Below are 144179 nucleotides of genomic sequence, written 5' to 3' on the forward strand. Positions count from 1 at the left end.
CACGTCCCCACTGACCCTACTTTGGGAACGCCACCGCTTCAACGCGAGTCTTGCTTCAGGTGCCGTCAACGTACCAATGCCATTTTAGTAAACGCAAACCGGCAAAGCGGTGAAACGCTATCTTATGACCTTTATGGTCTCCGCAGGAGGGATATGACTTTATATGCTCGCAGGCCTCTAAAGAACCAATTAAAATGCCGCTGACCGCCGCAACTAAGCTCTGAGACTACCACCACGGATCGAGTTGTCAATCCACTAATACCGAGCTTAACTCGACTTAATGACGTTTACAACCTCCCCCGTAGCTTCTTCAGACAACACCGTGGCTACGTTCGCAACGGGGCCTCATCGACTCTTCGTATGCAACGTAGGGAAACGCTTCTTTCTTCTCTTCCCCTCCGCGGTTCGTATCCGTTTCGTAAGATTTACGCGACTGGAATTAACGTGTTTACCTCGATACGTGGCGGTTCCGTAACGACCCGGTTTGAACTGGTTTGCTCCTCACCGAAGAAATGTTTGTACTGCACCGTGAATTGTTTCAAAATCGACAAGAATTATGAATCGCCAATGCAGTGAGGATTCTAAGTAAACGTTCTTAAAAGTTTCTATTATGCTTCGATTGGCTAATCAGAAACAGGGACGGCCCTAGGCGCGGCTTGTAATAATTTTTTAAGAAATTGATTTTTTGTTCCTCAGTCTTAAATACAGGTGTCCTATATAATGACAATACAAACATAAACATTACCGCAATTAATAAACAATTAATTAATATATTTCGTATTATTACCTCGTGCAATAAACAGAGCATGTTGAAGGTTATAATCAAGAGCTATGATTGATTGATTTGCTATATTTACTTCGCTTTTGTGCCACTTTTGGCTAATTTGCGAATATGGGGATGAGTGATGATATGTTGAAATTGATGAAGGGAGACTCACAAACATCCATATTCAGGCCGGGATTCGAACCCGGCACCCCTCGCGTCGTAGCGCGATGTGATAACCACTCCGCCACGGGGGCCGGCTCAAGTTGAGGAAAAATCATTTTTTTCCCAGTGCCCGAAGACGAGGTCCAACATAATATATGTTCATTTTGGGTCATTGTAGGCCAGAAAATGGTGGGTTTTATTTGTCCTTTTTTGCCTTTTTCGGCGTTTTTTGGCTTATTGGTCCTTTTTTAGCCTTTTTTAGGTTTTAACGGCCTTTTTTTTGACACCTCACCTTCTTTCGACCAAGTCTTTGCTGCCCATTCTCAATTCGAATCATCATCAGCTCATTCATCACCTCTTAAACATCGTCTCTCTAGTAAAGAAAGAAAAATAAATAAATATATTTGAACCATCCCTGAAACGAGAGAATAACATTTTTGGACGACTGAAGCAGGTACGGTACAAGGTCCTTCAACCGTAACTTGTCTGGAAGGTCGCGCTGCAAGTGGCAACTTTCTCTTGTTTTGAAGCTTTCAGCACGGTGTATACGACCAGACAGCAAGCGCCTACATAGATCTCAAGTCAGATAAGGAGGTGCCGCACATATTCATTAAATATGTAATTAAAACTGAAGTTTTTAATTAACTTTGATCATATTTATATGTCCTTTTTTCCGTCTTGAGGTCCTTTTTTTGATATTTTTAGGTCATTTATAGGTCTCTTTTTGGCAATTTATAGGTCTTCAACTTTCGAGCCCTAGTCATATCCAATAACATTGTCTATCACAATTCTCTTTTGTTTACTTTTCATTTTAATTTGACGCTGTAATGAACTTACATCTTTCACATGAAATAATACTTTCTTTCACTTTATGATTTTATTCTATACTTAAAAGAATAGTACATATTATTAACTAGTTTTGATGAAAATATTTGAACCAGTTACGTATCTCATGTTCCTCCTGCAATGAGAATGATGAGTCTGGCTGAAGAAAACGCAAACACAGAAGAAGTCCGAACCACTTTGTGCCTTCATCAGGTATTGAACCCGGGACCCCTTGATTTGAAGGCGGCTCCAAAGAGACAGGAACATTCCCCCACACATGCAAATAGAGATAGATAGATAGAGAGCGAGAGATCAAGAGGACAAGCGAGGAATTCGTAGTGTAAAGAAACAAAAGACAACAAAAGAAAGAAAATAGAGATAAAATATGATATTTCGAAACCTGGTACTGGAATACGAAAAAAACAACAAACAAAACAATTACACAAAGGATATTGACCAGTAAGGAAAGGATGCTAGTGAAACTTCATTGTCATTAACATTCAAGCACCTATAGGATGATCTGTACTTGGCAATGATCGTGAATTCCAATTTTGCAAAAATGGCGGGAACGCGAACTATTTAGTCGGTTCTAAAATTGAAACAGCGGAGAAAATCCGTGCAAGGGATGCACGCTGTACGTTCTTTCGACGTAATAGCAACCACTTTCCCTACGTGGACAGGTATTGTATCCTGCAAAGAAGGACAAGGACCTCGTGTTGAGATTTATGGTCGCGGCATATAAGGCGGGAAACTGCCTTGTGGCTTGCAATGAGCCTCCTTCCCAGCGAGCGTTTATTTGTCTAGCCTTCCTCTTTACGGGGAGGGGAAGGGAGGGTTCGTCTTCGGGTCCCCTTACGGACTGTTTTCCAAGATGGTTGTTGCTCCGCGAGAAACTATATCCTCGTGGTCCAGAGTGAAACAATTTAGCATTCCTTGTCCTGGCCTCTTGTCCACCATACTTCCTGATTTTATGTCCACTAACGCAACGAGAGAGCTTTTGCATTCTATTGAAACATGGATGAGAACGGTTCTTCTATTTTCCTTTGTTCTTTTTTTGTTCTCTCCTCTCTCTGTGGGTGTGTTGTTCTCTTCTTAGCGAGCATCGCCTTTCAAGATGTCTCTTCCAAATTTCTCTTCCGTTGTGTCTTTCGCTGTTGCCATATTACGACTGAGAGGGCTGCCTTCTCGAAATTCAATGAAGTGTCAACCTCACTTCCACGTAGTAGAGCCTGTTCTGTATTGTTTCAGTCTAACGAGGCTCAGGTGTCTGGACACACTGCAAGTATAATCCTCTTCGGGCTTTGTGTTATGTGTTTTGCGATTTCTCCTTCATCCATTCCATCTTATCACCTTCATTGTCGCGATTATTCAAAAGTGATAGAAAACCGATGGAAAATAACCAAATCAATCAATCAAATGGCTTAAAAGATGTAATCTGATTAAAAAACACAGACATATGCACACATACGCACGCATATCAGCAATAGAAAGTGGTTCACCATTTGGTGAAATACGCGATGAGTGCGCGTAAACATACAGCTGAACAAGCACTAGATGTATGGGTACAGTTTAATGTTTAAATTTGAATTTGATATTTAAAATTTTGGGTGCGTTAGCACTTAGGCTATTTTGAATCCGTCACATTAAGCCCCTTACCGTTACAAATAACAACTCTAACGTTGCATAACTAAAATCTTAAAATTTTCTGACTTCCGTTAAAAGCTGAGGCTGTAAACGGGCACTCAGCACACACAAGGTCAAAGAAACAGGACAATACACACAGAATTATACTGGCCAAAGTGCCAGTCGCCAGAGCCTCGTTCGTCTGTAAAATACAGTCCAGGGTGTACTACGTGGAAGTGAGGTTGACTTTTGGGTGCCTAAGTGGAAGGCCACCCCTTACACCCCTACAGTTTAATGTGGTAAACTCTTTGTCTCTTTTTTTTTTTTTAAATGCCAATTGGGCTTTCTCATACTGTTGTGAAATTTCAACGTGCATCTCTTTTTTATTACCATCATGTGCAACCACTTAAGTTCTGAAGAAGATTCCAAATTGGAGAGCTAAGGTCATTTTCATCTTCAGGGACTGAAGTGAAGAATTTTTCTCGGGATAAATACAAAGTGAATTCAGAAGAAGATTGCAAGCTGGAGAAGTAAGGCCATTTTCACCTTCAGGAATTGAAGTAAAGAGGCTCTCTAAGGGTTAAATACCAAGTGAGTTCTGGAAAATATCCCAAGTTGGAGAGCTAAGACCATTTCCACCTTCAGGAATTAAAGTGAAGAGGTTCTCTCGGGTTAAATACCAAGTGAGATCTGGAGAATATTTCAAATTGTAGAATTAAGGCCATTTTCATCTTCAAGGATTGAAGCGAGGAGGTTCTCTCGGGTTAGAAACGGAGCTAGTTCTGGAGAAGATTACAAGCTTTGAAGATCTAACATCACTCTCTTTTTCAGTGGCCGAAGTGAATAAGCTCTCACTGGCAGAACAGCAAACTCTCGAAAGCTAACGTAACGCTCATCTTCAAGGACTGAAGTGAAGATGTTCATTATGGTTTACGACCAGGTAATCGCTCAAAAGATTCTAAACTTTGGAAGTAACGTCACCCTCACCTTTAGCTAAGTGAAGTGAAGAGGCTCTCTCGAGGTAACGACCCATAAAAGTTTGGAGAAAATTCCAAGCTTACGAAAGCTAACGTCACTCTCATCTTCAGGGATTGAAGTGAAGAGAGTCTCTAGGGTTAACGTCAAGGTGAGTTTGTGAGAGCTAGCGTTTCTCAGGGAGAGACGTTAGCCGTCGAAAGCTGAGAACTTCCCAAAATAATCTCTGCACCGTTTCCTGCGAGAAAAAGTTTCCGATTTATCTTTTCCGTGTCTACTTGATCTTTCTTCGTATCTAAGATTCTTCCCTTCAATCACAGCTATCGACTGGAAGAAAATTCGACCTGAAAAGTTCATTCAGAAGACGCCGTTCCGAAAAAAAAGAAATGACATGGATTAACTAGAAATTCGATCGGTTGGCAACACTTTTTTGCTTTTCTTTTGCCTCCCCAGTTCCTTATTTTTACGAGGGTCCGCTGGAGGCTTTCTCGCCCCTTCCCTCCAGCTGGGGTCTCTGGAACCGCGGTACAAAAGGCAGCTCTCTGCAGGAACCTCCAATGTTCTTTCCAATTAAAAAAAAAAAGGATGGGGTTGGGGAAGGCGACGCAATCTGAGCTGTCCAATCTACAGCACCCCGACGGGAAGAATTCTTTTCGCTGTGATGAAGCTTCGGGAACTGAGAGACCCCTAACTTCAGGGATGCTGAGGACTCATCTTTCGTCTCTCACCTGACAAAAAAGGGGAGAGAGTAAATAATTATTTGTTGTAGACTCTGTTTCTTATTCATTTTCATAGGGCTCTTTTTGGCTCTTTGACGGCATAATATAACTATCTATACATTAACCTAGGTATACATATAGTTCCGGACAAACTTTAAAAAAAACTCAGACCTTATATTCCTTGCAATCTTGGCTCTGATTGAAGAGGCATTTATTAATAGAATTGGCATCTATAGTTCCGGACGAACTTAAAGAAACTCAGACCTTATCTTCCATCAATCTTAACGATGATTGAAGAGGCCTTTAATAATAGATTTGGCATCTATACTGCCGGACAAACTTATAGAAACTCAGACCTTATATTCCTTGCAATCTTGGCTCTGATTGAAGAGGCATTTATTAATAGATTTGGCATCTATAGTTCCGGACGAACTTAAAGAAACTCAGACCTTATCTTCCTTCAATCTTAACGATGATTGAAGAGGCCTTTAATAATAGATTTGGCATCTATACTGTCGGACAAACTTATAGGAACTCAGACCTTATATTCCTTGCAATCTTGACAATCATTGACGAGGCCTTCAATAATAGATTTGGCATCTACTGTATAGTTCCGGATAAACTTAAAGAAACGCTGACCTTATCTTCCTTGCAATCTTGGCGCTGATTGAAGAGGCATTTATTAATAGATTTGGCATCTATAGTTCCGGACAAACTTAAAGAAACTCGGACCTTATCTTCCTTGCAATCTTGACGATGATTAAAGATGCCTTTCATAATAAATTTGGCATCTATAGTTCCGGACAAATAATAAAAAAAACCTCTGACTTTATCTTTCCTCGCAATGTTGTCGAAGACTGAAGGCCCGTGACTCACCACACACCCCTTCGATGTTGTCAATTCTTGTAAGGAAACCCACGTGGCCACTCGAATCTTGACGCCTTGTCAAGATTGTGAGGAAGATCAGGTCCGAGTTGCTTTGTCCGGAACTATAGGGTTCGGCAACTGAACCTGATGATTCTTAATTACAAACTCTCTCATGCAACTAAGTCAATTTAATACATGTTTACATCTCAAAGCATTTTAGGAAAACAGCATGAGTGTCAGTTTCATGCAGTTTTTCGACAAGGACAGTTCATTTTTTGAATAGCACACCAGTAAGGTGCGGCAACTGAATCTGACAGATTTTAAATCAACACTGAACGGACTTTGCGCGAAGTAACGACATTCAGCTGTTCGTTATCTTAAAGCATGGGGCAGTGGTCGGCACAACACCGTGCTTTTGTAGTTGAGGCATTTTCATAATGAATGCGTGGTGAGGATCTTTAACATTCACCGTAATTTCCATGTTCCAAGTCGAAATACCATCTTAATGCGGGTAAGGAACTTGAAGGAGACGGTATCTGCAATGAAAATAACACCTAGTGGGCATCGTAAGGCTCACACTCCCGAGAACATCGAATGAGTTCGGGTCTCTGCTCTGAGGAATCCTCGCCGATCAGTGCAGAAACCGTCAGGTTCAGTTGCGACACCCTGTATGAATCTGTAACGGGCCTACCCGATGATGTGGTGGGAATGCTGGCGCAACGTAATCAAGGTGTTCTGAGTTCGATCTCTGGTTGTTCGAAGACCAATTTAAACTGTAAGTCTAGTGGCGACTAGCCTGTATGTGCATAAAGTCGGCTTAATTAATTTCGTAGTAGGACAATCGTTTCAGAATGAAATATAAATTACTCTCAATCCACTACATAGAAACGCGGGGTGTGATGGGGTGACTCTTTCTAAAGACACACAAATGTCAACCTTCCTACCACATAGTACAGCCTGGACTTCATTTTGCAGACTAGCGGGGCTCTGGCGCCTGGACTCACAGCCAGTATAATCCTCTGTGGTGCTCGTGTTGCGTCATCGATATGTGTTTGTGATTATCCCTTCATTCATCTCATCTTATCACCACTCATCCTCATCTTTGCAGTTAGTGAAAAGTGGCCGGAAAGCAACGTAAAATGACTTAATTCAATTAAGAAACGCATTGGACAAGTGGAGAAGTGGAATTTCAATGTTTGTGGATCTCTACCTTGGAGAAGTATGGAGGTGACCACTTGAAAGTTTTTAATCGTTAAGAAAGTCGAGCGATGTCTAGCTTTAGTACAGACCTTTTTGAGAAAAAGCAACTTGCAATTAAAACATTTCTGGAAACATTTTTCGGTTCGAACTACGATTTTTTAAATGAGTGTCTAAAATCTATTCTACGGCTGGAGGAAGTTCCTGACTTAGTACCACGTTAACATTTCTAAACCGAAGTACGAAAGCACATATTTTTTTTACCTTACTACATGCTGAGTTGGTGTTTTAAGTCCACTTTATGCACAGTAAGGTTATCGGGACTGGATCTACAGTTTAAAGTGGGATCCGAACCACTTGTGCCTCCACCGGGTATCGAACCCGGGACCCCTTGATTACAAGGAGGCGACGACCTTACTACATGAAAACGCATGGGTTGTCTCCTCTTTTCAGACTTTATGGGCGGCGGTTCCTCACAAACTTCTGGAACGTAGTATAGCTTGATTTGTTTCACAATATCGCAATTCTAAAAATAAAATTGATTATAGACTTTTGGTTATTTATTTTACGCACATCATAGGCTAATATTACTACCACTAACAGATAACAACAAGTAACACCATGTAATACTTTTTATGAGACACCCTCCTGACGTATCCAGGGTTTCTCATTCCTCTGGCCTCCAGGAGGTCCTTCTCATGCTGATGTTCTCCAGTACCCACTTCTCCTACTGCGATTCCGGTGAGACACCATAACCCCCCCCCTTAATCATCTCGAATTTACTAATTTCCACACTTCTTATTAGACCTTTACTAATTCTTGGTGATTAAGAAATTTTAACAGACAAAATTTAACAACAAATAGAGGCTCTTAAACTTACTACCACCCCCAATTAGTAACGTTGTCAACTTTAAATCCCTATCCCACTTCATACACTTTGCACTAGTATTATCCTTCCGATTACTAACCTTTCTCTCCAACTTTGAGATCTTAGAATCAATAATTGTAGATCTAACACAATAACATTTTAACCATACTTACACTATTATATGTAAACCAATGACTATTCTGGTCTCCGAATAATCATTGGTCCTTTTTCTGGTATGATTTAAAATCATACCATCATGTAAAAAATAAAAATTACAAATAAAGAATAAAGAACAAAGATAAATACTTCGCGTCACTGACGTTCCGCTATAATTTAAGGCACCGGGAGAACAGCGCATATCTCCGAATGTATGCGGGTGGAGGAGGACTTTTTTCGGGGGTTCCCCCCTTTATTGTATTTTGCGGACCACAGATATACGTCCTATAGCCCTGTGAAGAATTTTGACCTCTATAGCTGAAAGAAAAAGGTTTAATTTCTGTAAATGCTAGTAGATGGCGCTGTTTGGCTCTTACGTCATCCACCCACACAGGTATTCTGAATGACTCACTTCACTTCCAGCTGCCCTACACCTTGCTATCAGATTAAGTGCACACCCGACGAGACAGACGAGTTCAACAGGGGATAGGATTTGACTGCAGGTATTATTATTGTCTTAATAGGGTTTCATGACCTATATAGTAAAAATGTCTATACAATAAAACTACATCTAAATAAAATGAGACAATTTAAAATGTTTACATGATTTGTAGAATATTCTATAGTATAATACATAGCATATACAGTAAAACTTCTCAATAAAGGACAGGCCTGTGGGAAAAATAAATGACCGTTATTAAGAAGTGTCCGCTATTCAGAAAAAAAGTGTAGGATGTTGCATGATAGGATAAGCATATTACAGTACGTACTTTACGAACATAATGTTGTTTTGATATGACTGAAGATGACCGGACCCCTCTCCGATTTTCTTCATATTGAAAAGAAATCGGAAGTTAAGGATGTGTGGGTGTGAATATGGAATTGATTTTTCGCGGAAAGAATTTTAGTTTATTATATGTAGAGATTGGTGGGAGGGGTGGGGTGCACTGAAAACAATACAGACGGTGAGTTAGAATTTATAAAGAAGTGAACGTAAATGACTGCAGAACTGCGATTTGCTGGTGCTGAGTTTGACCTTCGTCGGGAGTGAATTCCAGGTTATCGCTGCTAGGTACGATTGATTTATTTGGTGTTTTAAGTCCACTTTATGCACAGTAAGGCTAATCGGGACTGGACCTACAGTTTAAAGTGGGATCCGAAACACTATGTGCCTCCACCGGGACCCCTTGATTACAAGGCGACGACGCTACCACTGCGCAATCGGGGAGGACCCTCTGCTAGGTACGAGAAGAACTTCTGGCCAAATCTGCTTTTGTTAGGTTTGGGGATTATGGAAAAATTTTCTTTTCCGCAAAATGCATTTCTTCAAATTTCTTATGAAGTAACAACCGGTAAGTGTTTCCAAATACGCGGTTTTGTAACTGTGTAACAGTTGTAGAACGTAAATAAACGTGCGTTACTGTTCATCATTTCTGATTACGAACTTGCGAAAACATGACGTGCACAGGATGCGTGGTGAAATTGCACGGCGTTGAAGAATGTTATATTGAAATGAAATATCTTTAATTTTTGTAATGTTAAATAACCAATGGAAAAACCCAGATTATGTTATGTTGGAATAAATTATCTTCAATTTTTCTAATTTTAAGAAACAATTTTAACTATGTTTGCCTAACCTAACAGAACCTAAACTAACCTTGAGGTGCATGGTTCGTGCGGTTTTCAAACCAAAAAAATAATATTTTTCTAATTTTAAAAATCAATTTTAACTGTTTGCCTACCTTAACAGAACCTAACCTAACCTAACCTTGACGTGCATGGTTCGTGGGGCTATTTATGAATGGTTCGTGGGGCTATCCGTGAATGGTTCATGCGTTTTTCGAACTCCCAAAAAATATTTTTCTAATTACAAAAAAAAATAACTATGTTTGCCTAACCTAACAGAACCTAGCCTAACCTTGCCGTGCATGGTTCGTGGGGCTATTTATGAATGGTTCGTGGGGCTATCCGTGCATGATTCGTGGAGTTTTCGAACCCAAAAACTTTTTCTAATTTAAAAAAAAAACAATTTTAACTATTTGCCTGACTTAACAGAACCTAACCTAACCTTGCCGTGCATGGTTCGTGGGGCTATCCGTGCATGGTTCGTGGGGCTTTCAAACCGGAAAAAAATATTTTTCTAATTTTAAAAATCAATTTTAACTATGTTTGCCTACCTTAACAGAACCTAACCTAACCTAACCTTGACGTGCATGGTTCGTGGGGCTATTTATGAATGGTTCGTGGGTTCTTGGGGCTATCCGTGCATGATGCGTGGAGTTTTCGAACCCAAAAACTTTTTTCTAATTAAAAAAAAACAACAATTTTAACTATTTGCCTGACTTAACAGAACCTAACCTAACCTAACCTTGCCGTGCATGGTTCGTGGGGCTATCCGTGCATGGTTCGTGGGGCTTTCAAACCGGAAAAAATATTTTTCTAATTTTAAAAAACAATTTAAACTGTTTGCTTAACCTAACAGAACCTAACCTAACCTTGCCGTGCATGGTTCGTAGGGCTATTTATCAATCGTTCGTGGGGCTATCTGTGCATGGCTCGTGCGTTTTCCGAACCTGGAAAGAAATACAAAATCAGTAACACGAAAGTAGGTATTTTTCTATGAAGAAGGTTGGAAAACTGCATAACTACTGATCATGGAAAACGCTAGTCAAGATTTCTTCGCCATATCGCCTGTAACGCAAGCGAAAGCGAAAAAAAAAATTACTCGATATGTCTAAAATTGAGATTATTTGCGTGAAAAAAACGAAATGCCACCTTCAAGAAACTTTAGGAATGCAGAATACGTAAGTATCAATGTGAAAAATAAGAAAATAAGGGAATTAGAGACGTTTGGTGGTTACTGAAATTTTACCGCAGTCTATGCAGTGATGTGCGTCTACGCGTAAACAACGATAGTCAACATTCTACTCGTAGACTATTTTATACACGTAGATTACGTAATCTATGTAAACAACATGGCGAAAGGTGATAACTTAGCAGAGGGTGCCGTGGAATTAAAAGAAAATTATACTGCGTATCAGTTGCTGATGTGTGAAGAGAACTTTTCATACTCTTTCTTCAAAATTTGAACAATTTCTCACCTAGGTAAAAACCTAATAATGGAAATATTCTAGTGTTTTACGGGGAAAAGACCATTCTTGCCACACGACTGCCATCTGTTGTCTGTTTTGCATACTATTTATCTTCTTCCATAGTTGATGATAGAAGAGAAAATAAATTTTGTTGTAAGTAGGATTATTTTCATTTCGTTAGGAACCAATATAGTTGAAAACGTCACTTTCCTTTCATGAAACCCTTGAAAATTAGTTTTAATGCACTTTAAATTGTCTACGTAGTCTATGTAAACTACAGCCCAATGTAATCTACGCGTAGATTACGTGTAGACAACGCACGTAGACGTAAACTTATAGTCTACGGCACATCACTGTGTCTATGTAAGGACGATCTGGTGTTTCGGGCACTGACCTCAGAGCGGAGCCTATTATGCAATGAAGATGATTTGTTACGAATACTATGGAATACCTTATTGAGGCAGATGTAGTGTATTCTTGAAGTGACTGTGGGTATGTTGTAGGTGTTGCGCAATGTTTGGGATTTTTTTTCCTGCGAGTACATATGAACCGTTCTTAAGCAATTGTTTCAAATTTCGGAGCGATTTTACTATATCGGAATCATCCCCAATTTCTTTCATATTTCGCATACTCAATAATTAGGCCTCCTAATCACGAATCTGCAGTAAAATTTAACGCTTACGTGTAGAACGTGATCGCAACCGACACCCTCGATTTCTGAAGAAAACCAATGTTTATCGCAAGATCTTGTGTTTCGAATACTTAAAGAACAAAATATATATTCCTGATATTACTACGACCCTAAAACTTTAACTATGTTACCCTAACCAAATCGGGCTACCCGTGCATAGTGTGTGGGACTACCCGTGCATGGTTTGTGGGTGTACCCGTGCATCATTCGAGGGGTCTAAGGCTACTTCCACGCAAATTTTAACTATGTTAATCTAACCTAACCGGCCTTACCATGCATGGTTCGTGGTGCTATCCGTGAATGGTTCGTGGGGCTACCCGTGCATTGTTTGAAGGTTGTAAGGCTACATCTACACGTTATTTTACAATTTCTACACGTGAGCACCAAATCTTAACTGGAGATACGTCATCAGGACTCCATAATTAATGATTATTCGAATTATTGACAAAATTATGGCGTTTTCTGGTATTGTAAAATAATACCCAAGTTTCTTAAGATGAGTTAAGTTACCGCCAAAAATAAGAGTAGCACCGTACTCGGAATACGGGACGAATGAAGGGAAGGGAAGGTGGAAATGTCTACTAAGATTTATATTGAGATATTAACGAATTTTTCGAAATATGTAAATATGGTGATAGATTTTACGAATATAGTTATTTATTTGGAGGTTAATATTTAGCTGGGAGTCGATAATGATTTCGAGTTACTTTGAATGATTGCTCAAAGGTACTCTAGCGTTATTAAGGGTAATATCTATTGTGTTATAGCTCTTTTCCAGTCTTACGCTGGGCGCTCTACATGCTGGCAAGGGGAGCGGGGAAGCGACCAATCCAGCGAGATAAGAAACTCAGCAGCCTGTAGAACGAGGTGGGGGCAGCACCTCCTCCCCTCGACGTCGTAGCTCTCGGAGCCACAACTGTTATCTGGTTGGTCTGCTGAATATTCCCGCCTCCACTTCCCTTGCCAGCATATAGAGCGTCCACCGTATGAGTTGAAAAGAGCTATAGCCGGGAATCTCTTTTCAGTGTGAAACATCATGGCCTTCATAGTGGTGGCGGTTTGATTTATGTTTAATAGTTTGTTGTTAACACTATTTTAGTTTGTTTTGTAGAATTAGTAATTACTTTTCTTGTTGAGGTCAATCTCAATGATCGTCATATCAGACAGACATAATTCCATAATAATTTCCATTGTATTAAAAAGACAAATCGTGGACTCAACCCATAAATAAATTAACAGCAGAGGGTAAATTGTTTTGTTGGAATTAATGCCATTATTAGTGTTTAATGAGTGTTACTGTTAAGTATAAAATGGATCAATATCCTATTTCCGGTGAAATTTTATGCATTTCATTATTGTTAAAATATCAAGTAATTAAAATTGTGGCACCCTTGACCCTCCGTACCCCCTAGAGAAAGTGAAATATTTGCATGGTTTATGAAGATTTTGTTTAGCAACGTTTTAAGTAATCTTTAGCTCGTGGAAATGTGTTATTGTTAAGTAAAGTAAGTCTGTTACCTTAGCGTGTTACTTTACCATAAAGCAGAACGGTCCGAATGCTTCCCGCAAATGAATATAGCACCCAAAACGACTTTCCACAAGAGCAGATACAATTTTACGTAGTTAGGTTAGGATTGCTAAGTCTGGTACTGATAGTTATTTTCAACATGTTCTTTCGCTATTTTAATGTGCATACAAACTGATTTTACTAACAAAAAGTGGCGAAAGTATTCCAAAATTTCATGTTTTTACTTACGTGAGCCATTATTTGGGATCAAATATCTCGGTTATTGTGCTTTCCTAACTTCTAAACTTTTATATTACGTAAAGCATTGAAATCTGTCTATTAAAAAAAATCGACGTAATTTTCGAGGGTGGGTAAACAGCCCCAAAATTGTTAATAAACTGTTTTCTATTATCCAGTGTCTTCTCATGCTTTGATGAAAATAATAGTTACTGACTTCATACCACGATTCATTTGAGGGACCAGCTATGCAGGTTTCTCTGTATTCCGGAGGGGTGTTACACAGAGAAATTAAAATATTTTAACGTATTTCCGAGCCAGAAATAAGAACGATGGAGCTATAGTCCTCAACCTCAGACATTTGTTGATTTCAGGGGATATCGATGGCAACTTTAGACTGAGTACTGTCTCTCAAGGCCAAGCAATAGGGTTAATCTATTTACTTTAGCTATTATTCGGTAAGATTATCAGTCCATCATTCATTATTCATAGAGTTCTTGTGGTTTCAGAAGGCACGAACGTTAAATAAGGGTACTTCTTCAGTTTTTATTTATTAGTAACCTGCAAGCTTTAAAAAAGTGCAAAATGTGACAAGCTAAATGAGAAATTTCTGATTCTAATAACTCATTGGAATATTATTGTACATTTCTCTTAATTAACTTACATTATCGCCACTTCTTTGTTTAAAAATTCTTTAGCGAGGAACATCTTCAACATATTTAACGAACCTTGGAAACTGGCGTAAGGAAATGATAAATTAAGCGCGAAATCCGAACGAGGAGAGTCTCTTCAATACAAAACTTGATATATCGGAGATCATATTAGAGAGAGAGAGAAAATGGAGAATTTCCGTACTCGATAATTGAATTTTCCTTGTTTGATTAACTCGAGAGTCGATAGTGCAGCTGCCGAGAAGACGGCCGACTATCGATTCTCGAGTTAGATCCTGGCGCGGAGCAATCCGTCGCACACCATTCGTCTATCATCTTCATAGATTGTCTCAGCCAACGGACCATGTTCTGGAGAATTTGCAATAACGGCCTCTGCGCTCTGAGGAATTCTCCGAAAATGAAGAGGAGATTGGAGAAACTGTGGCAATGATTTACCCCATTTGCTTTCTGCATGTTCCTTCTGGGGAGGTTCAGAACAAAACTGACTTTCTCGCCAGTTCTGTTTACTAAACTCTTTAGTACGATTTCAACCAAATTTTCTGTCTACATCTTCTTGATTGATTGATTTGATTTATTTTACTTCTCATTTCTGCAACTTTTTGGTAATCACGAAGATGAGTCTGAGTGATGATATGATGTAATTGACGAAGGGGCACTCACAAACACCCATGCCTAGGCCGGATTCGAACCTGGGACGTCGTAGCGCTGTATGATAATTACTCCGCCATGGAGGCCGGAAGATATATTGGAGCATTAAAATGGTATCGCATACGAGTGAAATCGCTCAACAAGTTAAAAAAAAACCGATATTCGTTACAGCGTGAGAATTCCACAATTTCAGAAATTTTCAAATTTATATCAAGCCTATATTCTTGGAGATCAACAAACTAAAGACAAAATAGTTTTAGGGCATCACTTAGCCCGTAGTTTGACAATAAAATTTTAGAAACTTTGCGTCTGGTTGAAAGGAGTAGGACGTAATGCTTTCACTATGATAACTGACATAGAAATTGTTCTTGAGCTAAAATTTTCACAAAACCTAGATACCTCAAAGGAGAAGTCTTATATTTTATTTGAGATACCTGTCAATCGTTTTCATGATAGCTGATCTCACAATTGCCGAAACAAAATACCTTTAGAGCGGTCGATCAGTGGAGGAGATAACATAATTAGTTTGAATTGAAATATAGCTTGCGAAGAATATTCTGCACGAAAGAAATAATTTTGAAGAATATAATTGTAACATTCACCGGGTGTGTACAATTTTTATATAAGCATATATGGGTAAAATAAGAAACCTGTATAAAATCAATTTTAGGTTCCATTCCTTCGATATTTATAGAATCAAAACCCTGAATGGCTGTGTGTGAATGCTTATGCTTTGATGAATGGTTGTGTGTGAATACATTTCCTCTGACGTAAATAGTCTTTATCATATCATGCATTTCATATGGTTAGGAACGTTGCGATATTAGGTGAAGGTATGTGCTTGAGGTTGTGTTAGTGTCCCTTCACATCAGATAACTTTTTCGGAATGTGTGAAGCTACTGGGGATTTAGGTACTGCCCATAAACTGCATGAACAATTGTCAAGAATTTAGTTCTAATATAATGCGATCTCTCTTTAGACATTTTTCCATTTGTATACTTTCAGAGGAGATATATATAATTTTTTTACTCTTGATTTTACAAAAATAATTTTCCCAATATTTTTGCTTTTTATTGTCAGTTTTGTTTTAAAATCTTGATATTTTTTAAGAACACTCTCGATGCATTATAGTTGTCATCCATTTGTCTATTAAACGATATTCATATTTGAGATATAAAATTTGAATTCTTGGAGATTTGTGCTATTTTTTTGCACAGAAGAATGCAAGACAGATTTCTGGTTTGTTTGAGATCTATAGGCATAACTTCAAGAAAGGGGAGAGAGGAGAAGATTAGGGAGGGGAGGGTCCAATGCAAAACTGAAAACTGGACTACCTGAGAAATTCTCTGTTTAGTACGGGAATTTATTTTGTTAATATTTCCAAGCAAGGGGGGATGTCAATTTGCTCGAGTTTTCCGGAAAATCGTACCTGATTCACAATTTTTTTATGCAGCACTATTGTTCATCGGAAAGTACTATGTGCTCAACAAAGCACTAAGCCACAATTGTTCCTAAAGTGAAACAGAAAAAGGAGTCCAATGTTCCGGAAAAACAAAAGAAAAGAACAAAACTTCCACGAAGGCAAAGTCGAAGACAGTTTGTGTCAGGACTGAAATAAGCGAGCGAGTCACAGGCTCGGAGCGTTGTTTTCGATTTTCAGCGTCGTTTGGGGGCCAATTTGACTGCAGTCTCACTGTAAGCCAGTCAAGTTAACTTACAAATTCCGCCCTCCCACTGGCCTCGGTGCTGCATCGCGGGTAGCTTCCCTCTCCCTATGTAGCCCGTCGCGAGCATTCGTTTTCATTAGCCGTTGATTAGGGGTAACGTGAAATTGTCACCGAGCTTGATACGTGGCTCTGCCAGGCCAAGGGGGCTTCTACCAAATGAACAAATTTCCGCAGCGTTTAGGGTAAATTGCCTGCTAAACCTTCCGTTTGGATTAATCGTTCTCTATCTCCCATTTCCCCTTCTCTTCTTTTTGTTCCCTCCGTTTTCAATGTCTTTTCCTCTGTCGGCAATAAGACAAATACGCTCCAATGGGGTTTCTACATTCAACAATCCCTGACAAGAAAAGCAATACTCAAATTACTGTGACTTTTTCCACAGACTCACCGCAAGTTTGTGCTTTCCCGCTATTTTCTTGAAAACTGAAAACTAACATTTTTAAGCATCCAGTGTTGTTCCTAGCGCACGAACAAGTGCAAGAATGCTCATTAATATCTATACATTCTCAAGGTGATAACATTTTAAGTCTCTACGCACCATGTTTCTTGTTTTACGTCTTAAAGTAAAACAGTGTTATCTTTTTCCCGCCAGATTTTTAGTCGGGTAACCAGCGCTCCTGCAAATACAAGTTCCTTAATGTAAAAGTAATGGGAATTTAATTGAAGTTTCTCTTTCGCAAGGTAAACACTATGACAAAATTTTCCATTATACTTGGTCCCCTTTAAATATAAAATACCTTCATTATAAATATTCATGATTAAATTTCGAAACCAACTGTAGATAGACTAAGAGAGGCTGTCATTTTCGAATCAATTTAGCTCTATTCCGTGACGGATTCCCAAGACGCCGTCTCTTCTCCAAACGAAATCGAAATTACTGTTCGTCGTCTCGCGGGTGGTTATATTTGCATCTCAAATCACGTAACCGAAAACACATTATTGTCTCCATTGGTAGATTCTCACGGGCTATGAATTGCATAGACAATTCTCAGTAGCATACCGAAGGAATGAAACCGTATAAGATGACGAAACCACACTACCAGTTCATTAGCAATTTATCCGTTTGTGTGATAACGAATTTTCAGCTTCATTAGATAAGGATTTCATCATTGTTCGGTGTAGGGTGTACAAAAAGTAATGCGTTCTAGATTTGAACCAAGTGGTAAACAGCAGTAAACATGTCTTGTAATCAGAGCACAACCAGATTTATGGAAAATACACAACTTCAGAACTTTCATATTCAGTCTTTCAGCTTTCGAATGTCATTATGTCTGGGGTTCAATCGAATTCCATCGAAAAATATACGAAGGGGATAATCTTTTTATGCTATGAGTATTAAGATTACTTACCAATTGAAATCTTTGACACGTAAGCTCAAGGGACAACCACAGTAGTCTTAACAGGGCATTACGCGAGCTACAAATTTGCAAAAATAAATAAGAATAGTGTGTGTAATTTCGAGGGCAGTGAGGATTAAATCCAAAATTTTCTAACTTCAACCAGAGCCAATCAGATAGAGGCTTTGGAGCAGCTGACTGAGCGTTTGAGTCACTTGGACCCCACCACGTCAAGACTTTTGGCGGGAAAATAATATAATTATATTTTACGAACTATAGTTAATGCCGTTCGAGGTCAACCATGGTTTTTTATATACACATTGGTATGTAATTTTTGTGCAATTAACACCTTCTTTTTGCCGTAAAAAGTTATTATTCAGCCACTTTGTGTACCATCTTTGGCAAAGTTGGATCACGACGGTGGCTTCAAGTTGAGGACTTTCCAATGAACGCCAGATATTCTGGTCATGCGTCGGCAAGAGCCCGTTCTCAATTTTCGCCAACCGATGCAATTTTCCAAAGAAACTTTATTAACAGGAAGGAAGGAGTTCGCCCTGGTTTGAATAATAGCTGCACGTATCCGCCAAGAACTGGCTCCTTCAGCGTTCCAAGGGTATAAGAGACCCTTTCCGTACGAGACGTTGAAAATGAGAGAAAATGTTGGAAGGAAGTGCTAAGAAATAGGGAAGGCGTCAGGATGAAAAAGTATTTTGGAAATACGAGTACCTTTAATGTTCATGTTATTTGAAAGTTCTGCTGAAGTTTCTGTAAGTTACTGATCATCCTAAGATTTATTTGATGACGTCACCACGGAAGCCAAATTTCGTTTCAAGTCTTTTCTACGCGTTAAATAGCTTACGATGGTAGCGAAATAAATACGTATATTGAATGGGAGTTCAACGTTGATTACACGCTACCAGAGTTAACCACTACGCTATCGGAAAGACCACTACAGGACGACTAAACCAATCAGGAGTAACTATTAACCAAACATGACCTCTTTGGACAATGCTCAGAAATTTGTGCATCTGATCACGGATTGAGACCAATTATTATTGAAGTTTCTACACACAAATCCTGCATTAACTGATTAATCAAAGACTATAAAATAATCAGATGACAGAAATGTAAATAATGGTCTCTTAAGCCAATAAATAGTAATATAAAATATACTTCTGATGAAATAGTTCGTAATATTATAATAGCTGATTGCCAGACCTAAATGATCGTAAAATATATCCTTTAATTCCATAAACATACCCATTAAATTGAATTATACTATTCAAAACCTTCTAAACCACTCATAACGAAAGGAATAAGATTTGATTGAATGTAGTTGCTGTTTTTATTAAGTGCACTACAAGTAACACATGGGCGAATATGAAAATATAAAGGTATGAAAATTTAAAGTCTACTCTTGAATTAAACATGAAAATATAGAGATCAGATAAAAGTAAACCCTTATATTAAATATAAAAATATATAGAAATAAAGAAAAGTCAAAGTAAAACCTTATGGAAAATACGAAAATGTAGACATGAAAATTCAAATTGGAATATTTGTATTAAACATAAAAATATGGAAATAATTGAATTCAAAGTGAACCCTTATACTTTATGAAAAAATTATCACTTAACAAATGTGTATAGGAAGATTAACATTTTTTCTAATCTTTTTAACAAACCATACTTTTGTTTATTACTGTTGATTCGAACAGAAAAGTAACTGCTAAAGTAACTATTAAGTTCGTTACTGGAAGAGAAACTGAGTTACTTTTTCCCAGAAATAACTTATTACAGTTGCTCTTTTCGAAAAGAATAACTCTTTACTTCCAAACACTGATTATAATACATTGCAGGAAGAAGTACACTGCCAGATATTAACAAACTAATGCCGATAGAAATGTATTGATGCGTTTTATGCACATTCCCTACGGACCTTGTGTGGGGTTGAACAAAAAAAGATGCGGAACCACAAACTATAAGCGACTGGGTTGTTAAGAGCAACGATATAATCAAACTCCAATCTCGGATAATCAACAAACTCATTTTAGTCATTAGCCACTGCTTCTCTCTGCATTCCACTCGTTTCAGTTGAAGGCAAATCTTGCGTCGTGACTGAACACTTGTTTCGGGACGTTTCACCCGCTGTGGCAGATTATTATCACTGGGCTGTGAAGCGAGAGAGGAGGGGCATGGATGGAGATTGTCCAATGCATGGTTAAACAGGAGAATCCCGGTTCTCGAGAGAAATTGTGTCGCAATTTGAATGCATATGAGTCTCGAAGTTCGGCGTGCGTTTTAATAGAACTTCTCTCTCTCTCTCTCTCTCTCTCTCTCTCTCTCTCTCTCTCTCTCTCTCTCTCTCTCTCTCTCTCTCTCTCTCTCTCTCTCTCTCTCTCTCTCTCTCTCTCTCTATTTCACCTGGAACACAATAACAAAATGGTGGCACTTGCCTGCTCGAAACGTGCTCCTTTTGTGCGCTGTGTCGGCAAGCAGTTGCAGATCCAGAAATGTTTTTCTTCTCTTTTGTGGAAGGTGAAAAAGTCAATGTTAATATCAAGTCATGTTAGAAATTATAGAGGTCTCATTTAATAAATTAATTCATTCATTCATTGCTTCTTTGGATGGCGTTAAGGCACAACCATCTCTACTTGAGATTTTACAAATTGATTATAATAGCTAATTATTTGCGAAATAAAACTAAAAACATTAAAATACAAAACAAAAAACACACAAATATATAACATACACTACAAGAAAACTGCAAAATATACATAAATATACATACACACACCAACACATACATAACAAAAGTACTCAATATACAGAAGAGCAAATTAGTCTTTTTAACAAAAAAGTTTTGCAAATAGTTTTTTTTTTTTTGTATTTCCCTGTTTAAATCATTGCTGTATGAATAGGGTGTAACATCGCCTATACACATCAACTGCAGCGTCACCAATACATACCTGCAAACATGCTCATGCCACATATGTGCCGACCTCTGTAGCGGAGTGGTTAGCACAGCGTGCTACGATGCCGGACGTCCCGGGTTCGAGTCCTGCCCTAGGCATGGGTGTTCTATGTGAGTATACTTTCATCATATCATCACTAATCTTCGCGGTTAGCCAAAAACTGGCAGAAAAGCGAAGTTAAATGAATCAAATCAATCAATCAAGAAGCCATACGTGTGCACGCGCGCGCACACAATCGATAGAGCGTATGACTGCCACACGAAAGAGCCGGGTTCGATTCCAGGGGTACGTGATTGTTGGATACTAAATTTTAAGAATTCAATTTAAAGCAATACACTAATTGTAGGTATTATACCGGGTGTTCAAAAATAATTGGTCGATTTTCTAGGACCATATATTTGCCAATAATGAACACAAATGCACGGTATTAGCACCATTTGAAAGAGGAATATTTGAAGTTTCACATACATCTTAAATGCATTTAATGTGTTTGCCACATGTGGCAGGACATATGTCCAGGGCGTACTCCAATTCTCGCCAAACGTTCTCAAGCATGTCTTATGGAGGCACATAGTGGTTCGGATCCCACTTTAAACTGTAGGTCCAGTCCCGATTAGCCTTTCTGTGCATAAAGTGAACTTAAAACACAAAATCAAATCAAATCGTTTCCTATGTCCGGATCTCACAGTGTGGTGATTTCTTCCTATGGGGTTTCATAAAAGACAATGTTTACGTTCATCCACTTTCACAGACACTGCTGGAACTGCGAAGGCACATAAACATTGCCTTCAAAATGATTGGAATGATACTTTTTCTAAATTTTTTTGGCACTTCCCTACCAACACCTGTTAATGTCCTCTTCAATTTGTATATTTCTAATTGTGCCGGTTCTGCATTCTCGCAAAATAAAAAATAAAAAGTTGCCTTGACTTTTGCTCACATATGCTTTCTCCTCTTTTATTTATCCTTCTTCCAATATCTAGATCCCAAACCGATGAATTTTATTTCTAGGAAACAGAATTGTTGTGTTAAAATTCTTATTAAAGAAATTTGGATGAGGAGAATCATGGGTTGAGATAATTCCATGGCGATTTCCTTGCTTACAATCAAAACTATTTCTATGTTATTATCAAACAGATTATTAGCTATATGCCTTTAATCTCTTCTGTTCCTTACCTACCTTCCTTGTGAACACTCATCTGTCTTCTCATTTCGTCATGCCTGATTCTTTGTCGAAAGTTTTTTTCCGTTCCATATAGCTTTTCCTCCTGCTCTCTTCTTGTTTGTGCTAATTAGGATTCTTGCAAGAAAAACTCGCAGAAGGGAGTCTTAATTATTTAAAGACTCCAATTATCTCATTATGATGCTAATGGGAAAACTTGACTGCGACAGTACTGTGGAAGCAGCAGAGTAAAAAAATATAGAAAATTCCCATCTCGTTATTGGAAAGATGAAAATCTCTACATGGCTCTATAGAGTAGTTTTACTTGAGTTTCTGTAAAATGAAGGAACACTACTCTCACGAGTATGCACGCAACTGCTGAATATACAGGGTGTCTCAAAGGTAATAGCGCAAACTGACACGGTAGAAAGTACACGATAATAGAATCAAAAAAGTCTCAGTAAACATAGGTCTGCAAACGAGCCGTTTTCGAGATACTCGTGAATGTGTGATTACAAGCCGCCACTGACTTCATTGTTTGTAAACGTCGTCCTAGTTGGTAAAATGCTAATAATGTGTGCGAATGTGTGGGTACAAGCAGTCACGGATTGCATTTTGTAAACACCGAGTGCTTTACTCCTTTCGCGGTCCGAGGTTTGCTCTTTGTTTACAAAATATAAAATTTCCGATAGGTGGCGTTGTAATCGAACATGATGGATACAATCAGTACACAGTCTAATCGTACTGTGGGAGTCACTTTTCTTACTGTAAAATTAGCATTTTACCAACTAGGACGACGTTTACAAACAATGAAGTCAGTGACGGCTTGTAACCACACATTCGCGATTATCTCGAAAACGGCTCGTTTGCAGACCCATGTTTACTGAGACTTTTTTGCTTCCATTATCGTGTACTTTCACCTGTATCAGGTTGCGCTATTACTTATGAGACACCCTGTAGAGATTAACCCGCGATCGGTCGCACTCACTTTAAATTGTAATGAAGTGCCATTTAAAAGTATTTAAAATATTGGCCTGTGGTGCTCTCTAGCTGACTTTTAGTGTTTCACGAGCGACCTGATCACATTTTTAAGAGATGACGTAAACTGCATTATTAGAGACGCAATATAGATTTAGATTTGTGCATTATTTACTCAATAGGTCTTTCCTGTTTCTAGTGAGTTTTCGTACCTAGTTCTTGTCGTGAATAGAAAATTGTTGCAGTGATTTTATATCATATCAGATTTATGGAGATTTAAGTTCGACCTTCCCCGTAGAGCAGATTTGGGCAACTTGCTCTATTTGTGTAAGCACGCTCTCGTATGCACACGTGGAACTCGGAGCCAGCAGCTTTACTGTAGTATCCTAAGAGGGATGAAGAGGAGGGAAGGGAGGAAGCGCCTTCAGGTGCAGTGTGGAGGCGAGAAGCTCGCTGTTCACAGAGCGCTCACCAGTCTTCACAAGTGCATACGAGTTGCCCAAGCCTGCTGTAAACTCCGTACCAGCTAACTGTAGACCAAGCGAACGAGAACAAGTCTCTGCGCAAGTAGTGACGCGAGACGGCTCCGCCAATGAACAGTGAGAGAAACTGATTGTGTAATGGGGGACGAGAGTTTCCCGACCCGATTTCCTCCTCCTCTACGATAATACCGAATGCACATCGCAAAAGGACCGTATTTTTATCTCCCGGTCCGTACGATTGGTTTGAGAATTTCTTAGGGCAATATTAGGGATAAAACTGAGAGAGCAAATTTTGACAAGCCGTGCATTTAGCGTACGGACTAAGGTATGGACCGTACGTCCGTACATGTACAGTCAGGACCGTACGGTTGGCAACGCTGCGCATTCCCCACTCGATTTTCCTCCTCTGCCGATATGCGCGGCCCTGCTCTGCAGTTAGCTGGGACAGGGCATAGAGTTAGGCAACCGATTGTTTTCAAATGTGTGAACAAAATGTTAATAAATTTGACAATTTGGCCTGCTCAACATGTTCTTTGTGATGGTTACGCAATACTTTGAAAGTCGACACCGTTATATACTTTGAAAGTCGACACCGTTGGGAACAAAATTAAGATGGATATTGAAGTACCTGATGCAGCGACGGTACCAGAGGGAGTCTTAAGGGGAAGGAGTGAACCCCTACCTCCGCCCCTTTTCTCCAGGTAAACCAGAATAAATTGATAACTAAATACTCTTAAGAGAGTATATGCATTTTTGTATGGCATTTAACAGAAGTGCAAGTTTGTCTCGGTAATCAGTATATTTAACTATTCACTCAGAACGAAGTTAAAAATAACCTCTCGTACCTCGTTCTCATCCAAACTTTCTGAGAGACAATAATTTAATAGAGAATGCGTCCTGTTTACGTATCACTTCAAGAACTGTCAAGAAGGATTACATCATCATAAAATATGTTCCCGACATCTGTGAGAGAGCTCTTCATGAGCTGTTGAGGCAGTACAGAGCCTTAAGGTGAAGTGACACCAGAGACCTAGAAAGTTTTGCGTTATAGTGACATACAAGTATGATCGTTTAAAAAAGCATTCCATGAATACACAAGCAATGTTATTAGTCAGTGAATGATGCCATTTGCGGTGGTTCTACTGATTTCAAAGCAGAGAAAATCTAGAATAATTTTTTTGGCCCCATTTTCTCTGCAATTTTTCCAAGTAAAATCAAAAAAAGGTCATTGATGGATGACAAGTTATTATATACATGGTGTCTGATAAGTCAATATCTATTTTTACGTTGGTAATACATAATGTAGAAACGATTGTATAATGGTAATTATTACAGGGAATGAAAACCAATTCTGTACCATATATGTTGCAGGTAACTGAACGTGGCACCAATGCTTAGCACAGATGAGCGAGCAAGATTTGCTGCAAGGTGCGAGGTATGGAAATCGGTAGTTCAAGCCCAGCGTTGTTGGAGAGCTGGGAATGGTAGAAATGCAATGCTCAATCCCAAAATCATCTAACAATGTCAGTTATTTGTTGAGAAGAGGTTCCGTGTTGGGTGCACAATGTACTGGTGTACCGTCAACGTCACGATCGGACAAGAATGTTGCACACGTGAGGGAAATGTTTGAAAAAAGCCCTAAGAAGCCCGTCCATCAGTCTAGCAGAGAGCGCGCTAACACGCTACATCATTGAGATTGTTTTGAAATATATATATTAATTTTCTGTTCCTGGAACCTCATTACGTCCAGCAAATCTTTCCCGAGGACTGTGACCACCACATGGAATTTGCAAAAATCATGGTCGGATGGAAAGAAGATAATCGTCTATCGATTCCCATACCTCTTACCTTGCAACAATTCTTGCTCGCTCATCTGTGCTAAGCGTTGGTGGTATGTTCAGCTACGCGCAACATAAATGGTATAGAATTATATCTTTCATTTCCTGTGATACTTACCATACAATGGTTTCTACAATATGTATTACCAACTTAAAAATAGGTATTGACTTATCAGACACCCTGTAGATCCACATATTAAGGAATAATCTCATATCTATTTGAATTAATAGCACGAAATTCATGTTTCGAGGTAAAATGCGTAACTTTAACTTAAGAAGCGCCAGTCCAAGTAATTACAGTGCAGCTTTGTGCTATACACACACCGGAATATCCCCTTGGGTGCTAAACATCTTGCACCACACATCACACGATCAATCCGTTCAGATTTCGCCCCCCATTACGTAGTCAAAGCAGCAATAATGGGGTTTTGACCATGGACAGGAATTCGCTCTGCAACCTTCCATTATGACGGTGTATATCGCGAAGAGGAGATGGCTTGAGCTACTAATGATACTGTGGGCTTCTGTGGTATCAACCATCACAGTGCGTATGGGGATGAAAGGTGTAGAGGTGCACAAAATTTCAACTTTATTAAATTTCGTGGTTCCCGAAATAATAATAATAATTATTATTATTATTGAGAACATAAGAAACTTGTTATAATGATTAGCTTAGTCATTTCGTGGTGCTTCAATGAAACAGTGCAATGTTTTATGGGCGTGGCTTTTCTACCTCTCTGTGTCAATCACAATACTGAGAACCTACCAACGTTACGCTAACCAACTATCTCTGGAACAAGGCCGCGCATAGCGGCAGAGAAGGGGGGATCGAGTGGACAGAGCGAAACAGTACACGCTGCTTAGAAGGCTGGTAACTTCAGCCGCTTTCCCCCACTCCATGCAAGCCCGATCCTCTCACGTGTTCATTGGTGGAGCCTTCTCGCGTCACTACATGCTCGTAGGATTATTTTCGTCCGCTTGCTCGAGAGATACTCGGGACAGTGTAGACCAGCTGAGCCTCCCGTTGGCGTGGTGGTAACGTCGTTGCGTTGTAATCAATAAGTCCCGGAATCTATACCCGGTGGAAGCACATCGGATCCCACCTTAAACTGTAGGTCCAATCCCGATTAGCTTGTCTGTGCTTAAATTGGACTTAACAATTCACTATACTTCGTCCCGGGAATCTCTAGAGCGAGCGAACGAAAGCAAGTCTCTGCGCAAGTAGTAACTCAACCAGTAAACAAGTGCGAGTGGAATGGGATTTCGTGGAGGGGGAAAGCCACTGCAGTTACCAGCCCTTGGGCAGCGTGTACTGCTTCGCTTTCTACCCTTCTCTGCCCTTAGGCGCACCCTCGCTTCAAAGATTCCCTGGATAGAGTATAGACCAGCTTTTCATTTCGACCCCTTTTCATCGAGTACGGCTAGCAAAAGATATACCGCACCTCGTTATTAGCACCAACAGCTACAATGTGGTGCTGCACCATAAATTTGAAACCATAACCATATGACCTTATTCGAAGCCATTTCCGCTACAGCAAAATCAATTACCCCTCACCTCTTAGTAGCGGACCGGTCACTCAGTACAAACACTCGAATCGACCAGGAACACGGGGAGATCCCATTGTGAAAATTACTTGCTCCATAAACGTCAAAAAATATGGTTAGCGATTATCGACCGCAGCGCCTCGGTGCGGTCTAGATATAAATAGAGAGTTGGGGGAGCCTCAGAGTTAAGGGGGAGAGGGAACCGTTACGATAGCCTAGAACTGACGGGTTCTTAAACTCTTGTAAAGTTAATGCCGCAAAGGGGGTAGACAATGCCCCCTTCCCCCGCGCCATGTCGGTAGAGCTTCCAATAACATTCTCCGACGCATCAGTCTTGCAACATCTCGTCTGAACACTTCAACGAGCGCCATCTGGGGTGGAAAATGAGGTGTCATGACCAGTTAAATATTTATTGGACGCGTCGTGAGACAAAACAGCTCATCGTTCCGATCAGACGGATGACGTCATGGATAAAAAGTACAGGAATAATGGAATAAAGGGCAGTGTGTATGTGCGTGTGTTGGCCGTGTAAAATACCTACAATTCGAGTACTGTTCTCACTAGGCCTGTTACGTACTTGTGAGAATAAAAAGTGGTTACATTGTTAGCACGATATTCAGGGATCGAGACTAGATTGAGATATTTAGGCGCCATTTGGCGACTAATACATATTACTTAGGGAGCTTTCAGAGCGGAGCGACAAGTTACAGGAGAGAAGCGACATGCGACAAGCGACACGGAGAATTTACAACGAACCGGCAAGCAACAAGCGACACCAGCCCATTCAGTTTAAAGCAAGGTACGCATGCGCGTACCGAGGCTACACGATGCACGCTATTCAGAAAACAGCCTACCTTCGTGACGGAGTGGTTACACGCTACGACGCCAGAGGTCCTGGGTTCAAATCCGTGCCCGGGCATGGGTGTTCTTTGTGAGTGTCCGCAGATTTAATCAAATCGTCATATCATATCGCTTATCCTCAACTTTGCGGTTAGCCAAAAGTGACAAAACGAAGAAAAATGAACCACCAAATCGCTTGATCAAAGAACTATTGAGCGACATGTGTCGCTTCGGTCTGAAATCTCCCGTATTATTGGTAACTTCACTCTATAAGCAACCATTCACAGTGCATGCGCGAACAACAGACCGAGGCGACATGATGCACGTCAATGAGAAAACGGCCGAGTCGGAGCGACACGCAAGCTACAAGCAACATGTGCAGCTTGTGTCGCTCCGTTTCGAAAGTTGCATTTATCACTGTCCAAGAGACACTTTTCGCTTGTCGCTTCGGTCTGAAAGCGCCCTTAGGCGCCATAACAGACAACTTAGTCGCTAGATGCATTACAATAGCAATAAAGTGCACGAGGAAAACATACATTTATATACTTTTCTATAAATACACAATAAATAGAATTTGAATTTATTTACACAGTTCATGAAATGTATTACATATTAAGGCGAGGAGATACAGTTACGCACCATGTGTGCATTTATTTTAATATCGTCGGAATGGGCAATGCTATTGAAGAAAAACGTGGGGTGACAAGAGAGTATGAATGTCTCCACATGTGGCAGGTCGAAGCGTTTTTCAAACTTGATTATTAAGCTAGATACGACCTGTAAAAAAATATGACGAATAAGAATTTTCGGAATCTCATGTATTCCTTATGAGGAATCAACTTCAACGTCAAGTTACGGCTAATCAAATGGAAGTTTCGACTTTTCTGCTGGACAATCACTTACTCAAACTACCCTCTTCCCGTTGATATCATTTTCTATTCCATCGGAAGTTTGATATTCCCAAGATAACAAATCAAAAAATACTCCCTTATGCCCTATGCATTTCTCCTTGCCCCCTGCCAGTGTTTTCAAACCTGGTGCGCATAAAAGAGCTAAATTTCACCTTAAATGGAGTTAAAACTGACTTTCAAGGAGCTAGATTTACGAAGTGTTTCCTAGAGTAATGTTAGTTGTCAAAGGGGGGGCACTGCTATTACCGTTAACTCTAAATTGATGACAATTTATTCTTAGTTTTCACCATCTAGATCCAACGGCATCACCCATCTCGTGGTCGTACGAAATCGAAAATAAAGGATTCCCTGATAACAATATTATGCCAATTTCACGTCAATTTCGCTATAAAAAAAAGTATCTGGGGATATAAGAGGGGGTGGGGGGACGCAGCCAATATAACAATATAACGTCACGTGCAAAATGTATAATCATGGCAAAAGTTGGTCTATGTGGGCCGGAACCAGTGATGGTATCATAGTGAGGCACGAAGGCGGGCGCCCCAGTTCACAGGCAAACGAGTGCACGAAAGAGCCAGATCTGGCCCCAAGAGAGCTAAGTTGGCAACACTGACTCGGAGGGAAAAACCGGGCGGAGACTGTCCCGCATGCCTCATCGGAATCTTTCCCACATGTCCCAGAATAATACTCGTACATGACAGTGTAAGGAACAAGAATTTTATGGTGCTGAGAAGATTGAAGTTCTGGGTTCGAAACCCTGTACTGATTCTCTCCTGAATTTTATCATATTCATAGTCGCGATGAAGCAAGAGAGGTATAAAAATTAACTGACTAAAGAAATATAAATTTAATTGACAATTGTTCAGTAATCTGAATATGCAAAAAAGTAACACGTTTTTTGTATTTAAAAAGAGTCTAGATAACTTGCTGCAAAATTTCCATCGCATTTATATGGATCAGAATTGTGTACTCGCAATAAAATGGCAACTAGTCTTATTTTGGTTATTTCGATCACTGAAGATTTCACAATTTAGATATTATGACAGCCATGCAGTGAGGCGAATCTAGCACGACACGTGTGAACAGAATGGATACGTTTTTGGATAATTATTTTCAAGAATATTTGTTTAATGACATTATTTTGAAGCGATAACAGGATTCCAAAAGAAGAATAAGCAAGAGAAAGTGAAAAAGAGAGAAGAAGAGACAGAAGGAAATAGAGAGACGGTAAAGAGAAATATATATAGTGAAATAGAGGAAGATAGAATAGATAAAGGAAGAAAGAAAGGGAGCGAAAGAGTGAGAGAGAGAGAGAGAGAGAGAGAAAGAGAGACAGAGAGAGAAAGAGAGACAGAGAGAGAGAGAGAGAGAGAGAGAGAGAGAGAGAGAGAGAGAGAGAGAGAGAGAGTGAGTGAGTGATAAAGGGAAAACTAAATATGCTGACTAAGGCAGAAATTGTAGAAACAGAAAATTATCCGATATCCGGATTTATCCATCCCTAATACAAACTGACTATTGGTAAGTTGTATTACTTTTTGTATGGCCCTGGAAGGCGTTTCTCCATCTCTCCAAGCTCGTCGCGACGATGGAGGTGAATGGATGAAAATACGAAGACAACGAAACATAAATTCCCTTACCAGAACTTGAACGAAGATTCTTCAGTAGAGTCGCTCATCCCCGTAGGATGAATGATGACGAGACGAGATAGATGCGAAAACAAAACGCATACCTTATCCAAGATTCGAACACAAGGCTTCGTATCACTTTGCGCTGCTCACTGATCCGGGCCTGACGGCAACACTATATTTTTAATAATGTACAGAGCGATCATTTAATCTACAACGTTTACACCTACATTTAGTCCCAAGCCATGAAGAAATTCTCAAGTCGATGCTCAACATTTGCTACTTGGCTTCGGGCTTTGATGTTCGCTACAGGCCTTTGTATCTTGGAGATGCTTTCGAGCCATCCGGATTTTTACTCCTTAGCGAAAAGTCTGCTTTTGTTTTCTGGAGTAATCAGTTTTGATTACATGCAGGATTTACCTCAGTTTTCTTATAAAAATCCCACCCTCTTCCTCTCTATGCAACTAACTTAAACGCCGCGTGAGGTCCAGTGTTCCACACAGCAAGAGATATGCATATATCATCTCGCTAATGTGATGAAAAGAGCAAACTTCAAATGAAGAAGAATTAAAAACAAGAATTGGAGCCGGATGAAAAGAAAAATAAAGAAGGCTTAAACTCGGCGAAAGTTTTTTTTCTCTTTCACTTCGTTACTTTTTTTTTTTTAAGTACTACAAAGGAGTTTTGAATGTCTTCTTGTGCGAGTTCTGATCCTTGGTCCCTCAAGGTAAATTCTTCTTGCTTGTTGCTTTTTACCAGAAATTAAATTTCTCTCTTCTTGATCCCACCTTCTTTTCCCCTCTACCATTTCTTATTCGAGTGGAGGGAGGGGGCGAGGTCGCGATGTGCAATTTTTTCTTTTAGGAAATACCGACTCTCCCCCCGCATATAATTTTTCCATTTCGCAATAATATTTGTTAAAAAATAAATGAGGCAAACGACAATCGCAAATTGACAAAGAGGTGGGTAACGTAACAGATTCAGCCATTGTTGTTGTTCGACAACTAGCTGCTTGAGGACCTAATTTTTGTGAAATTTTATTTGGACATTATCAACCAGAACTCTTTTTTGACAAACCACTCACGATTTCGCTACCAAAGGTTCATGTTCGAATCTACACCTACACACCTATGCATGTTCCTTTCTGGATGTCACTTCCTAAATTTCATATTATCATTCATCCTCATCGTCGCGATTACAAGCAGAAAAGCGACACTAAATAAGAGAAATATATAAACACACAACTATTTTCGATACAGGCCCCTTCTACCGTCTCAAGCTCTCCGTCCAAAACTTGTGAATCTTATCGTGTTGTCCGGTTGAATACCCAAGCATTTTGCTTTTACTGTGTGGCGCTAGTTTCAAATACATACAGGGTGTTTGTGTGAAATCACCAGTATTAACTGTAGAAGCATCCCAGCGTTATGTGTGTGACATTTCACACATAAAACGTAATGGCATAGACATGCGATTGGATTAAGATATTCATAATGAACTGAATTCATGGAATTATGTGGTACTTTGTGGTGTCTGCTAACAAATAAAATGAAATTTGCGTATGATGACATGAAAAGCATTATCGAAAATATATAACTTGTGTGACGCTTTAAAAATGTAGCAAAGTTTGATTCCATTTGTCTGTGAAGCATGCAGGCTACATAGAGAAATAATTCTTGTTGGTGAAATTTGCAAATTACATGCATGAACAAATATTTAAACCTTAATGCAATTAAAGAAAGCAATAATCATTTTCTGATTAATTCATTTTATTTACATGGAGTAGGGCCACTTTTCGTTACATGTTCCTATAATGTCGATGCAGGACCTTCCCAACCGGTTTGTCTGGTAATTAGATACAGAATGTTTATTAAAAAATTGCATTCAACATACCTTTTGCAAAGATAATTTGAGGTCAATATTACAGATTAAGAACTTGTGTGCCAATATGTGATTATTCTAATAATACAGGGTGATTCTTTATGTAGTTTACAACTTCAATAAATTATAATTATTTATTGGATCTACATACAGACTTGGTTTATATGTCATTATGCAGCAAAACACTTCAAGTTTTGACTCACGTAGAGTGTAGTTGCGGAGTTGATCACATGCGGCGCCACCGGTCTATCGTTGAAAATGGCTTTCACTGGTGCGGAAAGAGCTAAGTGCGTGTTCTGGTTCGAAGGAACACTCCACTCGACTTTTTTTTTTGTGGGGGTTTGGGGAAGATAGGGTGTACACCCCTCCCCTACCTCATAATCTTCATGAACTTCGAGATCGCATCACAACAGCCATCGCTAATGTTACCCCCGAAATGCTGGTTAATGTTTGGCAGGAAATTGACTTTCGTTGGGATGTGTCCAGGATGACCAACGGTGCACACATTGAACCATAACAGATTTCTAATGAAAAACTTTAAGTGTTTTGCTGCATAATGACATATAAACCAAGTCTGTATGTGGTTCCAATAAATAATTATAAATTATTGAAGTTGTAAACTACATAAAGAATCACCCTGTATATTATTAACTTTTCTTTTAACAATAAAATAGAGATAAAAAGGATGATAATGAAAGATGAAAGTAACTAAAACGAGAGAGAGAGAGAGAGAGAGAGAGAGAGAGAGAAATGACATTTTGTAGAAGATTACACATGTGTGATTATAGTAAACCTTATTAAGCAACATAGCTTTCAAAGCTTGTTCTGAAAGAGCGTTTTGGTCATTTTGTGCACAAACTATTCATGTACGAAAACACTCGTTCAGTGGGGGTGTTAGTTCCAGTTAAACAGAGAAGAAACTCCAATATTGTAAGATAATTGGAGTATGGCGCATTGTTGACATTGAAATGTGAAATAATGTCTACCCAACAATGCCATAGTTCACAGTAATAGTAGAGAAGATGTATTGTTGTAGTAATTCTATGCCGATAAGTTATTGTTACAAATAAGGGACATTTTGGCGTCCCGTTTTACGTTAAAAAGAATCGGGGAAGGGACTGTAACGTCTGGTCACCTTATCCAAGTTATAAATATGCAATATTGTGTGTTTGTACTAGTGCTCAGTGGTCCCAGGAGCTCCATACCATATTTTGATCAACGTTTGTGTTAATAAAAGAGATTAATGGTTGTAGTCAACACCATGTGAACACCATTTTTACACCACTGAAGGTAAACAATGACCAAAGTATGTTGTGCATATCCTGTGACCACAATCTTCGTTGCTTTAACAGCGTTTTCTATCAGTGTGTGCCGTTTCTTTAGCTCTAAAGTACCTAAACAAGTAAAGTAACCAACATTAGTATCACCCTCTATGAAGTACTAACTGCATTAGACCATATGAGATAACAGATGCTGAACAATTTTAGTTGTTAAATCCGTTCAAGGATACGACCAGACACTTTCCAAGAAACCGGAAAGAAATTCCATCTTGTAATACGTGACTGCGAGAGAGGATAACTTAAAAAATCCTCCCCTGTACTTCAATCTAAGCTAATCCAAATTGAAAGAAGCTTCTCCCTGTCTCTTCATCCGGTCACTTCATCAGAATCCTACATTGTCAGCGGAAAGATTATTCAAGAAAAAGTTTTTGTTCAGGAGAGAATACTCCACAATTTTCTTCCCCTTTCTCTTCGTTCCTTTTTTCTTCCGGTGAATGTTGCTGGTTTCGCCCTTCCGTCTGCCTGAAGACAGTTCATCTTTCCTTTGTCGTGCAAACCGTGTCTCATCCAATCCTTGAAGAAATATTCACTAGAACAGGCCGAATACCCAGAGACTGAATCCAGGTGCACTCGAACCCATGTGGGGTGTTTTTTTTCTGAAGGCATTGAACATGTTAACCTCTCTTCCATGTAGTACACCCTGGACTGCTTTTCGCAGACTAACATGGGTCTGGCGCCTGGGCCTTAACTAAATTAGTGGCGCAACAGTCAGTGAAGGCCAACGTCTACCTACAGACTGCCGGCCTCACTCCCCAGGTGCGATATCATCCAACCAGTTACGGGGTGACGTGTGGTCAGCACGAGGAACCCCCAGTCGTTGTAATAGGTTGCCATGACCAGTTTACGCTACACATTCGTAACTCGCCAATTTCCTCACGATGGTGGGTGACCATCGGTCCCATAAACAGGCCGAAATCACAGAAGAAAGGTTGTTACTCTTCCCCCAGGAGACAAGAAGCTATGAGCGTCCCGTAGCAGGATAATCTTCTGTAGGATTTAGTGCTCAGTAGCGGAGTGGTTAGCATAGCGCGCTACGACGTCAGGGGCCCCAGATTCGAATCCCGGTCTGGGCACTCCTTGTTTCTTCATCTCATATCATCAACCAAGCTATAAATCAAAATGAGTATAATCTTAAATACCAATTTCATTTTTATGTAAATTGTAAAAAAAAAAAAAATGAAATGAATTACCGGTAGTACATAGCGAACGGGGGAAACGAAATTCTGAGAAAATGACGTCCTGGTTTATTGTTTAAAGGCACCAGGACATAAGCGCGTACCCCCTGAATGTATGCGGGTGGAAGCGGGCTTCTTTAGGGGGTTCCCCCTTTATTATTATTATTATTATTATTATATCATCAAACATCCCCATCGTTGCGATGAGCTGAAAGTGGCAGGAAAAAGAGACTTTTCAATCAAGCAATCACAAAATTCAGTGATTTTAAAGTGTGGATTCATTGTACTCACCTGACAATGTCTATAATAATCACGTCAATGAAAAATAGATAAATTTTACAAGTCAATACCTTTAGAGAGCTGCTTAGATAATAAGGGCTTTTATTGTAAATGTTATCAGTTCATATCGAATGCCATTATTAATGTTTAGCTATATATTACTGTGATGTAATTATACTTAAAAACATTGTCAGCGTGTCTCCCACTAGTTCAAAGTTATGTTTTTCGACAACAAGTTTTGTTATCCATACTTCGTGTTATTATTTTATGTAATTTTTGGTAAAACTTCGTGAAATCTAACCAATGGTGAGTTTTGAACTTTTTCGTACTATATTTACTTTTTCTTTAGTCCTCTTCCATGCAATGGTTAGTAAAAACAATGACTGACAGTTATGAACCATTCCAAGTTACACAATGGGGTTTAACGCTCTACCGTTTGTACAGGAATAAAAACGATTCCTGGAGCAGATGGTGGACAGCAAATTAGCTCATGGACATTTGCACACATGTTGAACAAATATCTAATTCCACGATTTTACCTCAATTAGGCTTAGAATCAAGATACACAGAGCGTGTAATGTTTTGTTCCACACGTCCCTTGCTAGAAATGTAGCTATGTAACGAAGTATACAGCATATAGTGAAGACGGGCACAGCGGAAAGTTTATAAAAAACAAAAAAACAAGAAAAAACACCTTGCACAAATTTATTTTTGCAAGTGCTGAACTATATGCGAGGATATCATGCATTATTTTCATGGTTACTGCAGTAGCAGAATGGAGTTTCAATATGATATTTGTACATTTAATAATCACACCATTGCTTACCATATTTCAGTCCCTGTTCAGGGTGTGTCAAACATCATTGAACACACATAATCTAAGAGAGCAATTCGTTAGTGCTCTCAAGTACTGTTAACCATTTCGTTAGTGCTTCATTAGAACACGAGTAATTACCAAAACCGTTGGCGAGGATGCTAAGTTCACGTAGCCCCCCAAATAGAGCGCTAACGAATCTTAATAGTGCAATTTTTTAGTGCTTCGTTAGTGTTTTCAAGTACTGTTAACTATTTCGTTACTGCTTCATTAGAACAAGAGTGATTACAAAGAAAGAAAAAAAACTGGGGGCTAAGTTTACATTGACCCCCTCACGTGGAGCCCTAACGAATCTAGTAGTGCCATTCGTTAGTGCTTCATTAGATGCCGAGTAATTACAAAAAAACAACAAAAAAAAAAAAACGTTGGGGATTAGTTCACGTTGCCCCCCCACCCACGTAGAGCACTAACGAATCTTAATAGTGCCATTCGTTAGTACTCTGTTAGTGCTCCAAAGTACTGTTGATCATTTCGTTAATGCTTCACTTGAAAATAAAAGAAACTACAAAAAAAAAACTACTGGGTGCTTGTCTCACGTTGGCCTCCCCCAACATAGAGCATAGTATTCGATAGTGATCTAAAGTTCTGTTCTACATTCTGCTAGTGATTCATTAAAGCAAGAGTAATTGCCTCACATAGGGCACTACTAATGCCTTTGACTGTTAGTGCTTCTCTGCGCTTCCAAATTCCTGTTAACCATTTCATTAGTGCTTCATAAGAACCAGAGTAATTACAAAACCTAGCCTGGGCGGTTCAGATCATATTGCCCCCCATATAGACCAATAACGAATCTAATAGTACCATTTTAGTGCTTTTTTGGCGTTCTAAACCACTGTTAACTATTTTGTTAGCACTTTCTTAGAGCAGGACTATTTAGTTGCAAGAAAAAACTCTTTTGGCGAATGTTCACGGTGGCCTTCCCACATAGAGCACTAACGAATATGATAGTGTCATTCGTTGGTACTTAGTTTGTACACCAAACTACTATTATTCACTCAGAGAGCTCTATTTGTGACTCGACTTCATCCTCAAGTTTCAAATTCTGACCTTCAGCAATATATTGCTGAAACTTCTTCCGTAAAGAAAATGGTATGTACAAGGCTGAAAACTAAATATGATTCTTACTCTTCTTTTCATGTAGCTGTTTCCCAGGATGACTATGATGTACTATTCGATGAAAATATCTGGCCTAAAGGGGTATTAGTAACAAGGTTTTATGGCGAATTGAAAAATGACAATATAGTTGCCAACATAAACAAAAGTGTATCTGATACAAATAGTAACAGTAAGTCTGGAGAAAACTCAACTTCAAAAAACTAAGTTTGTCTTTCCTTAGTAATAATATGATTAAATGTTTTTATCAGAATGTTAGAGGAATTAACACCAAATTTGAAACATTAGTAAGCAATATAAATATTGAAAATTATGACATAATTTTTCTTGCAGAAAGTTGGTGTAAACAAGATAGAGATTATTTTATAGATTTAGATCCAATGTACAGGGTGATAAGAAAAGATAGAAATCTGGATTTAAACAAACAGAAATCTGGTGGTGGTGGTTGTCTTTTATTTATTAAAAACAAGGTTCAGTTTGTGATCTTGGAATCACCTTTTACAGAATTGGATGTAATTTGGGTAAAATTAATGTCAAATAATTCTGATCCAACCATAATAGGATTGCATTACTTGCCACCTGACTTAAACTGTGACTTGTTTGCAAACTACTTTGATTGGGTAGTTCTAGAGATGTTAATGAAACACAATAAAATAATTTTAGTTGGAGATTTTAATGCTGGTGGAATTGACTGGGCTACTGGAAATTTGTATTGCTCTAATTATTATGTTAAAAGAAAGGCTGAAAAAATTGTTGAAATCGCAACACTTTCAAATCTAATTCAGCACAATGTATCGTATGACCCTTCACTGCCTTTTAATGTTTTAGATCTTCTACTTACTAACATTTCCACTTGTAACATTAGTTTTAATGAACATCCTTTATCTAAAATTGATAAGTTTCATCCACCATTTTCATTTTATTTTGAATTGGATAGGTCTAAAAAAGACAATATAGATACAAGGGAAAATAATATTTATAGATGTCTTAATTTCGCCAGAGGTGATTATGTGAATGTTTATAATGAATTGTTGCATTTACCATATATGGTTGAAATATCTAATAATGTACAACAATCTGTTATGGAACTGACTAGAAATGTGTATGCAATATTAAAAAACAATATTCCTTCAAAAGTTAAAAGAACAAACAATCAACTGCCTTGGATGACAAGGAAACTAAAGAGAATGATCAATAAAAAGAGAAGGTATCATGATAAATTTAAACTTACAAATAAGTGTGTATATTACACTACTTATTCCCAATTAAGGAAAGATGTTAAAAAGGAATATTCTAATGTAAAGGAGCATTACTACTCCTCCTTAGAAAACAATGTTAATGGTGATAAGAATGCTTTTTGGTTTCACTTTAATAGAAAGAAGAGAGAAAATACTATCACTGAAATTATTTATGATAATGATGTACTGTTCAATGAATATGATATTGCTAATGCTTTTAGTGAGCTTTTTCACAAATCTTTCTCAAAAAGAAGTCATGTAAATTTTAAAAATATTAATCTTCATTCATACACCAACTTAATTGATGTACCTGTTATCTTGGAAAAGGATGTAAGTGATACAATTAACAAACTAAAAGGCAGGTCTACAATAGGTCCTGATGGCATACCTAATTTTATTTTGAAAGCAAACAAAGATGTTTTTGTACCATTGTTAACTAAAATTTACAACATGTCACTTACTTCTGGAATATTTCCAGATATCTGGAAAAATGTGTTTATTGTACCTGTAACTAAAAACAAAGATGGGAAAGCCAATGATCTTAATAATTATAGACCAATTACTATATTAAATTCCATGGCAAAGGTTTTTGAACACATAATTGCTGACTATTTGTCTTTTTCTTTTAAACAATATATTGATGGAAATCAGCATGGATTTTTTAGAAAAAGGTCTACTATCACAAATTTATTGGTTTTAATAGACTCTCTTAAATCTAACATTAGGAAGCAATCCCAGACCGATATTTTATTTATTGACTTGGCTAAAGCCTTTGATAGTGTCAGCCATCAGCTATTAATTTACAAACTCGACCAAATGGGATTATCACCACGATTTCTGAAATGGTTTTCCAACTTTTTAGTAAATAGAAGTTTCTCTGTTAAGATTGGTGAAACAAATTCTTCTAAAAAAGAAATACTTTGTGGAGTACCTCAAGGGTCGCCACTCGGCCCAATTCTGTTCGCTGTTTTTATCAATGATGTTACATTATGTTTTAAATCTAGCACATGTTTATTATATGCAGATGATATAAAAATTTTTAAGAGTATTTTAACAAATAATGATGTCGCTCAACTTCAGGCTGATCTCGATAGAATGACATATTGGTGCAAGATTAATGAAATGGAAATTAACTTGAAAAAGTGTAAAGTTTTAAGATGTACTAAGAAAGTTCATTATATAGTCTCCAACTATTTTATTTATGAAAATAAAATCCAAGTGTGCGACAGTCATAAAGACTTAGGAATAGTAATAGACTCCTCTCTCATATTTGATGAGCACATTTCAGAAATTTGCAAAAGAGCAAAGAGAATGCTTGGTTATATATTTTTCTCATGGAAAGTTTTTAAAAAGGAAGATACCTTAATATTCCTGTATAAAACAATAGTTCGTCCTATTCTTGAATATGCAAATGAATTATGGTTTCTGATTGCAACCAGTCACCTTCAAAAAGTTGAATCAGTTCAAAAACTTTTTATCAGGTTATTATGCGCAAAGTTTAAAAAAAATTACTATGACCAACATTACTCTGAATGGTTATCACAGTTGAATATGTTTTCCTTAGAAGAAAGAAGAAAAATGAAAAGGTTAAATTTTGTAGAGAAGATATTAAATTTCCAAGTTGACAGTGAATACTTTTTGAATAATATAGCTTATAAAATTCCCAGATATTCACATAGGTATATCTCAATTCTCACATGCCTAAACAAGGCAAGAGGTTTAGTAGCAGATCTTGTTGAAACCTACAATTTGAATTTATGTTGATGTATAAAATTGTAGGATCTACTGTTTTATTTTATAATTATGTATTCAATTTTTTAATTTTGTATAACATAGTGGTTGTTTAATCGTTATCATCACTTCAATAAATATGATCATTATTATTATTAGAACAATACACAGTTAATTGCACAATATTATATGACAATAAACAATTATTAGTATCAGAGATATAATAGATCTCATTGAAAACTGTAACTTGAAGTGTAAATATGCTAACTTGTTATGTTATGTTATTCTGCAGCTTATGTATTTTATTCGTGTAACTTTGTACTTTTGTATTTGACTTAGTGCTGTATTAGGTTTCATACTGTGCTCAACACTTAAAATAAAACAAACTATTATTTGTTCGTTATTAGATCAATAATAATTACAAGAAGCCTGTTGGGAGCTAAGTTCTTGCTAGTGCAAGAGCACTAATAAATCTAGTGTCATTAGCTTGTGGCTTGTCAGAGCTGTCAACTGCTACAGTTGGGTCCAGAATCAATTTAACCCTTGCACTTACTCGACCGGTCAGTACGCCTCTGAGAAACTAGAGGCAAGAGTTTTTCATTGGTTGCAATAGTGAACAAGAAGGGAGTTGAATTTGAATTGAGATTGAGATTTAAGTCCACTTCATGCACAGTAAGGCTAATCGGGACTGGACGTACAGTTTAAAGTGGGATCCAAGAAGGGAGTTGAAATTTTGAAAAACACGCGTGCTTCATTTCAGTTGAGCTCCTTTGTTCCATTCGAGGTTGTGCAATCCGATCGGTGGACATGATTTTTTTTTGTTATGGTAAACATTTTCCTCTGTGATTGATTATTGTTTGTCTTGCTGCCTTCACAAAGTCTGGGTGCCCTCATAGGAACTTCTGTCGGTATGGACGGTATTAGCCTAATTGTTTAGATTGTCTTCTGTCAAGTACATCGTTAGTTTAGCATATATTATTTCTGTCAGTTATCAGTTCTTCTCAGCGTCTTAAGCTGAAAGCTGATTTTATTCGTCATATTCGTGAGGCTTACCCAGCCTCACATCAATGGGTTACGGGAGGCAACCCTGAAGGGGGAAGGGTTAAGATTGCCGGCGCGTGGTGCTGATCCCATCACCTCCAAGATCGAGAATGTGGTGACCCCTACCCACAAATCCCCTAAATGTGCCTTCATGGTACGGTGCACGGGGAACTTTACTTACCATGTGGAGTTGATTTCCTTTCAGTGTATAATCGTTGATTTATTTAACAAAATTCGGGAGTTTGATTCTCGTATATTCATGATGCCATTTGAGGTGGTTCGTAGAAATTTAACTTATTCAGTGAGTGTCTAATGTTTTATATTTGTGGCAAATTGTATCTAGATTCTGCTGTTTGGAATATCAATGCTCTTTACTTTCATAGCTTGATGAATCTCGTCTCTTTGAAAATGTTCTGACGAATCGAGGGAAATTTCATTTCCAAAAGTGAATTTTTCCTTAGATAAAGGGAATTTTTCTCTAAGAGGGAATTTGTTGCAAATGAAGTTGCCACCACTGAACAAGCAGTCAGCTAAAGGCAACGAAGTAGCGCGCCGCACAATGTTCGGCACGACGAGGTTAAGTCGTCATGAGCCATGTGCTTGCTGGTGGTTGCTAAGAAGTAATGTGTAAAGTATGTTGTATTTTCCGTTTCGATGCATCCAATATAAATTTTTATTTTATTCGTAAAATTGCCGTATTTGTGTATGGATCGCGTAACTTGCTCCGTGCAAAAAGAAAAACTGAAAAAATGTAATTCGTGCCCTTTCAACAGCTAAATCAAACTATTAGATTAGTCAAACTTTTGCAGTTCCGTGAATTAAAACATAACAGCTAACTACATTCTTGCAAGGAAAATTAGCTCCTATCGTTGCAATAGCCAAATAATGCCAATTTCTATCATTCTGAGACAATTCTATTAATAAATTTAACCGTCATTGGGCAACTAACAGCATGAAGTTTACATACGGTACATTGAAAATTCATTAACATATTTACATAATCGGGTACAGTATTTGGCTGGTCAAAAAATAAAAAAACTGGTTCCACAGCACCACGTATTGTATTGGAATAACTATGATATTTCCTTAAACTTCAGTGTCTCATTAATAATGATGGCTGGATATTCTCTTTTATAAGTTTATTTGGGTACTTTAATGGGGAAAGCTTTGCAATAATAATTGGCGTGATAATAGGGGCGAATTCATGTTTATAAATTTTCGTTTTATATGTGGTTGGTTGACTAGTGTATTTCGTATTTTATTTATTTTACGTAGTTATAATAGTCTCGGGTAAATTGGCGAAACCCCAGTTGTGGCCAAAGGTTCTATGGTGTGGGTGGACCATAAAATGTTTAATATTATTACGTCATCTAAATAAGGAATTAATATTCAATAGTTTGTTTAAATGTTGCAGTAAAAACGTGTACAAATTCTAATTTTGCATTTGAAATGTGTTAAATGTTTGTTTCATTTTGACATCCGAAATTAAGAAGATATCCTGAATTTGAATCTTATAAGGTAACCCATTATTTTCGCTATTACCTATGCACGTTAATTCTATTTTTGTCACAAAGCTTGCCAATTGCAATTTGATAGCGTGGGTTGATTTGATATTGTGCCTCACACTTGGCGCTGCTCCTACGAGAACGTCAAGGAAACAGCAATGCTCTCTCGGGAGTCCAAACCCATGGCTTCTAGTTTTAAAAATGTGTTATAGCTTATGTTATCTATATAGGAGGTTTTCTAATAGTAAAATATGCGACAATTACGTGCTAGCCATGTGTGGTCGTGAGCACTGTAGTAAACCTACTAAGCGAACGGCCATGAAATCGCGCTGTTGCCACGTCGGAGCACAACCCCGTGTATTCGGAGGCTCGAGAGAAAGAAAGTGCGTTTAGTCAAATTTTGGTAAAATTTTAATATTCCCCGAACGCCTGTAACTTCTTCTTCGTTTCGTCATTTTTAACATTCGTACTTATCTATCTGCTTCGCGGAACATTGTTTAAGGTGTATTCACGTTTTTTTGATGAAAGTAATTACAATTTTTCACATTATGAGTACTTCTTTCTTGTAGTTTTCCCTTGCGGAAAACACAATATGGCGCGTACACCTTCGTGCCTCATCGCGCGTCGTGCTTGTGTTTTGTCGATTTTCATCCGCTATGCAGTGTTTCAACCTTCGTAACCGAAAAAAAATTAGTTGATTTAAAAAAAAAAAAAACTTTTTCGCATTGTTTTACGAACAAAATTTTTACTTTGCTTGCCTAACCTAACCTAACCTTGCCGGAAATGGTTCGTGAATGGTTTTTGGGGCTATCCGTCAATGGTTTGTGCGGCTCTCGGTATGGATTTCACCACGCATCCATGACACGTCATGTTTGTATTTTTCGTTGGAAACACAGAAGGTTGCAACACTGCATTCCAATGAACATCAACAAAACACAAGCACGACGCGTGATGATCTACCAAGGTATACGCGTCAAAGGCTGTTGTCCGTCGGATAATTAATTTTCAACCAAAAACATGAATTTCCGCTATGATACAATCCCACATCACAGAAAACACCTTCCACATGTTAGGCAATGCTTCAGGAACTTATTACCGTAAGTAGTTTCTTCTGTAAAAATGAAGAAATCTGTTCGGGGAATAGTAAATTAGTACTATCTTGTTTTATAAATCGCGGCATTTCTTTCAGCCCAATTCCCATTCTTCAACGAATTAATCATGATACCCAGACGTTTTCTACATGGTTCGATTTCTATTTGTCTAAGCGATTCCTTACAGCGTGTCGTCTGGAGAACGATATTTCCCTTCCATACACTCTTAAATGGTTCTTTGTCAACTATGAAAACCCCTTCGTACCTCACATGAAAATCCCCTGAATCTCAGTGTCTGAGACGACCGGAAATCAAGAATGGTTGCTCGCATAAGCTAGTTTTCAAATCATCATGTCTGCGGTAAATATAACATAATGGAGCTTTTTAACTGTGATAACTAGTTTTTCCAACCTTGAACCTTACTTCCACAACAGTTTCCAGTATTCTAAAGCATTTGCTGCTATTAAAGCTACGAAAACTCATTAAACATTCGGAATCGTTCATTTGTTTTAACTATTAGGTCGGGAAGTTCGACACATGAAAATTAAATGGTTCCAGTTCGTTAAATGAATGAATTTCTTTTCAACAAAATGACGTGGGAAACTATAATGAAATGTAAAAACTCAACAACCTAATTGGCCTACCCTAGCAACATCGTGTGTATGCATTCACCACCAACCCTAGCTCTCTGCTACTCTAAACAGTTAAGTTCGAAGGCTACAAGAAATACCGATGCGTGCGACCATCTGTATAGCCCTAGACGTCTGAAACAAACATAAAATTTGTGATTTCTGTAATCCTAACTTTTTAAAAAAAGAACATTTTTATGGATAAGTTGCCAATTTGTGATCTTGAGGCCACTCATTCACATCTCCGAATGTTTGAGAGCCGTCTTTTGTTTCGTCTAGTTAGTCCAGGTCTCAGGTTCGAATCCTGATATTTCTGCACCCGTGCAGTTCATTATTTAACCTCGTCGTCGCTTCATCAAAGCGCCTGGAAAGAGACGTAAAATACACCTGCAAAAAGTATAATTCAATAATAGTTTCCTCACTTTGTTATTAGTTGCCTAAGCATTTTTATTCACCTTACATCCATGTTCTGAACGTCCTTGTAATCAAGAGTTTCCGGGTTCGTCAACCGATAGTCACATAGTGGTTCAGATCCCACTCAGAATTGTAGATTCAGTACCGATTAGCCTATCTGTGCGTAAAGTGGATTCTAATATTACACAGCTAAATTGACGTCTGGTACGAATTCCAGATAAATCTTGTATAGTTTATTCTTGAATCTCCGTACTCCCCCCTTTTGTACTCCTTTTGTGTGTGTGTTTAGATTGTCGTAATATCAAAGTTTTGTGTTTTAGCCCGCGGTGATGTATTGTTGTGAACCAATGAATGGTTTCAATAACACTATTACGTTAATTCGTCTTTCCCAACTCTGTGCCATTTGAGCTTGTTCGACTTATTGGATTATTTTACTTCCTCTTTTAGCTGCCACTTTTAGCCAGGGTTGTTAAAGGTCTAATGGGTTCTATTGGGTTCCGCTGCAGAACCGGAACATTTTTTCTCACACAATTTAAATTCAGTCCAAGTTGCGTTTTGTTTAATTGAATTCCTGGACCGTATTTAAATTGAGCCGGGAAAAAAGTTCCTGGACTGTATTTAAATTCATCCTGAAAAAAGGTTCCTGGATCGAATTGAAATACTTTATACATAATTACGGCCTAGAACCCATTTACACTTGCTGATTTTCTCTTCCGGACGGGAATTGAATTTATTTACAATTTTTGGAAATTAACAACCGTGGGATTAATAAGGATCAAGAAATCCGTACATTCGAATGGGTTCTATTTGGTTCCGTAACAGGACGGGACCCTTTTTTCTCGCACAATTCGATCAAAGTTGAGTTTTGTTTAATTAAAATAAGGTTCCTGGATCGTACTTAAATTGATCCGAAAAAAGAGTTCCTAAACCGTATTTAAATTGAGCCGGAAAAAAGTTTCCTGGACCGTCTTTCAATTGAATCGCAAAAATGTTCCTGGACCGTAAGTAGTGTAAAATACTATAATATAAACCCGAGAAATGATGAACCCCCCTCAGGCAGATTTGGCTACACTTAAAACTAGCTCAAGATGTGCATATGAGCTTATTGCTCAAGTGTGGTACTCTGTCTAAACCAAGATTTTTGTAAAAATGCCCTCGGGAATTTCCCGTGAAATGATGAGCCCCCTCAGATTGATTTGCCTACACTTACAAAAGCTACATCTGTGAGATTGTTGTCCATAAGCTTGTTAAAAATATGGCCCTCTTGATATTGTTTTTGCTACACTTAAAACTAGGCCAAAGAGCCACCCACACCCACCCACACCCACACATATTTACTTCCGGTTTATTTCCGGTCCACTTCCGGTTTACCCACTTCCGGCCCACTTGTGGCCTACTTCTGGTTTATTTCTATTGCATCATGTTGTGCAACAAATTATTACCCAATATTATGCAACAAATTATAATGCAAAAGCTCTTGCATCATGTTGTGCAACAAATTATTACCCAATATTATGCAACAAATTATAAGGCAAGATCTCTTGCATCATGTTGTGCAACAAATTATTACCCAATATTATGCAACAAATTATAATGCAAAAGCTCTTGCATCGTGTTGTGCAACAAATTATTACCCAATATTATGCAACGAATTATGATTCAAGATCTTTTCCATCATGTTGTGCAACAAATTATTGCCCAATATTATGCAACAAATTATGATGCAAGAGCTTTTGCATTACATATCAGTTAGTATTGTGAGAGTGGCTGATGAGTACAGATGTGTTGTTGCAGTGCTCCTCTTATTTTTTAAAAAAACACAAAAATATAGCAGATTTGTATAAATTGAATTATAGGTTTGTTTGATTTAATATACAGAATTTTCTAATATATTGAACAAAGGGTTTATATCTGCCCTAGTTTGTTATACATGATACATGGTATTAGGTTATTGCCTTTCTAGGACATGCCTGTGTAGACATGTATTTGTGCTAGGGCAGTGCTTCTGAACTTATTCTATTTTTGTGCATTTAGGCTATCAGCTTTATACAACCTGTCATAGGTTTATTAAGTATAGAGTTTTGATTTGAACACCAAGAAATTTTATATAATAAACCAACAACAAAGCCAAAAATATTAAGACACTAAGTATATACACTAAATATACAAAGCACACTGCTGAACCCAACTGATATTTTTTATTAAGTATAGAGTTTTGATTTGAACCCCAAGAAATTTTATATAATAAACCAACAACAAAAATGCCAAATCAAAAATATTGTAATCAATGCAATAAGAATATATCCAGCCCCAATTGGGCTAGGCACCAAAAGAATTGTGATCCAGACAAATGCAGAACTCCCACAAAAAGATGCCCAAAATGCCATAGAAAATATAGCATGGAATACTTCACATATAAACATAAGGGTACTTGTTCTGCACAGTCATCAACATTGACCCCACAACCATCTACATCTGGTCTGAAAAGGAAGCTTGAAACACCTGTTAATGCTAGACCGGCAAAGCAGCCACGCTATGAACCCATCCATAGCTAATTTAATGGCCAACTTAGGGATCACCGTTTTGAATCAGAGCCAAGATGTAATATTAAGAATTTTTTGAACAGTGTAAATCCTGATGTGCAGGCAATTCTAAATGCACAAAATGGCTCTTATAAGCTCTCCCTCAAATTGTTTACACAATATAAGAAACCAAATGGCACAAAATTTACACAGCCCCACATAACAGAAACTGTAGCTGTATATTCAAATGCAAATTTAGACAAAATAATAAGCAGTTTGATAGAGCAATTGAATATTAAACACTCTGAATTTGCAGCAAAAGAATCAGGATGGAGCCTATGCGGATCTCCACACAAGCTCTATGTTAATATTTCTGAATTCAGCCCATTACAAGGATCTACATATCTGCCTTTACCTGCCAATATTAAAAACAAAAGAGCCGTGGTTAACATAGAAAATAATGATGGGAAATGCTTTTTGTGGTGTATTTTAGCTGCTTTGTTTCCAGTTTTAAGGCATCCTGAGAGAATAACTTATTATAAACAACATGAGCACGATTTTGATGATGCTATGGAGGGCTTAGAATATCCAATGTCTGTTCAGAATATTGATAAATTTGAAAAAAAGGCCAGGGATATCAATGGTAAACAATTATCTATTAATGTATTTATTTGTTCTACTGGCCGTGGCAATTGCTTGATAGCACCTCTCAGAATCAGTACATCTCATGATGATTCTGCTGTCCCGATTGATCTGCTCTTAATTGAAGAGGATGGCACACACCATTACACTCTGATACATAATCTTGAAGCTTTAATTAGAAAACAACTAGACAAATCTAAGACAATATTCAAGTTGTGTAGAAGATGTTTGACTGTATTTGATGGTCAAAAAATAATAAATGGGGTTCGGGAACAAAATACAGAAATTGCTAAAAACAAGTTAATTGAACATTTAAAATACTGTGGCAACCATAAACCTGTTCATATGGTGATGCCTAGTCCAAGTGAAAATGCCAAATTCAAAAAATTTGAAGCCTTGTTGGAACACCCAGCATATATAGTCTGTGATTTTGAATCAAATCTCAAACCCCTTGCATTCTGCAGCCCAGATCCTGATGAATCTTCAATTACATCATACCAGTTACATGAGCCTTCTAGTTTTTATTATGTTGTTGTACAGGATGGTGTTGTTAGTGAAGAATATTTATACATGGGATCAGCTGCCATCAAAAAATTTCCACATAGAATAGAAAATGAGTGCCATAACATAGCATCTAATATCTTATTAAAATCAAAACCTATGTTGCCTTTAGCAGAGGATCAGATTGAAGATTTCAACAATGCAGAAAAATGCCCGGTATGTGATTCTGAATTTTCAGATACAAATATCAAGGTACATCACCATTCCCATACAGATGGTAAATTCTTAATGGCCCTGTGTAATAGCTGTAATATTAAGATCCAGAGACCAAAATTTATCCCTATATTTTGCCATGGTGCATCCAATTATGATTTTCATCACTTGATCAGGTACGAGGGGTTTGACAAGCAGAATTTAAATATTTTAGCAGAAAATAATGAGAAATATATAGCTATTAGCAAAATAATTAAAGTTAATGGTGTTCCCATTCACTTAAGATTTCTTGATTTCTACAGAATTCTGTCCGCTAGCCTGGCTACACTGGCCAGTCAATTATCTGATGATCAATTGAAAATCACATGTGCTTTGTTTCCAAATCAGGACCTGAAATTAATTAGGCGGAAGGGTGTATACCCATATGATTATGTTACAGATTTTTCTAAATTTAATGAGTGTTCTCTGCCACCAAAACAAGCATTCTACAGCAAACTCAGGGCATCTGGAATTACTGATGATGATTATCACCATGCCCAGTTGATGTGGAACAATTTAAAATGCCAGATATTTGGTGATTATCACAAGGCATATTTAAAACTTGATGTCACTCTCTTAGCTGATATACTTCAGGCATTTAGAAAATCATCGATGGAAAATTATAAGCTGGATCCAATGTATTTCTACAGTGCTCCAGGCCTAGCATGGTCTGCAATGTTTTTAAACACTAAAATGCAATTGGATCTGATCCAAGATCAAGATATGTATCTGTTTATGGAGCAAGGTATAAGAGGAGGCATGGTGCAATGTTCTCAGAGATATGCCAGAGCAAATAACAAATATATTCCCGATTATGATCCAGCACCGCTATCAAATTGTATACTGTATGTGGATGCCAACAGCCTGTATGGTTATGCTATGATGGATAAACTGCCATATGCAGGGCTTGAGTGGGTTGAAGATTTCAATATTGAAGATCTTCAGGATTTTGATGACAGTCACTATGGTCTATTCTTAGAGGTTGATCTGACAATTCCTGATGATTTACACAACACATTTTCTGATCTGCCCCCAATTCCTGAGGTCGAGTGTTCACCTGGCTCTAAACAGAAGCAGCTAATGGTGACTCTAGAGCCAAAACAGGATTATGTCATATATTACAAAAACCTTCAGTTCCTGATGCATCATGGTGTTCAAGTGACGAAAGTTGGCAAAATTTTGAGGCTCAGGCACTCAAGATGGTTGAAGCCATATATTGATACAAACACAGAGCTTCGAACATCTGCAATGAGCCAATTTGATAAAACTTTGTTTAAATTGATGGTAAATTCAGTGTATGGCAAAACCATAGAAAATGTCAGAAAACATACTGATGTTAAATTAATTACTGACCCCAGCCTGAGCAAAAAATTGATAGCAAAGCCTAATTTCAATTATAGAAGAATTTATGATGACAATATGGCACTTTTTAATATGAAAAAACAAAGATTAAGTTTGATAAGCCTATTTATGTGGGGGCTGTGATATTGGAATTGGCCAAATTACACATGCTGGATCTCTATTATGATGTATTGAAGCCTTTTTATGGTGATCGTGTAAAACTGATGTACATGGACACAGATAGCTTTATTCTTGATATTCAGACAGAAGATGTTTATCAAGATATGTCACAGCCTGCATTGCTTGAATATTTTGATACCAGTGAACATTCAAAGATTCAGCCCCACAACAAAAAGGTGCCTGGCAAGTTAAAAGATGAGACACTTGGTGATGTTATTGTGGCATTTGCTGGGTTAAGGGCCAAGATGTATAGTTTTGAAACATGTAGTGGTGCTGTTGCCAAAAAGGCCAAGGGCATCGGCAGAGTAACTGTAGACAAAGAGCTCCAATTTAAAGATTATGAAGATTGTCTCAAATCCCAGAGTTTAATTAGAACATCAGAATGCAGAATTCAGTGTGTGGATCACTTGTTGACTACAAATGTTGTAAGAAAAGTGGCTCCGGACCCACATGATGATAAGAGATGCATTTTATCATGTGGCATACATACTCTACCATGGGGTCATTGTGATTTGAAAAGTGGCAAACAATGCCCAATTACAGAGCATGATTTGAAATAAATAAACATGCCTATGAACTTATTTGGGTTCAAAAAACAGGCTATTATGGACCTGCCAACACCAGCACCCTCTTCTGATATACAATCTGTAATATCTAAACTAGTGGTACCAATTACATGTAGGTGGTCAATTACAATTTATTACAACTCCCGAGGGTAATGTCAAGATTTCAATAGGGAGAAATATTTATAGAATTAAGCACTCAAACATGATTTCTGGCACTGTATATACTGTTTCTGCTGGTGATTGTTTATATATTGAGGTCCCAGGATCCTATGACAAGCTTATACCTTTTTTTATAGAATTAAGAATTAGATATTTTATAATAAATAACCACTAAAACAAAATTCCTAATGATATATTTGGCCATACAAGGCATGAAGATCACAGTGATGAGATTCTGATGCTTGATGTCAGAGTCAAAAAATTAAGAAGTGATTTACAAGCTTTACAAACCACACTCAATGCCAGTCTTCAACTAGAAATTACAAATTTACAATCACAATGCATGGACCCTCTTCTTAAAATTGATTCTGATCTCAAATTGCTGCTTCAAAAATATACTGATTTGGCTACATTAGATAATTTTCAAAATTTAGAGGAAGCTGTAGCAGCTCTTCAAGCCAAATTTAAGACCCAGGCCACCAACTCTGAGCAATTGAAACAACCCTGAACAATGCCATAGCCGAGGTTAAAGAAAAAATTGAGACACTTGAAAATTTTATGAACAACTTGCCATCTTCTGATGCTCTGAGTGCTATAACTCGGAGTGTTGCCAACATTAAGCTGCAACTTGAAACATATGAAGATTTTGGAAAAATTCAGAGTGCCATAACCCATCTTGAGGGTACCATAGCAGCAGTGCAAAGTGATCTGACAAATGTACAAGAATCTCTAGAATCTCGCCTGCCTGGTATTGTAGATACCCTTGTCAGTGTCCAGCAACGGATCACAAAACTTGAAAACCTCAACACTAAATCTGAGCTATCTCATTTTCATCACTTGACCGATGATATCCAAACAAAACTTGAAATTTTACAACAATCAACACCTACTCAGGCAGACATAACCCTGCTCCAAGATGCTATGCGTAGTGTGGCTGATGCTTCTGAATAAATGATGTGAAATTGGCACTTGAATCTTTGCAAAATACTGTAGCAAATCTGCCTACATCACAGGAACTTAAAAATATTAAGAGAGCTGTGAATCGCATATTGAAATCAGAAGATATCAAGAATATCCAAACAGAGATCAAACAACTTACTCAGACAGTGGCCACTCTACCAACCAATCAACATATTAATGAATTGCATGCCTTGTTTGAGGATATCAGAAGACAAGTCCATGATCTTACTGCTCAAAATTCAAAATTAGCTGTTGTTGAAAATCTACAGCAAATTGTAGCCAACATCAAGCAACAGCTAGGGACCATGGAATCCAACCAAACAAATGCTTTGTCTGTTTTTGCCACCCAGCTTCAAGGGATTGTGCAACAATACAGAAAACTTGTTGTGGATATAAGAATTAAACCAGGCCATGATGAGATTGTTAGGACTATCAATGAGCATCTTGAATCTGTAACAAGTAGATTGCTTACAGCAGAAAAAGAAATAAATGGCCTAATCGAGAATCCTAAACATACAGTAATTCTTGAATTGTACAGTATCCCCAACAAAGAATATGATTCACCGTTTACACCAGGTGGCAAAATATATATGCTGTCCCCTGCACAATTTTATTACCAGTTTTTTGTTGGGGGCACACTTAGACCAATCAAGATCAAATATTGGCTACAACCACAGGCACACCACTACCCTACCTTATCAATAACAAATGCTGACAACAAACCAAAAATCACCAGTGTAGAGTTAGAGGATTTTACAGACCCCAAGACATTAGAGACATCTTATGCTGAAGATGATGGCTCTCTGGAATTTAATATACAAATAGGAGACAAACTGTAATTAGAAAATCCTGTAGTATCAGCTGCTGAACACCCTATAGTTGCAATATTCTTGTTTACATACTATGTCTAGACAAATTATTGTTGATGAATTACACAGACAAGCCAGACATAATTATAAGAGACTGCCAGTGGTTACAAAAGGCATAGATGATTTATGGCAGTGTGACTTGGTTGAGATGGCTAGTGGACAGCTGAAAAACTTAGACAAGATCAACAAGGGCTACAAGTATCTACTTACTGTCATAGATACATTTTCAAAATTTGCCTGGGCTGTGCCACTCAAATCCAAGACTGGAAAATGTGTTACAGAAGCCTTCAGGACAATCATCAATCAGAGTGGAAGATCACTGCGATATCTGCCAACAGATAATGGCAAAGAATTCTATAATTCGGTGTTCCAACAATTTATTAAAAGCCAGTCAATACAACATTACTCGAGTTACAGTGATCTCAAGGCCTCTATTGTTGAAAGATTCAACAAAACCCTAAAAAATCATATGTATAAACAATTTACCCTTCAAGGTAATTATAAATGGCTCAGTACCCTACCAGAACTTCTACATACATATAACAACTCAGTCCATTCCACAATCAACATGAAGCCCTCTGAGGTAACTTCATCTGATGAGCAAAAATTGATCAGCACTGTTTATTATCCTAGATACCAGCCAACAACAAAAAAAGCCAAATACAAGGTAAATGATCAAGTAAGAATCAGCAAATGTAAGGACTTATTCAAAAGAGGTTTTACCAGAAACTGGAGCACTGAATTATTTACAGTGATTCAAGTTAAACCTGGGACCCGATACACATATATAATAAAAGACCACCGAGGATAAATTCTCAAAGGCAGGTTCTATGAAGAAGAACTCAGCAAAACTAAGCAGCCTGACACATATCTCATAGAAAAAATCATCCGCAGAAAAGGCAACAAGATACTTGTCAAATGGCTAGGACTTCCAGAACACAGATGGATCGAGGCAGACAAAGTGATACTATGAACACCTGGGATGTTATAAAGAGACTGCCAGAGCCTGAACAGCAGAATAAGAGAAATGGAAAGCTGCTGCCTGATAATATTAGATGTCTTATTGTTGGGCCATCGGCTTGTGGTAAAACTACACTAATGATTGATAATTTTTTATTGGCACCCAACTGGTTAGACTGGAAAAACAGGCACTTGTATGTCTTCTCTAAGAGCTTGGAACAATTAAAATATCAGCAGCTGATGAAGCTATATGATGGACTGGATATAGCCACTTTTGAACCAGATGTTAAGCCACTCCATGAATGTCTCGATAATTCTGTTGTTGTGTTTGATGACATTATACTGGATAATCAAAACAAGGTTAGAAATTTTTTTACACAGGGCCAACACAAAAACATAGATTGCTTCTACCTGGCAGACATTTTCTAAAATACCGAAGCAGCTGATCCGAGACAACAGCAATTTTATATGTGTGTTTCATCAAGATCATACCAACTTCAAACACATACATGATGAATATGTAGGTGGGGACTTCAGCTACAATGATTTTTCCAAGTTTTGCAGCAGGTGCTGGAACCAGGACAGCTATGGGTTTGTCACAATTGATATGACAAGGAAACCCAATAGTGGTAAATACAGAAATAAAATTAACAATTTTCTAGACATTGAAACATATATAAATAACCATGAAAAGGCCAATTATTGATGATCTTAAATTAAGAGATTATCTTGTAAAAAGATTTAAAGGATGGAAATCAGAGAACCGAGGAATCTATGAACAACACAAGCAAACAGAACAACCTATTATTGATGCTATTAGTGAATTAGGTAAAAATATCAAAACTGTTACAGAGCAAAATCAAAATTTGATCACAGAGCTTGTACCTGTAGCTGGTAGGAACATATTAGATTATCCAATCACCCCACTTTCTAGTATTCATACACCTAGTCCTGTTCCTCCTCGAAGAATTGAAGCTACTCAGGATCCTATTGAATTGGGTCTTCTTGCTCAAAAATATTTAAGCACACCTAAAGACAACAAAGATGAGGTTTTTGGCCTATATGCTGACACAGAGCGTGATGGTAGCATCATACATAGAATTCGCAATTTCAGAGTAACATTTATGGGAGATGATCTAATTGTATATTCAGAATCTCATCTTGGAGAAAAAGGTGCTTTTGTTAAGTACCTTGGCACACCTGGATTGTGGGAACTGATGACTAGGAAGAGGTCTGGCAGCTATACAGATCAAGACTATGAGCACTACAAAGAAATATTAATAAAATCAGATGCTCTATACCAGAACAATGATCCTACACAAAAAAGAGTCAAGTCTAGCAGTGGAGCAAAATACAACTTAATCAAGCTCATATGGTCACAGATCAAGACAGGTAGTGGGATCAAACAATACAACACCTTGCCTAAAGAATTTGTGTGGGTTGATGATGTCTGGAAACTTGTAGATAGGTTATTGGTGATAGCTGGGGAGGACAATGCTGGTAACCACAATTTTTACAATGAAAAGGTTGGAATTATGGACATGATAAGCACCAAATTGTCTAATTTTATAGTGAATGACACTAAGGGGATTGGATATCTTATAAAAATTATTAATACTCTACCCCCCAAATTTTGGAATATCTCTGAGGGTCGGGGGCTGGTTAATGACATCATAAACAAGCTGCCATTTGAACTACACATTCCAGGCTATCAGTATTGTGGTCCCGGTACAAAATTGGACCATAGATAAAACAGAGGGGACCCTGGTGTTAATCCCCTAGATGCTGCTTGTAGAGACCATGACATAGCATACAACACACATTCTGATCTTGATAGGCGACATGTTGCAGACAAGAAATTAGAAGAGGCTGCATTTGGTAGATTTGTAAGCAAAGATGCTTCTTTAAGTGAGAGAATAGCAGCATTGGGGACCACCATAGCTATGAACACCAAACAAAAACTGGGGTGGGGGTTGTGATAAATTAAATAAATTTAAGCCACTTAATTAAGCTGTGTAATCCCAGAATATGTATATAATAAACCTAGGATGAAGGCCAAGGGTGTTATGTATCAGATACCTTATGCAGGTCTTAATTCTCTTAAAACTATTGATAGTCTTTTAACCAAAAAGCAGCGCAAGAACAAAAAATTCTTGTCTTGCCAAGGTCCATGGTATGAAATTATTACTTAGTACCCCTCAATTAAAAAAATTACAGCAATCTAGAAAAAAATCACATGTGGGTGGCTTCATATTTACTATCCCGGCCATCTTAGCAGCACTTGGTGCTGTTGGGAGCTTGGCTGGGGGATCAGCTGCCATAGCAAAAACAGTAATAGATGCCAAGAAGAATAAGGCAGAATTAGATGAATTGAAACACCATAATCTGGCCATAGAGAAACAAGGCAAAGGTGTTAAGAGAGCCATGAATAAGTTTAAAAAAAACAAGAGCCACTTACAAACCAAGATATTGAAGCTTTAATCAAGCCACTGGGCATCAAAAATTTTAGAGGTGTGTACATGTCTGATTCTTTACCAGAACAACCACTCAACAAAGAGTGTGGCATAGTTAATTTGGATAAGTACAAAAATCAGGGCACTCACTGGATCTGTTATCTTAAATATTTAAAAGATGAGGCATTTGTGTTTGATTCATTTGGAGGTATTCCACCTGAAAATTTAGTAAAATATCTAAAATCAACTAATCTTTATTACAATAATGCCCGTGTTCAAAATTTCAAAGATGTTAATTGTGGACATCTGTGTTTATCTGTTCTTAGATATCTGTCTCAAATAAATAAACCATCAATTGAAGATTTTCAAAAGGCCCTGTGGTATCTGAAACATCATGGGAGTATTCCATCTCACCAGCCAAAATTCAATATTGAAACTTAGATTACATGATGATATAGTGTATCCCAAAACAATAGCTCTCAGAGCATTTTATGGCATGTACTTGATCCCTAATATTACACACCACAACAACACAATTGCAGTTGGTGATCAAAAAATTGTTATCACTCCAGGGCAGTATAATCTGTCTACTTTAAATGCTAAGTTACCCAGAGGTATAGTGTTAACTCAAAATTCTGTCACTCACAGAGTAGAAATTGTGTCTGCTACAGAAACAGTGGATCTGGGTACTATAGGAGAGCTGTTAGGATTTGAAAACAACACAAAACTTGAACGAGCCATCAAACACACTGCTATTAATATACCTAAATTCTTAGCCATAGAAACTCTAAATATTCACTGTAATGTGGCCGAGGGTATGATCACCAAATCAAATGGCATAGGCACTCACAAACAAACTGGCATCATTGCAACATTCAAACCTAACTCTGAATTTATGGAGCCCATCATCTACACTCCATCACCAACATTATATTTTCCTGTGTGCCATAATAGAATAGATTACATTGAGTTGATGGTCACTAATGAAAAAGAAGAATTAGTTGATTTTGCTGGAGCCACAACAACTGCTATCATAGAGATTAATATTTAAATAAAAATACATACAAAAGAAAATGGAAAATATTGAGAGTTATGAGCTACAATCATTCCCCCCAAACAGGAGGACCTTTGCAAATTTAAATCAACCCAACACAGAGATTGAGGTTGATCTTGATGTAGGGGATGGCTTCATACACCCCCACAGAGCAGATCTATACATCAAATTTGATGTTGTAAAGCTCGATGGTACAGATTATCCGGCAAATTCAAATATAAGATTGGTAGACAATTTTGTGCCACATCTGTTCTCTGAAATTGAGATCAGAAAACATGGTGTTGTTATAAACAGAGTGGATTACCCTCGTATTATCTCTACAGCTTTGGCCACACTAAAATTATCCAAAACCGAGGCTTCTTACTACAAAATAGGTGGATTTGAGGCTGGTGATAAAATTATATCTAAAAGCCACACTGTGCTGTTCCCTATGCCCCTGTTGCCAGGATTCTTCTCAGATTACAAAGACATTATGTGGAAGGGTGGTTTAAGAATTACATTTAGAAGAGCTGCCAAAGATAATAATGCTTTGATGAGGTAAACAGTACATTAAACTCTACAGGGGAAGCTCTGCCTAATACCCTACCTGATGAGGGCAAATGCCTTATTCAGACTATGGAGCTAAGAATCCCGGTTGTTGAATATGAAGCCAGCTATGCTCTTAAATACAAAGCAGATATCCTAAAAAATCCACAGGTGCCTTTACAATTTTATACATATCAATGTGTGCAGAAGCCTGCCACTGGTAGCTATTATGAATTTGATGCTACAAACTCATTCTCCAGTATACAATATGACATGCCAGATTTTGTGGTGGTACTGTTTCAGACTGGAAGAGACAATAATCAGGAAAAAAATTCAAGTAAATTTGATAACTGCAACATCAAGAACATATATCTTAAAAATGGCAGAAATGAGGTGTTTCCTAGAGAAAATTATAATTTAAACATGTCCAAGGATGATTTCCTCAAATTATATGAAGCATTTACAGCATACAAAAGTGTCACCACTGGCAATACTGACATGTATTACTCACCAGATGAATTCAAAGCACAGAGACCCATGTTTGTCATCAACACCTCAAAAAGGAAACAAGTTGTGGTTAATGACAGGACAAACATTAAAATTATCTGTGAATTCCATGATACACTCCCTGATGACACTATATGTAGTGTTATTCTTATAGGTGAAAAATCGTATGTTTATGATGTAAGAAATGAGAGAGTCACAGAGCAATTCTAGAAGGCCTCTGCATATTACATTGTCTTAGTATTAGATATATGAGTTGAGCCTGGTGTCCAATTGAACTTAAACCGGAAGTGGACCGAAAATGGACCGGAAATAAACCGGAAGTAAATATGTGTGGGTGTGGGTGGCTCTTTGGCCTAGTTTTAAGTGTAGCAAAAACAATATCAAGAAGGGCAGATTTTTAACAAGCTTATGGACAACAATCTCACAGATGTAGCTTTTGTAAGTGTAGGCAAATCAATCTGAGGGGGCTCATCATTTCACGGGAAATTCCCGAGGGCATTTTTACAAAAATCTTGGGTTAGACAGAGTACCACACTTGAGCAATAAGCTCATATGCACATCTTGAGCTAGTTTTAAGTGTAGCCAAATCTGCCTGAGGGGGTTCATCATTTCTCGGGTTTATATTATAGTATTTTACACTACTACCGTATTTAAATTGAGCCTGGAAAAAGTTTCCTGGACCGTATATAAATTGAGCCGGAAAAAAGGTTCCTGGACAGTATTTAAATTGAGCCGAAATAAATGTTCCGGGACCGTATTTAAATAGAGCCGAAAAAAATGTTCCTGGACCGTATTTAAATAGAGCCGAAAAAAATGTTCCTGGACCGTATTTAAATAGAGCCGAAAAAAATGTTCCTGGACCGTATTTAAATAGAGCCGAAATAAATGTTCCTGGACCGTATTTAAATAGAGCCGAAAAAGATGTTCCTGGACCGTATTTAAATTAAGCCGGAAAAGAGGTTCCTGGACAGTATTTAAATTGAGCCGGAAAAAAGGTTCTTGGACTGAATTTAAATTGATCCGGTAAATAGGTTCATTGACCGAATTGAAATACTTTACGCTTGCTGGTTTCCTCTCCTGGACCGGAATTGAATTTATTTAAAATTCCTGGACCTTTAACAACCCTGCTTTTTAGCTGATAGTGAAAATGAACGGTGTGGTGAAACTGATGAACACTCGAAAAGAACATCCATGTTCAGGTCAGGATTCCAACCCTGGTTCCCTGGCGTCGTAGCGCGCTGTTCTGATTTATGTGGAATTATGTATGCATTGTCTTGGGAGTGTGTTTAACATGTTAGTTTTGTACGTCGGTACTTGGGAAGAACGACAAACGGAAAGGAAGCTGGAATGTGGTTACGTTATGTTCGTGGTTTGCTTGAAGTTTACGTGAAGTGTTGGTGCTTACAAATGCAGTGGCGTGCCCAGGATTTTAGAAATGAAAGGGAGGGGGGGGTAGGTATATTTTGCTATATTTTCCTGCCTTTGACGTTCTTTGTTTGTAGAAACACTTGGCCAAGGGGGGGGGGGGTTACACCCTTGGGCACGCCACTGTAAAGATTGAAATAGTGCTTTGACGACAGTGAAACTTTGTGAAAGATTTCGTGCAGCTGTAGTGATAATCGCGTGGTGCTTGTTTATTTCCAAGTGTGCGTATTGTATTGAAGTAGCCTCAAGGATCTCGCGCACTGAGACGCGGGGAAACACGGCAAACAGAAATTATGTGTGCTGTATTAAATCAATATTGTTTTCAGTTTCCAAGAAATTGCATCGCTCGCAATATACATGTAATGGTCGTACGTACAAAAGGAATGAATTACATTCGTCGTGCATTTTCTATATTTCAAAAATACAGTTTGTGTGCTTGCTTTCCATTAGCTAATGTTAAATTGAACGTATTGAAATAAAATATTTGAAATATTTTTTCGACACTATTGCCTTAGCGCCGACTTCTACCCTCTTTTTGCGTGATTTACAAGCATAATGTGTTTGATATTACTACTACTACCAGTATTATTATTATCATTGGCACTTTTATCCTGGTGCCCCCTCCCCCTCAGACAAAAATTCGTTGTTGCTTCTTTGGTGTGGTGCATTCATCTTTTTGCTTCGGTAAGTACGTGATTGAACTACAATTTAACACGGTGAACAGCATGTTGATTATGTTTGTGTTTGTAAAATGTGTTTTTTATTAAAAAGAAATGTAAAAGAAGGGCAAATATTTACTTCGTACTTTGATAAATGCAGGGTCACTGACACGGGAGCGCGGAAATGGGACATTTTCCCCCAGGCCCCGATTGATTGATTTGCTTTATTTTACCTCGCTTTTTGTACCACTTTTGGCTAATTTGCGAAGATGGAAATAAGTGATGACATGATGAAATTGATGGACACTCACAAACATCAATGCCCAGGCTGGGATTCGAATTCAGGACCCCTGGCCCCTGATTCCACGGGATCACCACAGCTCTCAACGTTTTCTTCGCTTCCACAAATGTTACCTAATGTAACAAAGTAGAAAACATTTCTAAAAAGAGAATCTGTAGTCCCAAGAGCTAAGGGGTCTCCCAGTTTTGAATTTTATCTTATGCTCTACAGTTCTGACATTCTGAACACATCACTTCCACTGTGAGCGACATCGAGAATATATGGAGCCCTACCCCCAACATAGCATGGTGAAATGCACAGACGATACCTTTTTTATTACCCTTTTTATCTTTACTCGGTTATAGCTTAAAACTAAGTGAGAAGGTTGTTTTGTAATAATAAGACCGATTCCAACACTTCCCAGTTTATATTTACATAAGAGAAATAAGAAGTTAACTGAGACATACAGCAAGTCTTTCTTCACATGTTTCTGATCGGCGAAATGTGTCATTTTTCCGCTCTATAAAAGGCTTAACTATGTTCATAAGTTCATAGTGAAAAAAATTTCCTACGATCTAGCAATAGATCAGGAAATAAATTATGGAACTCTCCGTAAATTTCCCTTTCTTTTTCATTTATTTTATGAACCCAAACTTGCCTTTTGCACTTTTCTTCTTCTTAACTAGCAGCAACAAGTCTTCGTCTGACTACCCACTCCTCCTGAAGACACGTGCAGCGGCATCACAATCCTAACCTAACTACGTAAAATTATAGCTGCTGTTGTGGATAGTCGTTTTGGGTGCTATATTCACTTGTGCTAAGCCTTCGGGCTGTTCTGCTTTACAGTAATGTCCTAAGGCAATAGACGTACTTTACTTCACCATAGCACATTTTCCGAGAGCTAAAATGAACTGTAAACGTTCATAAACAACAAAATCTTCCTAAACCATGCAAGATATTTCACTTTCTCTAGGGGGTACAGAGGGTCAAGGGTACCCACTGCTCTTCCTGGTTCGACGCGGTACATGTGCGGTGTACCCCCGGAAAGGTAAATTGAAGTTTCCACGTGGAGGTTCCGGGTAGCGCGGTACCGGCGTCTCAGTGCGCGACAAGCTTTACTTGTGCCACGCAGCAAGATCATGGTGACCGTATTCTACGATAACCGTGGTCCCCTGCTAGGGGAGTTCCTTTCAAAAGGACACACCTAATGCCAACACGTACTGCGAAACCCTGCATCGTCTGCGGACAGCAATAAAGCATAAGCGACCCGGCAAGCTCAGCACAGGCATCATTTTACTGAACGATAATGCTCGTCCAGATGTCGCCATTCAACACAGCGCCTGTTGAATTCCTGCTTACAGTCCTGACTTGAGTCCATGTGATTCCCACATTTTCATCCCAATGGAGAAACACCTCAGAGGACGCCGCTATGCGTCGGACGCAGATCTGCAGGTGGCAGTGACAGAATGGTTTGCCTCACAACCCAAGGACTTCTTCTACAAAGGCATTCATCAGTTGGTACCAAAGTGGGATAAGTGCCTTACCTCATATGGCGAATATGTGTAGTCAATGTCAGTAATAAACACTGTACATGGAAATGGACCTTTTCATTTGATGGCACCTTATATTAGGTTTTCATAGACTTTTTATCTTTTTGTTAGGTGAAGTGTTCGGTTCGATTCTAGTAGAATTTATTAATGTTTCTACCTGAAAGTAGTCCGGGACATGTTGTTCACTTTCGCCATAATTTGTGATCAAATCACTTGAACAAATTTTAATGTTGGACGTTAGGAAGGCAGGGATGTTAAAACGTCTGCCATCTGTATCAATGATATACAATTGTACTGCACGGACAACATAAAATCCAGTACCCTCTCTTTGGATATCTTGAGATTGTCCTCACTACTAAATTTACTCCTCAATACAGGAAACATAATCCATGTATTTTGTCGCCTGGGAAGTTAGACGTTAAGTAATTCGGGGTGCAAGTTCTTGCTTTCTCAGTAACATGAGAGGGAAATTAGTTATTTCTGGAGAATATATTCGCCACTTATCAAGAACACTAACCAAATTTATTTCGTCGTTAGTGTTACATTAGTGCAGGCTCCCCCTCCTAAAGATATCTATTATTGCTGCTATACTTAGGACCAACGTGCATAGTAAGGTGGGTTCAGGAATTTTACATGTGTTGCCTCAAGTTAGATCGGGTTCATCTGATTCGCCTTAACGTTTGTTGAGGTTAGTTTCGTTAAGAGAACTAGGATATCTTCGGTGAATTGGGATAGAATTTTGGTGAATTGAGATAAATTGTGCTTATTAGAAAGACAGTGTTCTATCATACGGGCCAGAAATAATCAGTGAATTTGAATTAAATAACAGTGAAATGAGAGAAATTGTGATTGTTAGAAAAGTGTGTTCTATCATAAACGGGATAAGTGAAATAATATATATTCGGTTAATTCGAATAAAATTGTAGCGAAATGAAGTAAATTGTGGTTGTTAGAAAATAATGCTCTATCAAACAGGTTCAGAAGTTATACGTATATTGTGAGTTCGAATATAATTTTAGTGAATTGAGATTAATTGTGGTTGTTGGATACAGGCTGAGAAGTTACATATATTCGGTGAATTGGATTAAAATTTGGCCCAAGTTCCTTTTTTTTTAGGGATTTCATCATGCTACGAATGCAATTTTAACATGGTTCGATTTCGATTTACTTTTGTTAACACATACTGCGAAGTTTTAGCGATTACTTAAAGGGAAGAGTGACAATTACGCACCATTTGAGAATTTATTTCAATATCGTCGGAATGGGTACTACTATGAAAAAACCCTTCACTATACAAGAGTATGAATTTCTCTCCAACTTGCATGTGGAAGCGGTTATTTAAGGTAATTATTAAGCTAGACACGATGTTTGAAAATATGATCAATAAGTATTTACAGAAACCTATATATTCCTTATGGGAAATAAACTTCAATATGGTTATGTCTAATCATGGGAGTTTGGACTTTTCCTACGACAATGATCAACGTGTCATTTTTCCATTCATGTACCCTTCTGCGCCATTGGATGTTTGATATTCCAGTGAGAACGAATAAAATAATGGTCCCATAAGCGTAATGCGCATCTCCTTACCTCTTACGGCAATCCTGGCAATGTTGCCAAACCTGGTGTGCATAAAAGAGCTAAATGTCACCTTAAATAGAGCTACAGTTGACTTTCAAGGAGCTAGATAAACGAAGGCTGCATGCATTAAGTGCCTCCTAGGGTAATTTTAGGTGTCAGAGGGGCGGGGGCATTGCTATTACCTTTAACTTTAAATTGTGATGACAATTTATTCTTAGTTTTCACCATCCAGATCTGGCGGCATTACCCATCTTAATAATCCACCAATGGTTGCATGAAATTGGAAATAAAGGAATCCAGGATAACAATATTATGTTATCTTCACGTCAGCTACGGCGGTATAAAAAAGCAGCTGAAGAGGTAACAGGGGGTGGGGTGACGCAGACACTATAACAATATTACATCACGTGCAAAACATATACTCATGGCAAAAGTTGGTCTGTGTGTGCCGGAAATCGTCATTTGATTTCAACTGGTGAAAGTAAATATGTTCACAACCTTGCAACTCGCAAATTACAGTTTTGCTAAAATTTAGGGATTCTAATAAGATTTATTTTAGTCTTGCAGATGAAGAAAGCTGAAATGACGTTTGTACCAGATTATTTACGTGATAAGAATACAGACTTGACTGATGAGGTATTGGGTTCATAACTTATTTCAGAAAGGAGATAAATCAGTTTGGAAACCTTTGTGGAAGGAAATTGTCAAATATTTACCTCTAGAAAAATTCCGTTTTCCATTGTTCAGCTCTTTGCTCATATGTTCTATCCTCTCTTTTCATGGTTCGACCCAAAAATGATCCTGGAAATTGCAGAACTTGTTCATCGACGAAGGAATGATCCGACCAACTCATCTGCTCCAAAGAAGTCCACAACCTGCATGTAAATTGGGCGCATCGCATAGGAAGATAACGTTATTCTAAAGATAAGTTACATGAAAGAGGAAATTGGTATGTTGGAATATTAACTTCCAAAATGTAAAAGGGTTAACTGAAGATCTGTGAATTATGTACGTGTGGATGCATATCATTATGGGTATACATTAGGTATATATTCAGGTGTTTTGAATTTAACTTACGAATGTTTCACCCACACCAGACTTGCCAATATGAACATGCACAATGGAGTAGACAATTTTATATGTGGTGGTCTTAGATTGCATGCAAGGTAGTTATTTAGTTATAGTTAGCTGCACTTGCTAGTTTGTTATTGACAAAGTTCTCGCGTTTATTAATACAAAAATGTTTCTTTCTTGAATAATTGAATGTTTGGCGGTTTTGTTTGGTAATTTACGCGAATTAGTGTAACTATGAAATATAATCCAGTGTTCGCAGGTGTTTTCAGATTACTGTGATTCAGAATTTAATATAATGCAATTTTTTTGGGCTGTTGAACATGTCAGTGTTTCCAGTGGCGGCGATTGGGTTCCAAAATCGTTGGAAAGGGAAGGGTGGAGGACAGTTTACTTTCTCTTGATGGATATGTTTTAGCATAGTGCGTGGGAAAAAGTGGCAAAAAGTGTGTGGGGGGGGGGGGTAACTGGTCCTCTAATCGCCACCACTGAGTGTTTCAGGTACTATAATTGCTCACGAGAAACTGTGAGCGTTTTGTCTTTCAGAACCTGCTGCTGACATTACGTGTGCAAAGCCAGTTACTCAGTAGCACAGTGTGTGTAGCACAGTAGCATACTTGGATTATGACTCTCTATGTGTGTAATGTCGATTGATTTAGGAAGAGAAAAATCTGTATCGCAACCAGAAGGATGATAGATTTGAAAGCCACGAAGAGGAGTTGCCAGCTAGTTCTTCTCCCTACCTATCGTTATCATCTGTTCCTAGTAATACCGTGCGTCCATTTCGATCTGCAGCCGAGAGATCGGGAGAAGCGTGGCGGGCGGCGCTGACGGAGATGCCGACATTTGCGGCCTGTAATGCCCGCTTATTTTTATAGACATATGCAGACATTTATATAAATATTGCAAAACGAGCACTAACCTGTGTTATAACACGCAAAAGTTCTTCTGTAATTCATCCAAGTTCTGCTCTTATATACACAAATAAATACGCTATAGAAACGATGTTAAGAGCCACAGATAAAAAAGCATTTTAATCATGGTTTTGATCAGTAACGTCCTGCTTAAGTTTATATCCTTGAAAGAGTTTTGTGGCCATGGGAATCGTTTGAAGGTTTCGAATGTGCAACACTGTATCAGGATTACACTGCAGACGAAACCGATAAAAGTGAATGGTTTTCGTGAGCTTCCTTGCAATCCGAAATATCCGAGCTCGAGTTTTTTGTTCCTTCGAGACTAGATGAAGACAGAGTTGTAAATATAGTGGCGAGCAATGTAAACCAAGAGCGTGTTAATTTCGTACTGTGCGCAAGAGTGTTATTCTTGGTCACTTGCAGTTACTTGTTTGTGTTATTGCAGTGTGTATGTGTGACGTGTCAGTGAGACGATTGGAATGCCAGCCGCAAGATTCACTTTAGAAGAAAGATTTTTTATGTATGACACGTACGTGAAAACAAACTCGTGTCGAGACGTGTGTAGGTAATTTGTACAGAAATTCCCATGCGTTTCAACTCCACACAGAGATACGGTTAGACATCTTGTCCTTAAATTACGAGAAACTGTATCGTTAAATTTTAAAACACCTAAGCAAAAACGACGGATTCTAACCGAAGCAAAACTCGATGATATTGGTGCAGCGTTAGAACGTTCTCCAAACAAACCTCTACGCCGTGTTTCACAAGAGGTGGGCGTGTCAAACTCATCGGCACATACAGTCACTAAGCTACTAAAATTAAAACCATCCTCTTATAACACAGGTTAGTGCTCGTTTTGCAATATTTATATAAATGTCTGCATATGTCCATAAAAATAAGCGGCATTTCAGGCCGCAAATGTCGGCATCTCCGTCAGCGCCGCCCGCCACGCTTCTCCCGATCTCTCGGCTGCAGATCGAAATGGACGCACGGTATATTACGAGTCTACATCTCATCTTCGACCAGACAGCCGTGAACCAGAAAAAACACTTTTCCAGAGCATCTGGATAACAAACGTGGTAATTTGAATATAAAAAGGGCTAAAAGAAGATTTTCAGATCCACCATTTCTGGTAGATCTGAAAATATATTGCTCTTTATGCTGCTTGAAACAATATTCTGTATTAAAAACAACATTGCTGGTTCACAGGAAATAAGTTTCTTTGGGAATTAATTCATCGTGGAAATAGATTCTGGATTTGTTCTCCCAGCGAGCTTTACTTAAACCTCGACTGAAGTATTAAACTTCTTATTTCCAATATAAACTCTCTATTTGAATATAAGTAAAATGGTGATACTGCTAAGGTACGTATTGAATAGCGCATTTGATATATTTACTTTTGAAATATAGTCAGTTGTTGTGCAACTATTCACTTAAATTTGTGATCAAAGTGTTTGTTATTTCTGTGTAAAATTTCGCATATTCTTATGAATGAGAACCCTGTCTGATGAAGCTAGTTGTTGGTTATGATTGATCTAGCAATTGCAATTTAATTGCTAATTGCAGCCAACAGTCTTGACATGTGGTACAGAGATAGATTAAGTTCCTTATATACACTGTACGTTTCACAGAAGTCAGACGGAACTTAGCGAATACGGACATGCTTAGGGGAGTAGAGAAGTACACGTGTGGTATGATTTTATTAATTTTAGTTTTTACGTAGACTAGTTAGTTGGTTTATAATTAACCAAACTCCATGTACTGCTTCTGTATTGGCCAAGTTCCAGCGTTGTTCTAACCATTTCGAATTGAGAACCTCTAAATAATTTTCGCCATAAGACGAGGCGTTTTTGTCTATGTTGATAGGGAGTATACGTGAACCTAACCTAAATTCATCTATTGCCTTTCAACAATTCATAAACTTTGTCTGATATCACATTTTACTTGTTATTACAATTTTCAATGTGTATATTACACCCTTTCTACAGGAAATTGTTTCACAAAATGAAAGCAAATATTTTTTTAGCTTTGAGAACTATTACTTGCGTTACAAGCCATGATTGTTTCGATATTTTTTTTTAGGAAATAAAAAATAATTGGAATTCTTGTATTGTAACCTGAGCTTCAACATACAGTTCATCAAGTAAGATACGAAAGTTCTTGACATGAAGAAAGTGAAAGTTTACCACAGAGTTTGAAGGGAGGAACTGCAGGGAGTTCTTCCACCTGCCTGCCGGAAGCACCAGCCGTGGCCCACACATCTCAATCTCTCTTCCACCAGTCAACAATGACCCAGATAAGATTTTGAAGCACATTGGAATATGGAACTTGGTGAGTCGAAAACTGGTAATTGAATATTTGAGTGCCTGGTGATGTCGTTTCTCACAAATAGAGATTGGTCTGCAAGTTTAGTTAGCGAAAAAAATCTACCAAATAAAAATATTTGTTGTACATTTGTAGACAACAATTACGATATAAGAGAAGGCTTGTTGCTCCTCTTGATATTTGCAATGATTTTCAATATTTGGCTGTATGTAACTAATATAATTAACTAATTGAAAGATTTTTCCTTGTAGGACTATTTCGCATCGATGAACTATATCTGTAAGAACTAAGCTGCTGCAAAAGTTTGATGGAATCTTCGTTTACTCCTAAAAGTGTATACTGGAACTGAAATTCTAGAAATAAATGCATTAATGTTTGTAGAACTTATATTTTGGTACATAAATTATTAACATTGTAATTAATGTTGGTTTGCAGTTCATAAGTCGATAAAAAGTGAAATAATTTTCTTATATATTTTATTTTTTGCATAGGAGGAATACTTTTCTTTTTGTTTCTTTTCAGACATTTAGTAGTGATATTCTTAATCGTATATGTACCCCTTCGGTCGTTGTGAATGTGCTAGTGATTGTGACAATGTATGGAGTTATTGGTCATCCAAGGAGGAATCTGCTAAGACAACAAAAATCATGCTCTCTGTTAAGCAGGAGAAAATCAACAATCGAAAATAACACATTTGAAGATGAGAAACTGTGAAGGGACGTTATATTATATGACGTCAGTAACTTTTAGCAATTTGGAGTATTTTGAGACCTTCATTTCCAGAAAGTGGAAGAATCACTTGTACAAAGAAACAGAAACTGTGCACATTGTCTTTAAGATTTTCTTAGCTAATGTTATCTCTGCTTGCATCTTTCAGAATGTAACAACATGAAGGAACAAAGACTGTCGAATGACGTCTGAACTAGTTGCTGGCTATCGTGTTCCATCCAACAGGAAAATACCCACACGAAACTTGACCTGGAAGTAAACGGCTGGGTTGTGTTTTGTGTGTGTTTGCCAAACGTAGTAGACTGGACTCGTCACTATGGATATACGTAAAGTGGTAAAGGTGTAGAGAGATTATAGTGTATTGGTGTGGTGGTAGTCATTTTAGTTAGTATACAAGTAGTTGCACGGATTAGTTCTGTATTGACTTAGTTATTTGAAAGTATACGAAACACAACCCAGTGTAATCTATTTTCTCATTACTATTATGTTACTAACATTTCAGTGACTTATAAAATTCCAATTCTATTGTTATAGTAAGTTATTAAGAATTTCACTCAGTTTCTCATGTCACATTCTCTTACGTTAAAGCTTTATGCATAGTTGCTACAATGAACTCTTAATTTCGCATCACTTTGTAATTAATAAAATAGCTTGTTGACTCTTAACAACGGAAAAAGAGTTTCTTACATGAACAAAATGATTCTCGTAGTAGGCCTAGTATGTATAATTATGGTGGAAATTATTGCGTTCGTGACCTTAAGTTTCATATGGAGACTATATATTAATAAGAAAAGAAACGTGCTCTGTATGTAGTGAAAATTACGTATGCAACACTGATAAAGATGACACTATTTGTATTATAAATTGATTTATCTCTCTCAATAGGTTTAGTAAACCTTTGAATTCTAAAGAAGTTTTGAATTCTACTGCAACCAGATCCTCAAGTTTTAGTTCATTTACAGCATGGAAGAGAATCCTGCATTCAAATCCCCAAGGAAGTGAGAGTTTAGCTCAAGACTTCTAGAAGAGAGAATATATTTATACTTCTTGATCTTGCTGTACAGATGTGGACTGTCCACCGGATAACATGATGCAGATGTGGTAATGTAGTTGTGCATTGGAATATGTAATTTGGCGAGTTGAATTTGCTGGAAGATGGGATTTTAGAAGATAAATCTAAACGAATTATATTAATGAGGCGTTTCATCACTTTGCTTTTTGGATGCAAGAAAATCATCTTGGGGGTTTACATAATTAATAAGATTGTGTTGTTTCAAAGCTATTGATACCTTAAATTTCATTTGTGTTTTTTTGTATAATTTGAATTAGTATTAATATTGATTCCCAAGGTTAAAAGTCTAAAATGTTGATATCGTTGAGACAAATTGTAGATATTTCTCTTGTCTTGTTATTATGTAGGCATTCCCATAAGCGTCGTTCCTGAGACTATCAGTCTGAAATTTAATGCGGGCCTGTCGAGGTGACTGGACTCGACCATCCAACCCAGGAACTTCCGGTTCTGAAGTGAAGATTACTTCAATAAAGACTCATCATTGTGAACCAGTTGAAAGTATCCTATATCAGATAGAAACAGAGAAGTGGTATGTCAAAATGTGTGTGATGGTAACATACAAAAGTAAAAAAAAACAGAGGTAAGTTTGTAACTTTATTGCCTTTATTAGAATTTTCATTCCTGATATTGTCATTGATAAAGGCATGTGTCATTTGCGGCTCAAGGGTGTCGATTTGTTAATTATGAATTTCTGAATGATCTCGATGGATAGTTAATTTTGTTGCAGTAAACCTTTTCCATCTGACTTTCGAGTGGAGTATGCACATACGAGTACACCTAATTAAATTTTGTTATTCAGATAGAACTAGCCAATATGAACTTAACATAAGGTGGTAGAATAGTTTGGGTGTGGTTTAGTGTTAATCATTCTAGTTTTGTGTGAAGTAGTAATTTGTACAATTAATTGCAATGCACATACTAGCATCGTATTGGCTAAGTTCTCTCATGAATTGATGCTATCATTTCCATTTAATGACATCAAAATTCTTGCTTATATGTATATTAATGGAATTTACTTGCTTTTATTCTGATTCTGAACAAGCAAATACGAACCATCTTATTTACCCCGAAAGACCATGTCTGTTGATATTTTTTAAAACTTATTTATTACGTAATGTTATGCTATTAGAATTTAGTATTTTCCTCTAATAATGTTTATTTTAAAGCCTTTCCAGCATGCTTTTTTTTTTTAAAAAAAACTACTTGAAATTGATTGAGAGTTTTTTCTAAGAAATATTTAATGTTAAACTGTCATATAACTATTTCTTATAGCTTCATGTAAATATGGTCAAATATTTAACTTCTGTTGGTTTTATTCTGAAGAGAAGAAACATTTAATACAAATATATACAAACATCATGAGTAGCATACGAGTTGTTGCGATTAATTAATTATCCGTCAAACTTTTCAGGTAACAAGACTGTATAACAAGAACAGTATACTGTTCTGATGTAGAAATAGAACTTCCCAAGGAGACAAAAGTGTATGAGTATTGAAGAGGATGCGATGTTTTTTAGATGGGTGCAGTCATCAGCCACTCAAACCGTTTGTACTTTATTGTACAATCATTCACCTTCACTAAACAACACAACCCAGAAGAAATGTATCAATACATAGATCTGAAAAATTAATTTTTGGATTTTATAGCTGCAAAGTGGATATTTCTGCATTAGTATTTGTACTCGCATATACAAGGAAGAATATACATATATATATTCAAGTAAGATAATTTTTTGAAAACTGATTCTTGTAAGGCATTTCATCCTGGGATGATTTTATGTTTTTTACAGCGCTCGTGGCATAAGGTTTTGGGTAGATAATTTTCCTATAGATCTAATAACTTCTGTGGCAAATCTTTACAATTGTGTGTTGATGACGTCGGAAAATGACATAGATTTGAGAGCTTAACAGGAACTTGAAGATTGTCTCAAAGTTGTAGTTTATAAAAGCAAGGAATCATTTCATCTTAACTACAAGTGTATTTAAGATTCAGGGAGAATACATGTAATTAGGTGTCATGTGGGATGTGAGAGAAATTTTAAATTGTTTTTGTGTTTGAGATGTATATTTCTTATTATAGGCTCCTGTTGTTATGCTGCTAAATGTTGCAGCAGCCGTTCATCCGATGGTTGCATCGGAGGTTTCGAAATAATTGTGGAGAGGGATGCTGAGGTGGGTTCACGAAAATGGAGAAGCAGTTCTGGAATGAACATTCCTGGTCCAGTAATCTGATCTTAATGGATAATCGGTGAAGTCTATTGCTTTCACCCAACAGAAAAACTGCATTTGAGGAGGAGGAATTTTGGAGATAAATGCAGATGAAAGTTACGTTAGCATGTGATTGTTAGCTAAAAATCTTGGTGTTATATCTTGAACGAATTCTAAACAAGATGTTGCGTTTTTCGATGAATCAGTATCGTAAATATGCCCATCAATGGTTAACTGCCGTAAATATTGCTAGCGGATATTTCACTAACATGGGTGTACTCTCAATTTCCTTTATATGTCTTGGTAATATTTCAACCAGGGTGAATTGCCAGTATGGATTTGCATAAGGGTGCACAGTAGTTACGGCTTGCATGGTGGTAGTGGTTGTTAGTTTCTATGTAGGTTGGTTAAATGATTACAATTCTTTTGTACTACACAAACTAATTCCGTATTGGCAAACATCTCTGATTAGTTATCCTCTCGAATTAATTACCTCTAAATTCCGTATAAACCTTTATAATTCGATTTACTGAGGGAATATAGTGCCTCCCCGATGGTAGGGTCGCCGCCTTGTAATCAAGGGATCCCGGGATCGATACCCAGTGGAGGCACATATTGGTTCGGATCCCACTTTAAACTGTTGGTCCAGCTCCGATTAGCCTTACAGTGCATAAAGTGGCCTTAAAACAGTCAACTCAACGTATTGAGGGAATATGTGTAATTGAATAATTTTCGTCTTGTTAAAACATTCTGAATTTCATATGTTTAGCCTTTCGGATATAACTAACTCATTCTTATAAAACAAAACTGAGTTGTCACTTTTCCTTTGGAATTATTAGCGATATTATTTAAATTTTTCACAATTGAAAGCCTTTCTGGCTTTGTTTCAAATTCGTGGTATAATAGTAATTTACGAGTTGTGCTGCATTCGTCTGCATTGCTAACAAAATGTCAAAATATTTTTCTTAATCTTCCATACAGTTTTTCATCTCGTCAACATCTCTTCTACTTGGTCTGCGACTGAATTCTGACATCTTGGGAGCGGAGAATCAAGGCAGAATTGTGATTTCCATGGATGAAAACTACAATTCTAATTTTTCACCCTAGAGAGCTGGTTACATAGAATAAGTGAGTAAGTACCGTGCGTCCATTTCGATCTGCAGCCGAGAGATCGGGAGAAGCGTGGCGGGCGGCGCTGGCGGAGATGCCGACATTTGCGGCCTCTAATGCTCGCTTATTTTTACGGACATATCCAGACATTTATATAAATATTGCAAAATGAGCACTAACCTGGGTTATAATTCATCATCTGTAATTCATCCAAGTTCTGCAATTATATACACAAAAAAATACGCTTTAGAAGTGACGATAAGAGTCACAGATAATAAAACATTTTAATCATAGTTTTGACCAGCAACGTCCTGCTTAAGTTTATATCCTTGAAAGAGTTTTGTGTCGATGGGGATCGTTTGGAGGTTTCGAATGTGCAACACTGTATCAAGATTACGCTGCCGACGAAACCATTAAAAGTCAATGGTTTTCGTGAGCTTCCTTGCAATCCAAAATCTCCAAGCTCGAGTTTCTTGTTCCTTCGCGACTAGATGAAGACAGAGCTGTGAATGTAGTGGCGAGCAATGTAAACCAAGAGCGTGTTAATTTCATACTGTGCGCAAGAGTGTTATTCTTGGTTACTTGCCGTTACTTGTTTGTGTTATTGCAGTGTGTATGTGTGACGTGTCAGTGAGACGATTGGAATGCCAGCCGCAAGATTCACTTTAGAACAAAGAATTTTTATGTATGACACTTACGTGAAAACAGACTCGTGTCGAGACGTGTGTAGGCAATTTGTACAGAAATTCCCATGGGTTTCACTTCCACATAGAGATACAGTTAGACATCTTGTCCTTAAATTACGAGAAACTGTATCGTTAAGTTTTAAAACACCTAAGCAAAAACGACGGATTCTAACCGAAGCAAAACTCGATGAAATTGGGGCAGCGTTAGAAAGTTATCCAAACAAACCTCTACGCCGTGTTTCACAGGAGATGGGAGTGTCAAAATCATCAGCACATACAGCCACTAAGCTACTAAAATTAAAACCATACTCTTATAACACAGGTTAGTGCTTGTTTTGCAATATTTATATAAATGTCTGCATATGTCCATAAAAATAAGCGGGCATTTCAGGCCGCAAATGTCGGCATCTCCGTCAGCGCCGCCCGCCACGCTTCTCCCGATCTCTCGGCTGCAGATCGAAATGGACGCACGGAACTGACTGATCACTTTATTGGTAAATTATCCAGGAAATATAAAGCGAATATGTTTAGAGAGTACTCCTAACTTAAAAAAGGTGTGCTCTTTTAAGAACCCGATATTTATTACCTTCTGGTAAGACCATGCCACTGGTAAATCTTTTGCGCGTTTACTGAGTTATTGCATACCTTATTATTTACGCTAGAATCACATTTGCTTGTTACATCTTGCAAATACGTTTTCGTGAAATAAATGATTTTTTTTAAATGTGGTCACATTGATCGTTAATATACATTTTAAGTACAGAAGGAATTGTTACCAAATGCTTATTGTGCACTATCAAACATTTATGTTGATTATCGTCAATTGTGACACACAAATTGACCTGTTTTTAATTTAATTCTAGTTTGTAGAAGTCAGTGTATGTTATGTATTCATGACATAATTTGTATATTTTTAAGGTGCAATCATCAGTGTAAGAGTGATTCATCCCACAAGCTGTTCATGTTACGGGACTTCGAGGACCAAGAAAGGAACACCATCAACAGACTCATCAATTAGATGGATTTAGAAACATTCATCAACAACCGGAGATGTTTTTCACATTAGCAGCTTCCGGCTAATGTAAGTTTATAATTATAAGTAGGGGAAGGTGGGGGACTTTGCAACACTTTTCAGTTTAATTTTTTTTATTTAAAAACTGTTACAGTTGGAACAAGTTACAAATATGCTATGAAATGGTACATCTTTTGGCTACTTAAGAAACAAATATGACATTTTAATTTTGAACCTCAAGTGAGAAAAGTCTGTTAATTTAAAGCAGGTCCGAGTGTTGCTATGTGCCCCATCATGGGGTAAGTTGCAACAGTGTTTGGGGTACGTTGCAACAGGGATTATGCGTTGTCTGAATGACACTATTTGCAATCAATGCACACATAATAAGGATTTCTATCCGCGCACAGCCAATGGGACCACATTTTGCATTGCTTGCACTGCACCTAGTCTTCTTCTTCTTTGTAGGATTCTCCACACACTAAACAGTGATATTCTTTGCAAGAACTTTGGAATAATGTTTTCTTGCACATAATTTTCTTCTTGCCCTTTTCCTTTGCACTACTCTTTTTTGCATCTTCCAAAGCCTTTTTTTCAGGTGTGTCTGTTACAATGGCACTTCGTTTACGTTTACGATTCGTCGTTTTCCTGGGTTCAGCCTTTGGGTATGGACGAACATTTTCAGGAGAGAAGGAAACTAGGCCTACTCACTACTGTAGACATTTGTGTGCCACTTGAACCCGGCATTTCAATTTGCGAAAGCAAATGTTCATTTTGAACATCACCTGAAGATGATTTAGTTGGCAGTGCATCGCACCTGGCAGTTTGGACTATGTCATCACTATCAGATACGGGAGGCCTACTATCTACCTGTGCTGCTGGATTTGGTCGATCTGAAACGAAACACGACGCAAAGTCGCTTTCTTGGAATACCTCAGAATTGAAGGGAAATATTCCTGTTTGAACAAAACCTGATGTTATGTTGGTAGGGGTAACTGTATTCAAAAATGCTGCTTTAACTATCTGTGGTATGTCGTAGATTGTAAGAGTTTTTCCTGGATTATTCTTATGCCAAGAATCAATTGCTCGGCCACACACTTTCTTAAATGGACCAAAAACACTGACATCTAACGGTTGTAGTCGATGCGAACAATGTGGAGGAAATGACAAAAGGGTAATATTATTATTTTTGCATTCATCTAAAGCTTCACAGCTGAGATGGGAAGAGTGATTATCGATGAAAAGAAGCACAGGGGAGTTTTCGTTAGGCTCCACCTGAGAAATGAAGTGTCGAATGAATTGGACAAACGTTTCCTCAATCATCCAACCTGAACCAGTAGCTGCTCCAATGCAGTCTGTTGGGCCATCTCGAATGAAATGGTCCCGAAAGTTCATTCGTGGAAATATTAGCATTGGATGTATAAAAGTCCCTTGAGCACTAACTGCCACTGCAACTGTCACAAGTTCACCTCTTTCTGCACTGCTCACTATGCCAGCCTGTTTTGTTCCTTTTCGAGCTACAACCTTATTTGGTTTCATGACAGTTGTGACACCAGTTTCATCCATGTTCCAAATTCTTGAGGATGAATAATTGTTTCTGGACAGAACTTCGGAAACTTTGTCAAATAACATGCGCACATTTTCTTTGTTGAAACTGGACATTCGTGCTAAAGAAGTTGATTCAGGAAAGCGCACCGAAAGATATTTGTTTCTCTGTAGGAATCCCCTGAACCATTCAATACCAGCCATTCCGTTTACAGACCACGATGAAGGAGCACTTATATCAAACTTAACTGCACAGAGATGAGCCAATTTTCGCACTTCCTGTGGTGTTAGTCCAAACATAATCTCACTGGAACGCTGCAAGTACATTTTGAAGATATTCTCTTCTTCCTCTGAAAACACTTTCCACGGTTTCGCATAACCACAACTTATGTTCTGTCCCTCACGAGGACCACTTTCTTGTAATTTCTTCTTCTGTATGTATCTTGAGAGGGTTGAATAATGAATGTTGAACTCTGCAGCCACTTGTCTTAAGCTGACATTTTTGTCATCTTCGTGTTCCAGGACTAAATTTGCTGCTCTATCCATCACATCAGGCGGTGTAGTCCCCTTTTGGGTCTTCCTCTTGTAGTTCTTCATCTTGCAGGCTACCTGAAACAATAGAAATAATAATAATAATAATAATAATAATAATACGGCAACAATTATACAGCAATTCGACAACAATAGTTTCGGCGGGAACACAAGAAGGAACAATCTTTTAATAATCAATCTGCAAGACGAAAGAGACCATATCAGAAAGCATAACAATATTAATGTTTCGTGCTGCTAGTAGAAATTACATGCACATGATTATAAACAAAAATTCATTCACAATTTATCTAGCACTACTTAGTGAAATATAGTGTTTTCTTGCCGTACTGACGTGCGTGTAATTTTGTATAAGAATAAATGTGAAAATTCAAAATGTGTGTTGGTTACTGAATATAGGACTAAATATATGCGATCACATTTTTCTTTTACTTGAAAATATTGTAAAATTAGTAAACAATAAACCGTATTTCGATTTATCACATTCGGGACAGTGAACAATTACATTCAATATCTTATTCAAGCGCTGGTCTGTCATGGGGCAGTTTGCAACATTGTGGGGTTAGTTGCAACATCTGTTGCAACTTGCCTCACCGACATGTTTGATTACGAAAGCTATTTCTTGCCTCCACAAAAATTGCATAACATAAAAAGCAATATCACTTTCCACACCTTCAATAAACATGCTTTCAATTGACCACATGTCGCATGCTGTGGTCATTTATAGGAATTGCGTATTAAAAATTGTAAGAGATTCTTAAAAATTACTCACCGTCCTCAAAATTCTTCTTTCTTCCTCCACTCTGACAACATCTGAAAAACTGGTGTAACGAACGGTTCATCAGAGACACCTACCAACGTGTGTTGGAACGACAGTAAGCGCAACGCAGTAGAGTCATCCTACATTACAGAAAAAGCACTGTTGCAACGTGCCCATGTTGCAAAGTGCCCCACTTTCCCCTATTTTAAGATACAAAGTAATAGTTAAGAAGAAAATGAAACTTGTGTATCCGGTCTACCAACTATAGATACGTCTGCAAATGATACAATGAAGACTGTTAGTTACACCAGCAATGTGATCATCCTCAAACAGTCCGACCGTCCTCTCTCTCGATATCACAAACTATAGAAAATACTGGCTTAAAGTAATATGAGGTACGAGTATCAGCCAAATTGTCCCGTTTGTCCATTGTAACAAGCCCAGATTCATGGAGCACAGTGCGATTGCACGCTCCAAAAGCAACTACAACTTATTAAAAGTGGGGGGAAGTAATGTTTTTTTTTAGAACAAATAAGTTACAGATGCTGGTATCTTCTACTATTTGTGTAACTCTGTTGGATCACTGAATCAGAGAAAGGATGCTACAGTTTGCGAATTAGAATGTTAGATGGTATTCTGTTTGCTCCAAAGTCTTCGAATTTAATATTAGTTTATATACTGTTCATTCTAGGTTTGCTTTATTTGTTTAGTTTTTTTTTAGCACACTTAATGCACAGATAGGCTAATCGGGTCTGCACCTACAGTTTATAGTAGTATCCGAGCTACTATGTAATGACATGAAACGTAGGACCACCTGCTTCAGATACTTTACTTGGCTTTTCTGATAACATTAGCAAACTGACTCATTTAACACTTATTAGCAATCAGTATTCAGATAAGATAGATTGTCAATAGTAAATCAAATATACGAGGTATATTTTTAAAGTAAGTTCAGTTTTGATATTACATAAACACAAGGACACATGTTGTAATAATTTTATTTTTACATGAAAGCCTGGGCCTACATCTACTTTTCAACATAATTGCCACCTACATTAAGGCACTTATCGTATCGTACGACCAGCTTCTGAATGCCATCTTCATAGAAATCGACCGCCTAATGTGATAACCACTGCTGCACGGCCGTTTCCACGTCTTTATCTGCGTTAAAGCGCTGACCGGCAAGGTGCTTCTTTAACTGCAGGAACAAGTGATAGTCACTGGGCGCTAGGTCAGGGCTATAGGGAGGATAATCAATTTGTTCCCAACCAAATGACGTGATGTGATCTCGGGTTCGATGCGCTGCATGTGGACGAGCATTGTCGTGAAGCAATACGATCCCTTTACTGAGCATGCCGCGCCTTTTGTTTTGGATTGCACGAGGCAGTTTATTCAAGGTTTCACAATATGTTGCAGCATTTAGGCATAAAACCACAAGCAACACCCCCCCCCCCCCACCTATCACAAAACACCGTGCACATGATGTTTCGGGCTGAAATTGTTTGCTTGAACTTAACTTTCTTGGGTGATGTTGAATGCCTCCATTCCATGGACTGTTGTTTTGATTCCGGTGTAACGTGACACCCATGTCTCGTCACCAGTGACAATTTGGCTCAACAACTGATCGCCTTCGGCACTGTACCTCTCGAGGAAAGTCAAAGCACTGGCTAACCGTTTGGTTTTGTGTAACTCAGACATCATTTTTTGTACCCACTCTGAGCACAACTTCTGGTAATTTAAGCGTACTGTCACAATTTCATACAGAACACTGCGTGACACTTCCGGAAACTCCGTAGTGCACCAGGTCAACGTTAACGACGGAAAGTCGCCCACTTCGTCCCTCGTCGTGCACGTTTGTACGTCCATCTTTAAATGCTCTCACCCATCTTCTTACCATGCTATCTCTCATAGCGTTATCTTTATACACTTCTGCAATGTGGCGATGGATTTCGGCCGCTTTCACGTCTCTTGCACTTAGAAAACGAATGACAGCGTGAAGTTCACACTCCGCGGGACTTTCAATCGTCTGACGCATTGTAACCACACCTGAACAACTGTAGACTCGGGCGAACGGTTGCGTACTGCCGTCTGTGGCAAACCCATAGATGCAGGTCCTCAGCGTGCATGTGCGAAACGGCGAGTCCAGCGCTACAGCGGCCTAATTGTAAAACTGAACTTACTTTAAAAATATGCCTCGTATATGAAGTAGTAAAAATATCAAATGTTGATTTGAAAACTATACACACATTAAAAGGACAGAAAGTAGATATTGAAGAAAACTAGTTCCACTCTTGAAAACTTTTTGGTTAATTTTTTTAAATTTCAGGTGTGGGTTCAGTTTTATTAGTCATGAAAAATATAGTGACAGACAATAGAATCTTGTCAATAATGTAAATGAAACAATAGTACATCCAAAACGTTTATTTACAATTATTCGAGTTCTCACAAAACAAAAATAAAACTTGTAAGAAATAAACTCAGTGTACCAACATTTGTATATAAATATGAATCATGTAAATATGGTATTAGCATGGTTGTTATTTAATTAAATTTATTTCAATTTAAATAAAACTCATTGTAGTAAATTCTCTCATTCAGGCTTTCCCTGGGTGGAGCAGGTTAGATCTGCAGACAAGCTTCGATGACAGCACGTGGATGTAGTCTACCTTTCTTCAAGTGAATTGGTTTGTTTGTGATGAGATTCTTCCAATTGGAACCAAAGTGTATCTATTGGAAGCAGAGGACATGTTTTGAACAGTGTTGCAATCTATTTTTGAGTGTAATTTGTTATTTGAGTGTGTGACTTGACAACTGAAATGTAAGCATGTGTATTGACATTCACACGACATTGTGCATCATAGGATCATCATTGGCTTCGCTAAATCCATGTGTGTGACGGATGGTGCGGCATACGTTATTGGTGTGATCTTACAACAGATGATTATTATGTGTTACTTCTCTGGTTAGACTGAATCTCACAGTGGGACAGGCGACACCAAAGTGTGACACAACTTCAAAACAATGAGTGTGTGCTGGTGCCAGAAACACTGCTTAAGTTTCCACATCATTGGATTACTTAGTGTCAACCCTCTAACCTAGATTGACAATCAACCCCATGTAAATATCAGATTTTTTTTGGCAAATTTGTTATTTTTAATTATGAATAAAAATCTTAACTTATTCCAGAAACTTGTAATCAATTGTTTGCAAGAGATATCATAAGCATATCCTACTTCAAATATTAAATTTAAAAAGTTGGCATCTCAAGATATTCCAGAGTTCTCATATTACCTTATTTACATGAAGTTCCTCTTCAGTACTAGATATTAATTAATATACTCCAGAAGCCATATTGTTTATAATAAGTTATTCTCTGAGGATTCCTTAAAACTGGAAACAAAGCAGCTAAAATACACCACAGAAAACATTTCTCATCGTTATTGTGTGTGTGTGTGTGTTTGTGTTTGTTTGTTTTATTTTTCTTATTATTATTATTTTTTTTTTTTTTTTTTTTTTTTTTTTTATATTGTGTAGTAGTTCTGATGTGTGTGTGTTAATATTGTGTTATAGTTGTGATGTGTTTGTGTGTGTCTTGTGTAGTAGTTGTGATGTGTTTGTGTGTGTCTTGTGTAGTAGTTATGCTGTCTAATGTGTTTGTGTTCGTCTTGTGTAGTAATTGTGCTGTCTAATATGTTTGTGTTTGTCTTGTGTAGTAGTTCCTCCATTCATATCGGGGGTTAGGCGTAGAGCTGACAACTCTGCACTGTAAAAAGACATGTCAAGAAACAGAAATATAAGGCCATGGATGTTCCCAAGGTAAAATATTCCGGAGGTAAAATAGTCCCCCGTTCGGATCTCCGGGTGGGGACTACTTTGGGAGGTCCCTGGACTAAGGATAAGGTCTACGTTAGGAATAAGGATATTAAATTAGGCACCTGGAATGTTCTGAGCCTTTACCGGCCTGGGGCATTTCAGTGTACAGTTAATGAGATAGTCAAGTATAAATTAGATGTAGTAGCTGTCCAGGAAGTTAGGTGGCCAGGAGAAGGGAATTGTAAAACTAAAAATTATACTTTTTTCTATGGTGGTACTGAAAATCATAATTTTGGAACAGGCTTTTTCATAAATAATAGAATTATCTCGGCTCTTAAAACAGTAGAATTTATTAATGATAGGATATCATATGCAGTTTTACAGGGTAGGTGGTGTAAAATTATTTTAATAAACATACATGCACCAACGGAAGATAAAGATGATAATACTAAAGATGATTTTTATACAGAGTTAGAACAGGTCTTTGATACATTTTCTCAGTATGATATGAAAATTCTGTTAGGTGACTGTAATGCACAGATTGGCAAAGAAGATACATTTAAACCCACGATTGGTAAAGAAAGTCTTCATGAATTAAGTAATGATAATGGTATAAGATTGATTACTTTTGCAACCTCAAAGAATTTAATTGTGAAAAGTACCACTTTTAAACATAAAGATATCCATAAATATACCTGGTCTTCTCCAGATGGTAAAACTCATAATCAGATAGATCATATTCTTATTGATAAGAGAAGGCATACTAGTATAATTGACGTTCGTACACATAGAGGTGCTGACTGTGCCAGTGACCATTATTTAGTAATTGCTAAATTAAGAGAAAGACTCTCAGTGATAAATCATAAGCAACAAAATCTAAAAGTTCTAAAATTTGATACAGGAAAGTTTGCTGATGAAAGAATTAAGAAAGATTACCAAATTAAACTGTCAAATAGATTTGATGTTTTGCAGGATTTAAATGATGATGAAAATATAAATGAAACAGACGTAAATAAGAATTGGGAGCACATACGTAATGCAATAGAATCAGCAGCTAAAGAAAGTATAGGATACCATAAACCAAGAAAAAGTAAGCCATGGTTTGATAATGAATGTCATAATCTAATAGAAATAAGAAATCAGGCTAGACTTAGGTGGTTAAATAATTCTGATGATACAAATCTAAACAATTATAATAGAATAAAGCGAGAAGTTAACCGCGCGTTTAGAAGTAAAAAAAGAGATTACTTGAAAAGCAAAATTAACGAAATTGAAACAAACAGCAAAAACAAAAATATCAGAGATTTATATAAAGGTGTAAATGAGTTTAGAAAGGGGTGGCAACCTAAAGTAAACTTGATAAAAGATAAAGACGGTGATTTTCTAGCTGACCCAAGCGATATTCTAAATAGATGGAAGAACTACTTTAATGACCTTTTAAATGTCCATGTAGGAGATAAATCAGAAGTAAATGAAGTACACACAGCAGAACCTTTAGTTCCAGAACCTAACTTGACTGAAGTTAAAGATGCTATTAAAAGGCTTAAGAATAACAAAGCACCTGGCATTGATTTAATACCAGCTGAGTTAATTAAATATGGTGGAAATTCATTAATATGTCAAATTCATAAATTAATTTGTTTAATATGGAATAAAGAAGAAATCCCTCAACAGTGGAAAGAATCCATAATTGTTCCTGTGTTTAAAAAAGGTGATAAAATGAACTGCAATAATTACCGTGGAATTTCTCTACTCTCAACAACATACAAAATATTGTCTAACATTCTTTTAACAAGACTAACCCCATATGCTAATGAAATTATAGGTGATTATCAATGTGGATTTAAACGTAACAGATCAACTACAGATCAAATTTTTCACATCAGACAGACACTTGAAAAAAAGTGGGAATATAATCAAAATGTCCATCAGCTATTCATTGATTTCAAAAAAGCATATGATTCGGTCAAAAGAGATAAATTATATAATATATTAGTAGAGTTTGGAATACCTAAGAAGCTTGTTAGTATGATAAAAATATGCACCAGTGAAACAGAAAGTAAAATTCGTGTGGGTAATAATATGTCTGACAAATTTATAATTCATGATGGGTTAAAACAAGGAGATGCATTATCTCCATTGCTCTTTAATTTTGCCTTAGAATATGCTGTAAGGAAGGTAAAAGAAACTAAAGAAGGACTAAAATTAAATGGTGTGACTCAGTTGTTAGCATATGCAGATGATGTAGACTTACTGGGGGATGATATAAATACGATTAAGAATAATGCTAAAATATTTTTCAAAACTGCTAACGAGATAGGTTTGGAAGTTAACAAAGAGAAAACTAAATATATGCTTACAGGCCGAAACCAAGTGTTAGGTAATAATCAAAATCTAATTATTGATAACAACTCGTTTGAACCAGTTTCCAAATTCAAATACTTAGGAGTAATATTAACAAATGAAAATTATATTAAAGAGGAAATAAAAAGTAGGCTTAATTCAGGAAATGCATGTTACTTCTCTCTTCATAAACTTTTGTCTTCTCGTTTAATATCTAAGAAACTAAAAGTTAAAATATACAAAACAGTAATTTTGCCTGTAGTATTATATGGGTGTGAAACTTGGTCACTTACATTAAAAGAGGAACATAAATTGAGAGTATTTGAAAATAAGATCCTTAGGAAAATCTTTGGACCTAAAAGGGATGAGGAGACAGGTGAGTGGAGAAGGTTACATAATTTAGAACTACATAATTTGTATTCATGTCCAGATATTATTAGAATAATTAAATCAAGAAGACTTAGGTGGGCAGGCCATGTGGCACGAATGGGAGAGGAAAGAGGAGTTTACAGGATTCTTGTTGGGAAACCTGATGGTAAGAGACCTGTAGGAAGGCCAAGACGAAGATGGAGGGACAACGTTGAGATGGACCTAAAGGAAATCGGTAGGGATGGAAAAGAGTATATAGATCTTGCTCAAGATAGGGACAGATGGAAGGCCTGTGTTGCTGCAGCCATGAACCTTCGGGTTTAAGAAGGCTAGAGAGTTAGTTAGTTAGTGGGAATATCAGGTTTTCATGAAGTTTAACCTTGGTATAGAAGTTCAATTTTCTTCAAATGTTAATATTGAACTTTGCAATGCTACTATTGATAATGGAACGTATTGTTTGATAGTTTCTGTAGAAAAATACGCCATTTACTAAATATTTGAGGTATTCTGTAAATTTTGGAAATTCTCCTATTGTCGTTCACATACGCGTAACTTGGCTGGTGCTAGGGGGACACTTGCCCTCCACCATATTTTCAGTTTTCAAATTTAAAAGTTAATGCTACTTTTGTTAGCTTCTTGGGTCCTGAGTAGCAAAGTATTGAAGTGTATATTAATTTACGATTTCGGAAATGTAAGCTATTTAGCAAAATAATTCTGAATGCTATTTTTTGTATGTAAAGCTCATTAATTCTGCCTCTCCGAAGTTCAGTGCTAAGTTTGATCCTGTCCCTGAAAGTTAGCCCCAAGTTTGATCCTGTCCCTGAAAGTTAGCCCCAAGTTTGATCCTGTCCCTGAAAGTTAGCCCCAAGTTTGATCCTGTCCCTGAAAGTTAGCCCCAAGTTTGATCCTGTCACTGAAAGTTAGCCCCAAGTTTGATCCTGTCCCTCAAAGTTAGCCCCAAGTTTGATCCTGTCCCTCAAAGTTAGTCCCAAGTTTGATCGTGTCCCTCAAAGTTAGTCCCAAGTTTGATCCTGTCCCTCAAAGTTAGTCCCAAGTTTGATCCTGTCTCTCAAAGTTAGTCCCAAGTTTGATCCTGTCCCTCAAAGTTAGTCCCAAGTTTGATCCTGTCCCTCAAAGTTAGTCCCAAGTTTGATCCTGTCCCTCAAAGTTAGTCCCAAGTTTGATCCTGTCCCTCAAAGTTAGTCCCAAGTTTGATCCTGTCCCTCAAAGTTAGTCCCAAGTTTGATCCTGTCCCTCAAAGTTAGTCCCAAGTTTGATCCTGTCCCTCAAAGTTAGTCCCAAGTTTGATCCTGTCCCTCAAAGTTAGTCCCAAGTTTGATCCTGTCCCTCAAAGTTAGTCCCAAGTTTGATCCTGTCCCTCAAAGTTAGTCCCAAGTTTGATTCTGTCCCTCAAAGTTAGTCCCAAGTTCGATTTAGCCCTCCTAATGTTAGGCCCCAAGTTATGCAAATGGTCGTTCATACAATTCTAAATCTTGTTTGAAAGTTGAGAAATGGCTTTACACGTGGACAACTCTAAATAATAATGGTAGCGTAGCAAGAAATCTTTCAGTAACATAATCTAAGAACGTTCAGCAATATAAATTTATAGCTCAACAAGAAATAGTGTACAGAGTAATCCATTAGACAGATTTTTTTTTCTAAGAACAGTGCTTGAAGTGAGGGTTGATGCAGGGAATGATATCTCCTCAGCTAGCAATAGTTTCACAAACATCCTCCAGTTCTCATTGCCACATGTTAAACCATAGGAGCATCCCCCAGTTAACATTCTCCACTGCAGGCTCGGTTTAAGAACAACATTGAATTTTAATCATTATGACATGTTAATATATTCATGTTGGATACTTAAGATTAAAATCTTTCTCGTATATTTCGATTGATTGCAGTTAAGAAATCTGCCATACCTGATTCAATGTAATTTTGAAACAAGATTAAAATAAATATCTTTATCCAACTTATTTTTCTTGATTTCTTATCTCGACAAATATATATATTTTGCCCCACTTTTGAGACACCATCCCACTGTGCATTTCAAAGTACCAATGCGTGTGTTGTGTAATACATATACACTTGAAAATATGATATTTTTGGATTGTGTTAGGATAGAGAAATGCCTGATGTATATTTCGACGACTCGACAATGTTTTCAATGGAGTTTCTCAATTCCAAAGACCTACCTATGTACAGTCAAATATTTAATGAAAGTTTTTTTGTTATTTAGATAATTTGTGTAATGGCTGATGTGCCAGAACCTTTTCTTTTGATATATTGTTTGTGTTCATCTGCACTTCATGGTAAATCTGAATGTAATAAAAAATGCTTCACCGTGGTGCTTTCTGCCCTTTGGACGTCGTTCCCAAAGGCCATTTGTAAGATTCGTTCTTACAGGTGCAGAGTTTATTTCACTCTTTCACCTAGCTTGACAAAGTATATAAAATCTTGGTGACATGAAAATTGAATTATGATCAGTGTAATTAGTTGTAATTGCTTAAATGAATTTCATCTGTTTGTAGTTTAATTCAAATTTATTTACATTATGATGTATCGTCGGATGATGATGTTATTTTATGTTAATTTTTTAAAAAAATAATGATAGCGTGAAAAATATGAAAAATATTTTTCTGTACACAATATTCATACATTATTTGGACAATGTTATTCCAATGAATTGAAAGTAAAACATAAGTTAATATAAATTTACTCGATGCAAGTCCAAATGATTTGCCAAATCAATGAAGTTTTCAAAAATAAATGATGGCTATTTTAGTTCACATATCTTCGAAGTTAAAATATACAGCCAACGTCAAAGATGATAGGCAAATTGTCCATCACTAAATTGTTTTATAATCATACTTGTTTTTTTAAGATATGGTATTCTGTTGATGCGAAGCAGATACTGTCCTCTGGTTATTTACGTTATTTCAATTCATAATCATAGACACTGGAAAATTGAGTGACTAAATATGAACAATAATTCGGCTACTAATTATTTTGCCTTTGAGAGAGCTAGAATTGAAACCTAAAAATAGGAAATATTGATGCAAATAGTTTAGAAGGGGTAAGTGGACGTAACGGGTTAAATAGAATCTTCAGCAATTATAGAGCTTTGAAAATTGACAAGCTAATATTTATGCAAATTATTGGTACGAAATCTTACAAAATATACAGGATAAATACAGGACCATTTGCATGTCGCTTATAAAAACAGTTGCATCCAACGGCAATAATTATGATTTTATTTCAAAATTCTATATCTTGTTTGAATTTAGAGAAAGCAAGCCGATATGAAGAGGGTGTCTTCTGCTCATTGACGTTTTTATTTCTATACATGGTCACATTGAGGAAAATGGACAATTCGCGTACTACTACTTTTGCTGTTGGGTTTACACAAACTGGTATGTCGCTTAGAAAACTAACACACACTCGCGTAGAGACAGTTCTTTTTAATTAATCTACGTTCTTTGGATCATTAAATTTACTGCGGTATACATTATTGTTAAGACTCGTGAGGTCAACTATGGTACACGCTTCTAGATAAACCCGGAAGAACAAATTAACGAACGTCCTGGCATAAAAAAGGGGTGTGTGTGTGTGCAGGATAAGAGAGAAAATACTGACTGAAATCTGAAAGAGCATTGTTCAATACCACACGCCATGAACGTGGTGGAAAATACAAATTAAAGCCGTCTTTGGACGAAATCATTTCCTTTAACATTTTTGATAGAATAAATGATACGTAAATGCTTCCAAATATCTTATAACAGATAGTACTTTACAAGAAAGCATTTTATGGAACATTTCGGTTAGCAGTTTCATTTACAATGTACAGTCGACGCAAAGACGATAATATTCAAATTGTCAATCACTATTTTTCATTACACAAACTTCCACACTGGGTTTTGTTTTAAGGAATGAATTTCTGTTGATACATAGCAGATGATATCCTTTGCATATTGACGTTTTTACTTCAATTCATGATCATCACATTTAATATTCCTCTCGGTTGAATAGTTATCGTCGTTTTAAAGTGTGAAGTGATGCGTTGTTTACATCTCATGCGGCCACCATTACAACTGCACTTGTGACCTAGAGGTCGCTTCTGATTTGTTACGTTACGGAAATAGAACCGGTTCTATCCTCTAGAAATGCCATGAAATATGCCATGGAATCTGAAATGCCCTAACATTTCTCACTTTACACGGTAGCTTTTTGGTCATGGCATAAATGTTAAGAAAAATGTTTTCGTCTAAAGCAGGCCTTAGTTACTGCCATATAGAGGAAGGTTGGAGGAAATAAACTAACACTTCTGCATATCAAATAATTCGCTTAGAATATAATACTAATGAACACACACGATACTGTAATTATATCGTTTCTAGTGCTGGGAAAACTGCAAGACTTTATCGAAATCGTCACCGGGGGGAGGGGGGTGGAGTATACAATCTGTGAGAAAGTAGGTCGCAGATTACTCCCATCAAGCAGCGATCAATTTTCCAGATTCGCTAGGATCACCTCACATAACCATGATAGGTTCTGGTTTCTTCTTCTTTTTTTTTAAATTTTTAGGAGTCTGTGCGATACGTTTACCACTGGGCAGGCCCGTACCAAGGGGGCATGCCTTCCCCCTCAAACTATGAAATATTTAAAAGTGAACGTTTCTGTGCGTGTGTGAAATGTGTATCTGCGAGTTGATTTTCTTCCGTTATTTGGACCATAATGTTGCAACTACAATTGTACGTTTAGTTAGAATTGTAGTATTACCGTAGCACTGGTGGTCACATCTAATGCTCCAACAGCATTACGCCGAACCACAGTGGCAAAATGGTTAGCACAGCGCGTTAAGACACGACGCCAGAGTTTCCGGGTCCGAATCCCAAACTGGGCATATGTGTTCTTTGTGAGTGTATTCCTTCATCAATTTCATCATAACTTCGCTCATCCTCATCATTCAATTTGCCAGAAAAGCACTCTCAATAAGAACCTAATTTAATGAACCTTGCAGCATTTCTGATTTTCTCTTTGTTCCACATTTTCGGATGTAGGCCTACCCCGTCCCCTTTAAAAAGATCCTTGGTACGCATCTTATAGAAAAAAACAAAGATTAAACACGAATGAAATACTAATGTAAGCATGAAATCTTATTGGTCATTATTAATAATATATTTTATTTAATTCTTGCTTTCTAACACTTAATAAAAACATTGCAACTGTTTTGTAATCTCCTTACATCTTTTTATGTTTGTGTGTTCACATACATACATATTGTATATATATAAAAACATTTTCGGATCTCGCCCCCCCCCAAAAAAAAATCCTGGGTTCAAGCCTGCCACTGGGCATCGTATCATATTCTCTCTCAGGCTCTCAATCTGAAAGAAATTTCGAAAACTATTTGTACAATGAAGAACCAAAAGAACCAGTATTTGTATTTTGTTTATTCATATTCGTAGAAGATCACATGAACTACTTACAATTAAATTATGATTTGAGGTCTGCCCACAAAAAAAATACATGCCATTTTCCGAATCATTGCCATTCAAATCATTATATTGGATCTTTACCTTGTTTAAAGGTCGTTCCGTTCTTTAAATGTATTAACAGCTCAATGGAATAAAGTAAATATGTATACAAAAATTTGGTTTTTTATTTTATTTCAAATAATGTTTGTTGGCAATTCTGCTCATTATAGTGTTATCTACCACTCGATCATATACGTTCCGATAAGAATGGATAGGAACAAACGTCTGCATGACACAGCAAATCTTGGTTATAAAGCTAGGCAAAAAAATCATTAGTGTTTTCTCTTCTCTCAGTAAATATTCTTGAAAGTACTTGACACGACTGCACTGACAATCTAGTGTCAAGTCACAAGGTCAGAAGTGCGTGCATTGAATTCCCGCCTTTGGATTTGGTATCATAACCCAAGTTCAAGTCCTATTATTTATCTTCAAAGTCCATTGTGTTGTTAAAGTATCACAATAACTGAAGAGCAGTATGGCTTGGTGGCTAGCGTACTTGCTCCATGATCCAAAGGTCCATGGATCGAATCCTAGCAACATTGAATCCTTTTTCAAAGACTTGGTATTACTGTCAATTTTCAAGTAATTTAATTTCTCTTCAAAGTCCATCGTGTTGTTCAAGTATCAGAAAAAGTCAAGAACTCAGAAGGTAGCAGAATGGCTTGGTGGCTAGCGTAGTTGCTCCGTGTTCCAAAGGTCCATGAATCGAATCCCCGCAAGGGTGGAATCTTTTTCAAGGCAACCAGTTCTTCCATTTATTTCAGCGTATACCGTCTGGCTAGATAAGTAGAAGATCCAGAATACGTTTAAGCGTCGTCGTTGTGGTCCAGTGGCTAAGATCACCAATTGACACCAAAGAGATCCTGGTTCGATCCCCGGTGGTTGCAGAGACGTTTCAAAAGAATTCCAAGGGGCATGTGTGTGTAGATGTGCCGGGATTAAGTCCCGGTGCTGGTGGTGTATAAGAATGCCAGTAAGTGCCGGGTTGGAGTCCGGTAGTTGTTTGTGAAGGGAGGTGCCATGGGCAGGAGTTACCGGGTTCGAGTCCCGGAGTTGGTGGTGTAGACGAATGTATGGCACGAGGTTCCGGGTTCGAGTCATGGCGTTCGCGAGGAGAATCGGATGTGCGGTGTTCGAGTCCCAGAGGTAGAAAAAGAAGGGGTTTTGCTGCATTTTTGAAATTTTGTTTCGCCTCTAGAGCTCGCAACACCTCTATAGGGATACCTATAATTTCGACGCAAAAATGCAGCAAAACCCCCTGTTTTTTCTAGCTCCGGGACTCGAACACCGCACATCCGATTCTCCTCGCGAACGTCAGGACTCGAACCCGGAACCTCAGCCCTTTGGCATCCGTAGACACCACCAACACCGGGACTCGAACCCGGTTACTCCTGCCCCATGGAACCTCTCTTCAGCAACAACTCCAGGACTCGAAATGGTACTTCCTGCCCCTTGGCATCCTTACACACCACCAGCATAGGCACTCGAACTCGGCACACTCATGCCCCTTGGCATTTTTTTAAAAAGCGTCATCAGCCACCGTGGATAGAATCCGGATCTCTTTGGTGTCAATCGGTGATCTTAGCCACAGGACCACAACGACGACGCTTAAACGTATTCTGGATCTTCTACTTATCTAGCCAGACGGTATACGCTGAAGTAAATGGAAGAACTGGTTACCCTGAAAAAGATTCCACCCTTCCGGGGATTCGATCCATGGACCTTTGTAACACGGAGCAACTACGCTAGCCACCAAGCCATGCTGCTACCTTCTGAGCTAATCAGTTATTGTGATACTTACACAACGCGATGGACTTTGAAGAGATATTAAATTACTTGAAAATTGGCAGTGATACCAAGTGTTTGAAAAAGGATTCACTGTTGCTGGGATTCGATCCATGGACCTTTGGAACATGGAGCAACTACGATAGCCACAAAGCCATTCTGCTACCATCTGAATTTTTCACTTTTTCTGATACTTGAACAACACGATGGACTTTGAAGAGAAATATAGGACCTGAACATTGGCAGTGATACCATATCTTGGAAAGAGGAATTACTTAGCTGGGATTCGATCCATGGACCTTTGGAACTCTAAGCAGCTACGATAGCCAACAAACCATGCTGAAACTTCTTTTTCATTATATTTTTATTGGTACTTTAATAAAACAATGGACTTTGAATGGAAATAACAAGACTTGAACATAAGTTGTAATACCAAATGCTTAAAAGGGCTTCCCTCCCTGCAGGAATTCAATGCACGCTCTTCCGACCTTGTGACTTAACACTAGGTTGTCAGTGTAGTCGTGCCAAGTACTAATCACTGGGAGAAGGGAAAACCCTAATGATTTTTTCCCACTTTTATATTTGACTTTCAAGGAATAACCTAGATTTGCGGTGTCATGAATATATTTGTTCCTATCCATACTTATCGAAACGTATATGATTGAGTGGTAGGTAACACTGAGCAGAATTTTTCACAAACCTTATTTGAAATAACAGAAAAACCTTAATTTCCATATAAGTATCTAATTTATTCCATTCCACTGTTAATACAATTAAAGAACAGAATGACACATGATCACGTTATACCTGGTAAAGGTCAAAGATAATGATTTGATTTCAACTGTTGGGAAATTATATTTTCTGTGGGAGACCGACTCATGAATTAATGACAATTAATGAGAGAGAGAGAGCACGATGCCTGTATAAGTGGAAAATGTATCGCACAGACTCAGAAGAAGAAGAATCCATAACCCGCAGGTACCTCCGCAGTTTGTTTCTTTATACAACATATTTGCAGATGATACAATTCGATAAACGAAGTTGGTAATTAGCTGTTTTTTACACAGCGTATGTTAATGCACTTGTAAGTTGAATTGTACCTTCTGCAAATATGCTGTATAAAGAAACAAACTGGCGGAGAACTAATTGAGGCGAATGTATCTAATATGGCCATGTGTGGTGACGCGCGAGCGCACACACACACACTGGAAAATTAAATCGCTACTTGATGGGTAAAAAATTGTAGTAATGTTTTTTTTTCCTTTACTATTTCACAGATTATATACTTTTCGCACGTGACACTCAATATATATCTTAGTTCTACCAGCACTGGACAGAGCAACATCATTTGTGTTCATTCATATTATATTTTAACTCGAGTCTCATTTGATATATACTCGGGTTAGATACCCGGTGCACACCAATAGTGGTTAGGATCCCACTTTAAACTGTAGGTCCAGTGCCTATTACCCTTATTGTGCATAAAGTGGACTTAAAACTCCAAATCAATCAATCAATTATTTGATATACAGACGTGTTTGGTTTACTCCCCCCCGTCCCCAATCTTCCTTCACAAGCTAACAACTATATTTTAAAACACGAGCGTCGCGTGTGGTATTGGACAATTTGAGCAATCATTTGCTTCCATTATCTCAAGTGTTTCAACAATTATAAACCAGCAATAAATTAAAAAAGCTACAATAACTTTTGATTAATAAAGAAAAATGCTGTTTGGACGTGAACTAGTCTACAGTTATCCAAGTGACAGCAGATCTAACAGTTAGTGGCTGTGGTTAAAATTACATGTACACCAAACATCAAAGGTAATCTTAGGCGAACTTTCCATCACATCATTACAATCTGTTTTTTTTCTCTAAATTAACACTGGATTTAGAATTAAAAAAAATGAAAAAATAGGCGATGGGCAATTTCTATAATCATGTTTGCCGTTGGATGAAAGTGATACAATATGCAAATTTAATATTATTTTCCTGTATGTAGCTCATAATTTCATACCAGTAAGCTGCAAAATTATTAGTTTCACAATTTTAAAAGTTCTAGAATGGCTGGAGACTATAAATTTCACCCTTACGCCCACGCTACACATTCTACATTCCTAGATTTCAATCCTCGTACACTCCACAGCAAAATTAATAGTATGCGAATTGTCTATTAACATTTTCATTCACTACTTTCGTCAACAATACGATAATCATGAATTGAAATAACGTAAATAGCCAGACATCATCCGCTTCGCATCCACGGAATATCGTAAAATATAATTATGGATGGAAAGTTTGCCTATCGTCATCTTTGCCGTTCGTTGTGCATTTTAAGCACAAAGATACTTGAACACAAATGGTTACCACTTCGAATGGAATTAATTTTGCAGTCATTTTGACTTTCACGGAGTGAATTCATATTTACTTATTTATTAATTTCAATTCTTTGATCAAACTTCGCCTAAAAGTGGATGAATAGTGTACAGAAAAATATTTTCGATATGTTCCCACTATTGTTATTTTACAAAATATAATCATACGACAATACTTCGTACTGAGAAATAAATTTGAATTAAACTGCACAAGAACTGGGTGAATTTCATTTAACCAATTATATTAACTCCTTAATTACATTGATAGTAATTCCATTTCTATGTTGTATGTATGTTCACTTATCAAGATTTTTATATACTTTGTCAACCTAGATGACAGAGGAAAATAAACTGTGCACCTCCTTCAAAGGAAGGTAAGAATGAATCTTTCTACCCTTCGGTAACGTCGTCCAAGGGTAGAAAGCACCACGAGGAAACATTTGCTTTATTACATTCAGATTAAACATGAAGTACAGATGAACACATACAGTACATCAAAAGAAACGTTGCTGGCACATTAGCTGTTACAAATACCAAGGGACTTGTACAATAAATACATACGTAGGTAAAAGGTCATGAGAATTGTGAGGAACTCTGGAGAGGAGTCACGCAAGTACACTACTTCCACCATTTCTCCATAACAACATCCAAATATCATTCATATCTACATTATACACACCCACACACACTATATATATATATATATATATATATATATATATATGAACATAATGGTACTTTGAAATTCACAGTGGGACGACGTCGCAGAAGTGGGACAAAAACTACTTGTTGAAATGAAAAAAAAAATGGTTATGATATTTATTTTCACATAGTGAGTCAAAATTACATTGAATCAGGTATGGGAGACTTCTTATGATCCTCTCACAAGATAGATTTGGATCTCACTTATTTAAAACAATTGAAATCTCAGCATGATAATAATAACATATTGTTCTTAGACAGCACCTGCAGTGGAAAATATTATCTGGGGGATGCTCCTAAGATTTAACGTGTGATAACTGGATAATGCTTTGTGAAACTTCTGCTACCTGGGGGGAATCCATTCCCCGCATCCACCCTCATTTCGAGTGCAGCTCTTAGGGGAAAATATCTGGGTTTAATTAATTACTCGGTACACTATTTCTTGTTGAAATATAAGTTTGTATAAACCTGTTTTGTTATACTACCACTATTCATTAGATTTGTCCACATTTGAAGCCATTTTTCACAACTTTCAAACAAAATTTAGAATTGTATGAACGACAATGAGACACGTAAGTAAAATTTACAGAATACCTCAAATATTGAGTAACTGGCACATTATCCAACATGAACTTCTATCAAACAATAAGTTCCATTATCAATAGTAGCATTGCAAGTAGTAAATCTTGGAACACCACCATTTATCCTTGAAAAATTTGGCCGAATTCGTCATTCATCGTATTTGCGCATTATTTTGTATTCATTTTAACATTTAAAACAGCTTTTTTCTGAAGGGAAAATGCGGGGATTTAGCCTGCACCCTGAACTAGTTATTTTTTTAAAAAAAAATAATGAGCATGCAATGAGTCTAAATGCATTCTAAAACATCAATAAAATTCAGAGTTCAAGATTAACATTTGAAGAAAATTCAACTTCTATACCAAGATTAAAATAGATATAATACTGATATTCCCACTTCTGGAGCATATTTTTTTTTATATTTGAAGTAGCATATGCTTTAGAAACCTATCCAATGCTAAGGCTTTCATCATATTTATTGCAAACAAATTATTACAAGTTTCTTGAATAAGGAAAGATTTTTATTCATAATTAGAACTAACAAATTCACAAAAAAAAAAAAAATATATCTGCTAGCACATTTGTGATGTCAGGTGCTGATATTTACAAGGGGTTGTCAATCTAGGTTAGAGGGTTCACACTGAGTAATCCACTGATGTGGAAACTTAAGCAGTGTTCCTGGCACCAGCGCACTCATTGTTTTGAAGTTTTGTCCCACTTTTGGTGTCGCCTGTCCCACTGTGAGATTCAGTCTAACCAGAGAAGTAACACACAATGATCATCTGTTGTGAAGTCACACCAATAACGTATTCCAGCATCATCCTACGAATATGGACTTCGTACACAGGTGAAGCCAATGATGATCCTATGATGCACGATGAAGTGTGAATGTTTAAGACTAAGTCAATACATATGCTTACATTTCAGCTGTCGAAGTCACACACTCAAATTACACTGAAAAATAGATTGCAACACTGCTCCTCTGCTTCCAATAGATACACTTTGGTTCCAATCGGAAGAATGTCATCGCAGAGAAATCAATTCACTTGAAGAAAGGTGGACTACATCCACGTGCTGTCATCGAAGCTTGTCTGCAGATCTAACCTGCTCCACCCAGGAAAAGCCTAGCAAAAAAGAACGAGAGAATTTACTACAATGAGTTTTATTTAAATTGAAATGTGTTTATTAAATATCAACCATGTCAATACCATATTTACATGATTTGTATTTATATACAAATGTTGGTACACTGAGTTTATTTCTTACAAGTTATACTTTGTTTTGTGAGAACTCCAATAACTGTGTAATTTGTTCAGAGTGAAAAATGAAAGGTTTTGAATGTACTATTGTTTCTTTTAAATTATTAACAATTTTCAGTTGTGTAGGTCACTATATTTTTCATGATGAATAAAACTAAACCCACACCTGAAACGGAAATAAATAACAGGCAATGTTTTCAAGAGTGGAGCTTGTTTTTTCTTCAATCTACTTTCTGTCCTTTTAATGTGTGGATAGTTTTACATTTTACTACCTCATATATATTTGATTTACAATTAACAATCTTATCAGAACAGTGATTACTAATAAGTGTTAAAATGAGTCAGCGTATCAGAAAAGCCAAGTCAAGTAAACCGGTGGTTCCATGTTTCATATCCGATTGAGGCACGTAGTGGTTCGGATACTACTATAAACTGTAGGTGCAGACCCGATTAGCCTATCTGTGCGTAAAGTGGACTTAAAACAAAATAAATAAAGCAAACCGAAAATAAACAATATGTAATTAATATTAAATTCGGAAAATGGTAAGCAAACCGAAAGTAAACAGTACACAATGTAACATTAAAATTCAAAAGGTGTAGCATCCTTTCTCTAAGTGATTCCATACAGTTACATAGGTAGGAGGATATAGCATAAACTTATTTCAAACTCGATGCGCTCTAAAGAAAACATAACCCCCACCCACTTTCAGAAAGCTGTAGTTCAGTGCAGGGAGGTGGTCTTGCGTTCGGAAAAGTTCGGAACCATTCGTAAACCTCCACGGATGACGTCAGCCACGGGACATCTCAATGACCAGCAACGGCATAGGAATTCACACTTCTTCCGTGTTTTCGGAAATAAATTTGTTATAAAATCGAATGAATGTTCTAGCGTGTGTGTATAAATAAATGTATATGTATAGAGCAGACTATATCTAGTAAACTGTGTCGCTGAAAGTTAACTACCAATAGAATTACATGTAATGAAAAGCGGGAAAGCCGGCTCGGAGGTGGAGCAGAGAGGTTTGTTCAGAATTTTCTATTTGAGTGGTGTAAATTCGTGTTTGTGGGGTGAAAAGTTATACTTAGAGCCAAAATGACCACAAAGTTGTCCTTTTTAAAACATTGTGTGGGGTGTTAGGAAGTTGTTGGATAAATCACTGGGGCCGAGATATTACAACTTCCATGTTTATAATCCAAAAGTTATTTTTTTAGCACTTTCATCCTGCAGTGTTTGCAGTTTCTTTATTTGTTCTTCAGCACATTTTAATTTCTTTTTCAGAGTTTCCAACACACTATCTTGTTGGAGATTGGGCATATTGGGTATATTTCCAGTACTCAAAGTCTCTGAATTATGTGCCATGCAAATTCTTTTGCGAGGAGACAACTCTTCAAGTGTGTCCACTGCTCGCTTTCGAATCTGATATTTATTGGCACGTAAACTCCGATCAATTATGCCATTTGGCTATTGAACACTACTACAATTCACCACACAACCACGCAAATTTAAACATGGTACAGCGTTTCTATTAAGCTGCGGTCTACAGGTAATAATACTCAGCAGTGCTGCTTTTAAGTTCCGTTCGTAATCGGCATACAGAAAATGCGATGAGCACACTGTCGTTGCTTTGGTGTTAACAGGATCTAATCTCTTCACTTTGAAACCCACATCTTGCACGTAATCGGATCCTTTAGGAACGAAAAATAGCTTACACCCAGGCACGTATCCCGGAATTCCTTTCGGCGAGGTGGGTGAACACCATTTTTTAAGGGGTATTGTATGTTTAAGGCCAGTGGTGGCAATTTGGTTCTAAAACTGGGGGATTTGCAAGGAAAGTTTACTTTCTCTTGATAGACAAGGCTTAACATTAAGAGGACATAGTGTGGAGGCAAGAAAATGGGGAGCAACTATCCCCTAAATCGTCTTCTAGAATACAGTTGGATCGCGAAACAATTAATGCACAGTGAAAACCCTTCCGTTCCCAACACATTAATGTTTCGTCTCCCAATATGGTTAAATGCTTACTTATTTATCTCCAGTGAAGTGCCCAAGGGAGGGTTGGTGGGGTCATAGCCCCATTTGAACGTCAAAGACAAGAAAAGATGGCTAAATGAGGACTGACCACCAAAAATAGTATACGTAACCACTTTCCCTTCCGAAAATTCTGGGAACGCCACTCGTTATCTCGGACACATTTTTTGAAATCAAGTCCCCAGAAGTTTTTATGATTTCATATTGGAGACTGAAGTAAAGCGCCTTGTACACGATCAAATAAATCATGAACAAGTTCTTGAATTGAACACTTAAAAGGGAATGAAGTCAGAAACAACGCAATTTTTCTCATTGGATCCAAGGTCCGGTCAATGTATATCTATTTAGGAATGGTTCTAATTAACGCATATTTATCCTCATTATATTCTAGAATGTTCCGCAGATAAACGATTCATAGTGTTGTAATCCCGTTTTACCTGGGATCTGAGGTCACAGGGAAGTTTCATTTAAACATTTAGGTAGAGCTTAATAATATCTGTTGGCTGAACCTGCTCCGATTAGGAGGGTAGAGATATGGAAAGCTGGTGTAAAGGTTATTCACGCTTGTTCATACCTGGTAGGTGTGTGTGTTGTCTTGTCCTGATGCTTCTTGCAGACCGAATCGTGACAGGTGCCAAGGTTCTATCCTTCGACCCTCAGCTCACCAAACCGAGCGATCCCTTGCGACTTGTAGCATGCTAGGCAGCGGTAACTCCGTGTTCCATCGTCGTAGTTCAGCAGTGTAATGTGTTGTAAAGTAATTAGACTAATTATCCATGTAGCGTCGATGAGTGTCAAGTTCTAATAGAGAGCGAGCTCCGGGTAGGAGCTTGCTTTTATAATCTCAGGCGTCGAAAGGTTGTTAAACCTTTCGAACACGATGGATCTTGTTTAGATCCACGCGTTTGCCTTTCAGTTCCTTGTTTTACGGAAGTTACAAGTTAGCGCATTCTTGGGATCACTCGCTGGTCGGACAAGTTCAGGAAATAAACAAGTGTGAATATTAACATGATGTTTTCTCGGTTTAATAATCTCCATATCTCTACAATAGATATTGCCAGTAGTTCGACTCCTCTTATTCAAGAACATTCCCACTCGCGTCTTCCAGAGGTTAGAAATTACAACGAATCTCCCTACGTGTGGAGCTACATTTGTTGTGCAGCTTCCAAATACTGACAAGTCTCTACATAGTGCTCAAGTTCACTGCGACAACACTGAAAGCTCAAGTAAAGTTTACGTGCAATATTATCAACAACAGGGTAATTCTCCGTCTTGCTTTAATAAGTATTTTTCTCCTTAAATTATCGTCACATTATCTTATTTCACACAACAAGAAACCAAAATCCTCATTTTATCTAGTTTAAACCGAAAACTTTTGCTTAGATATGTGCCTGTCCTACTGTATTTCTTGCGTTGTTCGGGCACAAAGCAACAGCACAATTGCGCGGCATTTTCCTGAAATGTTATTGTTGAAAAAAATTCTCCACTATCACACAAGATCTACAGAAAAATAAAACACAAGGCACTTTCACACAAATGCAGATCCTATAACAAGCGGAAAGGTCTGTGACAGCGTCAGTTCTGTCCCGTGAGTGACGTCAGGGTTGGGAACGCCCACGACCCTCTTTTTTCAGCTTCGGGAGGGAAGACTGCGCTACTTTCTCAACTATATTATATACTTACTTTGGTTCAGTGGGTCTCAATTTTTTTCTCCTTGTACCCTTTAGTCGTAACAAAACGTCTAATGTACTCCCACCATGTGTTTTCTCCGAATAATGGGTTTTGGAAATTTTCTTGGCTGATTGGTGAGGCGGTTTCGATATGTTGGAGGCGCGTATCTGCAATAGAACAAAATGGCATTCGGGCTATATGTGGAAAGATGGTAAACAAATAGACATTAAAGTCGTACGTTTATTATTTTATTGGGTGTTCTTATGTTTACAATCTTTACGATTAGTTACAAAAATAGAAATGTGAAACACACGTATACTAAAAAGTACATAAAAAACTTTAATTTTAATATATTTTTTCCACAGTTATTGAAAAAAGAAAAGAACAAAAAGAAGTTTGTAAACAAAGTGTCAAACACAATTTTGGAGTTTTTATTGTAAATCCTCAGAGTTTCAAGTGAGAAAGATGTGCCTGCGTAGCCTGACAGTTTCTTGATGTCTGGTTTTGCACTTTCAAGCGGAGATTCGGCTCCAAATTATAGATTTCGAACGAGTATTTTATTTCAAGACACATGAAACAAAGATAATAATGTCAGTGACAAAATCATCCTTACTTTCACGTTGAGTGTTAAAGCTATAAAGTCTGAATCAATGAAGTCTGCTCTACACACCTGCAGCAAAAATGTCGTGGATAATCTCAACATTTCTCTTCCGAGTTGATCGCGTGCCCCCTTGAAGTCTTTCATGTATCCCTGAGGGTACGCGTACCACAGTTTGAGAACCACTGCTTTAGTTGGTTTTGGAGCATGCAATCGCAATGTGCTCCGTGAATCTGATGGACAAACGGGACAATTGAACTGATATACTTCATATCACTTAAAGCCGATATTTTCTATACTTTGTAATATCGAAAGAAAGGACGGTCGGACTGTTTGAGGATGATTACATTGCTGGTGTAACTAACAGTCGTCCTTGCATCATTTACAGACGTATTTATAGTTGGTAGACGGGCTACACATATCCAATTTTCTTCTTAACTATTACCTTGTATCTTAAAATACTTATAATGGTAAAGTTACATTAGCCGGAAGCTGCCAACATCTAACAACGTGAAAAACATCTCCGTTGTTGACGAATCATGTTTCTAAATCCATCTAATTGATGAGTCCGTTGATGGCGTTCTTTTCTTGGTCCTCGAAGTCCCATAGCATGAACAGCTTGTGCGATGAATCACTCTTACATTGATGATTGCACCTTCAAAACATATACAAATTTCACCATTAATAATGATATACATAACTTTTACAAACTAGAATTAAATTTTTGATACTGTATAATAAACATTTACGGTACATGCAGTACTTAAATTATACGTGGGTTGCTCAGAAAGTAATGCCCCGCAATTATTTTCTCATGCCAGGATGAAGAGAGGAGTGTGAAGATGGAAGAGTAGTAACATTGAAGTTGAATGCCCACATATGTGTCAGTACATTGTCGTCCGACAGATAGCGCCGCGTTAGTGGTCCGTGAAAATGGTGTCCGAGTGCACACGTTACAAACAACGGGCTGTAATTGAATTCTTAGTGGCGGAGAAAAAATGTGGAAGACATTCACCAACGATTGTGTGCTGTGTGTGGTAGTTCTGTGGTCGATAGGAGCACCGTTGGACGCTGGGTGCAGAGAGTTAATGCTTGGGAAGTGGAAAAATTGAGCTGCATGTATAGCCGCTGTCTGGATGTCCTGTCCCAGCCAACAGACCAGACATGTTGCCGATAACATTATGCGTGCGGATCGGCACACCACAAGTCGGCAATGCCGTACAGCTATACGTTGTAATGGTAGTGCAATGGCAATTATTGACGCTTTTGGGTATTCGAAGGTATGTGCAAGATGGGTTCCTCGAAGTCTCAACCGAACAAGCCTCCGAACCCAGGAGGCAATGGCCAAATTTGATTGTACTGTCCTCCACCCACCCCTTTAGTCATGATCTAGTGCCGTCAGATTTTAATCTGTATGCGCCACTGACAAATGCCATCTGTAGGACAAGGTTTGAACATGACGCGAGCGTGATTCGTGCAGTGAGAATATGGCACCGTGAACAGGACACGAGATGATAGAGGGAAGGAATACATGCCATTGTTTCGCGTTGGCGTAAGGTCGTAGATCGAGTTTATGTAGAAAAATAACATATGTAAAGGAAACATGCAGTTATACTGTGAATGATTTTCATACATTTTAAATAAATGGTCTCAGAAAAAAAATATGGGGCATTACTTTTTGAGCAACCCACGCTTATTAACGATCAATGTGGAAACATTAAAAAATTATTTATTTAAAAAAAAGACGTATTTGCAAGATGTAGCAAACAATTGTGATTGTAGCATAAATGATCAGGTTTTCAATATCTCAGTAAACGTGCAAAATATTTACCAGTGACATGGTTTTACTACAAGGTAATAAACATCAGGATATTTCAAAATAACTGTATTTCATATTTTCATACATGAAAGGAGCACACACCTTTTGCAAGCGCTCTAAAAATATTAGCTTTATATTTCCTGGAAAAATTACCAATGAAGTGATCAGCTCTACTTACTCACTGATCATATGGGGTCAGGTCTCAGGTAGGAAGTGTCTAAATTGTAGTTTTCATCCATGGAAATCTCAGTTCTGCCTTGATTCTCTGGTCCCAAGATGTCAGAATTCAGTCGCAGACCAAGTAGAAGAGATATAGATGAGATGAAAAACTGTATGGAAGATTAGAAACAGATTTTGAGATTTTGTTAGCAATACAGACGCATGTAGCACAACTCATAAGTTACAATTATGTTAACCATCTATTTGGGTTGACCACGAATTTGAAAATGCCAGAAAGAATTTCAATTGTGAAATTTCAAATAATGTAACCTTCAATTATTCTGAAGAAAAAGTGACAACTTGTTTTATAATAATGAGTTAGTTATATCCGAACGGCTGAAAATATGAAATTCAGAATATTTTAACAGACGAAAAAACAGACGAAAATTGTGCAATTACACTTATTCCCTCAATGAATCAAATTATATATGTTTATACGGGAATTTAGAGGTAATTAATTCGAGACGATAATAACTAATCAGAGATGTTTGCCACTACGGAATTAGTTTGTGTAGAACAGGCCAATTATAATCATCTAACCAACCTACAGAGAAACTAAAAAACACCTATCATCATACAACCCGTAACTACTGTTCACCGTTATGCAAGTCCATACTGGTAAGTTCTATCTGGTTGAAATATTACCAAGGCATATAAAGGAAATTCAGCGTACAACCATGTTGGTGTAATATCCGCTTGCAATATTCACGGCAGTTAACTATTGCTGGACATATTCACGATACCGATTCATCGATAACCAAAATATCTTGTTTAGAATTTGTTCAAGAAATAACACTAAGATTTTAAATTAACAATCACATGCCAACTTAACTTTTGTCTTCATTTAGCTCCAAAATTCTTCCTCCTCAAATGCAGTTTTTCTGTTGGGTGAAAGCAGTAGACTTCTTCACCGATTATCCATCAGGATCAGTTGACTGGACCAGGAATGTTCATTCCAGAACTACTTCTCCATTTTCGTGAACCCACTTCAGCATCCCTCTCCACAATTAATTGGAAACCTCTGAAGCAACCATCGCATGAACGGTAGTGAAACATTTAGCAACATAAGAACAGGAGCCTATAGAAGGGAGAAATATACATTTCAAATACAAAAATAATTTAAAATTGCTCTTCCATCCCACATAATACCTAGTTTCATGTGTTCTCGCTGAATCTTAAATACATCTGTAGTTAACACGAAAATATTCCTTGCTTTTCTGGCTCGACAAACTTTGAGACAATCTTAAAGTTCCTGTTAAGCTCTCAAATCTCTCATTTTCAGACGCCATCAACAAACAATTGTAAATATTCACCACAGACGGTATTGGAACTACTAAGACGCAAACAACCAAAAAACGTTTGCCACGAGGCCTGTAACAAAGGTTAAATCATCTGAATTAATCCTATGACGAAATGCCTTACAAGTGTCAGCTTTGAAAAAAATGTACGGATGCTCATGGAGCAGTATCCACTTTATTGCTATACAATCCAAAAAAAAATGTTTTAAATCGATTATTGATACATTTCTTCTGGATAGTGTTGTTTTGTGAAGGTCAATGGTTGTACAATAAAGTCCCAATGGTTTGAGTGGCTGATAACTGCACCCATCTCGAAAGATTTCTTTCTCTTGAACACTCCTACACTTTTGTCTCCTTGGGCAGTTCGATTTCTGCATCCGGACAGTACACTTACAGTCTTTGTTTCCTGAAAAGTTTGAAGGATAATTAATTAATCGCAACAACTCATATGTTACTCATGATGTTTGTAAATGTTTGTATTAAATGTTTCTTCTCTTCAGAATAAAACCAACAGAAGTTAAATATTTGACCATATTTACATGAAGCTATAGGAAATAATTATATGACAGTTTAACGTTAAATATTTTTTAGATAAAAACTCTAATTTCAAGAAGTTTTTTTAAAAAAAACATGCTGGAAGGGCTTCAAAATAAAAATTGTCAGAGGAAAATACTAAATTCTAATAGCATAACGTTATGTAATTAATAAGAAAATATCAACAGGCATGGTCTTTCGGGGTAAGATGGTTCATATTTGCTTGTTCCGAATCAGAATTAAAGCAAATAAATTCCTTTAATATATATATATATATATATATATATATATATATATATATATATATATATATATATATATAAGCAAGAATTTTGATGTTATTAAATGGAAATTATAGAATTCAATTCATGAGAGAACTTAGCCAATACTATGCTAGTATGTGCATTGCAGTTAATTGTACAAATTACTACTTAACACAAAACTACAATGATTTGCACTAAACCACACCCAAACTATTCTACCACCTTATGTTAAGTTCATATTGGCTAGTTCTATCTGAATAACTAAACTTAATGAGGTGTGTGCGCGTACTCCACGCAAAGGTCAGTTGGTTATGGATTACCGCAACAAAATGAGCTCTTTCCAGCAACATTAGTCAGAAATTCACAATTACAAAACAGACTTCCTTGATCCACAAATGACACATGCCTCTATCAATAACACAATAGCAGGAATGAAAATCCTAATGAAGGCAGTAAAGTTACAAACTTACCTTTCTTTTTTTACCTTTCCTAAGTTACAATCACAATTTGACATACCACTTCTCTGCTTCTATCTGATATAGGATGCTTTCAACTGGTTAACAATGATGAGTCTATAGTGAAGTCCACTTCAGAAACGGAAGTTTCATGGGTTGGGTGGCGAGTCCAGTCAACGATATCAAAATTTATTTTTAATTTTGACCTTGGGAATGAATGTTAAGAATAATTCAAATTATACAAAAAATCACGAATTTAAGGTATCGATAGAATTGAGACAACAATATTTTTAATAATGAAAGTCCCCAAGATGAATTTCTTCCATCCAAAAGAGCAAAGTGATGAAACGCCTCTAATATAATTATTTTAGATTTATCTTTTAAAATCCCACCTTCCAACAAATTCAACTCGCCAAATTACTTATTCCAATGCACAACTACATTACCACATCTGCATCATGTTATCCGGTGGACAGTCCACATCTGTACAGCAAGATCAAGAAGTAGAAATATCCTCTCTTCTAGAAGTCTTGAGCTAAACTCTCACTTCCTTGGGGGATTTGAATGCAGGATTCTCTTCCACGCTGTAAATGAACTGAAACTTGATAATCTGGTTGCAGTAGAATTCAAAACTTCTTTAGAATTCAAAGGTTTACCAAATCTATTGAGAGAGATAAATCAATTAATAATGCAAATAGTGTCATCTTTATCAGTGTTGCATACGGAATTTTCACTACATACAGAGCATGTTTCTTTTCTTATAAATATACAGTTTCCATATGCAACTTAAGGTTACGAACGTAATAATTTTCCAAATAATTATACACGAGAACCATTTTGTTCATGTAAGAAACTGTTTTCCCATCGTTAAGAGTCAACAAGCTATTTTCTTAATTGCAAAGTGATGCAAAATTGAGAGTTCATTATAGCAACTATGCATAAAGCCTTAACGTAAGAAAATGTGACATGAGAAACTGAGTGAAATTCTTAATACTATAACAATTTGATCAATTTAGAATTGAAATTTTATAAAAGCTGATATTTTAGTAACATAATAGTAATGAGAAAATAGATTACACTGGGTTGTGTTTCGTATACTTTCAAATAACTAAGTCAATACAGAACTAATCCGTGCAACTACTTGTATACGAACTAAAATGACTACCACCACACCAATACACTATAATCTCTCTACACCTTTACCGTTTTACGCATATTCATATTGAGTCCAGTCTACTATGTTTGGCAAAAACATACGAAACACAACCCAGCCGTTTACTTCTATGTCAGGTTTCGTGTAAGTATTTTCCTGTTGGAGGAAACACGATAGCCAGCAACTAGTTCAGACGTTATTGGACAGTTTTTGTTCCTTCATGAGAACATACTGAGAGATGCAAGCAGAGGTAACATCTAGATAAGAAAATCTTAAAAGAAAATGTGCATGGTTTTTGTTTCTTTGTACAAGTGATTCTTCCACTTTCTGGAAATTAAGGTCTCAAATACTTCAACCTGCTACCTGTTTATGACGTCATAATATAACGTCTCGTTACAGTTTCTCATCTTCAAATGTGTTATATTTTGGATTGTTGATTTTCTCCTGCTTAACAGTGAAGGTAATTTTTGTTGTCTAAACTGCTTCCTCCTTGGATGAACAATGACTCCATAAATTGTCACAATCGCTAGTATATGTATTCATACTGACCAAAGGTGTACATACACGATTACGAATATGAATAGATGTCTGAAAAGAAACAAAAGGAACAGTATTCCTCTAATATACAAAAATTTTAAAAAAACATAAGAAAATTATTCATTCATCGACTTGTGAAAAACAAACCAACATAAATTGTTAGCCTATTAACATTGTAATTAATATACAAAAATAGAACATCGACAAACATTAATACATTTATTTCTAGAATTTCAGTTTGAGCATACATCTTTACGAAAAAAAAAGATTCCATCAGACATTTGGAGATTAGTTCTTACAAATGTAGTTCATCGATGCCAAATAGTCCTACAAGAAAAATGTTTCAATTGCTTAATACATGCAGCCAAATATTGAACATCATTGCGAATATCATGAGGATTAATTGTAATATTGCAATTGTTGTTGCTACAAATGGACAACAAATATTTTCATTTGGTAGATTGTATTCGCTAACTAATCTTGCAGACCAGTCTATTTGTGAGAAACGACATCAGCAGGCACTGAAATATCCGATTACCAGTTTTCAATTCTACTCAACAAGTTCCATATTCCAATGTGCTTCGAAATCTTATCTGGGTCATTGTTGATTGGTGGAAGTGAGACAGATGTGTGGGCCACGGTTGGTGCTCCCGGCAGGCAGGTGGAAGAACTCCCTGCAGTTAATCCTCGTCAAACTCTGTGGTAAATTTTCACTTCTTTCAGGTCAAGAACTTCCGTATCTTACTTGATTAACTGTATGTTGAAGCTCAGGTTACAATACAAGAATTCCAATCATTTTTGATTTCTTAAAAAAATATCGAAACAATCCTGGCTTGTAACGCAAGTAATATATCTATAAATACCGCCTTATCCATTGAATAATTTCAACTCGACACTTGGTATTCTCAAAGTTAAAAGAAAAAATTGCTTTCATTTTGTAAAAAAAATCCTGTAGAAAGGGTGTAATATACATTGAAAATTGTAATAACAGTCAAATTGTGATAAGACAAAGTTTATGAATTGTTGAAAGGCAATAGATGAAGCTAGGTTAGGTTCACGTATGCTCCCTATAAATTGATTGATTGATTGATTTGGTGTTTTAAGTCCACTTTATGCACAGGAAGGCTAATCGGGACTAGACCTACAGTTTAAACTGGGATCCGAACCACTATGTGCCTCCACCGGGTATCGAACCCGGGATTCCTTGATTACAAGGCGACGACGCTACCACTGCTCCATCGGGGAGGCCCCATGCTCCCTATAAACAAAACAAAGGCTTGTCTTATAGCGAAAATTATTTAGAAATTTTCAATTCGAAATGGTTAGAACAACGCTGAAACTCTGCCAATAGAGAAGCAGTACATAGAGTTTAGTAAATTATAAACCAACTAACTACTCTACGTAAAAACTAAAATTAATGAAATCATACCACACATGAACTTCTCTACTCCCCTAAGCATATTGGCCAAGTTCCATTTGATTATTCTGTGAAACTTACACTACCTCGGAGACGAATAGGTTCCAAAACGGGGGGGGGGGGGGGGAGCAAAGGTGTCAAACTGCTCCCCCTAGCCCCCTTAATCGCCGCCACTGGTACACTGTATATAGGGAACTTTATCTATCTCTATGACACATGCCAAGACAGTTGGTTGCAATTACCAATCAATTGCTAGATCCATCATAACCAACAACTAGCTTCATCAGACACGGTCCTCATACCTAAAATATGTGAAATGTGTACACAAAAATAACAAACACCTTGCTTACAAAACTAAGTAAATAGTTTCATAATTACTGACTATTTTAAAGGCAAATATCGCAAATATACTATTCAATACGTACCTTAGCAGTATCACCATTTTACTTATCTTCAAATAGAGAGTTTCTATTGGAAATAGGAAGTTGAATAATTCAGTCGACGTGTATGTAAAGCTCACTTGAAGAACAAATCCAGAATCTAATACCTCAATTAATTCCCCATGAAAGTACATTTTCTCTGAGAGAACAATGTTGGTTTAGGCACAGAATATTATTTCAAGCAGCACAAAGAGTAATATATTTTCAGATCCGTTATTAGAAAACTTACAAGAAAAAAGCTTCCTTTAGTTAGCCCTTCAATTATATTCTACTTACCAAGTTTTTTTATCCCGATGCTCTGGAAAAAGAGTTTTTTCTAATTCACGGTTGTCTGTCTGGCCAAAGATGAGATGTAGACTCGTAACTTATTACTAGGAACAGAGGATAGCGATAGGAAGGGAGGAGAACTAGCCGGCAACGCATCTTCATGACTCAAATCTGTCATTCTTCTGGTTGTGATGCAAATATTTCTATTTTTTAGTTTCCTAAAGAAAAAAATATATATTATACACACACATACAGAGTCATAGTCCAAGTAATAGTCTCTTCACACATTGTGCTACTGAGTAACTGGCTTCGCACACGCAATGTCAACAGCTAGTTCTGTAACACAAAATGCTCCGAGTTTCTCGTGAGGGTAATTATAGTATCGTAAACAATCAGTGGCAGTGATTAAGGGGGTAGTTGCTCCCCCAATTTTTACCACTTTTGGCCCCGCACTATGCTAAACCTTATCTACCCCCCTCCCAACGGTTTTGGAACCCAACCGCCGCCACTGGAAACACAGATGTTCAACAGGCAAAAAATCAGAAATTCTAATAAATTCTGAATCACCGTAATCTGAAAACACTTATGAACACTGGGTTATGTTTCACCCACGAATTCGCGAGCATTACAAAACAAAACCATCAAACATTCATTTACGCAAGAAAGAAACAATGTATCAATAAACGCGAGAATTCTGTCAATAGCAAACTAACAAGTGCAACTAATTATAACCAACTAACTACCTTGCATGCGATCTAAGACCAAAACAATTACGCCCCATATAAAATTGTTGTTCATATTAGCAAGTCTTATCTGAGTTATAGATTGATAAGTTAATTCAAAACAACTAAGATATACACAAAATTTTCGGTTGCATAATGATATGTACCTACACTTCTTGCTCACAAATTCTGATATAATTCACAAATTTTCAGTCACCCCTTTTACTCTTTGGAAGTTAATATTTCAACATACCAATTTCCTCCTTCATGCAACTTATCTTCAGAATAACGTTATCTTCCTATGCGCCCAATTTGCATACAGGTTGTGGACTTCTTTGGAGCAGATGAGTTGGTCGGATCTTTCCTTGGTCGATGAACAAGTTCTGCAATTTCGAGGATCATTTTTGGGTCGAACAATGGAAAGAGAGGATAGAACATATGAGCAAAGAGCTGAACAATGCAAAACAGTATTTTTAAGGTCAATATTTGACAATATCCTTCCACAAAAGTTTCCAAACTGATTTAACTCCTTCATGAATCTACGTACATTATGAACCCATACCTCGCGAGTCAAGTCTGTATTCTTTCCACGTAAATAATCTGGTACAAACTTAATTTTATCTTTCTTTACCTGCAAGACAAAAACAAATCTTACTAGGATCACTAAATTGTAGCAAAACTGAAATTTGAGAGTTAAAAGGTTGAATGAAATTACGATTCGCTTTACAAATACCAAGTATAGTAAATTGTTCTACTACTTAAACTAAGTTAGTTTAGAACAGGATAAGGATCATATAAAATTGTTTTCAAATTTTAAATCGAAACTCTTTCTTGAGGGAATTCAATAACTGTTTTATTTTTTAAATCTTACAATTCTTGAATTATCATTCTAACAATTCTTAAAAAAAGGTAAAGTAATGAAAAGGTAAAGTGCTCAGCTGTGCATAGCACCACGCCATGAAGGCGTATAGGGGGTGTGGGGGTAACGCCCCACACTTTCTTGATCCGGTCGTGAGTGGGGGTGATGTGATCAGCATCACGCCCCTGACCGCCTTTACCCCCCAGGGTTTCCCCCAGGTACCCATGTTATTCGACGCTGCGTGGGCGCCGGGGCCGCTTCCATCGTTAGAACCGGCCGGGGATCGAACCCGGGACCTTTAGCATGGTAGTCAGACGCGTTACCGACTTTTTTTTTTTTTTTTCAAGAAAAAGGAAAGCCCCTAAGCGGAAGCTTTCCCCATCACACTTCATTCACTAATATCATTTACATTTCTATTTCAGGACAGACAATCACAAATACCCATGCCTTACCCAGGACTCGAACCCGGAACCCCTGGCTGAGCCACCGCGGCCACTAACAATCCTTAATGTTCTATTAATTATTTACCTTATTGTTTATTTTTAGAAGAGCCACTTACCACTCTGTTTTCTGATAAAGAATGTTTAAATACTTGGAAGGAATGTGTCGTTTCAGGACTAACAGCCGATGGCCTTGGATTTGTTTTGCTGTGTTCTTGTCGCAGATAACAGCTATGTAATGGTTACACTGAAGAGTGCTGATAAGTGCTCTTTAATCTAGGAAATTATGCATGGAAATGAAATATGCCGTAGAAACCTAAAAACATTGCAGAATGAACATTAGAAGCAAATACGAAATCAATTATTCTGCTATCCTACAGAAAACGAAGTAAAAGTGCTACGCCAACAAAACTACGTAAAATTATCAATTTCCCACTGAAAATCATCAATATCACGTGTAATTCGAGCTGAGCCGATACCATTCTGAACAGGCACTGATGCTGATACTCTCACAGATACCGATACTTGTAAAATTCCATTTTAAAATAAGGAATGCTAGTTTCAGAGTCATACTAACTCATCACATCGCATTCCTTTAATGACAAATAAGTCCCAAATTATTATAATGTATCATTATAACACTTTAAAATGTGAACCTCTCTCAAGGCTCAGAGGATGCAGAGAGCTTTTTGAAATGTTACAAGACTTTAACGTATTGCAACCACATCAAAAAAAAATCGGTGGCTTCTTCCGTTTCATGTAAACACTATTCATTCTTGTCGTTCGGATTAACCTGGAGAGGAAGAAAAGTAACGTAAAAATATATGCAAATACGGTTATTTAAATAACGCTCATCTGACCAGCTTTGTTTATGCTATACTGTCCATCATTCTGTCATTTGCAATAAAAACAAGTCTCTGCGGTATCGGCCAATACCAACAGTAACATAAAAGACACAGAAGGGAAGAGTATAAGAAGAAATTGTTGAATCCACAAACCTCCCTTCTCGCTTGAATGGAGATAAAGCGAATTCCACAGCGACCTTCACCCATTTTCCCCCAAGAACTTCGCAATCATCTGGCTCCAGAACCATGCCCTGGGGGGGGGGGGGGGAAGTGGGCCATGCCCCTCCCCTCGAGCCATGAAATATTTTGATGCAAACCTACAAAAATAACATGGATAATGTTTAAGATTTTGCAACAATTTAGATTTTCTTATTGTATAAATGAATAGGTTGTCTCTGGAGAAAGGCAGACTCTAGAAGTCTGCAGTCTACTATATTTAGTAATTTTAGTTTTATAACTATTGATGCGAAGCTACTAAATGTTCCAATTTGGTCGGGACAGTTCACCATATTTACTCCCTGTTTTGACTTTTTTCGAACTGCTTTTGAGAAAATGTCCTCTTTTTGTGGTTAAAATTAAAATTTTGCGAGGGTAAGAGTTTGTGTTATAACAACACAGATAAGTAATTAGTACTAAGCTATGTTTTATTCCCGACGAAAGTAGGTGAAAAATTGAGGAGAAATGACAGGTCGGTCTAATTTCTATGTTCCAGGGGCCTAGGGTGACAATGACAACCACATACTTCATTAAGAATAACGTCATAAACACATACAAAGAAGGAATAACAAAGAATGATGTCTGCCTGTGTGTGATTGTTGCATACATCTTTTGTTCTCTCTCTCTCCCTCCCTCCCTCTCTCTCTGTCTCTCTTTGGGGCTGGTAACAGCATGGGGGTAAAAACTTACTTATACAGTCATAGATAAGATTTTAAAATTATATCAAATTAGACTAGTAAGAAATGGAGCCGTAGCTGGTTCCATTGTGGTTGTCATTGTCGCCCTAGGCCCCTGGAACATAGAAATTAGACCGACATGTCATTTCTCCTCCATTTCTCATCCCCTTTCGTCGGGAATAAAACATAGCATTTACATCTTAATTTAATAGGAAACTAATGTCATCTTAAAGTTTCTAATTTTTTGTCCATCCACCTAGTTATCTTTAATTTGCAATCGGTTTTGCAGATGTGAACAATAACACACACTACTACAATGAGGATGGTGTGGGATGCACAATCGACTGTCCTCCTATTACCCACAATTCTTGAATGCTAAGTTTTATTTTCATCGGATTCAGTGGAAAAGAGTAAATACATACAATTTCAACAATGTCTAAGTACATCTAGGTGGGGGGGGGGGGGGGGGCGAAAATCATTCTCGTCCAGGGCGCTGAAATCTCTAACTACAACTCTGAAAAGGTAATATTTATTTTCAAGAGACCATTAATAGATTTACACCATTCTATAAACATAATAAAAGTATGAAATTTTAATTATCATTTTTAATAAAAAGCAATAATTAGATAATATCTAACGTTTATTAAAAACATTTCACTTATCTCCTAATTTCTTGACATTTTGAACCAGTCGTTAAAAGAATTAATTTGCTAGTTTATAAATGTAGCAAATTAATTTGTTTATATATGTTTATAAATATATATATATATAAAAATTAATTAATTGATATTAATAAATGATCTAATAATTGACATATTTATTGACATATTCCGACCTTAGATCATCTACCCCGTGAATTTTACCCGGGTCTCCCGCGTGGCAGTCAGACGCCCTACCGATTAGACCACGGCGGTTCCTCGAGATGATAGTGCATAGCACCATCACTTTCAGTGTATGCTAACTTATTTATAAAGTAAAGAAAACTAAATTCGAAAGGTGCATTTTTTTTACAGTACCCAAAATAGTAAGAATTTGAATTTGAATTTAAAATTGGGGGAGCGTCAGCACTTAGGCTATTTTGCTCCCGTCACATTATACGGGGCCAGCCCCTTATCATTACAAATAACAACTCTAACGTTGCACAACTAAAATTCTCAAAATCTTCTGACTTCTGTTAAAAGCTGAGGCTGTAAACGGGCACTCAGCACACACAAGGACAAAAACAGGAAAACACACACAAAATTATAGTGGCCACGGTGCCAGTCGCCAGAGCCTCATTAGTCTTTAGTCCAGGGTGCACTACGTGGAAGTGAGGTTGACTTTTGGGCGCCTACGTGGAAGGTATCCCTTACACCCCTAAAATAGTAAGAAATATACTGAGTTATATAATTGGATACATGGAATTGACAGATACTATTTTATGTTGGATATTCACCGAAATTCATAGTGTACTTGAGTGGCAAGAGTTGAAATACTGCATGGTTAGTAGTCTGCGTAATGTACGGGTTTTCATTCCGTTGTGTTTCGGAATTTATTCAACGCAGTTCAAGTTGAAATAAATTCTCGTGCTTCTCAAATGGGATATGGTTTAATTTACCTAACAACTCTCTCTCTTCCCCTTGTGTTGGACGTAAATCCTGCGATTTTGGGATGAACCATGCTTTATTATCTGTAGTTTGACACTGAGGTTTGATATTATGCTTCAAGTCAACTTTGTGCACAGATAGGCTAATCAGGACTGAACCTATAGTTCAAACAGATCCAAACCACTGTGCTTTCACCGGACATCGAACCCGGGACTCTCTGATTACAAGGCGACGTCGTCACCAATACTCCATCAGAGAAGGTCTTTGACATTTTCTTGTAGGAGGGTGTATTTTCATACTTTGACGTGTGATAGTCACCATTGGGCATTTATCTATTACGTCATCTCTAATGAGACAGCTACGATTTTCTAATATTATTACACGCACCTAAGCTTTGGGAACTGTCACCGATATCTGTCTCCAAACTGAGCTCGTTAGAACATTAAATTCTCTATGAAAATGTTAAGAAGGACATGTAACGTCAGGCTTACAGTTTTAAAATGGGAGGATGTAGCATGATGTTATTGAGATAAATGTGTGTCCTCTATTCATGTCAACTTTTCAGATGGTAAAGAACTTGGATTATCTTTCCTATTTGGTAAAGCATAAAATAAGTAATATAAATTTTCACAAATGGAGGGAGGTTGATAGTGATTGATTTTCACAAACCAAAGATAAATAAAATGAGTTGAAATAAATATCCCTAGTTTTCCGTACTCCTACCTATTCAACGGCAACCTTCTGGATGGCAAACACAATGATTTACGTCTTCTTGATAGTAAATGCAAAATTAGTGGAGTGAGCAATGTCCAAACATGCCCATAAGGGAGGCCCGAAAATTTTCCTTAGTGCGTGCAGTGTAACTTTGTTATTGAAATACATGAGTTTTCTCCACCTGTAACTACTTAACGTGCAACTTGCAAGGTGGCAAACATGGATTAAGTTTCCTGGAGAAGGTGAAAAATGAGTGCAGTGAAGGTAGTGTTGGGTGAATCCTAAAAGCTACGCCAGAGGTAGCAAACCTTAACGGCAAAGTCACCCATGCTGGACAGATTACTTCCTTCCTTCCAGATCACTTGAAGATAGATCACTTGAAGGAAACAAAAAAAAGGAAACATGGTTGATTGATTAAATTAAAATTGTTGGGTGCCTCGGCACAAATGGCAATTTTTCATCCTTCAGTGTACACGGGAAAATATCCCCTTATCTAAAATTCTTGTTAACATGTTAAAGCAAAGGGTGTAAGAAGCCCCTTGAGAAAAGTTTAAAGTGCAAGGTTGTCAAGTGACCTGCACAAAACAAACACAACATTAAAAGTGAGAATGAACTAAAAGCTTCCTCACAGACGGTGGAAGAGACCAGCTCTTCGCAAAAAGCTAAAAACATTTGATAAAACACTGTCGCCCTCTTCCAACAGGGATGACAAACAACTGGGGAGTTTTCGCTGGACGTAAGTACAAGGAATCAGATAGATCACGTAGTAGTAGATTGATTGATTTGGTGTTTTAAGTCCTCTTTGTGCACAGTAAGGCTAATCGGAACTGGACCTACAGTTTAATGTGAGATCCGAACCACTATGTGCCTGAACCGAGTATCGAACCCGGGACCCCTTGATTGCAAGGCGATGACGCAACCACTGCGCCATCGGCAAGGTCCCACGTAGTAATAGAGAACACACACGCACCGTAATAGGTGTGAGCAGCTACAGAAGTGCGGATTGCAGAACTCATAATTTTAAGTAGGAATTAAATACAGGCAAAGAATATCATGCTACGGGAACAGAAATGGAATAAAGCAAATAAAATTTGGCAATACAACTATCAAGAAGTAGAGTGACAACCTTCAAAGATAAATTGAAGAGAATGGGGGTGGGGGATGAATGGAATAACCTTATCTATAAAGAAATAGATAGTAGTAATAGTAGTATTTGGCAAGAACAAGCATGTTGTGATGAATGCGATAGTGCAATTACATTAAAATGACGCCAGCATTAAATGCTAGATAGGAAAGCCAGGAAACATTACAATTTAGAGACAATAAAAGAACAGGCAGTATCTGAAGAAGGAAGGAGATATCATGAAAACAGAAGAAATAGAAAAACTTGGAAGATAAAGGATAAGAGAATATTTAACACAAGAAAGGAATGGACTTTAGCCAAGAATGACATTCTGTAAAGATAAAGGAGGAACGTTGCAGAAAAAGGAACATTGAACAGATGATTGAATATCTTGACAAGATGATTAACTCTAATAGTCGAAAGATTGATCGGTGAATACCGGAGTCGTTTTTGGAAAAACAGCAATCACAAAACAAATTTTATTGATTCAGAATAATAATTGGATGAAACAGGAAGTACTGTGTATACATCAACGGCAGGTACAATATAGTATTAAGAGAACAAGTTAATAATCATAAAAGAAATAAATAATAACTAATGAAACGGATTAGCAAGAATGACAGTGAAAGAAACAACCAATAGCTACGGTTAATATCGGAGGAGAGCTATGAAGAGAGTTAAAAATAGAGGATTTAGGTAGGGAGATTATATCTACCTTATTATTCAATCTGGCACTAGAAAAGGTCATAAGACATCTGAAAAATCCAGGTTGAACTATTGCCATGGAATGAGCCGGTGACGATGTAGATCTTGTAATCAGTAACACAGTTAAATAAACAGAAAAACTACAAAAATCAGAAGCAGAAAACACAATACTACGTACAAACACAAGAAAACTAAGTATATGAAGCTGATAATGAAAGAAAAGGAACATGTGAAAAGGATAAAATTTAAAGAAAGAGTGAGAAATGTAATAGATTCAAGAACTTAGAGCAGTCACAAACAATTCAATTCGAGTAAGTGATTAAATTAATTCGGTATTTAATAAAAGCTTGTCATCGTGACTAATTATTGTCTAAAGGAATAAGTACAAAATAATGTACTACATATAAAACCGCGGAACGAACAGTATCAGAAACTTGGTTCTTAGTGAAAAGGGTTGAAGAGTTTATTAGGTGGGTAAGAAGATATTAAGAAAAGTTTTTTGGAGCAGTGAGAAAATTCAAGTGGAGAATAAGGAAAAAACGCAGAATTGCTGGAGCTGTACAATGATGTATATATGGGACAAATTAAGACAGAATAAGATTGTAAGAGCATGTTTGGGGAATGAAGAGGAAACAGTACCTGGGAAAGTACTAACAAGAAGACTACAAGAGGAAACGAAGGAGAGAAGATCAAGGAAGAGATGGTTTTACAATGTTGAAGATTTAAGGCAGCTGGGAATGAGAAGGAAAGCGGAGATTAGGAAAGAATTAGGCTAGTCGCGAAGGAGGACAAAGATTCGTGAATTTAATCCACCACTTGTTCAGAAATTTAATCAAATTTTGTTATCGTCAGTTCTATGTTAGTGATGCCTTCTGCTGTAGAGAGTTTAGTTACGTGATCTTAAATTTAGAAAATAAGTCCATTCCAATACGGGCCGGGATAACTTCACATCTTATCGAGAAAATTAGCCAAACTTTGTCCATCGTTACTAACACTATTGTGTTGGTATGTTCGAAATATATTCGTCATTTCTGGTATATTTTTGGAGCGGATGTTCCAAAACGGAGCAGGAGGAGGCTAACTTCAAGTTTATAACAATTTACAGGATATTCGAACACACAATCAAAAACAACCAGCTACATATGTATCTTTTTGTCTACTCTACTGACCTCGCCTATTTTCTGTACCGTGGAGGACTAACCTCTAATAACCACAACATATAGGCCTATCACAATTCTCTGAAATTAAGGAAATTAACCGAAAATATCTATATTATAAATCCCATCCGATCTAATGCAAAACAACAGCCTATAGAACCCACTACCAACCACAGTGACATCACGCATTGTGCATTTTGTGTTGAGATAACTTATACTACACCATCTCATCTCTTAATTTAAGAGCTATTATAGTTCTGCGAAAATATCTAACTTTACCTAACTATACGTAATTGAATCCAACCTTAACAAAAACTCAGAAACACGGTGTAACCTAAACCTACAGACCCCAACCCAATTATACCGAATCCAATGAATCCGAAGGTGACCAACCGTACAGTACCCAACAGACCAATCAAATTATCTAGTTTCAATAATTATTATGGTATCGTGGATTTGGCGTGTATGCACTATCTTATAAGACATTTTATCTCAATCTAACCTAACCCGTGTATGATAGATCACCATTTTCTTAATTTATATTTATTCATTACAAAATTATATTCCACTTCACCGCATATGTACAAATTAACTTAGCCCGTGTACGATCTTCTAACAACCACAATTTATCTCAAAATCCACTAAAATTCTATTCCAATTCACCCAATATATGTAACTCGACATAGCCAGATTATGTTCGAGTACTACCTTCTAAGAACCATGATTTTTATCAATTCACTAATATTCTATTCCAATTCACCGAATATGTATAACTTCACTTACCCTGTAACAGAGGACAATATTCTAAAAATCACAATTTTTCTTAATTCACTATTTTTTTTTCCAATTCAACAAATATATTAACTTCACTTAGCCTGTATTATATATCACTATCTTTTAACAACCACAATTTATCTGAGTTCACTACAATTTCATTCCAATGCTTAGGCGCCTAATAACAAAGGGAGGATACTAATGCTGCATTATACATTTTGCATGTTTGTTTTAAGTCTTCCAAGGCGCTTTGGTCAAGCGACGACGAGGTTAAATAATGAACTGCATGAGAACAGAAATACCAGGATTCGAACCTGAGACCTGGAAAAACTTGACGAAACAAAAGACTGTTCTCAACATTCGAATGAGTGTCCTCCCGGTCACAAATTGGCGACATATCGATGAAAAATTTCCTTTTTTAAAAGTTAGGATTACAGAAACCACAAATTATACGTGTTTGTTTCAGACGTCTGGGGTGATACAGATGGTCGCACGCATCGGTATTTCTTGTAGCCTTCGAACTCAACTGTTTTAGAGTAGCAACAAGCTAGGGTTGGTGGTGAATGCATACACACGATGTTGCTAGGTTAGGCTAATTAGGTTGTTCAGTTTTTACATTTCATTATAGTTTCCCGCGTCATTTTGTTGAAAAGAAACTCATTCATTTAACGAACTGGAACGATTTCATTTTCATGTGTCGAACTTCCCGACCTAATATCTTGGCTTTCTAGAGTGAAAACAAATGAACGATTCCGAATGTTTAATGATTTTTCGTTAACATTTATAGTCATAGGAGTATTCGCAAATGCTTTATAGTACTGGAAACTATTGTAAAACTTCATTATGTTATATTTACCGCAGACATTATGATTTGAAAACTAGCTTACGCAAAACAGTCATTCTTGGTTTTCGGTCGTCTCAGACACGGAGATTTAGCAGACTTGCATGTGAGGTACGAAGGGGTTTTCACACTTTAAAAAGAACCATATAAGAGTGTATGGAAGGGAAATGTTCTCCAGACGACACGCTGTAAGGAATCACCTAGACAAATAGAAATCGAACTATGTAGAAAACGTCTGGGTATCATGATTAATTCGTTAAACAATTGAGGGGTCTAGTGAGAGAGGGAGCTTTGCCACTTTGACAAGAAATGTAAATAAATTGAGTTTTCTAAAGCATTGCGTTGAGTCATAATTTGTATAACAAAGGGTATTTTTTTTTGCTGAACATTTTGTTAGGTAAATTATTCAAAAGGAAAAATATGAATTTGAATATAAATACCATTATTATGAACATGTATGGTATATTGTTGTAATATACCCATGTGAAAAAATGAATCTAGCACATCAAATACTTTGAACAAGGCTTAAATACTTTTGCCTGAGTGTAAATCATGTTCACAGGGTTACATATGATCTACATAAAGAAAACTTCATATGTCTTCTGGAGGATCTTCTCTGTCCATTGTTTCTGTGGATTTTAGTTTTTGGTAAACACCATGAAAAACTGGAGGAATATAAGGCATTATTGCCATGAGATCTTTTAACTTCAGGGCTGATATTAAATCTTGCACTGGTTACTGCAACACAACCTCTGCCACTCCTATTGCAGACATCATCAGTAAGTGGCACTCAAAATGCTGATGAGGACGTATTCAAGAACTCAGAAAATCTGCTGCAGAACAAGCGGAAGCTATGCAACATGGTTGTAGTTCACATGATAGATGACAGATGGTAGGAGAAGACTGAAAATGGCAAAAAATAAAATTTTCAAGATTTGTGGCATAGCTCCCTCTCTCACTAGACCCATCAATTGGAACTTGGGGAGAAACAAATGTAGCAGTTTTATGAAACAAGACATTTTGAATCATTCAATCAAAAACACAAAGTAATTAATTTTTGAAAAAATCAGTTCTTGACGTACCATTAACTTAAAATGTGACTAAACGTACTTTCTCATAAGCCCCGGTTGTGCACCGACGTGGCAACTGCGCGAACTTCTGCCACCCGCCTATTTCATGGCCGTGTGCTTAGTAGGTTTGCAGTGCTCACGAATACACGTGGCTAGCACGAAATTATCGCATATTTACTATTCGAAATCCCCCTATATAAATATTGTAACACGTTTTCTAAACTAGAAGCCATGGGTTTGGACTCCTGAGAGAGCACTGCTGTTTCCTTGACGTTCTCGTAGGAGCAGCGCCAAGTCTGAGGCGCACAATCAAATTAATGCACGCTATCAAATTGCAATTTACAAACTTAGTAGTGTAATTGGGTTGTTTCAAAGTAACACTTTGTAGGTATGCTTTTTTTTATCAATTGAATATCACTTTTTGACATATTTTGACAATTTTTTTGTCAACGTTTTAGCGTTTAGCGATGTTTTTAGTACAATTTTTAATGTATTATTTTTTTTCCTACTCACACTTGGTAGGTATTTCACGATCTTACGTGATATAACTTAACCTATCCTTTTTTTCTTACTTGTTGTTTCAAAATAGTATTTTGTAGGTATTTTTTTTCTTTATCAATTGAATATTAGTTTTTGACATATTTTGACAATTTTTTTTGTCGATGTTTTAGCGTTTAGCGATGTACATGATGAATCCACAAACAGATTTTTCCTAAGTCTTACCGTTTCCAAGATAACACCACTTCCGGTTGCTATTTTGGATTTCCGAGCATAGGTTCTATTCATATTTTACTTACATATAGGTGTACGTGATGAATTCGCAAACAGATTTTTTCTAAGCCTTACTGTTTCCAAGATAACACCACTTCCGGTCGCTATTTTGGATTTCCGAGCATAGGTTCTATTCATATTTTACTTACATATAGGTGTACATGATGAAACACCAAACAGATTTTTCCTAAGTCTTACCGTTTCCAAGTTAACCCCACTTCCGGTTGCCATTTTGGATTTCCGAGCATAGGTTCTATTCATACTTTTTCTCACATATAGGTGTACATGATGAATCACCAAACAGATTTTTCCTAAGTCTTACTGTTTCCAAGATAACACCACTTCCGGTCGCTATTTTGGATTTCCGAACATAGGTTCTATTCATATTTTTTCTCACGTATAGGTGTACATGATGAATCCCCAAACAGATTTTTCCTAAGTCTTACCGTTTCCAAGATAACACCACTTCCGGTCGCTATTTTGGATTTCCGAGCATAGGTTTTATTCATATTTTACTTACGTATAGGTGTACGTGATGAATTCGCAAACAGATTTTTTCTAAGTCTTACTGTTTCCAAGATAACCCCACTTCCGGTCGCCATTTTGGATTTCCGAACATAGGTTCTATTCATATTTTTTCTCATGTATAGGCGTACGTGATGAATCTGCAAACAGATTTTTTCTAAGTTTTACTGTTGGTGTAGTACAGTGGCACGGGTTCAGAAACCGAAAATGAGGCTCGGTGAGGCTTGCCTTAATGGATTTCTCTCGTAAGGCATGAGCCTTATTTTCTCGCAGTGTTGCCAGCTCACCCCAAGAATATTTCACCATGTGATATTTGACAGGCGAAGCTAACCTACAAATGGGAGTTGGCAACACTGGCAACATCAATTGCGGTTCAGTGTTGCCAACTCACCTCAAGAATATTTCACCATGTGATATTTTACAGGCAAAGCTAACTTACAGAGTAGAGTAGGCGGCCCGTTTGACAAACCGAAAATGGCGCTCGGTGGCGCTCGCAGTGTTGCTAACTCCTCACTTGAAAAAATCACCAAGGTTTTTGTTTTTGGGTCTAACCTAACCTCAAGCAAGGAGCTGGCACTTGTGTGCTTGCAGTGTTGCCAACACTTTACTCGAAAAATCACCAAGGTTTTTTTTTTGTCTAATCTAACCTAAAGCAAGGAGCTGGCAATACTGCTTGTGGCTTGCCTTACAGTGCATAAAGCAGTGTTACCAACCTACTGGTATTTTTGCTGTATCTTTTTACAAAAAAAAAAGAGAGAGAGAGAGAGAGGGGGAAAAGTTAAACAACCGACAATGTTGCTAATATTTACCTACAGTTTTTTTTTACTTGGCAAGGGCTTAGCCAATTTATATACTGGCGTAACATACATACACTGGGCAAAGAGAGCCGGCAACAAACACACACTGCCGTAAAAGAGAGAGATGGATGGATGGATGGATGGCAACACAGTATGTGTGTGTGTGTGTGTGTGTATAATATGTAGCATTATTAACTAGAGTGTGTTGGCAACCCACCTGCAACTAAAAAAAGATAGAGATGCCAATATTGCTGTAAGATAAAGAGAGAGACCTATAGCTGGCAACAGTGGTGAGCGAATGCGCCTTATTTTAAATTTTTTCCAAGTCCCGGGGGCCAATGTTTATATATATTGTGACCTTTGTAAACACCTCTCGGGGGAACGATGTGCCACACATGCGTGTGTGCTTTTTTATTATTTCCGTATTGTGACGCAAAGAAAACAAATAATAATTGTTTTTTTTAGATGGGGGTGTTTTTTGATATATTTTTTCGATAACTCTTACCATTTTCGAGATATTTGCAATTTTAAGATTTTTTTTTTAACGCTGGACTTAGAAAATTTTCGGTATATTTTTTTTGTTCCATGACGACCTATGTTTATTTTGGTATGGGAGGACAGAGGACACCGAGACTCGACCGACACACTAAACCCAACCTCTCTATGCGTACTCTACGTCACCAAAAAAGGTTAAAGGTTCCAAATAACAATAGTTAGAGTTTCGCCAATCTAGTAAAGTGGATTGGTTGAAATCTCCAAGGCGTATTTTATATTTTTTTTTCAAATATGAACACGTTAAAACTGAACTGTCTTGGATTTTTGAGTTTTGTATTCGCCCTGAGAAAATTCTATATAAAATAACGTACCTGAAAATTATATTCACAGTAGATTGATTTTTTTAGTTTTGTAATCACCTCAAGAAATTCTATATAAAATAACATACCTGAAAATTGTATCGCTATATACTAGACTTTTTGATTTCTGTGATTTTGGAGAAAGCAATGGCATCCACCACCAGTTTCAATCGTAAAAATGATAAAACTGAATGTGTTACTTGTGGGAAGCTAATCTCAAGGAACAATTTATCGGTACACAGGACAAGATGTAGCGAAACAGGTTCGAGAATTAATCGTTCGTTATCTTCTAAGTCTTGTACTCGATGCGGAAAGATGATCAGCATTGCACATTTAAGTAAACACCTCAAAATTTGCAAACCATCGACCGGACAAGCATCGAAAAGGAAAATCGATGATTCAGAAACGGAAGCTTCCACTTCCAAGCAAATTAAATTATCTAATGAACGCAAACCAATTAGATCTGCATTCAACGACCAACTCCAGGATTTATTATTTAAGTCAGAACCAGGCCGTGATATTCTAAGTTTCTTGGACGAAACAAAAACATCTGTACTAAATATTTTGAAAGATAAACTTGAAAACAACTCTATAAAAGTATATGTTGTTCTGTTTTCTGAATACGTGAAAGTTGATGGCACAACGAGTATTTTTTATCATCGTACAAAAAACCAGACTCTTTATTTGGCGGACGTCGAAAATTTGGACAACTTCTATTATAAAGTTTCCAACGAACTGGTTAAGAAACACGACGATTTCGAGGCTAAAGGGTCGGGATGGTCTCTGTGTGGAAGTCCTCACATGTTAACTGTTTACGTGAACCAATTCTCGCCTCTTCGCGCTTCCAGCTACGTTCCTCTTCCACCGAACATTCAACACAAGAGGGCTGTGTTAAATATACAGAACAGCGATAACAAGTGTTTTCTCTGGTGTATATTGGCTGCACTGCATCCTGTTTATTGGTCAAATAATCCAGAACAGGTTTCTTATTACAAGCAATACGAGTCCGAGTTTGAAAGTGTAATGTCTGATATTGAATACCCGGTGACATTGTCGAATATAACAAAGTTCGAAAATCGTGCAGGAAAACGCATCGCTATTAATGTATATTCCTTTACGTCAGATAAATATCTCGTGCATCCCGTCAGGATAAGCGATATCGGCGATGACGATGCTCGTGTGATTAATCTTCTTCTAATTTCAAACGAGGATGTTCATCACTACACGCTAATTCGTTCTCTATCACGTTTGGTCAGAAGTCAATCAACCAAGCATGCAAACAACATCGAAGTTTGCCCGAGATGCCTAACCACGTTCGACGATCGTGACCGACGTGATCATCAAAATCTTCATAGTCGTCAAATTGCTATCGAGAAACTTGCCGAACATAAAATATATTGCGGTGACAACAGACCGGCTAGAATGTTGATGCCCGAAACGAACGAAGTCGAAGAATTCAAAATGCACAAGGCATTGTTAGAACATCCGGCCATCATCGTCGCAGATTTCGAGGCGTTCCTCAAACCACTCTCCTACTGCGAACCGGATCCTGAAATTTCCTCCACAACGCCGTACCAGCTTCATCAACCTAATAGTTTCGGCTATGTTGTTGTGCGACGTGATAAAATAAATGAAGCATATATATACTGCGGGCCAAATGTAATCGAGCACTTCCTGGAAAAAATGGTGGAGGAGGTTGAGGTAATTGGTAGCGTACTGCTTACATCAAAACCGATGGCACCTTTAACTGAAAATGAACTTCAAAATTACAATTCCACTGAGGTGTGTCCGGTATGTGATCAAAGTTTCACTGATGAGAACAAAAAAATATTCCACCACGATCATTTCAGCGGAAACTACATAGGTGGAATTTGCAACACGTGCAATCTTAAAATCCAGAAACCTATATTCATCCCCATATTCTTTCACAACGGAAGTGGATATGATTTTCACCACCTGGTGAGACATCTTGGCTACGATCCGAAACGTATAGGTGTCTTGGCCGAGAATGAAGAACGCTACATTAGTCTCAGCAAGCAAGTGTCGATTCCGGGAACGAAAAATACAATCGAGATGCGCTTCCTCGATTCGTATAGATTTCTCTCTGCAAGTCTGGATGCTTTAGCGAACAAACTCACCGACGATCAATTTAAAATAACTAGAGCTAGTTTTCCCAACGTAGACATAGAACTCGTTAGACGTAAAGGGGTTTATCCTTACGAATACGTTAGTGATGGTTCTAAATTTAACGACGACGCTCTTCCACTTCCAAGAGAATTTTACAGCAGACTCAGAGAGAAAGGAATCACGGACGAAGAATACCAACACGCGCAACTCATGTGGGAGAAATTAGAATGTAGGACACTCGGAGACTACCACGATGCCTACTTAAAATTAGACGTGACGATACTCGCGGATGTTTTTCAAGCGTTCAGGAAAACGGCAACGAATATTTATAAATTAGATCCAGCGTATTTCTACAGTCTACCGGGATTAGCGTGGTCGGCAATGTTATTCCAGACAAAGGTCAAGCTGGAACTGATATCGGACGTTGACATGTTGCTATTTATCGAAAGAGGGATACGAGGTGGAATGGTGCAATGCGTACAGAGACATGCAAAAGCTAATAACGTACACATGAAAGAAGATTACGATTCAAATCGAGCATCGAATTACATGTTCTACGCCGACGTTAATAATCTCTACGGACATGCCATGGTTCAGAAACTTCCTTACGGGGGATTCGAATGGTTAGATCCCACTTCGATAGACATTATTCATTTCGACGATAGCGAGTGTGGTTTCTTCGCAGAGGTAGATCTCCAATTCTCCGACCACCTGCACGACATGTTTTCGGATTTGCCTCCGACTCCCGAAATCAAATGTCCACCCGACTCGATTCAAGACAAGCTTTTGTTAACATTGGACCCTAAACAGAGATACGTCGTCCACTACAAGAATCTCCGGTTTTTGATTGGGAAGGGTGTTCAGATAGTAAATGTTAGAAGAATACTAAAGTTTAAACATTCCACGTGGTTAAGATCTTACATAGAAACTAACACACAACATAGAACGGCTGCCACTTCCGATTTAGACAAGGACTTCTTTAAATTAATGAACAATGCGGTGTACGGAAAGACTATGGAGAATGTTAGAAAGCACGTAGACGTGAAATTAATTTCCGATAAGAATAAATGTCGGAAGTGGATAGCCGATCCTAGATTCAAGTCGAGAAAAATTTACAACGAGAATTTGGCACTTTTCAATTTAGATATAAAATTGATGAAATTCAGAAAACCAATTTACGTTGGCGCAACGGTTCTCGACTTGTCGAAACTTTACATGTTCGAATTTCATTACGACGTGATGAAACCCTTCTACAATGATAAAATATCACTTTTGTACACGGACACCGACAGCTTTATTTACAGCATACAAACACCTAACCTATACGAAGACATAAAAAATCCTTCCATGCTTGAGTATTTCGATACTTCTGCGTATCCTCAACCCAACAGATTTGGAATTCCATCTCGTAACAAAAAAGTTCTAGGTAAACTGAAAGATGAATGTAACGGTGATATTATTGTCGAGTTCGCGGGTTTGCGTTCGAAGATGTATTGCCATGAGAACAGAGAGTAGCGTCACGAAGAAAGCAAAAGGTGTGGGCAAAAATACGGTGGAGAACAAACTCACTTTCCACGATTACATCGATTGCCTTTACTCAAAATCGACGATACTAAGTATAGAACAAAGAATCCAAAGTGTGGACCACGTGATTACAACAAACGAAGTTAGGAAAGTAGCATTAGATTCGCATGACGATAAAAGATGTATTTTGTCTTGTGGAATCCACACGTTGCCTTGGGGACACTATCGGTTAGAAATTAGTAAAAATTGTAGGCAATGCAAATGAAAAAAAATAAAGTTAAATAACTATAACTAAAATAGAAAAAAAACTTTAACTGTCTCAAATTATCACATACACAATAAATAACTAGCAAGGACAATGAATCTCTTTGGTTTCCGAAAGCAAACAATGGAGACTGTACACCGCACGGCAGATCATGAATTTCTACCTTCTATGTTATCTGAACTCAACGGTCTGTTGATCAATCAATTTTCGGAACGTTGCTCTTCTTGCTGGAACAGTGACGATTTCGGTTTCGCGACGATCGACATGACGAGGAAACCCAACGACGGAAAATACAGAAACAAAATCAACGACTTTCTAAACGTTTCGACGTTGTGAGAAACGTTTCTCACAACGTCGAAACGTTTAGAAAGTCGTTGATTTTGTTTCTGTATTTTCCGTCGTTGGGTTTCCTCGTCATGTCGATCGTCGCGAACCGAAATCGTCACTGTTCCAGCAAGAAGAGCAACGTTCGAAAATTGATTGATCAACAGACCGTTGAGTTCAGATAACATAGAAGGTAGAAATTCATGATCTGCCGTGCGGTGTACAGTCTCCATTGTTTGCTTTCGGAAACCAAAGAGATTCATTGTCCTTGCTAGTTATTTATTGTGTATGTGATAATTTGAGACAGTTAAAGTTTTTTTTCTATTTTAGTTATAGTTATTTAACTTTATTTTTTTTCATTTGCATTGCCTACAATTTTTACTAATTTCTAAACGATAGTGTCCCCAAGGCAACGTGTGGATTCCACAAGACAAAATACATCTTTTATCGTCATGCGAATCTAATGCTACTTTCCTAACTTCGTTTGTTGTAATCACGTGGTCCACACTTTGGATTCTTTGTTCTATACTTAGTATCGTCGATTTTGAGTAAGGCAATCGATGTAATCGTGGAAAGTGAGTTTGTTCTCCACCGTATTTTTGCCCACACCTTTGCTTTCTTCGTGACGCTACTCTCTGTTCTCATGGCATACATCTTCGAACGCAAACCCGCGAACTCGACAATAATATCACCGTTACATTCATCTTTCAGTTTACCTAGAACTTTTTTGTTACGAGATGGAATTCCAAATCTGTTGGGTTGAGGTTACGCAGAAGTATCGAAATACTCAAGCATGGAAGGATTTTTTATGTCTTCGTATAGGTTAGGTGTTTGTATGCTGTAAATAAAGCTGTCGGTGTCCGTGTACAAAAGTGATATTTTATCATTGTAGAAGGGTTTCATCACGTCGTAATGAAATTCGAACATGTAAAGTTTCGACAAGTCGAGAACCGTTGCGCCAACGTAAATTGGTTTTCTGAATTTCATCAATTTTATATCTAAATGAAAAGTGCCAAATTCTCGTTGTAAATTTTTCTCGACTTGAATCTAGGGATCGGCTATCCACTTCCGACATTTATTCTTATCGGAAATTAATTTCACGTCTACGTGCTTTCTAACATTCTCCATAGTCTTTCCGTACACCGCATTGTTCATTAATTTAAAGAAGTCCTTGTCTAAATCGGAAGTGGCAGCCGTTCTATGTTGTGTGTTAGTTTCTATGTAAGATCTTAACCACGTGGAATGTTTAAACTTTAGTATTCTTCTAACATTTACTATCTGAACACCCTTCCCAATCAAAAACCGGAGATTCTTGTAGTGGACGACGTATCTCTGTTTAGGGTCCAATGTTAACAAAAGCTTGTCTTGAATCGAGTCGGGTGGACATTTGATTTCGGGAGTCGGAGGCAAAATCCGAAAACATGTCGTGCAGGTGGTCGGAGAATTGGAGATCTACCTCTGCGAAGAAACCACACTCGCTATCGTCGAAATGATAATGTCTATCGAAGTGGGATCTAACCATTCGAATCCCCCGTAAGGAAGTTTCTGAACCATGGCATGTCCGTAGAGATTATTAACGTCGGCGTAGAACATGTAATTCGATGCTCGATTTGAATCGTAATCTTCTTTCATGTGTACGTTATTAGCTTTTGCATGTCTCTGTACGCATTGCACCATTCCACCTCGTATCCCTCTTTCGATAAATAGCAACATGTCAACGTCCGATATCAGTTCCAGCTTGACCTTTGTCTGGAATAACATTGCCGACCACGCTAATCCCGGTAGACTGTAGAAATACGCTGGATCTAATTTTATAAATATTCGTTGCCGTTTTCCTGAACGCTTGAAAAACATCCGCGAGTATCGTCACGTCTAATTTTAAGTAGGCATCGTGGTAGTCTCCGAGTGTCCTACATTCTAATTTCTCCCACATGAGTTGCGCGTGTTGGTATTCTTCGTCCGTGATTCCTTTCTCTCTGAGTCTGCTGTAAAATTCTCTTGGAAGTGGAAGAGCGTCGTCGTTAAATTTAGAACCATCACTAACGTATTCGTAAGGATAAACCCCTTTACGTCTAACGAGTTCTATGTCTACGTTGGGAAAACTAGCTCTAGTTATTTTAAATTGATCGTCGGTGAGTTTGTTCGCTAAAGCATCCAGACTTGCAGAGAGAAATCTATACGAATCGAGGAAGCGCATCTCGATTGTATTTTTCGTTCCCGGAATCGACACTTGCTTGCTGAGACTAATGTAGCGTTCTTCATTCTCGGCCAAGACACCTATACGTTTCGGATCGTAGCCAAGATGTCTCACCAGGTGGTGAAAATCATATCCACTTCCGTTGTGAAAGAATATGGGGATGAATATAGGTTTCTGGATTTTAAGATTGCACGTGTTGCAAATTCCACCTATGTAGTTTCCGCTGAAATGATCGTGGTGGAATATTTTTTTGTTCTCATCAGTGAAACTTTGATCACATACCGGACACACCTCAGTGGAATTGTAATTTTGAAGTTCATTTTTCAGTTAAAGGTGCCATCGGTTTTGATGTAAGCAGTACGCTACCAATTACCTCAACTCCTCCACCATTTTTTCCAGGAAGTGCTCGATTACATTTGGCCCGCAGTATATATATGCTTCATTTATTTTTATCACGTCGCACAACAACATAGCCGAAACTATTAGGTTGATGAAGCTGGTACGGCGTTGTGGAGGAAATTTCAGGATCCGGTTCGCAGTAGGAGAGTGGTTTGAGGAACGCCTCGAAATCTGCGACGATGATGGCCGGATGTTCTAACAATGCCTTGTGCATTTTGAATTCTTCGACTTCGTTCGTTTCGGGCATCAACATTCTAGCCGGTCTGTTGTCACCCGCAATATATTTTATGTTCGGCAAGTTTCTCGATAGCAATTTGACGACTATGAAGATTTTGATGATCACGTCGGTCACGATCGTCGAACGTGGTTAGGCATCTCGGGCAAACTTCGATGTTGTTTGCATGCTTGGTTGATTGACTTCTGACCAAACGTGATAGAGAACGAATTAGCGTGTATGATGAACATCCTCGTTTGAAATTAGAAGAAGATTAATCACACGAGCATCGTCATCGCCGATATCGCTTATCCTGACGGGATGCACGAGATATTTATCTGACGTAAAGGAATATACATTAATAGCGATGCGTTTTCCTGCACGATTTTCGAACTTTGTTATATTCGACAATGTCACCGGGTATTCAATATCAGACATTACACTTTCAAACTCGGACTCGTATTGCTTGTAATAAGAAACCTGTTCTGGATTATTTGACCAATAAACAGGATGCAGTGCAGCCAATATACACCAGAGAAAACACTTGTTATCGCTGTTCTGTATATTTAACACAGCCCTCTTGTGTTGAATGTTCGGTGGAAGAGGAACGTAGCTGGAAGCGCGAAGAGGCGAGAATTGGTTCACGTAAACAGTTAACATGTGAGGACTTCCACACAGAGACCATCCCGACCCTTTAGCCTCGAAATCGTCGTGTTTCTTAACCAGTTCGTTGGAAACTTTATAATAGAAGTTGTCCAAATTTTCGACGTCCGCCAAATAAAGAGTCTGGTTTTTTGTACGATGATAAAAAATACTCGTTGTGCCATCAACTTTCACGTATTCAGAAAACAGAACAACATATACTTTTATAGAGTTGTTTTCAAGTTTATCTTTCAAAATATTTAGTACAGATGTTTTTGTTTCGTCCAAGAAACTTAGAATATCACGGCCTGGTTCTGACTTAAATAATAAATCCTGGAGTTGGTCGTTGAATGCAGATCTAATTGGTTTGCGTTCATTAGATAATTTAATTTGCTTGGAAGTGGAAGCTTCCGTTTCTGAATCATCGATTTTCCTTTTCGATGCTTGTCCGGTCGATGGTTTGCAAATTTTGAGGTGTTTACTTAAATGTGCAATGCTGATCATCTTTCCGCATCGAGTACAAGACTTAGAAGATAACGAACGATTAATTCTCGAACCTGTTTCGCTACATCTTGTCCTGTGTACCGATAAATTGTTCCTTGAGATTAGCTTCCCACAAGTAACACATTCAGTTTTATCATTTTTACGATTGAAACTGGTGGTGGATGCCATTGCTTTCTCCAAAATCACAGAAATCAAAAAGTCTAGTATATAGCGATACAATTTTCAGGTATGTTATTTTATATAGAATTTCTTGAGGTGATTACAAAACTAAAAAAATCAATCTACTGTGAATATAATTTTCAGGTACGTTATTTTATATAGAATTTTCTCAGGGCGAATACAAAACTCAAAAATCCAAGACAGTTCAGTTTTAACGTGTTCATATTTGAAAAAAAAATATAAAATACGCCTTGGAGATTTCAACCAATCCACTTTACTAGATTGGCGAAACTCTAACTATTGTTATTTGGAACCTTTAACCTTTTTTGGTGACGTAGAGTACGCATAGAGAGGTTGGGTTTAGTGTGTCGGTCGAGTCTCGGTGTCCTCTGTCCTCCCATACCAAAATAAACATAGGTCGTCATGGAACAAAAAAAATATACCGAAAATTTTCTAAGTCCAGCGTTAAAAAAAAAATCTTAAAATTGCAAATATCTCGAAAATGGTAAGAGTTATCGAAAAAATATATCAAAAAACACCCCCATCTAAAAAAAACAATTATTATTTGTTTTCTTTGCGTCACAATACGGAAATAATAAAAAAGCACACACGCATGTGTGGCACATCGTTCCCCCGAGAGGTGTTTACAAAGGTCACAATATATATAAACATTGGCCCCCGGGACTTGGAAAAAATTTAAAATAAGGCGCATTCGCTCACCACTGTTGCCAGCTATAGGTCTCTCTCTTTATCTTACAGCAATATTGGCATCTCTATCTTTTTTTAGTTGCAGGTGGGTTGCCAACACACTCTAGTTAATAATGCTACATATTATACACACACACACACACACACATACTGTGTTGCCATCCATCCATCCATCCATCTCTCTCTTTTACGGCAGTGTGTGTTTGTTGCCGGCTCTCTTTGCCCAGTGTATGTATGTTACGCCAGTATATAAATTGGCTAAGCCCTTGCCAAGTAAAAAAAAACTGTAGGTAAATATTAGCAACATTGTCGGTTGTTTAACTTTTCCCCCTCTCTCTCTCTCTCTCTTTTTTTTTTGTAAAAAGATACAGCAAAAATACCAGTAGGTTGGTAACACTGCTTTATGCACTGTAAGGCAAGCCACAAGCAGTATTGCCAGCTCCTTGCTTTAGGTTAGATTAGACAAAAAAAAAACCTTGGTGATTTTTCGAGTAAAGTGTTGGCAACACTGCAAGCACACAAGTGCCAGCTCCTTGCTTGAGGTTAGGTTAGACCCAAAAACAAAAACCTTGGTGATTTTTTCAAGTGAGGAGTTAGCAACACTGCGAGCGCCACCGAGCGCCATTTTCGGTTTGTCAAACGGGCCGCCTACTCTACTCTGTAAGTTAGCTTTGCCTGTAAAATATCACATGGTGAAATATTCTTGAGGTGAGTTGGCAACACTGAACCGCAATTGATGTTGCCAGTGTTGCCAACTCCCATTTGTAGGTTAGCTTCGCCTGTCAAATATCACATGGTGAAATATTCTTGGGGTGAGCTGGCAACACTGCGAGAAAATAAGGCTCATGCCTTACGAGAGAAATCCATTAAGGCAAGCCTCACCGAGCCTCATTTTCGGTTTCTGAACCCGTGCCACTGTACTACACCAACAGTAAAACTTAGAAAAAATCTGTTTGCAGATTCATCACGTACGCCTATACATGAGAAAAAATATGAATAGAACCTATGTTCGGAAATCCAAAATGGCGACCGGAAGTGGGGTTATCTTGGAAACAGTAAGACTTAGAAAAAATCTGTTTGCGAATTCATCACGTACACCTATACGTAAGTAAAATATGAATAAAACCTATGCTCGGAAATCCAAAATAGCGACCGGAAGTGGTGTTATCTTGGAAACGGTAAGACTTAGGAAAAATCTGTTTGGGGATTCATCATGTACACCTATACGTGAGAAAAAATATGAATAGAACCTATGTTCGGAAATCCAAAATAGCGACCGGAAGTGGTGTTATCTTGGAAACAGTAAGACTTAGGAAAAATCTGTTTGGTGATTCATCATGTACACCTATATGTGAGAAAAAGTATGAATAGAACCTATGCTCGGAAATCCAAAATGGCAACCGGAAGTGGGGTTAACTTGGAAACGGTAAGACTTAGGAAAAATCTGTTTGGTGTTTCATCATGTACACCTATATGTAAGTAAAATATGAATAGAACCTATGCTCGGAAATCCAAAATAGCGACCGGAAGTGGTGTTATCTTGGAAACAGTAAGGCTTAGAAAAAATCTGTTTGCGAATTCATCACGTACACCTATATGTAAGTAAAATATGAATAGAACCTATGCTCGGAAATCCAAAATAGCAACCGGAAGTGGTGTTATCTTGGAAACGGTAAGACTTAGGAAAAATCTGTTTGTGGATTCATCATGTACATCGCTAAACGCTAAAACATCGACAAAAAAAATTGTCAAAATATGTCAAAAACTAATATTCAATTGATAAAGAAAAAAAATACCTACAAAATACTATTTTGAAACAACAAGTAAGAAAAAAAGGATAGGTTAAGTTATATCACGTAAGATCGTGAAATACCTACCAAGTGTGAGTAGGAAAAAAAATAATACATTAAAAATTGTACTAAAAACATCGCTAAACGCTAAAACGTTGACAAAAAAATTGTCAAAATATGTCAAAAAGTGATATTCAATTGATAAAAAAAAGCATACCTACAAAGTGTTACTTTGAAACAACCCAATTACACTACTAAACTTCGCGACAAAAATAGAATTAACGTGCCTAGGTAATAGTGAAAATAATAGGTTACCTTACAAGACTCGAATTCAGGATATCTTAATTTCGGATATCAAAATTAAAAATTCAACACATTTCCAATGCAAAATTAGAATTTGTACAAGTTTTTACCGCGAAATTACACTGATAAAATTTCAGTAACCACCAAACGTCTCTAATTCCCTTATTTTCCACATTGATACTTACGTATTCTGCATTCCTAAAGATTCTTGAAGGTGGCATTAGTTTCTTCCACGCAAATAATCTCAATTTTAGACATATCGAGTACTTTTTTATGTTCGCTTTCGCTTGCGTTACACGCAATATGGCGGAGAAATCTTGACTAGCATTGTCAATGATCAGTGGTTATGCAGTGTTGCAACCTCCTTCATCGTAAAATACCTAGTTTCGTGTTACTGATTTTGTATTTTTTCCAGGTTCGAAAACCCCACGAACCATGCACAGATAGCCCCACGAACCATTCACGGATAGCCCCATGAACCATTCATAAATGGCCCCACGAACCATTCACGGATAGCCCCACGAACCATTTCCGGTAAGGTTAGGTTAGGTATGGTCACGCATAGGTTACAATAGTTGAATATTGGTTTCGAAAAAATATGCGTAGCCGCACACACCATTCTCGCATAGCCCCACGAACCATTGACACATACCCTAACAAACCATTTGCGGAAACGTACCTTCTTCAGTTACAAAAACACGTGTTTGGAACCGGGATTACGTCATCACACACAGGCTACATCCACTTGGAAGTAAATGGATGCAAGAGCTTTCGTGCATCGGTCACACATTTATATTGAAAATAGAGGATTTACCGGCAAAATTCAATGAACCATGCGAGAAAACACTTCTCCGAACTTCCACAATTATAAATAAACTGCATTCGGTAAGTAATTTCTCCTGTAAAATTGAAGAAATAAGTTTTGCGGATACGAAAATTTTACCTAAACTCTTTCTTGGATATTAATTCCTTATTTAGATGACGCAATGTTAAAAATACAATGATCCACGCACACCAGAAAGCCTGGTGCCACAACTGGGATCTCGCCAATTAACCAGAGACTACTTAAACCACGTAAAATAAATACAATACGAAAAACACTAGTCAACAAACTGAATACAAAAACATTATCAACATGAAATCGCCTATATCATCACGCCAATTATTATTGCAAAGCTTTTACCATCAAAGTACCCAAATAAACATGTAAAATAAACCACAAAGACTTCCAGCTATAATTATTAATTAGACACTGAAGTTTAGGAGAATAAAGTAATTCCGATGCAATACGTGCTGCTATGTGAAACCATTTTTTCGACTAGTCACGTCACGTTACACGATTAGGTAACTATATGCGTGGCTTTTCAAATGTAACGTACGTAAGCTTGCTTCATGCTGTTAGTTGTCAAATAAGGGTTACATTTATCAACATAGTTTTAGAATGATAGAAATTGGCATTAATTGACTACTGCAACGATAGGAGCTATTTTTTTCCTTACAAAAATGTAGTTAGCTGTTAAGTAGTAGTATTGATGATATTATTGGCTCACTTATAGCGTACAAATGAAGAGGTTATTTGATTGAACAGCCCGATTTGCCTACACTTAAAACAATGCCAAGAGGGGCTTATACCCCAATTCTTCAAGTGTGATATGCTTTCAATCCCAAGAATTTTGAATTCTAGTGTAGAAATGAAGAACCCCCCTCAGACAGATTTGCCTACACTCAAAATAATGTCAAGAGGGGCATATACCCCAATTCTTCAAGTGTGATATGCTTTTAATCCCAAGAATTTTGAATTCTAGTGTAGAAATGAAGAACCCCCCTCAGACAGATTTGCCCATGTGTGTACAAAGGCTGAATCTCTCAGTTTGTTGTTCATAAGCTTGTCAAAAATATGCCCCCCCTCTTGATATTGTTTTGACTATTCTTAAAACTAAGCCAAAAATGCTCATAAGAGCTTTTGCTCTACAACTTACAGATCTAATTCAATATAGGATTATTTGGACAAAGGCATGCGTGCAAATTGAAGTTTTATGTTCTTTCTAATTTTTAATCAGTTTCATGCCCAGGGCAGTAATTACTTTGCTCAGCAATGTATTAATCTGTCTGGTCAGGAAAATTGATGCATTGCTGAGCAAAGTAATTATTTACCCCAGGCAATAAATTATGCATGCTTGGAGGCTTTTATATGCTGGCATGCAAGAGATATAATCTATACAGCATTATTGAAGTTTCATGCTCTTCCAGGGAAAAATCTCTTTGCATGATAGCTGATGCATGATACCCCTGTCATGCAAGCATGGGTACAATTCTAAAAAGCTCTATTCTGTTAATATAAACACAAGTGCAACTTACAGAATATTCATTGCACAGTTCAAAATCCAATTTTGACTGTATTTAGTTGATATAGAGCTCATAGCTCCTGGGTTCTGATACTCAATAAAATGTTGACATAGTCCCATGGCTTATTGTCTTATAAACAAGAGCTCTGGATTTGAATCCTGATAAAATGTGAAGCCTCCCCTGATGGCAAAGTGTTAATATTGCTGCCTTGTAAACAAGAGCTCTGGGTTTGAATCCTGGTAAAATGTGAGGCCTCCCCTGATTGCAAAGTGTTAATATTGTTGCCTTGTAAACAAGAGGCTCGGGTTTGAGCCCTGATAAAATGTGTAAGATTGAAATACATGTGGCAAAATAATATCTCCACACGTGAGATTTTGAGAATATTCACTGCTAGTTGATATATAACTGATAGCTCCCAGATCTGAAACCTGGTAAAGTGTGTTATACAACAGCATAATAGAGCAAAATTATTTTATATTGGGGATCACCCGAGCCTAGTTATTACTGTTGGGTATAAAAGCACCAGCTCAGCCACTAACTGCTGTTATAATTGTTTTGGCATATTATCCATAGTTCTGTTTTTTTGGAGCAAGAAATTTTATATAAACAAACAACAAAAATGCCAAATCAAAAATATTGCAATCAGTGTAATAAAAATATATCTAGTTTTAATTGGGCTAGGCACCGGTTTAATTGTGACCGTAAGAAATGCAGAAAGGCCACAAAAATGTGTCCAAAATGCCATAAAATATTAAGCAAGGCATATTACAAAAGGCATAAGTGTAATTCTTATGTACAGTCATCAATATTGCCCCCACAACCATCTACATCTGGCCTGAAAAGGAAGCATGAAGCACCTGTTAATGCTAGAGCAGCAAAGCAGCCACGCTATGCACCACCTATTTATAGCAGTTTTAATGGCCAATTAAGGGATCACTGTTTTAAATCAGAGCCAAGATGTGGTATTAAGAATTTTTTGAACAGTATAAATTCTGATGTGCAGGCAATTCTAAATGCACAAAATGGCTCTTATAAGCTGTCTCTCAAATTGTTTACACAATATAAGAAACCAAATGGCACAAAATTTACACAGCCCCACATAACAGAAACTGTACCTGTATATTCAAATACAAATTCAGACAAAATAATAAGCAGTTTGATAGATCAATTGAATATTAAACACTCTGAATTTGCAGGAAAAGAGTCTGGATGGAGCCTATGCGGATCTCCACACAAGTTATATATTAATATTTCTGAATTCAGCCCATTACAAGGTCCTACATATCTGCCATTACCTGCCAATATTAAAAACAAAAAAGCCGTGGTTAACAAAAAATAATGATGAGAAATGCTTTTTGTGGTGTATTTTAGCTGCTTTGTTTCCAGTTTTAGATAATCCTGAGAGAATAAGTTATTATAAACAGCATGAACATATTTTTAATAAAGCAATGAAGGGCTTAGAATATCCAATGTCTGTTCAGAATATTGATAAATTTGAAAAAAAGGCCAGGGATATCAATGGTAAACAATTATCTATTAATGTTTTTATTTGTTCCACTGGTCGTGGCAATTGCTTGATAGCACCTCTCAGAATCAGTACACTTGATGATGATTCTGCTGTTCCGATTGATCTGCTCTTAATTGAAGGGGATGGCACATATCATTACACTCTGATACACAGTCTTGAAGCTTTAGTCAGAAAACAACAAGGCAAATCCAATAGAATATTCAAGTTGTGCCGAAGATGTTTAACTATATTTGATGGTCAAAAAATGGTGAATGGGGTTCAAGAAGTGAATGCAGAAATTGCTAAAAACAAGTTAATTGAACATTTAAAATATTGTGGCAACCATAAACCTGTTCATATGCTTATGCCTAACCCAAGTGAAAATGCCAAATTCAAAAAGTTTGAAGCCTTGTTGGAACACCCAGCATATATAGTCTGTGATTTTGAATCAAATCTCAAACCTCTTGCATTCTGTAGCCCAGACCCTGAGGAATCTTCAATTACATCATATCAATTACATGAACCTTCCAGTTTTTATTATGTTGTTGTACAGGATGGGGTTGTTAGTAAAAAATATTTATACTTGGGACCAGATGCCATCAAAAAATTTGCACATAGAATAGAAAATGAGTGCCATGACATAGCATCTAATATCTTATTAAAATCAAAACCTATGATGCCTTTAACAGAGAAACAGATTGAAGATTTCGACAATGCAGAAAAATGTCTGGTATGTGATTCTGAATTTTCAGATACAAATATCAAGGTGAAACACCATTCTCATACAGATGGTAAATTCTTAATGGCCCTGTGTAATAGCTGTAATATTAAGATCCAGAGACCAAAATTTGTCCCCATATTTTGCCATGGAGCATCCAATTATGATTTCCATCATTTGATCAGGTACGAGGGGTTTGACAAGCAGAATTTAAATATTTTAGCTGAAAATGATGAGAAATATATAGCTATTAGCAAGAAAATTGAAGTTAATGGTGTTTCTATTCACTTAAGATTTCTTGATTCCTACAGAATTCTGTCAGCTAGCCTGGCTACACTGGCCACTCAATTATCTGATGATCAATTCAAAATCACATGTGCCTTGTTTCCAAATCAGGACCTGAAATTAATTAGGCGGAAGGGTGTATATCCATATGATTATGTTACAGATTTTTCTAAATTTGATGAGTGTTCTCTGCCACCACAACAAGAGTTTTACAGCAAAATCAGAGGATCTGGAATCACTGATGATGATTATCACCATGCCCAATTGATGTGGAACAATTTAAAATGCCAGACATTTGGTGATTATCACAAGGCATATTTGAAACTTGATGTCACTCTCTTAGCTGATATACTTCAGGCATTTAGAAAATCATCAATGCAAAATTATAAACTGGACCCAGTGTATTTTTACAGTGCTCCAGGCATAGCATGGTCTGCAATGTTTTTGAACACTAAAATGCAGTTGGATCTGATCCAAGATCAAGATATGTATCTGTTTATGGAGCAATGTACAAGAGGGGGCATGGTGCAATGTTCTCAGAGATATGCCAGAGCAAATAACAAATATATTCCCAATTATGATCCAGAATTGCCATCAAATTATATACTGTATGTAGATGCCAACAGCCTCTATGGTTATGCTATGATGGATAAACTGCCATATGCAGGGCTTGAGTGGGTTGAAGATTTCAATATTGAAGATCTTAAGGATTTTGATGACAGTGACTATGGCCTCTTCTTAGAGGTTGATCTGACAATTCCAGATAATTTACACAACAAATTTTCTGATCTGCCCCCAATTCCTGAGGTTGAGTGCTCACCTGTCTCTAAACAGAAGAAATTGATGATGACTCTTGAGCCAAAACAGGGCTATGTCATATATTACAAAAACCTCCAGTTCCTGATGCATCATGGTGTTCAAGTGACCAAAATTGGCAAAGTTTTGAGGTTCAGGCACTCAAGATGGTTGAAGCCATATATTGATACAAACACAGAGCTTCGAACATCTGCAATGAGCCAATTTGATAAGGCCTTGTTTAAATTGATGGTCAATTCTGTGTATGGCAAAACCATTGAAAATGTCAGAAAACATACTGATGTTAAAATAATTACTGACCCCAGCCTGAGCAAAAAATTGATTGCAAAGCCTAATTTCAATTATAGAAGAATTTATGATGAAAATATGGCACTCTTCAACATGGAAAAAACAAAGGTTAAGTTTGATAAGCCTATTTATGTAGGGGCTGTGATATTGGAATTGGCCAAATTACATATGTTAAAATTGTATTATAATGTGTTGAAGCCTTTTTATAAGGATCGTGTAAAACTGATGTACATGGACACAGATAGTTTTATTCTTGATATTCAGACAGAAGATGTTTATCAAGATATGTCACAGCCTGAATTGCTTGAATATTTTGATAGCAGTGAACATTCAAAAATTCAACACCACAACAAAAAGGTGCCTGGCAAGTTAAAAGATGAGACACTTGGTGATGTTATTGTGGCATTTGCTGGGTTAAGGGCCAAGATGTACAGTTTTGAAACATGTAGTGGTGTTGTTGCCAAAAAAGCCAAGGGCATTGGCAGAGTGACTGTAGACAAAGAGCTTGAATTTGAAGATTACAAAAATTGCCTCAAATCATGTAGCACAATCAGAACATCAGAATCCAGAATTCAGAGTGTGGATCACTTGTTGACTAGCAATATTGTAAGAAAAGTGGCTCTGGACCCACATGATGATAAGAGATGCATTTTATCATGTGGCATACATACTTTACCATGGGGCCATTGTGATTTGAGAAGTGGCAATCAATGCCCAATCACAGAGCATGATTTGAAATAAATAAACATGCCTATGAACTTATTTGAGTTCAAAAAACAGGCTATTATGGAGCTGCCAACACCATCACCCTCTTCTGATATAATATCTAAACTAAGTGCTTTGTTAATTATTCATCTGAACAGCATACTTACAGATGTTGATGATGAAACAGGTAAAACATTGTACATATTTAACAATAATTTAAATCATTACCAATTACCTGTAGGTGGTCAATTACAATTTATTACAACCCCTGAGGGTAATGTCAAGATTTCAATAGGGAAAAATATTTATAGAATTAAGCACTCAAACATGATTTCTGGCACTGTTTATACTGTTTCTGCTGGTGACTGCTTATATATTGAGGTCCCTGGATCCTATGACAAGCTTATACCTTTTTTTATAGAATTAAGAATTAGATATTCAATAATAAATAACCACTAAAACAAAAATGCCTAATGATATATTTGGCCATACAAGACATGAAGATCACAGTGATGAGATTCTGATGCTTGATGTCAGAGTCAAGAAATTAAGAAGTGATTTACAAGCTTTACAAACCACACTCAATGCCAGTCTTCAATTAGAAATTACAAATTTACAATCACAATGCATGGACCCTCTTCTTAAAATTGACTCAGAACTTAAATTATTGCTTCAGAAATATACTGATTTGGCCACATTGGATAATTTGCAAAGTTTAGAAGAAGCTGTAGCAGCTCTTCAAGCCAAATTTAAGACCCAGGCCACCAACTCTGAGCAATTGAAACAACAATTAGAAGAACAGATTAATAATGTCCAGACACAGCTCCAAACAATTGTCAAAAGCATAAAATCACAAGAAGATTTTGATCTAGTGATTTCCACTCTAAAAGAACAGATTCAATCACTCCAGATACCTAATCTGGACCCTCTGAACAATGCCATAGCCGAGGTTAAAGAAAAAATTGAGACACTTGAAAATTTTATGAACAACTTGCCATCTTCTGATGCTTTGAGTGCAATAACTCGAAGTGTTGCCAACATCAAGCTGCAACTTGAAACATATGAAGATTTTGGAAAAATTCAAAGTACCATAACCCATCTTGAGGGTACAATAGCAGCAGTGCAAAATGATTTGACAAATGTACAAGAATCTCTAGAATCCCGCCTGCCTGCTATTGTAGACACTCTTGTCAGTGTCCAGCAACAGATCACAAAGCTTGAAAACCTCAACACTGAATCTGAGCTATCTCATTTTCATCACTTGATCGATGATATCCAAACAAAGCTTGAAATTTTACAACAATCAACACCCTCTCAGGCAGATATAGCCCTGCTACAAGATGCTATGCAAAATGTGGCTGATGCTTCTGAATTAAACAATGTGAAATTGGCACTTGAATCTTTGCAAAATACTGTATCAAATCTTCCTACATCACAGGAACTTAAAAATATTAAGAGAGCTGTGAATCGCATATTGGAATCAGAAGATATCAAGAATATCCAAACAGAGATCAAACAACTTACTCAGACAGTGGCCACTCTACCAACCAATCAACATATTAATGAACTGCATGCCCTGTTTGAGGATATCAGAAGATAGGTCCATGATCTTACAGCTCAAAATTCAAAATTGGCAGTTGTTGAAAATTTACAGCAAATTGTAGCTAATATCAAGCAACAGCTAGGGACCATGGAATCCAATCAAGCAAATGCTTTGTCTGTTTTTGCCACCCAGCTACAAGAAATTGTGCAACAATACAAGAAACTTGTTGTGGACATAAAGATCAAGCCAGGCCATGATGATGTTGTTAGGACTATCAATGAGCACCTTGAATCTGTAACAAGTAGATTGCTCACAGCAGAAAAAGAAATAACTGGCATAATTGAAAATCCTAAACATACAGTAATTCTTGAATTGTACAGCATCCCCAACAAAGAATATGATTCACCATTTACACCAGGTGGGAAAATATATATGCTGTCCCCTGCACAATTTTATTACCAGTTTTCTGTTGGGGGCACACTTAGACCAATCAAGATCAAATATTGGCTTCAACCACAGGCACACCACTACCCTACCTTATCAATAAGAAATGCTGATAACAAAGCAAAAATCACCAGTGTAGAGTTAGAGGATTTTACAGACCCCAATACATTAGAAACAGCCTATGCTGAAGATGATGGCTCTGGAATTTAAAATACAAATAGGAGACAAATTATATTTAGAAAATCCTGTAGTATCAGCTGCTGAACACCCTATAGTTGCAATATTCTTGTTTACATATTATGTCTAGACAAATTATTGTTGATGAATTACACAGACAAGCCAGACATAATTATAAGAGACTGCCAGTAGTCACAAAAGGCATAGATGATTTATGGCAGAGCGACTTGGTGGAAATGGCAAGTGGACAGCTGAAAAACTTAGACAAGATCAACAAGGGCTACAAGTATCTACTCACTGTCATAGATACATTTTCAAAATTTGCCTGGGCTGTGCCACTCAAATCCAAGACTGGAGCATGTGTT

This window comes from Lepisma saccharinum, chromosome 1, assembly GCF_977018435.1.
Source record: "Lepisma saccharinum chromosome 1, izLepSacc3.1, whole genome shotgun sequence".
NCBI classification, from domain to species: Eukaryota; Metazoa; Arthropoda; class Insecta; order Zygentoma; family Lepismatidae; genus Lepisma; species Lepisma saccharinum.